Raw genomic sequence first — 140,212 nt, forward strand, 5'->3', positions numbered from 1 at the left:
AAATGTGGGAAAGAAGGGATCGGAAGGAAAGGCTGAAATGTTTCCAGGAGGAAAAGTAGATCAGAACTTTAGAGGGAGCCTCAGGCTTGGGGAGCAATGTGGCCTCCGAGGCCTCTCTATGTGGCCCTCATAACCCTCCCCAAGCCACATCCCTCACTGGCCCTGCTTAGCCACACCCCCTGTTTTTGCCAGGTGGGAATATGTCCTTCAACTAGGATGCTGCCTCCGGGCAGGCTGGAAGGAGGATACAGAGGGGAGGGCAAGGGAATGAAGAAACTACAAAAGGGAAATTCACATGGGTTGCCCCACCCACTTTTACCTCTGGCTCCACCCACCACAGGCGTGTGACCCTCAGCAGGTTGCACAGAAGGGAACACTCTCTCTCTCACACACACACGTTTTCCCAACTCTGCCATAGGATGTGCAAACTTTTTCTTTTTTCAGCTTGGCTTACTTCTTTGCCTATAACATCAGCCACCAGAGAAGCTTTCCCTGGCATGAAAATAAAACTATCGACATTTGCAGAGGGCCTTCTCGGTAGTGGCACCCGCCCTATGGAACACCCTCCCACCAGATGTCAAAGAGAAAAACAACTACCAGACTTTTAAAAGACATCTGAAGGCAGCCCTGTTTAGGGAAGCTTTTAATGTTTAATAGGTTATTGTGTTTTAATATTCTGTTGGAAGCCACCCAGAGTGGCTGGGGAAACCCAGCCAGATGGGTGGGGTATAAATATTATTATTATTATTATTATTATTATTATTATTATTATTATTATTATTATTGCACTTCCAAGTGTTCAAAATGTGTCATGTGTATGATTTAGTTATTACAACAACCCTGTAAGTCCAGGATCGGTGACCTCAGGCCTAGAGAGCAAATGTGGCCCTCCGAGTCTTTCTGCCTGGCCCCCGGAACTCTCCCCAGGTTACACCCCTTATTAGCCTAGCTTTGCACTTTCCCATACTCATCAACCATCACATGACCAGGACATCCCAGAATTACTGATACCATCCCAATATGTCCTGCTTTGGGTGCTACGCTCTTCCCCCTGAGCTGTAACTGCCCCATCTCCCACCAACCAATCACATGTGGTTTGAAATCAGGAGGCAGCAAGCGACCACAGCATCTTCTGTCCTCCCACTGCGCATCCTTGATCCAGCGCTGCTGCTGATGCTTAGCTTGCATTTCCAAAGCCTTCCCGAAGGTCATTGGAAAGACCTTCCCATCCTTTGTGTGCATGCTTTCCTCCTGCTCCCGTTTATGGGCAGTAAACCAGCCCATGCCGAGGTTTGGAAAAGGAGGTACATCTGATCTGGGCAAGAAACATATTGGAAGACAAATTCAATTTTCATCCGCACATCTCCAGCGAGCCATTATCCTGGAGACAGGTGCGCAATGCTTTTAAATGCTATAGAGTAGCTGTCACATTTTGGCAGTGCTCGTGATATATATCAAAATGAGTTCCAATGTCTCCTCTCCAAAGAGAGAGAGAGAGAGAGGGAAGGAGGAGGTATTCCAGCCACTAAAATAATAACAGTAAAAAAGAATAAGGGCAGGTGGGGGAGAATCAAGTTGCCATAACTTCCTGTGCAGATCATCTGCTGGCAGGCTCCCATCAATAAACCGCAGTTGCGTGTGTGTTTTCGTCACTTTCCCATTTGCAGAAGATTCAGTTGTTGGCCTTAAAAAAATGAAGTCTTGTAATGCAATACCAATATGTGGAAAGAACTGGTTCTCTTTGGTTTGAAACTGGAGGTATTTGCCTGCTGCTGCTGCTCAAAGCCGGCCCTATCAATTGGCAGAGTAAGGCAGTTGCCTCACATGGCAGATATGGCAGGGTTTGTGTGTATGCTCAGGGAGGGAGGGAGGGTAAGGAGTCGGAGGTCTGAGTTTCCTCCTTGCTTTCCTGCAAAGCCCTAAGCTTCCTGTCAAATCTATGAAGTGATGCTTATAACTTGTCCAAGAAGAATTGAGGGGAAATCCTTTTTAATCTCTCCTTCCCATTTTCGTGAAGGAACATTACTGAACAATCAACTCCAGGGAATGGGGCAAATACCTTGCATACCCTTTTGCTGATTGGATACATGTTCTCTTTCTCTCTCCCACCTAATCCGTCACGCTGGGAAAACACCATAAAATGGGATGATTGTAGGTGTTGCCAGGCCCTGCCCTGCCACAATGAGTGGTCGAAGGGAGAAGAGGGAGAAGGCTAGGAGGAGGAGTTGTCATAAACTGAAGAGATAATAGAGCTTAGTGGGCAGGGGCAAAAAAAGCAAAAAAGCAGAGACATCACCTTGCCAACAAATGTCCGTATAGTTAAAGCTATGGTTTTCCCAGTAATGATGTATGGAAGTGAGAGCTGGACCATAAAGAAGGCTGATCGCCGAAGAATTGATGCTTTTGAATTATGGTGCTGGAGGAGACTCTTGAGAGTCCCATGGACTGCAAGAAGATCAAACCTCTCCATTCTGAAGGAAATCAGCCCTGAGTGCTCATTGGAAGGACAGATCCTGAAGCTGAGACTCCAATACTTTGGCCACCTCATGAGAAGCGAAGACTCCCTGGAAAAGACCCTGATGTTGGGAAAGATGGAGGGCACAAGGAGAAGGGGACGACAGAGGATGAGATGGTTGGATAGTGTTCGCGAAGCTACCAGCATGAGTTTGACCAAACTGTGGGAGGCAGTGGAAGACAGGAGTGCCTGGCGTGCTCTGGTCCATGGGGTCACGAAGAGTCGGACACGACTAAACCACTAAACAACAAGAAGTGGGCAGGGGGAGTCTGTGGCAGAGAGCAGTCCAGAATCAGGAGCAGAAGCTGAAGCAGGAGAGGAGGGAGGCCAAGAGGCAGAGATGAGTCAGGCTGGTGGAGAGTCACAGGTGTTTCCCCCTCCTGTTGTGACAAGCTCCCCTCTCTCCTGGTCTCCCAGAATCAGGACAGGCATGAAGAGGGAGGAGGAGAAGTTAGCTTCACTCAAGCTCAGTCTCAGGTTGCTTGAGGAAAACCCTGGAGAGGAGGCAGCTGTGGGAAGGTTGGGACATTCAATCTCAGCAATGGCTTCAGGGGAGCAAGACCTGCCGGAGATGAGTTGCTGTGCTCATTAGGCCTGACACTCCTCTGCAGATCCTGTTTTTGCTAATAAAGAATCAGCTTCAACTTGCTCAGTGTGATTTACTGCTGGCTCGCTCCTGTCAAGGAGTTTGAGTGTCCTTTGCATGACAGGAAAGTAGTGAATTGTGTGAAGGTAAGAATCACATACATTATTCTGCCCCCTGCTCTGCCCTTCCTATCACTGACCCACAGCTCTCAAAATGTTCCCCACCATGGAAAGCAAGACATAGGTCGAATCTTCACACATGGAAAAACACTTTTTTTAAAAAAAAAAAAAGTTTTGAAAAATACATTGAATTTGGCCTAGCTCACTGTTGCCACCTGGTGTCACATTTGTATATTGCACTTTACAACATGTTTTATTTGCAGCTGTATCGCTGAGTCCTTGGGCTCAAAAGGCTCCCCCACCCCTATTTTAAAGGTCTGGATTTGCATGTGTGAATGTGTCTGTGATCTTACCCAGGGTCCTTTGCACCTCACCTCTCTTCACCTTTCTCATTCTGCCAACATATTTTTCTTCTGGCATCAGAAAATATGGAGAATCCCAAAGAAGCTATGAGACCAAATGTCAGACTCCGATAAAATGAAATGAGAAAATCTGAGCGTAAGTAAAAGATGGGAGGAAGGGAGCGCTTGCTAAGAATTCTGCGGAGAAAATCTCTAGATAATCTCTCTAAAAGCAGCCAGAGGAACAGCAAGTGACATTGAAACTTATCTGTGCCAGTTCTGTTCACACAAATCACTGCCTGATTGCATATACAGCCCCTACAATGCTGAGCGAAGCACTAGAAGAAGAAAATATGTGAATTCTCACTGAGAATTCAGGGGGGGGGGTGCCTGAATTCATTGCCTTTCAAGTTGTCTTTCTACAAGGCAGCAATTTGATGGTGAGGATCTTTAAAAGAGAGAGACTGTTCCAAAAGTCTGTGAGAATTCTGATGTAGATTCTAACATACTGAGTTCAGCTAGAAGTTCAGCAATGCAGGAAGCTGCCATATATTGACCCAGACTATTGCTCCATCTAGCTCAGTACTGTGTCTATTCTGAGTGGCAGAGACATGACATGTTTTCAGCCAGAGTCTTCCCCAGCCCTAGCCAGAAATATTAGTGTTTGAATGTGGAATGTTCTGCATGCAAGCAGGGGCGTCGGAAGGGGGGCGGGGGGGGCGGACCCCCCCGGGTGCCCTCACTGTGGGGGGTGCCATTCGGCACGCCACCCGCCCGTGACTCCCAAGCCTACCCCGAGCTGTCGGGAAATAATAATAATAATAATAATAATAATAATAATAATAATAATAATTTATTATTTATTATTTGTACCCCACCCATCTGGCTGGGCTTCCAGGTGTTCTGTCCTCTCGCCCATGCTTTTCAACATCTACATGAAGCCACTGGGAGAGATCATCAGGGGATTTGGGCTGGGTGTTCATCAGTATGCGGATGATACCCAGCTCTACCTCTCTTTCAAATCAGAACCAGTGAAGGCAGTGAATGTCCTGTATGAGTGCCTGGAGGCGGTTGGAGGTTGGATGGCGGCTAACAGATTGAGATTGAATCCTGACAAGACAGAAGTACTGTTTTTGGGGGACAGGAGGCGGGCAGGTGTGGAGGATTCCCTGGTCCTGAATGGGGTAACTGTGGCCCGGAAGGACCAGGTGCGCAGCCTGGGAGTCATTTTGGACTCACAGCTGTCCATGGAGGCACAGGTCAAATCTGTGTCCAGGGCAGCTGTTTACCAGCTCCATCTGGTACGCAGGCTGACACCCTATCTGCCTGCGGACTGCCTCGCCAGAGTGGTGCATGCTCTGGTTATCTCCCGCTTGGATTACTGCAATGCGCTCTACGTGGGGCTACCTTTGAAGGTGACTCGGAAATTACAACTAATCCAGAATGCGGCAGCTAGACTGGTGACTGGGAGCGTCCGCAGAGACCACATAACACCGGTCTTGAAAGACCTACATTGGCTCCCAGTACGTTTCTGAGCACAATTCAAAGTGTTGGTGCTGACCTTTAAAGCCCTAAACAGCCTCAGTCCAGTATACCGTACCTGAAGGAGCGTCTCCACCCCCATCGTTCAGCCAGGACACTGAGGTCCAGCGCCGAGGGCCTTCTGGCGGTTCCCTCACTGCGAGAAGCCAAGTTACAGGGAACCAGGCAGAGGGCCTTCTCGGTAGTGGCGCCTTCCCTGTGGAACACCCTCCCACCAGATGTCAAAGAGAACAACAACTACCAGGCTTTTAGAAGACATCTGAAGGCAGCCCTGTTTCGGGAAGCTTTTAATGTTTGATGTATTATAGTATTTTAATATTCTTTTGGAAGCCGCCCAGAGTGACTGGGGAAGCCCAGCCAGATGGGCGGGGTATAAATAATAAATTATTATTATTATTATTATTATTATTATTATTATTATTATTATATTAAAATACAGTAATGCATCAAACATTAAAAGCTTCCCTGAAAAGCTTCAGATGTCTTCTAAAAGTCTGGTAGTTGTTTGTCTCTTTGACATCTGGTGGGAGGGCGTTCCACAGTCACCAGGCAGGTGGAGAGGTTCTTGGGTGATGCCATCCCACTCATTGCTCTCCCTTAAGGATGGGAGGGAATAGCAATGCACAAATGATACGAAATAGGCTCTAATTGCTTTAGTGCGATAGGCATTCTTTATTGAAATTCAGTGACGATACATATTCCACTACTGATGAGAAAAAGATTTGCGGACCCTTTCTGATTTTCATGAGGACCACCCAGCAATTTGATATGCTCTCCCATTTGAAAATTAAGCAGTATTTTTAAGACAAGGCGGCGTCAAAATAACTTTGGGGGCCGATCACCAGGAAATTCTTCTGCACTGTCCCCATTGAAGTGAGCAGGATCTGTGCATTGGTGAGCCGGTCTCTGCAGTGGCTCAGCCTGTTGAAATGGCAAGCAAAGTACAGGATGGCAGGATTTTCTTCCTCTGACAGCTTTGATGTTAAGCACAAAGTTCCGTTTCATCATATAAAGGATTAATGTAATAGAGCTCGCTATTTTTGCTCGCCATCTCCTTCGGTGCCTCCTCCTCCACGGAGCACGCACCAGCTAAAGCCTAGAAGAGAGAGAGAGACCAGAGTCTTTAATGCAGCTGGTGCAAAATATAACTCTGGAGCTTAAATCCTTTGAAGAGAAAGTCGATCTTATGGGTTGAGATGAATCCATATTGTCAACGCAGCACTTACGTTTCACAAAGCAATGCTCAAGGCTGTTCGTTTGCTGTGCACATGATAACCCACTTCTGCACTTAGAAAAGCTGGATATCTGGGGATATATATATATATATATCCCCAAACCCAGACCCTCTCCACAGACATATTACAGACTCCATCCAGTAGCCAAACTATAGTGGCACCTCCGGATGCTGCACCCCCCTGCAATCCCTACACAGATCTGGCTGGCACAAGGCACAAAACCACAGCTCGCCCCTATACACGAAGCCAAGCCAGAGCACAACTAAATGCAGCACAGCCATCTTCTCAGAAAAACTCTTCACAAGCTCAAGAGGTCAAGACACGAAAGCTTTAGCAACTAATCTACACTTAATGACCCACCCAGTGGTATTCAGAATATCACTCATGAAATCACCCAAGATATCCCTCAAGTAATTAAGGAACAAAAGAAGAAAAGGCACACTAATCTAGGAACTTCCTCTCTGCCCAGAACGTTGGAGGCTATACACCACACCCCTCAACAGTATTTATAGGAACTCAAACACCAGACTCTGCTCTGTTCCAGTAACAAGAAGCCGAAAGCACCAGCCTGAAGATGACGAGTGAGACCTCGTCGAAACGTCGCACAGACACCCCGACTCTTACACGGGAAGACACCCGAAGACACCAAAACCTGCATATATATATATATATATATATATATATATATATATATATATATGCAAAGTTGCTTATACTGCACAAAACCTTTTCCCTATCTTTGCTTTATTCTAAGGACCAAACTGCATGCTGTGTTAAGCATGCTGTTCACAATTGCACTCTTTCTTGGCTTGGGAGGGTTCAATCCAGAAAGCAACTGTGGTGCATGTAAATGGTTAAATCAAAGCTACCTCCTGATCCTGATTGCTGCTTTTTAACAAAAGGGGGTGTGCTGATGATGTGCTCAGTGTTACATGTGGTTTAGTCCTAAATCTACAGCTTGGCGGGTTTTGGAATATTCCAGCCTGGACTGCTGGAACGAAGAATGTGGAAGGGTGGTGAATTCCAAGATATTTAATATATCGTGGACAGATCTGAAAGCCTGTCTTCTCTCTTAATTCATCATGTAAATCAACTGGTACATTCAGATGCAACCATTCCGATTTTGTTTTATTATTTCTCAATCCAGTCAAATCTAACAAACGTTTTAATTTCCCCGATGGCCTCCATTAGCGACACCTCTGGATCAGAGACCACCAGAGCTATATCATCAGCAAGCAAATTGAGTGGATAGGATTGGCCATTCCATATAACGCCGTTGATTTTATTATTATTTTGAACAGTGTTTGCAAGTGGTTCCATTGCAAACATGAAAGGTAGCATTGACAGAGGCAGCCTTGCTTTCTACCTCTCTGTACATCTACAGAGTGGAAGAGTCGTGTACATTAACCCTAACTACTGCCTTGCTATTAGTATATAAAGGTTGCGGTGCTAATATAAAACCATCATCGAAGTTCTTTTGAGAGAGGAGTAGGTACAAATAATTCCCATGCATTTTATCAAAAGCTTCATGAGCATCTAATGAAGCGATCACACATGGATTTCTATACAGTTTTCCGTAATATACTGCGTTCGGCATCTTACATGCAGGAACTGCTATATGCCTATGCTTAATAGAACCTGCTTGACCAGCACAGATTATACTAGGTACCTGGCTGTGACGGGCTGCCCTTCTCCCTCCTCGGGGAAAAGCCTGCAAGCACCGCACACACGCTCCACACGGCTCGTGAAAGGGAGCGCTGAGCAGAGCCTGGGATGCATACAGGCTCTGCTCAGCGCTCACTTTCACGAGCCGCATGGAGCGTGTGTGTGGCTCTTGGGGGCTTTTCCCAGAGGAGGGAGAGGGGACTGACGGGCTGCCCTTCTCCCTCCTTGGGGAAAAGCCCCCAAGAGCCGCACACACGCTCCACAAGGCTCTTTAAAGGGAGCGCTGAGCAGAGCCTCCCGCCTGCATTCGCTCCATAAGATGCACACACATTTCCCCTTACTTTTTAGGAGGGAAAAAGTGCGTCTTATGGAATGAAAAATACGGTAATATATTTGCCAATCTATTAGCTAAAATACCAGAAAATATTTTAGCATCTTGCCCAGTGACTGAAATGGGTCTATAGGATTCTGGAGTCTCTGAATCAGGAGAAAGGGAGGAAGCCTCCAGGTGCACAGAAGGACCTTTGTTGAGCACTTGGAATATAACTCCTCCTTTCTTCTCCTACCTTAACAATTTCATTATTTATTTCTACAGTGCCATGAAATGTGCACTGCACCATACAAGGGGGCTGACCCCTGCCCTGAGGGGAGGGCTACTATCTAACCACCCCCCGCCCCGCTGCCATTTTAAATAATCCCCTGGCTTTGCTGCAAGCTACCCTACGAACATAAGCTGCAATCGGGCATTTGTGCAACTTCATAGCCGTTCATTTTTGGGATCCATTGACTTGCGCAGCAGCCCTCTCTCTGTGCTAAGACGATGCAGGAGGAGCTACTGTTTCAAGATGATGATTTACATAAAGGTGGAATTCTTACCACTGGGTCACATGGTGTGTCGAAAATGGGATTATCAAACCCCTTGTCGGCTGTTTCTCCTGAAAGATCCAGGTCCCTTTTTCGGCTCCACAAGGAGGTAAAATGAACGGACGCGAGAGATCTGTAGGAGGAGAAATGACTGGAAATCAGCACAAACAACCGCCATGAAATTCTATGATTCTGTGTTGATCTATAAGAGCTTTCATTTGGAGGCCCTGAACTCAGGGAATGGTCAAAGATTTAAGCTATGCACCATCACTGAACACTGGCTGAAGGAGGGTGGACAGCCAGATACAGCAGAGGCTTCTTGAGGCCAGCGGTTTGAATCCCCGCAACAGAGTTCCTGTTGCTCTCTTCCAGCTCCTGCCAACCTTGCAGTTTGAAAGCATGCCAGTGCAAGTAGATGAATAGGTACCACTGTGGCAGGAAGGGAAACGGCATTTCCGTGTACTCTGGTTTCCATCATGGTGTTCTGTTGTGCCAGAAGCAGTTTAGTCCTGACCCAGAAAGCTGTCTGTGGACAAACTCCCTCAGCCTGAAAGCGAGATGAACACCACAACCCTATAGTCATCTCTGACTGGACTTAACCGTCTAGGGGTCCTTTTCCTTTACCTTACCTCTTGATCACCAGTAGGCCAACAGAAGTCATGTGAGAAGTCTTGACCCTTCCACATCCCCTACAAAAGAACTCCTTCCCTGGTAAGCTTGCCCTGTGGATTTTCCTAACCCCTGCCTCTTGCACCTGCTTCACCTTTACTGCACCTGATCATGCCACCCTCATGTCAAGTTGCTTCTTGGCTATTGCCCCCCCCAAAGCTCTGTGGAAGCCCAGCTTGACCCTTTCGTACAGCAAAGGCTCTTGAAGAAGAAGAGGAGGAGGAGGAGGAGGAATTTGGATTTGATATCCCGCTTTATCACTCAAAGGACTCTCAAAGTGGCTAACATTCTCTTTTCCCTTCCTCCCCCACAACAAACACTCTGTGAGGTGAGTGAGGCTGAGAGACTTCAAAGAAGTGTGACTGGCCCAAGGTCACCCAGCAGCTGCAGGTGGAGGAGCAGGGAAGCGAACCCGGTTCCCCAGATTACGAGACTACCACTCTTAACCACTACACCACACTGGCTCCCAAGGGGATTTATTGTTTTCCACAATCGCTTGCCAAGTGGGGCTGGGTGGGGAGCGAGAACACATGCATTCCTGTTTGCTTAGGTAACCAGGTGAGTGCTCCCTTGTATCAGAAAGTTTAATTGATTGATTGGTTGCATTTAAATCCCATCTTCTTCTCCAAGGAGCTGAAGGTGTCATAAATGGTTCTCCCTCTCCTCATTTAATACCCACAAACAAATCTGTGCGGTAGGTTAGGCTGAGAGGTAGTGACTGGCTCAAGGTCACCCAATGAGCTTCATGGTCGAAAGTGGATTCGAACCCTTGTTTGCCTCCCTAACCACACTGGCTCTGCTAACATGCACAGTGGTGAAGATTGACTTCTGCCTTCAGGGGTTCCTCTGAGCTGGTGTTATTTCCCATGGAATGTGCATGGAGACACACCTTGCAAAGGCTAGGTACAGTCGCCTTGTCAGCAGAATATGCTCCCCTCTTCCCAAGGCTGCTAAAATAGTTCTAAGAACTAGGTGCATTAGAGAATTCCAACGGAAACAGAGCTGGAAATGGCTGGTGTTCACCATGTCTGTAATGGAAACCAACCCTCCAAATGCCGTTTTCCGTTCACAAATGATACATAATAAGACTCCCATGCTTCCGATTCCTTTGCGTTACATTTAAATGAACGGCCTTTGTGTTGAGATGAACAGTGTGGAATATAAACATAATTATGTAAAATCCTCCTTCAGTGCAGAGGGGGATGATTGGTGCATTTCCCCCCCCCCCCAGAAGCTAAACTGCAGGGGAACAGAAATAGCCCTGCGTACAAAGAACACATGTTGGAATTGAAATTGATGCCATAATTCCGATTAGAACTACGGTTCCCAAGCCAGTTTCAGTTTGTGGTGTATACAGTGTTGTTGTTTTCATTTAAAAGAAAAATGTTTAGGGGCACTCTCATTTTGAATCAAGAAAATCACCATTTCATAGTTCAAATTGGGAAGAATAAATACAGTAAATGGACAAAAGTACAAAGAACATGCACAACACCGTTATCCCATCTTTTGTTTTTACAGAGTCATCCTTAACTTTACACTTCTTTGCTGGCTGTGATGATGAAAAATAGTAATTTTCCTACTCATATTGAAATACTGCTGGCTGTGATGATGAAAAATAGTAATTTTCCTACTCATATTGAAATACTGCCCCTCAATCAGGCCAAACTTTCATCAGTAAAACACCATGCATCCACATTCCACACTGCTTCACACATTAAACGCTCGCTTCTGTCTGAGACTCAGGAACACCATGAGAGGAAATGAGGCTGCCATTGGGGGTAGCAACGGAACTGGCGATTCACAGTGCTAGAGAAGAAACTAAAAAAAGTAATTTTTTTAGATTCACAAAATGTTTAGGGGTATGCGTACCCTTGCACAGCCCCCCCCCCCGAAAAAAGCACTGGGTGTATATATAGTGTGTATGTCTGAACAAGGGACCATGAAACTGAAACACCATTGATGATGACTGTCCCATAATTTACATGATTGCTTAACCTGGGATAAGGAGAAATGAGTCAAGAGACCCTTGTCTTGTCTCGAGTTGCTGACCATTTCAAACTCAATCCACTCTCTTACTCACCACCTGATTATAGTCACCAACCAACAGGCTGTAGTGAGTTCAAAGAACATTTTCCCAGAACAACCGATAATGCAATTAGGCACAGAATAGGAAGGTTCCTTGCCTGATTGCTCTGATCCTTTACAAAAAGATTTCCTCCAAACACCTCCTGCCTTTTAAAAAAAGGAGGGAGAGGGAGAGAGAGAGGACATTTTGTCTCAATAGAAAACCCAGTTTCCAAATCCACACCACAGGGAAATGCATGCTATATTCTCAGCAACGGAAGTTTGGAGTTTTATTTAGAAATTAAACGAAGCTCCTGTTTTATTGCTGGGAAATGCTAATCAGCTTGACACTAGCAAGGAAAACAAGCAAGGCCCAGGAGCTTTGCTGCCTGGTGTGTGTGTGTGTGGGGGGAACGGCTAGCACTAATGAACAGGAACAGCCCAAGCGCACAGAGCATGGCGCATTGGTTTGCCAGCTGATGGAGCACACCGAGAACGAAGATTACCCCTGAGAGCGCATAGAAGGAGCATTTGGGACTTCAGCTGGAAGCTTGCCAGGGGCACGCACGCACCGTGACCAACCACTACGCCCACTGGATATCTGCAGCATGTGTTTATATAGTCTACTGAAACGGCAGAATGGCGATGAGCAAGCAGGTCAGTCTAGGGCAGAGGAAAGGGCTGCCTGGCAAGTTCTCTCCATCCATCCACCCGCCTCCTGCCTGTAGCATAGGCATAGGAAGATCTGGGGTCTGTCAATGGTTAGCGCGTCTACTCTGCATGCAGAAGGTTCCAGGTTCAATCTGAGTTATTTCCAGGGAAGGGGGAGATCCCTGTCTGAGATCCTGGAGAGCCACTGCCCATGTAGACAATATTGAGTTGTGCAGAAGCTGCGAAAAGGGGTCCAATTCCATGCTAGAGATGGTTAGGAAAGGGCTGAAAGCAAAAGTGCCTGGAAAACGAGTGAGGTCCCAAGCAAAGAAGAATGGCAACATAAACTGATGGAATACGCAGAGCTTGCCGATTTAGCATATACAATAAGAGAACAAGAAGGATGTATGTTCAAAGAAGACTGGAAAATGTTTACTGAATGTATGGGTGAAAATTGTGTTCATTTAAAAACGCTGGCAGCATTAAGACAAATTCAAGAGTGTAAATAAGTTTTGATGGATGTAACAATGGATTACTGTATGGTTTAATTCATGCAAAATATGCAGGGATGTATGGTATGCAATTAAACCGGAATTAAGATTGCCGGAAAAATATCAACAACCTCAGATATGCAGATGACACAACTTTGATGGCAGAAAGTGAGGAGGAATTAAAGAACCTCTTAATGAGGGTGAAAGAGGAGAACGCAAAATATGGCCTGAAGCTCAACATCAAAAAACTAAGATCATGGCCAATGGTCTCGTTACCTCCTGGCAAATAGAAGGGGAAGAAATGGAGGCAGTGAGAGATTTTACTTTCCTGGGCTCCATGATCACTGCAGATGGTGACAGCAGTCACGAAATTAAAAGACGCCTGCTTTTTGGGAGAAAAGCAATGACAAACCTAGACAGCATCTTTAAAAGCAGAGACATCACCTTGCCAACAAAGGTCTGTATAGTTAAAGCTATGGTTTTCCCAGTAGTGATGTATGGAAGTGAGAGCTGGACCATAGAGAAGGCTGATCGCCTGATTGCCTCATGAGAAGAGAAGACTCCCTGGAAAAGACCCTGGTGTTGGGAAAGATTGAGGGCACAAGGAGAAGGGGACGACAAAGGACGAGATGGTTGGACAGTGTTCTCTTGAAGCTACTAACATGAGTTTGACCAAACTGTGGGAGGCAGTGGAAGACAGGAGGGCCTGGCGTGCTCTGGTCCATGGGGTCACGAAGAGTCGGACACGACTAAACAACTAAACAACAACATGGTTTGCAAAATGAACCACGGAAAGAGAAGAAGGGAAGTCATTGATTTAAGGTTGTTTAAATGAATATTTCAAAATGTATATTAGAAAATGTGTGTGTGTGTGTGTGTGTGTGTGTGTGTGTGTGTGTATATATATTTGCTTTCGTAGATTTTCACGGGTACAGGAATGCAGGTTTTGGTGTCTTCGGGTGTCTTCCCGTGTAAGAGTCGGGGTGTCTGGGCGACGTTTCGACGAGGTCTCACTCGTCATCTTCAGGCTGGTGCTTTCGGCTTCTTGTTACTGGAACAGAGCAGAATCTGGTGTTTGAGTTCCTATAAATACTGTTGAGGGGTGTGGTGTATAGCCTCCAACGTTCTGGGCAGAGAGGAAGTTCCTAGATTAGTGTGCCTTTTCTTCTTTTGTTCCTTAATTACTTGAGGGATATCTTGAGTGATTTCATGAGTGATATTCTGAATACCACTGGGTGGGTCATTAAGTGTAGATTAGTTGCTAAAGCTTTCGTGTCTTGACCTCTTGAGCTTGTGAAGAGTTTTTCTGAGAAGATGGCTGTGCTGCATTTAGTTGTGCTCTGGCTTGGCTTCGTGTATAGGGGCGAGCTGTAATTTTGTGCCTTGTGCCAGCCAGATCTGTGTAGGGATTGCAGGGGGGTGCAGCATCCGGAGGTGCCACTATAGTTTGGCTACTGGATGGAGTCTGTAATATGTCTGTGGAGAGGGTCTGGGTTTGGGTCTGGTGTGGTTGATTGGTGACGGCGTTCTGTGTGCCTCTGGTTCTGGTGTCGGTTTTTGTGGGGAGGGCTAATTTCCAGATGTCTGGCAGGCGGGACGTGTCGTCACGCTTGTTCATGTTGTGAGGGTGTTTCTCTATCTCGATGGCTTCCATGATTATTCTCTTGTGGTGATGTTCCATGTTAAAGAGCAATTTGGAATCTGCAAAATTAATTTCGTGTCCTGTTTCTTTCATGTGTTGGAAAAGAGAGGAAGTTTTTTCTTCTTTTTTGACGGCATTCTTGTGTTCTGCGATACGTGCATTTATTCGTCTGTTTGTTTGTCCAATGTACGTGGCTGGGCAGACTTTGCAGGGTATTTCATAGACCCCTTGGTTTTCCAGCTGGATTTTGTCTTTTGGGTTTCTGAGGATATTGGCTATTTTTTGGTTGGTGCAGAAGGCTGTTTTGATATTGTGTTTATGGAGGATTTTGCTGATTTTGTCTGTAGTGCCCTTGATATAAGGAAGGAGGGCCATGCCATTGTTTTCTTCTGTGTCTTGGTTTTTGGGGGGTGTTTCCTCAGAAACCCAAAAGACAAAATCCAGCTGGAAAACCAAGGGGTCTATGAAATACCCTGCAAAGTCTGCCCAGCCACGTACATTGGACAAACAAACAGACGAATAAATGCACGTATCGCAGAACACAAGAATGCCGTCAAAAAAGAAGAAAAAACTTCCTCTCTTTTCCAACACATGAAAGAAACAGGACACGAAATTAATTTTGCAGATTCCAAATTGCTCTTTAACATGGAACATCACCACAAGAGAATAATCATGGAAGCCATCGAGATAGAGAAACACCCTCACAACATGAACAAGCGTGACGACACGTCCCGCCTGCCAGACATCTGGAAATTAGCCCTCCCCACAAAAACCGACACCAGAACCAGAGGCACACAGAACGCCGTCACCAATCAACCACACCAGACCCAAACCCAGACCCTCTCCACAGACATATTACAGACTCCATCCAGTAGCCAAACTATAGTGGCACCTCCGGATGCTGCACCCCCCTGCAATCCCTACACAGATCTGGCTGGCACAAGGCACAAAACCACAGCTCGCCCCTATACACGAAGCCAAGCCAGAGCACAACTAAATGCAGCACAGCCATCTTCTCAGAAAAACTCTTCACAAGCTCAAGAGGTCAAGACACAAAAGCTTTAGCAACTTATCTACACTTAATGACCCACCCAGTGGTATTCAGAATATCACTCATGAAATCACTCAAGATATCCCTCAAGTAATTAAGGAACAAAAGAAGAAAAGGCACACTAATCTAGGAACTTCCTCTCTGCCCAGAACGTTGGAGGCTATACACCACACCCCTCCACAGTATTTATAGGAACTCAAACACCAGATTCTGCTCTGTTCCAGTAACAAGAAGCCGAAAGCACCAGCCTGAAGATGACGAGTGAGACCTCGTCGAAACGTCGCACAGACACCCCGACTCTTACACGGGAAGACACCCGAAGACACCAAAACCTGCATTCCTGTACCCGTGAAAATCTACGAAAGCATATATATATATATATATATATATATATATATATATATGCAAAACTGCCAGTGCCAGAATACCATTTATAGAGATGCATGTGTGATCACACTTGGAATACTGTGTCTAGTTCTGGTCAACTCAATGAGGATATTGCAGAGCTGGAAGAGGTTCGCAAAAGAGCAGCAGCAACAACAACAATAACAACAATGTTTATTATTTGCACCCCACCCATTTGACTGGGTTGCCTCAGCCACTTTGGGGTTGAAGTAACTTCCCTATGAGGAATGTTATACCGTTTGGGAATTTTTAGTTTAGAAGGCTCCCCTCTCCCTTGGTCTCCCAGGACCAGGAGAAGTATGAAGAGGGAGAAGCAGAGACAGTCGCGCTGGCATAGTCTCAGATGACTTGGGAAGGACTCAGGGGAAGAAGAGACTTTGGCAGCTCAGGGCAGGCCAGGGATCTTCAGCCTCCACAACTGCCTCATAGGGGCAAGACCTACAAAGAAGAGTTGCTGTGCTCATTAGGCCTGACACTCCTGAGCAGACCTTGTTTCGTTTAATAGTGAGTTAACTTCACTTACTCCTTCTGATTTATTGCTGGCTCGCTCCTGACACAAGGCCAGCTCCATGGGAGTTTTTGTTTTCATACTGAATGATGAACTTTCGTACCAAACGGGAGAGCAACAGATCTGATGATTGCTGGAGAATGCTGGACACTCCTTTGCATTGTGTATCTGGGTGGGTCCGAGAACCTATCAAAACCTAGCATGCCAAGGGGCAAAATTCCAACCTCGCCTTCTTCCTGACATGCTTGTTTTCTGCATGCAAGGATTTTTTTAAACAATAAAAAACTGCAGAGGAGCATTTATATGTGCTCTCCCATGGTACATACGGTTCCCGAAATACCATACCGCGTACATGTAGCCTAGCTCTGTTACCTTAAAGTCCCTTTTCTGTAGAGTAGCAGGACAGCTCCCAAGAGCAGCAAGACAAGGAACAGAACAACGACTGTCCCAGCAATTGTAGCACCAGCCTCTTGAGTACTCCGGTTACTGCCAGTGGCTGCATGCAGGGTCCTCACCGCAATGCCAAACGACACTCCTGCAAAAGCCAAACAAAATGTTACCGCCCTGATGAGGTGTCCAATTAGTTTGCATGGAGTAAATGATCCATTTTCTGCTAGACAGCAAATGACTCTATTCTACCTGTTGCCCCCATCATTATTCTATTGCTGATTTGCTTATACCAGACAGAATTGGTGCTGCCACTGCAATGTTATTTCCAAGGGCACATTAGCACTGTACAATGGTAACTTGGTTTTTGAAACACCTTAGTTCACGAACAACTTGGAACCTGAACGCTGCAAAACCAGAAGTAGGTGTTCTGGTTTTCAAACTTTCTTTCAAAAGCCGAACATGCTCCGTTTTGAGTCCCCCTGTGTTTCCTGTTGCGCTGCTAATTTGCATCCCCCCATTGTAATTCTGAGGTGATATTTGGAGATTATATTTGGTGCTTTTGTTTTTGCTATTTATTTTGCGTTTTTTGTTTTGAGGCTTTTTCAGTTAATTTGTTTTTGTGACGGTGTGGATCCCAGTTCAGCTACTGATTGATTGATTGATTGATTGATTGATTGATTGTGTGACTACAAAATGAATAAAAGCCCCCCATACAAACAATGACTATCATCAGTGCAGGTAAGAAAGTTTGTTAATTCTAATTTTTATCATCTACAATACTGTTTTGTTTATTGTATAGTACAGTACATTATTGCTTTCATTTTATGGATCACTGGACTTATAAGGTAGTAAAATTCATGTTAAATTGCTGTTTTAGGGGTTCTTTTTAAAAGCCTGGAATGGATTAATCCGTTTTGCATTACTTTCTATGGGAAAGTGCGCCTTGGTTTTGGAACGCTTTGGTTTTGGAATAGACTTCTGGAACGGATTAAGTTTGCGAACCAAGGTACCATTGTACACCCAAAGCACTATAATACCATTTTGTCAGTCATGGCCTCTCCTAAAGATTCCTGGGCATGGTAGAATAATAGAATTATAGAACAGGAAGGGACCACCAGGGTCGTCTAGTCCAAAGTGCTGTTATGCAGGTATCTTCTGTCCAAAGCGGGACTTGAACACACAACCCTGAGATGAAGAATCTCATACTCTACTGACAGAGCTATAGTTAGTTAAGGGTGCTGAGAGTTGTTAAGAACCATAGAATTGTAGAGTTGGAAGAGACCTCAAGGGTCATTTAGTCCAACCCTGTGCAATGCAGGGATCTTTTTGCCCAATGCAAGACTTGAACCCATGGCCGTAAGTTTAAGAAGAAGAGGCCCTCATTTGCCTCCCAGAGCTACAATTCCCACAGTTCCCTGGGAAGAGGGATTGTTAAACCCCTCTGGGAACTGAAGCTCTGTGAGAGGAATAAAGGTCTCCTAACAGAGCACAATTTCTGTTCTTATCCACAATTTCTCCGCCAGAGCACAATTTCTGTTCTTATCCTGAAGCAAAGTTCTTAGCCTGAAGCACTATTTCTGGGTTAGCGGAGTCTGTAACCTGAAGCGTATGTAATCTGAGGTACCACTGTACTAAAATGTGTATATTAGGGGACAGTGTGCCAACCCCCCCCCCAAACCCCAAACATAGATCAGCTTAAAAAAATCACACACACAATGCATTATTTTAGGGGAAACTGCTTGCAAAAATGGTTATGCAACCAAAACGATATTCCAAAGGAGAAATTCACGCCTGGTGGGTTTTCATGAGGAAACAAAGGTTCTTTTGTGAAGTGCAGCCTGTGTTTTAATGGAGAGACATGAAGGGACAGAAACATGGTAATAGCATGGAACAATTTTCCTGCAGTGAGTTATCTCTCCTGGCTTGTAATACTTGTAAAGGGTCACTGCTGTTTTGCTCATTTCATACCTCGGGCCCAGTATACTTGAAGGAGCGTCTCCACCCCCATCACTCAGCCTGGACACTGAGGTCCTCCTCTGAGGGTCTTCTGGTGGTTCCCTCACTGTGAAAAGTGAGGTTACAGGGAACGAGGCAGAGGGCCTTCTCTGCAGTAGTGCCCTCCCTGTGGAATGCTCTCCCAGCAGAGGCCAAGAAGATAAAGAACTACACAACTTCTAGAAGACATCTGAAGGCAGTCCTGTATCAGGAAGTTTTTAATGTTTTACATTTTACAGTACCTCGGGTTACATACTGTCAGGGGTTCAGGGGCAGAGGCACATGGGAGGCAGGAGAGGGAGGACGATTGGGCGGAGTCCGAGGACAGAGAGGAGGAGGAGGACTGTGGCCCAAGGGACTCCATGAGCTTTTCCAGCGAATCGGGGGATTCCCAGGAGGGGGCGCCTGTAGCCAGGGCAAGAGGAGCCCCAGGGGGGACTCATCAGGGGGAGAGCCAACAGGGATTCCCGAAGCAGCAGCTGGAGATCAGGCCCGGCTTCCCCTCCAGAGCGTAGCGAAGGGGGGGGGAGTTCCAGCGTATCAGGGGAAGCAGCTCCGTCAGCTGGAACGGAGGAGAGGTCAGAACAAGCTATCCTCCCGGAAGGGGAGGGGAGCAGTGAGAGGAGTGACGTAACGATCAGGAGAAAGGTTGGAAGCTCGGCGCGCGTGCCAAGTTCAAATGTGCAAGCGCGCGGGGAAACGGAGAGCCCGGGGGAGGAGCCAGGTCCCAAAGCCCGCAGGAGGGAGGGAGAGCCATCGGGAGATTCAGCGTCAGAGGAATCCAGGAGGGGCGGAACTCCAGCGGGCAGAAAGACCCTGCGGAAAAGGAAAGATAGGAGGAGGTGGAGCAAAGCAAGCATCTTAAACTGGTGCAGGGGAGGGACTGATTCAGAGGGGACTTCAACGGTCTAAGGCTAACAGACGTGGGGCTGCACGCCTCTGTTGTGGAACCAATAATGAACTGCAATAAACATCCTTGTTTATAAGAAGATCTTGGCGTTGGTCTTTTGTGAGCTGAGACCTGAGGCAGCCCTGACACATACGCTTCAGGTTACACACTCCACTAACCTAGAAATAGTGCTTCAGGTTAAGAACTTTGCTTCAGGATGAGAACAGAAATCGTGCTCCGGCGGCACGGCGGCAGCAGGAGGCCCCATTAGCTAAAGTGGTGCTTCAGGTTAAGAACAGTTTCAGGTTAAGTACGGACCTCCGGAACGAATTAAGTACTTAACCCGAGGTACCACTGTACTATGTTTTTATATGTACTGTAAGCCAGCCAGAGTGGCTGAGGAAATCCAGCCAGATTGGTGAGGTATAAATAACAAAATTATTATTATAAATTATTATTGTAAGTCATGCAGAAATGTAGAGAACTGAACTTGAGAGAAACTGAAAGCCACAAATCCGCACATCCCTGCCACACCGACAAAGCACAGATTGCTGCCTACGGCAAAATGCTTTACCCTACCGTTGGAGGCTTCACACAAGACCAACGGAACAAGGATCTGAAGCAGCAAGGGGCTGGCAAGCCTTACCATGCTCTGCTATATCCTTCACGATGTCCTGGGCCAGTTGCTCGGCTTGAGTCCCCGTCTCAGATCCGGTCCTGTTGTCGACCAGTACAATCTGGATGAACGAGGCTGAGCTAGGCGGTATCGTTCTCAGGAAAGTCTGCCGCTCACGCACCTTTGACAGAGCCGCCTGAATTCCTGCGTTCTTGGGCTTTGCAAAACACAAACAACACACGGAACCCAGTCACCATGTCTGCTGTGGCGTGCCCGGTAGAATCTCTGTACAGTGGGACCTCGGTTTTCAAACAGCTTAGTTCACGAACAACTTGGAACCTGAACGCTGCAAAACTGGAAGTAGGTGTTCCGGTTTTCAAATCCTTTTCGGAAGCCAAACATGCTCCGTTTTGAGTCCCCCTGTGTTTCCTGTTGCGCTGCTAATTTGTGCCCCCCCATTGTAATTCAAGCGTTCCGTTTCCGATTGCAGCGTTCTGAGGTGATATTTCGAGATTATATTTGGTGCTTTTGTTTTTGCTATCTATTTTGCGTTTTTTGCTTTGAGACTTTTTCAGTTAATTTGATTTTGTGACTGTGTGGATCCTAGTTCAGCTCCTGATTGATTGATTGATTGATTGTGTGACTGTGGAAATGGATAAAAGTCCCCCATCCAAACAATGACTATCATCAGTGCAGGTAAGAATTTTTTTTAATTTTTATCATCTACAATACTGTTTTATTTTATAGTACAGTACATTGATTATTGCTTTCATTTTATGGATCAATGGTCTCATTAGATAGTAAAATCCATGTTAAATTGCTGTTTTAGGGGTTGTTTTTAAAAGTCTGGAATGGATTAATCTGTTTTGCATTACTTTCTATGGGAAAGCGCGCCTTGGTTTTGGAACACTTTGGTTTTGGAGCAGACTTCCGGAAAGGATTAAGTTTGAGAACCAAGGTACCACTGCAATAGGAAGGTGATTGAGTGAGGACAGTGGTCTATTTGCACCTCCACTGTCTTTTTCCCTGACTGGCCACATTCACCACAGTCTTGGACAAAGGTCTTTCCCAGCGATTTTAATTGGACGTGGCAAGAGATGAACGCAGGAATTGTTTGGCACGGAAAGCAAGTATCACCCCATCTCAGCTGCTCCTCATCTCAGGAATGATGGGTGCTAGATTAAGTCCCATACCTAAACCTTCACCACAGAGTCATAAAGTTGGCAGAGGCATCAAAGCTCTGCTGGACTAGGAAGTCCACTACTGAAAATGTGTCCATTGTGCATCTGCTTAAAAATGGAGGAAATTCCACCACCTTCCCAAATAGTCTATTACAGTATTGAACATCCTCAACCCTTTACTTGTAGTTTGGGGTCTTGTCCTCTAGAGGAGCAGAAATGAATTTTTCCTGCATCTTCTATGTCATAGCCCTTCAGATATTTGTAGATGGCCATCACATCACCTCTTAATCATCTCCTCGCCAGGTTAAATATACCCAGGTCCTTCAGCTGTGGTCTCCTAGACATCTCTTTTCCTCTCCTCTAAAACACCTTCCAATATCCTTCTTAAAACTGGGCTGCCCAGGACTGGACACACAGGACTCCAGGTGAGGCTGGTCCAAATACAGAATGCAGCATGATGTCTTGCAATCTGGACACTGCAAGAATTGCACTAGTCTTTTTAGCCCTTTAATGTGTTGTTGAAACTGATAACCATATCGTCCGCATGTTGACAGGCTGTGATGAGACATTTCTGTACCCAGAATTTAAAGATCTACCCTTACCCATTGCCTTTCAGCAAAACAAATAATTGCAGTTGTAGAATACTACATTGCCTCTTGCCTTCCATCTGAAAAGCAAGAAGCATGGCTGGTTGCCCTCATCAAAAGCAGCTCTCCTTCCCCAGCCTCTGAAGCAGGAGCCAGGAAACTTTTTCAGCTGAAGGGCCACATTCCATCATGGACAACATTCTGGGGGCCACGTGCCAGAGGTGGGAAGAGCCAGGTGGGAAAGTGGGCGGAGAAACCAATGTAAATTTTAATCTTTCTAAGGTAGCCTGGTAGTTTCTACATGCATTTGCACAACCCTCTCTATCCTCCATCTAGACAAGCAAGACCCGATCAGAGCTCAAGGACACATTCCAGCCAGGCAAAAACATTTGGGAAGGATGCAAGGCAAGGCTGGTGAGGGGTGTGGCCTGGGAAAGAGGTGTGGCCTGGGAAATATTATCCCTTATTACAGCCTTTCTCAACCGTGGGTCCCCAGATGTTGTTGAACTACAACTCCTATCACCCCTAGCTAGCGAGGCCAGAGCTCAGGGATGATGGGAGTTGTAGTCCAACAACATCTGGGGACCCACAGGTTGAGAACTGCTGCACTATTATTATATCTGGGATGGATTCTCGATGTTTGCTAATTGCTTATCTTTAGCTATATTTTGAAGCTATTATAGGATGACAGTGTGACTTCCGTTGTATGTTTTGTCATTTCTGTGTCCTGAGGGTACTGTTGACGGGTAATATACAAAGTCAGTCAGAACCAACAATTGTGGGTCAGCTGGGGCAGTTAGCTGGACCCATATCAGCCAGATGCATATGACTCTGGTCTCCAAACTGTCTCTTCCCATTCTCAAGTTTTTGTTTTGTAGTGGCAATACTGATTTCTCCCAGGTGGACTGAGGGCCTCCAGCCCCACTTAAACCATGTGCAGCTCTAAGAACAGGAGCAACATACCAAACTGAGAAATGTGTGGAGTATTCTGTTCTGATACACCTCGATCTCAAAACCAGCAGAATATTCCAAGGAAATGATGGCTCCTGCAGTTTTTTATATAAAAAAGAAAGAAGGCAAGAAAACATAACCATTGGTTTAGCAATTGCTATGAACCGCCTACCTATAGGTGGCCATTCATAGCTCTAGTAGTTGAGTTGGTTGCTACAGGGTGGTGCATGTTTTTAGATGACCCTGTGAATCCCAGAGCAACCCTACAATCCTAATTGGCACTTCTAGATCGTTGCATACAGTAAGCCAGCAACTTACACAGGGGTTATGTTCCAGGGATTGCACCTAAAGCCCAAATTGTGTACACAGTGGTACCTCCGGTTACGAACTCAATCCGTTCCAGAGGTCCGTTTGTAACCCGAAACCGCTCATAACATGTGGCGCGTTTCAGTAATGGAGCCTCCCGTTGCTGCCACGCTGCCGGCACGCGACTTCCGCTCGCATCCTGGAGCGAAAGTCACAACCGGGAGCATCTACTTCCGGGTTAGCAGAGCTCGTAACCCGCAGTGTTTGCAAGGGGGACGGTACATAACACAAGGTTCCACTGTAGTCAAGACACATTGGGTTCAGTGGCAGGTGGGATTGCCAAAGCCTTCCCTCCCCCCCCCTAGATGTGGGCCCCTTTCAGCACCATTTTTAATTATATTTTCCCCAAACACGTAAAACTGCATGTGCACAAGTTAAATACAGTGGTGCCCTGCAAGACGAATGCCTCGCAAGACGGAAAACTCGCTAGACGAAAGAGTTTTCCGTTTTGGAGGTGCTTCGCAAAACGAATCTCCTATGGGCTTGCTTCGCAAGACGAAAATGTCTTGCGAGTTCCTGCGGGTTTTTTCCCCTCCCCCCCTTTTTCTAAGCCGCTAAGCCGCTTATCTGCTAAGCCGATAAGCCGCTAAAAGCTGCTAATAGCGCTAATAGCGCTAATCTGCTAATCCGTCAATGGGCTTGCTTTCAAAGACGAAAAAACCGCTAGACGAAGAGACTCACAGAACAGATTCTTTTCGTCTTGCGAGGCACCACTGTATGTGTAAGCTGCAAGCTTAAGCCCAGCAGAGGGCAGGGTTGAGGCTAATGACAGTCAGGGAAAATACACATTCTGGCCAAATTCCCGCTCCCCCCGCCCCCCCTTTCTCACGACGCAGCCATGATTAACCAACTCCCACCTTGTAGGCTTAGAATCCAAATCCATCCTCGTAAAGTTGAAGAAACTGCAAGAACCTTTTCTTCATTACCAATGGGACTTCTGTGTGTTTGATGTGTGAATGTGGCAGAACGGGGGCTGGGGGTACTGGTAGCTCCACCTCTCTAGCTTTTAACTCTGCTATATACGCCAATCTTATTTTTAAAACCCAAGGTAGACTTCCGGGGGCCTGGAGTACCCTTGGCCCTGTAGCAGGTAGCATATCTCACCTGCTGAAGTTCTTAGCTCTTCTGCAATTCTCCTCTATAGTCTACCTGATCTCTTGCAGGTGACACATTATGAGCTGTAGCTGTGAGGAGTGGCTGGATAAATCACCCTACGTCATGCCAGGTGGTTGACTAGATACCCTTTTGCTCTCTCCAGAGCTCTCCACCTAATCATAATATAATAATAATAATTTATTATTTACACCCCGCCCATCTGGCTGGGTTTCCCCAGCCACTCTGGGCAGCTTCCAAAAGAATATTAAAATACAATAGTCTATTAAACATGAAAAGCTTCCCTAAACAGGGCTGCCTTCAGATGTCTTCTAAAAGTCTGGTAGTTGTTGTTCTCTTTGACATCTGATGGGAGGGCGTTCCACAGGGTGGGTGCCACTACTGAGAAGGCCCTCTGCCTGGTTCCCTGTAACTTGGTTTCTAGCAGCGAGGGAACCGCCAGAAGGCCCTCGGCGCTGGACCTCAGTGTCTGGGCAGAACAATGGGGGTGGAGATGCTCCTTCAGGTATACTGGACCGAGGCCGTTTAGGGCTTTAAAGGTCAGCACCAACACTTTGAATTGTGCTCAGAAACGTACTGGCTGTGTGCACTTGAGATCCATGCACGCATACTCTTCACACATACCCCACATTTGTAGGGTGGCCCTTCTTATACCAGCTATTTCTGTAAAACCATCCAAACAAATTGCCTACAAGGCCACCATCTTAGAAGGTATGCAGAAGCCAAGGCCTCCACAGCTCATATGTGATGAACATGCTTTGAAGGTCCCAGGTGCGCTTCCACTGCATCTGCAAGTAAATGGATCAGGTGGGAGGTATTGGCAAGGTCCTGTGCCCAAGACAGATGGGCACAGGGTGGAAAAGAAGGAAGGGACAGCCCAAGCTTCAGGCAGCTTCATGTGAGGTGAATTAATGTGCATGCACACCTGGCAGGCAAAAGATCAACCCCTGGTATCTCCAGCTGAAGCCGGGAGGGAAAGACCCCTGCCTGAAACCTGGAGAGACACAGCCAATCAGGGCAGACAATTCTGAGCTAGATGGACTCTGTATCGGCCACCTTCCTATTGTAATAAAATTTTAAGGTCTTATATATATAATAAATGTTCATAAATGTACCAAGCAAACACGTACATAAATATATAAACCACATACATGTCTGAAGCAGCACAGGAAGACAGTCCTGAAACCATTTTGACTCCCAAACTGACCAAATGTTTCTCTGCCAGGAGGGAGGGGGTGAGGGAACCTTCTCATTGTCTCAGGAATTAAGTGATTACCATCTCAAAGGAATGGCCAGACTACCAGGAAAGGCAATCAGGTAACTTGCCAGACAGGAGATAAACAACGCACTCAGATTTCTGTTGTAGACCGCCTTTTCTGTGATGTAGGTATGATGTTTGTGGGGGGTGTTCTTGGGCTACACCCCTTCTGTGATGTATGTATGATGTATGGAGGGGTGGTGTTGAGCTCCAGGGCAGGGAATTTAAAATGTCTATATAAGGGCAGGCACACCTTTGTTCTGGGTCCTCCTCCGCTCCTCCGCTGTGTGTGAGGAGAGCACCCTGTTGCAACAGCTTTAAGAAAGATCAGGCTTACTAGCTGCTTTGCTTCTCAATATTCTCTGGTTGGCCTCTGTTATTTTCTCCTACTGATGGAGAACCTACAAAGGACTCTAAGGGCTCTTGTGTCCCCCATAAGGGAATAAGGGCAGACTTTGTTTACAACTATGTCTCAATGTCTTCTGCCCCCACCCAATGCAAAGTGCGAGACAGCTATAATGTGCCATTTTCATGGAAAGAGTCGATGCGGCCTTGTTATGTACTGAGTTGACTAGGATCCAAACTGCAGCAGTCTGATTGGTCCTAGAACAATAGGATCCAAATTGCAGCAGTCTGATTGGTCCTAGAACAATAGGATTCAGAATGCAGCAGTCTGATTGGTCCAAGAACAATGCAGCAGTATGATTGGTTGGCAGGAACCACCCAATCATGCTCCAGATATAAGTGAATCCACAACCTGATTGGCTTACAGTAGAATTCCAGAATTAGCCAATCATGTGCAGCCCATTGTGTAAATAATGTATATAAAGCAGATACTTTGAGGGGAGTTTCATTCATTCCTCCTCACCACTATGAGCTGAATAAAGAGCATGAAATCACTTTGCGACTCTGAGTATATTTCAGGCCTCGTCTGTTCTACAGGAACTCTGATCCATTTAATTTGCTGCTCTATCAATGCTAATGGGACTTGGCTTCCTCTCTGCAAGGGGCACCGTTTTACAGACAGCTGGAGCAACTTGCATCGGCTTATTCTTTCCCCTTCACATCTCCACACTACTACTCAAATTAGACCTGTCTTCCTACCACATCGTTGCTCCCGCTCCCAAATGGTAAATTCTGCCCAGACTGAACCTCCATGCTTAGATCGCTTAAACCAAGGGTGCGGAAACTCAAACTCGGGGGGCCAAATGTGCCCTTCCAAGGGCACTGGGACTCCAAACCACAACCCTTCTTTCTAGGCTTTGGCTCTCACAAACCCGACTTTGCACCTTCAGTGTTCTCCCCTGGGTGGAATGTATCCTTGAACTCTGATAATGCCTCTTTCTTGCCTGCACAAAGGATAGAGAAGGGTGTGTTGCAGAAACCAGCCTGCTGTACTATGTACAGTGGTACCTTGGTACTCAGACGGTTTGGTTCACGAACAAATCGGCTCCCGAATGCCACAAACCCGGAAGTGAGTGTTCCAGTTTCGCAACGTTTTTCGGAAGCCAAACATCCGATGCGGCTTCCGATTGAGTGCAGGAAGCTCCTGCGGCCAATCGGAAGCTGTGCCTTGGTTTTGGAACCGTCTCAGGAGTCGAACGGACTCCTGGAACAGATTACGTTTGAGAATCAAGGTACCTCTGTATATTCATTAATCCATTTTGCTTCTGGCCCCATCCATCACTTGAACGTGGCCACCAAACGTTACACATGGCTGAAAAAGATTCCCCATCTATGGCTTAGAGTCAGTGCTTCTTCTTTTTCAGCTGGAGAACGCAGTTCTGGCGCCTCTCAAGTGGGTGCCATTGCGGGCCGATGCTCCCTCCGCCTGCGTCTTACTTTTAAGTACTTCTGACAAGCCCAAAACAAACATTTCAAGTCAAAACAAAAGCTGGTCAGCTTGTGCGAGTCTACACTTGTTGTTGTTTTTTTAGATCTGTGAGTCCACCTAGCTCCTAACCGCTCCTAGCCCTGATTGGTCAAGCTGGGAGGTGGAATCAATTCATATTTCCTTTTCTTCAGTCCATCTCTCGTGCAGCAGCGGCAGGCTTTAAGTTTTGCAGCAAGGCCTCTATCGTTGCACACACAGAGAGAGATTTCTGCAAGGGGCCTTCTGAGCTGCTCTAGCCATCCTCCTGAATCTCTGTATTTGACCTGCACCAGAACCAGGGGTGACCCCCCCAAACCAGCTAGAGAGACAGCATGCCGTGGTTTTTTTCTTGAAAAAAAAAGCACTGCTTATAGTCATGCAAAATCACCTCTTTTATGATTTGGCTGGGGTACAAATAAAAATATTATTATTATTAAAAACATGCTGCAAACTTAGCACAAAAAAGCCTGCTTGCCAGCCACTTATAGGTTTGAGTAAACCTGGATTTTCCTGGCACAGAACTGGTGGTTGTGTGGGTTTCAAGAGGTGCAGCCAGCCCTGTCTTTACCCAGGAGGAACTACAGTGGCAGGCCACTGAACTTCATGTTCTGCATGGCTCTGTATTAGTTTATTGGTTTTTCCCTGGTGAAGAAAAAAAGCGGCTTCTGAAAAAATGTTATTTTAATTGCTTTAAAAGACTCGCCTAAGCAGCATATGGTGGCACCCTAAAGCATTCAGTTTTCATATGGTAATTAGGAACACTGTACAGAAAACCTCCACGTCTGCCTCCCAGGTAAACTAACAGATGAAAACCACGAGGAAGAAGAACGAGAAATGGAACTAACCTGTTGGATATATATGTCTCATTTTTAAATTGCATTTACATTTTAGGTCCAGCACAGTTGTCTTTAGCTGGCCTCATTTCCAGCTGTAGGCTGGAATGGGTTCCTAGCAATAAATAGGGGATGAAATAATTTGGTAATTCGCGACCTTTTGCTTTTGTGTTCAGGGCTGATATAATTACGGTATAGACAATGAGATATAGACAACACACCAGGCCCCTTGGGTGATCTTGTCTGATCTTCACGCTGTGATAAACTTCCACCTGCTGATTTCAGGCTTGTTGCTGATAGCACTAAAGCAGCCCAAGTTCGGTTTCCCCCTGGCCACTTAGCAACTCTCGGTTTAAGATGAAGCACTGTCTGTCGTGACCCAGCCTACCAGACTTGGGACTCCGCTACATCAGTCAAGAAAAAAACGCTTTATATGCATTGTTTATACATTCTAACACTGTGGCACCAGGTGGCGCTGCAGAGTCCCGTTTTTGCTTACCCAATTTCTCATACAAAGTTTGCAACGCTTTTGACCGAAACACTTCTTTCATGTGTCTAGCTCAGGGGTCTGCAACTTTAAGACAAAAAGAGCCACTTTTCCGAAGCCCGTTTCCAAAGAAAAAAAAACTGGGAGCCGCAAAACTCATCATTATAAAAATAACTTTTTTGTCACTTTGTTATTATTTCTTTGTTTGACCCCTCAGAATTACTCCTCCTCATAGAAATAAATGTTAAATTAACAAGTTACCTTTTTTTGTGTGTGTGTTCTTCACTCCCCTTCATGACAGTGACCAACGTACATGCCCCCTTTCAATGCAGTGACCAGCGTACACGCCCCTTACAATGTAGCGGGCGGGCGGGAAGGTGATGTTGGGACAGTGCGTGACTAACGCACGCACCGCCCCCATGCGATGTCACAGCCAGTACAGCGCCCGCCACAGTGGGGAGTGTCGGGACGCACAATGCGCCTCCTCCCCTCACTAGTATCCAACCCGGAGCCGTGGCAAAGGTGTAAAAGAGCCACATGCGGCTCCAGAGCCGCGGGCTGCTGACCCCTGGTCTAGCTCCAGCCTTGGACTACCAGGAGCTGGGCACTGCCTCAGCAGGAGAGAGGACAGGCAGATCTATTATAAAATCCTCAATCTGGTTTTGGACTACAACTCCCATCAGCCACATCAGTCAGGAGTGATGGGAGTTGTAGTCTAAAACCAGGTTGAGGATTTTATCATAGATATGGGGCAAAGTCACTGTTTCCTCGTTTCCTGGACTTAAGGGTTTTTTTGTTTTTTTTTTGGTCAGATTTCTCTACATTAAACTCACTTGAGGAGTACTGAAGAGAATTGAGTTTGAAACCTCACTCAGCTACAGAGCTGACTGACAGGGTGATTTGGGGTAAGTCATCATATCTCAACCGAATGTACCCCACAGACTTGTTGCTGAAAGGAAAAGAGGGAAAGAACCATGTGTGATGCCCAGAATTCTTTGGAGAAAGAGTAGGATATTGATAAATGTGGAGAAATAGCCTTTATCTCTCACCCTCGCCTAGATCACAAAATTGTTCCTTAGGAAAAATGAGATAATCCTGTGAATGTCAGGCTGGGGCTTTTAAGAAGAAGGGATAAGATAGGAATGCATCCGGCAAATAAACTGACTCCCCATGCAGTCTGAGCTCCCACTGGAGAAATTTAAAGAAGCTACCATATGATGGATGGTTGTCTAATGTGAAAAGAGCAGAGTGTTATGTAATGGATTGAGTATCAGAATGGGGAAAATCTAGGATCACATCTCCATTAAAAGCTGATAAATCCACGGTGTTAGGGGCTGCCAGGAGAATAAACTTGTGTGTGTTTAAAATATGCCATTCTGTCATGACATCTTGGGAGGGTGGCAAAGATGCAAAGCTACTTAACCATTTTTTATTGCAAGATGTTTGCTGGAATTTCAAATTCAGGGTGCAATGCTATCCACACTTAGTTGGGTGTAAGCCCTCCTGCATACAGTGGGTCTTACTTCTGAGTAAACATGGATAGGATTGCATTATTAACTAATTCCTCCCCCCCCCCCAATATTTTCACTTATAAGTCCTCCTGAGTTAACTGTTGATGAGACCCCAGGTATGTACATAGATGGGGACATAGGCAAGATGCTGAAAAGGAGGGAAGGTACCAACTGGGTAGCCATTTATGAAATGTTCCTGCCCACAGACCAAGAGAGATCATATTCTGAAGTGGGGATGGAGAACCTGTAGCTGCCCGATGTTGCTGAAATACAACTTCAACTTTTTATTTTGTTTTTCTCATCAATGTTCTGTAATGTGTTTTTAATGTTTACACCACCCTGGGATCTCCTGGTAAAGGGTAGTATATAAACTGAATTACCGTATTATTATTATTATTATTATTATTATTATTATTATTATTATTATTAACTCCCGTTGTCAAAGGTCCCCTAGCCCTGCTCCCTTCTTTCTTTAAAAAAACAACACCTCACCTCAAGTCAATTTTCAAAAGCAACATCTGTAACTGTTCAAAATGTGAAAAGTTTAAACTTATGTTGAATTTCAACACATAGCACTGTTCCGGCTTTACTTTTGATGCAGTACACATATTGCCATGAAGGGCTAATCCACACTTAGCTTCCCTGTGCTTTTTCCAGGCACAGTCTGAAGTTTAAAGCTCTGTGTCCAAACACCATCCCATCCCCCCGCCCCTTTTCTCCAAAGCTTTCCCTGCACATATCCGCTCTTTAAACCTCAATTGGAGCAAACGTCAATCTGCAGCAAACCCCAACTAGCGTTTGCTCCGATTCAGCTTAGAAGAGTGGATTTGCATGGGGAAAGCTTGGGGTGGGGAAAAAACAAACTCAGACACGGAGTGTTAAAGCATAGACCTCTGCCTAGAAAGAGTGGGGCAAAAAGTAGATGTAGATAAGCCCTAATATAGGAACATGGGAATCTGCCTTATATCATAGAATCGTAGAATTGGAAGGCACCCTGAATATCTAGTCCAGACATGCTCAACCGGTCGACAGCCATCGACAGGTAGATCCCCGACGTGATCCTGGCCGATCGTGGGTGATCCTGGTCGATCACAGTATTAAATCAAGAGGGGTAGGAATAATAATAATAATAATAATAATAATAATAATAATAACAATTTTTTATTTATACCCCGCCCTCCCCAGCCAAGGCCGGGCTCAGAGCGGCTTACAAGCAATAATAAAAACAAGATGAATGATTACAACTTAAAAACAAAAATAAAATACAACATTAAAATAATGGAACATTAAAATATTAAAATGTAGCCTCATTGCAGGAGAAGGAAAAGAAAAAAGAAAATGGGGGGGGGGGAATCAAATTGGCTCCAAGCCAAAGGCCAGGCGGAATAACTCTGTCTTACAGGCCCTGCGGAAAGAAATCAGATCCTGCAGGGCCCTGGTCTCATGAGACAGAGCGTTCCACCAAGTTGGGGCCAGTGCTGAAAAGGCCCTGGCTCTGGTTGAAGCCAGTCTAACTTCCTTAGGGCCTGGGACCACTAGGGTGTTGTTATTTATGGACCTTGAGGCTCTCCGTGGGGCATACCAGGCGAGGCGGTCCCATGGTACGAGGGTCCTAGGCCGTGAAGGGCTTTAAAGGTCAAAAGCAGCACCTTAAATCTGACCCTGTACTCCACCGGGAGCCAGTGCAGCTTGTAAATGTCGCCACCCCAAAAGAAGCTCCCCAAAAGAAGCTCAACAACTCTTGGTAATCTCCCCCCGCTTCCAGTTAGCCGCCACCTTGCACCCATCCCATGCACACTCCTCCTCCCTCCAATGGGTAGATCACCGTCAGTTTTTTTAATACTGGGAGTAGATCGCAGTCTCTTGGGAGTTAGACGTGCAGGAATATGCAGCTGTCCCATATGGGGTTCGAACCTGCAACCTTGGCATTATCACCACCGTGCTCTAACCAACTGAGCTATCCAGGCTGACCTCAATATTGAGTCAGTCCACTGGCTCGTCTAGCTTAGAGTTATTGACTGGTAGTGACTCTCTCGGAGTCTCAGGTAGGAGATGTCAAGACTGAACCCGGGGCCTTTTACATTCAGAATACAATATATGCTGTATTTCCCAAATCCTTGCAATTGGCAGAGCGAATTGCAGCCGAACTGATTTGCTCCTCTGTCCCGTAAACAGCTATAACAAAGCTGGTCTTCACTTACCGCACATTTCACAGCAATGGCCAATGGGCTTCAGGGGGTCCTTGCACATCACCTGTGGACATTGATTCCCAGACTTCTGGAGCAAAGCAGCACAGATTCTTTCATGGTCCTTCAACAAGAGCAGGTAGATTACTCAGTGAAGAAAAAGGTTTCCGCCTGCACAAATGAACTGGTTTCCAGAGATCTCCAATGCAGATATTTAGGTGCTCAGACAAAGACTACGATACCCAGTGCTTTTTTTCCTGGGGGGGGGTATGCAGGAGTACACCCCCCAAAAAAACATTTAATCTAAAGTTGGTCTTATTGAGGGGCAGGATTTCAATATGAGTAGGAAAATGAGAAGAAGAAGAAGAGTTTGGATTTGATATCCCGCCTTTCACTCCCCTTCAGGAGTCTCAAAGCAGCTAACATTCTCCTTTCCCTTCCTCCCCCACAACAAACACTCTGTGAGGTGAGTGGGGCTGAGAGACTTCAGAGAAGTGTGACTGGCCCAAGGTCACCCAGCAGCTGCATGTGGAGGAGCAGAGACGTGAACCCGGTTCACCAGATTACGAGTCTATCGCTCTTAACCACTACACCACACTGGCTCTCAAATGAGAGTACTCCTAATCATTTTTTTTAGGGGGGGGGAGCACTGACTATACCTAATGCCTGCCTGCTTGTAAGAAGAATATAAGAAGAGCTCTGCTGTATCCGGCCAAGGACCCGTCTAGCCCAGAATCCTGTTCTCACAGTGGCCAACTAGATGCCTGTGTGAAGCCCACAAGCAAGATTTGAGCGCAATAGCTGCTGTGGTTTCCAGCAACTGGTATTCAGAAGCGTTGCTGTCCCAAACGGTGGAGGCAGAACATAGCCATTATCACTGCCACGCTCCTCTCCTCAACTGCAACTGTCCTGAAATCACCCCCTACAGAACAGTTAGGGTGGGGGGGTGGGGGGGAGAGAGCCTTTCTTTCAATTTCTTTGTCTGATGTACTGTTTTTGTGTATTCTGTTGGAAGCCGCCCAGAGGGGCTGGGGCATCCCGTTCAGATGGGCAGGGCAAAAGCTGTTGTTGTTGTTGTTGTTGTTGTTGTTGTCTAATTCCAGCAAGGAACATCTCTGCAGGCACACCTGTCCCCACAGGTGCCATGTTGGCAATCCATGTGTTGGGCTGGCAGTCTTGCGCCCTCATGGACACATTTGTCCACCTAATGCCTCCCATTTCTGTCAGAAGTCTCCAATATCCCTACTCCTTTCTTTACTGAATTTATTGTTATTCACATTTTATACTGTATTTTATGCTGTTTTTTGTTGCATCAATTAAGTGTTTTAAATTTTTTGTTAGCCACCCTGAGCCCAATTTTTTGAACCGGGAAGGGCGGGGTATGAATAAATTTTTATTATTATTATTTATTATTACTGGTTATGCAGAAAAAGAGCCCCAAAAGACTTCATTGGCTGCATTGATCCTTATATCTCTGCGAAGTATTCTCAGTGAATCAGCTTCAATAATCTAGCAGTATATAACTGTGCTCATGTGGGCTTTCAATAGGCCAGACTCCTATTGAACTCCTCTCTTGAAGTCCCTTGATAACAGAACCTAGTGCCTCAGAGAATGCCAGTGGCCAAGAACTTACCGCAGCATTTCCACATTCGCAGCCCGATTTGTCTGGGCACCTGGTGTTTGACAGCTGGAATGCCCCTTGTCCATGGAACTGTAGCTTTGCAGAGGAACTTTGCATATACTCTGCCAGGGTGTTGTCACTGGTGAACTTCTAATTCCCGTTCAGGAGAAAGTGGCGGCAATGGGGAGGCAGGGGGAAAACAAAACTCAGAAATCAACAGTTCCCTCAAGAAAAATTACCAACAACATGATCAGATAAAAAATACAGCTGTTTTTATGTCTCACCAACAACATGATCAGATAAAAAGTACAGCTGTTTTTATGTCTTAAGCATTGTAAACTGCTGTGATTCTGAAATAGCAACCAGCTGCTAATGGAAGGGAAGACCCTGTGACCTTGGATAAGCATCAAAACAATAGTGAGGGATAAGGCTTGATTCATGCAATTCGGGCCACTTGAAATCGAGAGTGTGCATGAACACAGCGAGGTTTGTCATGTGTGAAGGCTGCTTGACATGGCGATGTCGCTTTATCACAGTGCCAGAGAAAATGATGTTTCAGACCACCAATGCGCTTAATACAGAGGTGACTAACTGGCAGTTTGAGGTCTCGATCACAAGCAATTTTTTCCTGATCTTCCAAGATGGCACCGGAGGATGTGTATCTCTGTGTGTGCATATATGTGTGTCTGCTTGCATGTGTGCATGCAAGAACAGAAGTGGATTTAGGGCAGTGCGAGGTGTGCAGGGGCACTGGGTACGCAGCTGAAGTATGTTCTTTTCAAATCTGGTAAGCGCTTGCCAGGCTTCAGCCAGGAGGCATGAGGACTCTGACAAGGTCCTGGAGTCTTCCTGCCTCCTCCCCCTAAACCGGGCAAGTGATTACCTGGGAAAGAGAAGGGAGGGCTTTAGAAGAGTTTGGATTTGATATCCCACTTTATCACTACCCTAAGGAGTCTCAAAGCGGCTAACATTCTCCTTTCCCTTCCTCCCCCACATCAAACACTCTGTGAGGTGAGTGGGGCTGGGAGACTTAAGAGAAGTGTGACTAGCCCAAGGTCACCCAGCAGCCGCATGTGGAGGAGCGGGGAAGCAAACCCGGTTCACCAGATTACGAGGCTACCGCTCTTAACACCACACTGGCTCTCTTCAATAGTGGACCCTTCAATAGTGAAGACTGGATCATGCCCTCCCCCAGAGCATCCTAGCTTAGCTGGCGTGGGGAGGTGGGCTGTTGCTTTAATCTAGCAGTAGGGCTATACCTGTTCCCCTCCCCAGGCTATTCACAGTGAATCTGGAAGAAGTTGCTCATCTCCACTCGCAATCTTTTATTTTATTTTTGGAATCGCAAAACAGAAAATGGTGAAGCAGCCACGGTTTCATCTCACAAACGCCCTGTTTTACCTGCCCCATGACTGAAATGCTCCTGAGCCGTATGGCCTGCTCAGACGACTCGATGTTCACACGGAAGGACGTTTCGGGCGGAAAGATAACGTCATCGTACTGGCACGGGACTCTTTCTTCATCCACGGAGAAGATGTGTTTGCCTTGATGGAGGTTGTCCAATGAGGTTGCAGCATGCCACAGGGTGGGGTCATACCAATGGAAGTTGTCTGCACCCGCAAAGGTGACTTCTGAAGCTAATAGGAGGAGGGAGGGAGAAGCTTGTGGAGTCTGTTCTGCTTCACTGATATTTATTCTTTTTATTTGTTTATAATTAACGCTAAGATTTCTTTTTTAAAGTGTGGCAAGTGCATGAGGTAAACTCACCCACCTGCATGGCCAGCCGCTGCACATGGGCAACTTCCGATTTTCATAATTAAAAATAAATGAGAAGAAGGACCCTGGGAATCACCCATGCCATATTGATATTGTAAATTGCAGAACAGAACCTCTAATACCAAAGCTCATAAATCCACTGAAATTCCGATCATCTGAGCTTTCATTACAAATATAGCGCATTCCTAACTTATTTCAAATATTCCAGTATTCTTTTTTGTTCTCCATTGAATTCCCCAGATATATATATATCTCGCTGAAGAATTGATGCTTTTGAATTATGGTGCTGGAGGAGACTCTTGAGAGTCCTATGGACTGCAAGAAGATCAAACCTATCCATTCTGAAGGAAATCAGCCCTGAGTGCTCACTGGAAGGACAGATCCTGAAGCTGAGGCTCCAATACTTTGGCCACCTCATGAGAAGAGAAGACTCCCTGGAAAAGACCCTGATGTTGGGAAAGATGGAGGGCACAAGGAGAAGGGAACGACAGAGGACGAAATGGTTGGACAGTGTTCTCGAAGCTACCAGCATGAGTTTGACCAAACTGCGGGAGGCAGCAGAAGACAGGAGTGCCTGGCGTGCTCTGGTCCATGGGGTCACAAAGAGTTGGACACGACTAAACGACTAAAGAACAACAAAATTTGTGTTGCTTGGCCTTACATAATATGGAGGGAAGTCTACAATCATGGGAGCCACACTTTAAGGGGGACATTGACAAACTGGAGTAATCAAGTCGCTAAAAGAGCAGGTTGAATGAGCAAGCTATGTCTTGCCTGGAGACAAGAAGATAATAGCAGTCTTCAAATTATCTGAAGAAGGTGGAGCAGACATGTTTCTCTATGGCTCCAATGAACAGGCCTAGAACTATAAGGGGAAGGTCATAGCTCAGTGGTAGAACATCTGTTTTTATGCAGGAGGTCCCAGGCTCAGTCCCCAGTATCTAAAGGCAGGGCTGGGAATGCCCACTACCTGAAACCTCAGAGAGCTTCAGTCAACCAGTATAGACCAGTGGATGGGCCAATGGTCTGATAGCTTTCTGTGTTCCAAAGGAGGGAAACTGCAAGGAACCAGACTTTGCCTGGACATCAGGAGAAATGCCCTGTTGTTAAGAGCTGTGGAACAGGCTGTCATGGAAGACATTGGCCTCTCCTGGTGGTATTGAAGAAGTTCCTGGACAGCCATCTGCCAGGGATGCTGCAATTGAAGATCCCCCACTGTACAAGGGGTTGGACTAGATCACTGGTCTTCAATTGGTGGGTCAGGACCCCCTAGTGGGTCACAGCTTGATCCAAGATGGGTTGCAACAGGAGCACTGCCACCATGCAAATATATGGTGGGTCCCTAAATGCATGTTTGGTTTAAAGGTGTGTCATGGGTCAGAAGAGGTTGAAGATACCTGGAGTAGGTGACCCTGAAAGTCCCTTCCAACTTTACAATATTATGATTATCTATGCAAAGGTGGAGATGTTACTCCAGAGGCTTCCTTCTCCCACACTCCCTCCATCTTCCCTCTCTCCCTTCCATGTGAGAATGCACACAATGGGGGCTGAGGTCCATCCCTGTCTTGTTCCCGAGGAAGTTCAGCCTTGCTTCCCCTCTGGCCACTCTTAAGAGGCAGCAAGGTACATTAACTGCACCTTTGATCTAGGCCAGCCTTTCTCAACCTGTGGGTCCCCAGATGTTGTTGAACTACAACTCCCATCACCCCTAGCTAGCAAGGCCAGAGCTCAGGGATGATGGGAGTTGTAGTCCAACAACATCTGGGGACCCACAGGTTGAGAACCACTGATCTAGGTGATGTTGTTGTTGTTTAGTCTCTAACTAAACAACAGGGTCTAACATAAGAGTCTTCTCTTCTCATGAGGTGGCCAAAGTATTGGAGCCTCAGCTTCACAATCTGTCCTTCCAGTGAGCACTCAGGACTGATTTCCTTAAGAATGGATAGGTTTGATCTTCTTGCAGTCCATGGGACTCTCAAGAGTCTCCTCCAGCACCATAATTCAAAACCATCAATTCTTCAGCGATCAGCCTTCTTTATGGTCCAGCTCTCACTTCCATACATCACTATTGGGAAAACCATAGCTTGAACTATACGGACCTTTGTTGGCAAGGTGATGTCTCTGCTTTTTAAGATGCTGTCTAGGTTTGTCATCACTTTTCTCCCCAAAAGCAGGCGTCTTTTAATTTCGTGACTGCTGTCAACATCTGCAGTGATCATGGAGCCCAAGAAAGTAAAATCTCTCACTGCCTCCATTTCTTCCCCTTCTATTTGCCAGGAAGTGATGGGCCCTGTGGCCATGATCTTCGTTTATTTGATGTTGAGCTTTTAGGTGATAGCCCACAGCTGATTACTGTGGCTTCATACATATCACCCATCTAAAACACATGACTACTCCCCCAAAGAATTCTGGGAACTGTAGTTTGTTAAGGGCGCTGGGAATTATAGCTCTCAGTGTGGGATAGACACTTCCCAGGGTTCTTTGGAGAAAGTGATGTGCATTGAATGCATGGTGCCTATGCAGCCTGGATTGCTGTGGGGTGATCCAGTAGTTTAGCTCTCAGTCAGCATGAGACTCTCAGCCTCAGGGACGTGGTTTCGAGCCCCACCTTGGGCAAAAGATTCCTGCATTGCAGGGGGTTGGACTAGATGACCCTCATGGTACCTTCCAACTCTACAGTTCTATGATTCCACGCGGCTATCCTCTGGTTTATTATCCCAGACATATTACAAGAACGCTGCACAGATCTTATGGAAGTCGCTGGGGAGGATCTTCCACAAACATCAAGAGTGAGTAATCCTGGGGAAAGCCGTGGATGACGATAACCGGAACAACTTTATTAGCAATGTATCAGCCACTGGTTCCCCTGCCGCCGCCCCCACCCCAGACCCGGCTCTCTGCAAGTGCAATTGTAAACATGCCATGCACGAACTATATCCCATAGTTCCTCTGCTGGGGAATTTAATATGAAAATAAACAATACACAGGGGCAGCTGTACACAGTCTATTTGCCGAGGTTCATATTTAATTCATTAACAACTTTCTTCCCGTTCAATATTAACGAAGCTGTCACAGATTTGCGCATAACGCAGCAGGCCCGTAAGAACGAAGGACGTCAAGGGCCTTGGTGTAGAATTTAGGTCTGACTTCTGGTCTCCTTAGATGGCATGGGGCCGTAGACATCCTGCCCACTCATCTACAGATAAAGCCTCAGCCTCTGTCTCCACACAACAGAGCTCCATACATGCACATCTCCCTGTATGGAGCTCTGCCTGCACCATGCAGTTCCATCTGGATATGACAAGGAGATGCGGGTGAAGGGGATTCCCAGTTCACTTAAGCAGAGGGCTGCTGTTCATGGGCCATCCCATTCCATGCACTGTGAGCAAGGCCAGATTTAGGTCTGATGAGGCCCTAAGCCAGCGGTTCTCAACCTGTCGGTCCCTAGATGTTGTTGGACTACAACTCCCATCATCCCTGAGCTCTGGCCTTGCTAGCTAGGGGTGATGGGAGTTGTAGTTCAACAACATCTGGGGACCCACAGGTTGAGAAAGGCTTCCCTAAGCTACTGAAGGTAATGGGGCCCTTTATACGTCCAGCTGTCCTTTGTCAACAACAAATTGTCACCATTTTTTGTGTTGAATATATGCTATATGGTAATTTACGGACCTAACAGGTATCTAAAACCATTTGCACATGTTGACATGCAGCCAGTCCATGCAGAATGCAGGCACTATATATATAGAATGCGTATCCAGTAGACGTCCAATCACACACAGGCGCATTGCACCAAACCCAGAAGTGCATTTAAAAACTGCAAAAGTGGGCTATGGATATTGGGCATAATATTGGGAATTGCTGAGTGGGGAAAATTATGGAACTCAACAAGGAACTTCTCAGAATGTTACCAAATAGGAGAAAATATGCAGCAGCAACAAAACGCAATATGGATTGGCCAAAAAATTGGCCAAAATGTGCAAAAGAGGTTCAAAATTGTGCTGGAAATGTCTAGTTTGCTTATTCATTTATGGTGGAAATGCAAACAGGCAAAGGAGTTTTGGGAGATGGTGTACAACAAGTTAAAGAAAAATTTTAAAATTTACTTTCCCCAAGAAACTGGAAGCATTTCTTCTAGGTGTAGTTGGGAGCGAATTACCAAAGAAAGCCCACAACTTGTTTCTATATGGAACGACAGCAGCAAGGATAGTATATGCCAGATGCTGGAAACAGAGAGAGATCCCAGGGAAAGAACAATTGCTATATAAATTAACAATATGCAGAACTAGCCAGCATGACATCTAAAATAAGAAATCAAGATGATAAACAGATGAGGAGTGAGTGGGAACACTTGGGGGAATATTTACAAAAATTTGACCTAAAATATAAATTCCAGGTAAGGGGAACTTTGTGACCAACAGCTGACAATATTAAAGATACGAGAGTGAACTGGTGTATATGCAGCCAATCAAGATGTGAAAAGAACTGTCATGGAATGCTTGGGTGGGAAGTTAAACAGAACAACTGTATAAGAATGGAAAACTGGAAAACTTAAAAAATAAAATAAAAATAAAAATAGCAAAAGTGGCCCTTGAAGAGACCGGAAAGGATGAAAAAGGGCACAAAAGCTGCACCTGGCAACCCCACAAGTCTTTGTGTGCCATACCAGGAGCCCTTGCACTGACCATTGAGGCCTAGTTTGGCATCTGGTAAGTGCTGCTGGTTTTCCAAAGGGTTTTCCAAAGGTTTCCAGATGTTTAGAGGGTGTTTGCAGGCTTTTCAGATGGTGTTCTCAATATATGCAATTTCACGTAAACAACATGCGGTGCCTCAGAACGTAACCCCCGCGGAAATGGGGAGTCGCCTGTATCCACACAAAAATGAACTGCATCCAAAATAGTGTTAGGTTGCACTAGTCCTTTGGACAGTGTGGGAGATGAGCAGAGGGAAGACAGGCGGGGGAAGTCCCATTGCACAAGCGAAGTCGTTTTGCTTTCTTGGTTATTTAGTTGGGTACCACCCATAGGTTCCAAGACTTGGCTCCAGATTAAGTTAAGCCCAGTGCATCTGTCAGGGCTGCCTCAGGTCTCAGCTCACAAAAGACCAACGCCAAGTTCTTCTTATATACAAGGATGTTTATTGCAGTTCATAGTAAGTTCCACAACCGAGGCGTGCAGCCCCCACGTCTGTTAACCCTAGACGGTAGAAGTCCCCTCTGAATCAGTCCCGCCTCTACACCAGTTTAATAGGCTTACGCTGCTCCACCTCTTTCTCTCTTTCCTTTTCCGCAGGGTCTTTCTGCCCACTGGGGTTCCGCCCCTCCTGGATTCTCCTGACGCGGAATCGCCAGACTGCTCTTCCCTGCTCCTGCGGGCTTTGGGACCTGGCTCCTTCTCCGGGCTCCCTGTTCTTCCGCGCGCCTCCTCATTTGAACTTGGTGCGCACGCCCAACCTCTAACCTTCCTTTTGACAGTTATGCTACTCCCCTCACTGCCCTCCTCCCCTTCCGGGAGAATGGCTTGCTCTGACCCCTCCTCCTTCTCTGCTGCCGGAACTGTTTCCCCTGACACACTGGAACCTCCCCCCCCCTTCGCTGTGCTCTGGTGGGGAAGCTGGCCCTGATTCCCAGCTGCCGCTTTGGGGTCCCCTGCTGGCCCCCCGCTCCTGACACTTTCCCCCTGGGGCTCCCCTTGCCCTGACCACAGGCGCCCCCTTCTGGGAATCCTCTGATTCGCTGGAGAGACTCATGGAATCCCTTGCGTCATTGCCATCCTCTTCCTCGCTGTCCTGGGATTCCTCTCCATCGCTCTCCATTTCCTGCCTTCCCTGTGCCTCTGTCCCTGTACCCCTGACAGCATCCTTTTTGTTATAAGCCTTGAATCCAGAGAACGTGGATTTCAGTCTCCCTATGCTTGTACTAGATGCAATGGAAAGGCAAACAATGAGCGTGATCCCACTGGGAATATTCCCCCATGTAAGCCGCACCGAAATGAATGCAGCTCTCTGGGAAGAGAAAAACAACTCATTTCAATGGGAACCTCTACGGAGACAGTCCTGCAGGAACGCCTGTAACCAATGCTTATCATTTCCTTCACCTCCTCCTCCTCCCCTCTCTCTCTTTTCCCCACCCCCAATTATGAAAAGGAAAGCTAGTTTCGAAACTTTGGGGGAGGGGGCTCCAGGGGAAAGTTAATTATGACTGGGAGAATGACTTGTGAGCAGCAGCGTAACGGAGGCATATTCTCTCTGCGCTTAATTTGCATGACTAATGAACGGTAGGTCGAGCACAATACCTGTCTCACATCCTGGATCAAAACTGCCGTCGAAGGCTGCAAACCCAGCACCTGGGGCCAGGATGAATTCTCCATCCAGTGGGATGTACTGAAAAAACAAACAAAAGGAAGAAATGTTGCATCTCAGGGCTCTGTTCTGCCTGAGCCAGCCTCATAATTGAGCCACATTAACAACATTCTTGCACGGCTCCTCTCCATAAATCCTTTCCACACACGATGAGCTTTAATAATATAGGGCCAGAGTCCTCTGTCCGCTAGCCCAAGGGCTATTGGGTTAGTGGACGGGCGAATTTGCTTATTGTACAAGGAAGGAATCCAACACAGCCGCTGCGCTAGCAGAAAACTATTAGGCAACTGATTGCGCTCTCTAAGGCCAATCGCCGAAGAACTGGTGCTTTTGAATTATGGTGCTGGAGGAGACTCTTGAGAGTCCCATGGACTGCAAGAAGATCAAACCTATCCATTCTGAAGGAAATCAGCCCCGAGTGCTCACTGGAAGGGCAGATCCTGAAGCTGAGGCTCCAATACTTTGGCCACCTTATGAGAAGAGAAGACTCCCTGGAAAAGACCCTGATGTTGGGAAAGATGGAGGACACAAGGAGAAGGGGATGAGAGAGGACGAGATGTTTGGACAGTTTTCTCGAAGCTACCAGCATGAGTTTGACCAAACTGCAGGAGGCAGTGGAAGACAGGAGTGCCTGGCGTGCTCTGGTCCATGGGGTCACGAAGAGTCGGACACGACTAAATGACTAAACAACAACAAATTGCACAGCAAAGTTAACCTGCTTGCACTTCTCTTGTGCAATAACGTTCCCTGGAGCAAAACATTTCATGTACCACTAAGTGACTTCAACTTGGCACTACATTGGGTGCAACCCATAGATTCATGGATTGATTCATTCCCAAAGGCCAGCCCACATAGTCTGAAGTGCAAGCCAGAGGACTCAAAGTTTGCACAAATATGATGTTGACCTTTGCTGTCTGGGTGCCAGAGGGCACATCCACTCTTCTGCTTGCCCCATGCTTAGAAAGCATGGGTCCAATAGGTTTTCTGCTGGTTTTGTGCTTTCTAGACATGGGTCCAAGAGGATTTTCGTTTGCCCTGCTGCATTCCCCAGGAAAACATACTCTTTACTGCTAAACCGGAGCAACCATCAATTTGCAGAATACTCGGTGGACGTTTCCTGCGATTCAGCAGTAAAGAACAGGTTTTCCCAGGAGAAAGCAGTAGGACAAGTGCTCCGTCCTCGCCTGTCTCATGCTCTCTCCTTTCCTGTTGTGCTGAGATTCTCTCCTTTCTATTAGGGAGCAAAGGGCAGGTTGCTATTGCTTTGCAAACCAGCTCAGTGATGAAGCACGCCCAGTGCATGCAGAAGTTCAAGACCTAGCATCTCCAGTACAAAGAATAAGATAGCAGGTGGTATAAAAACCATTTGCCTAAGACCCTGGAGGATCCCTGCCTGTCAGGTTAGACCATGGATAGGCAACCTAAGGCCCGGGGGCCGGATTTGGCCCAATTACCTTCTAAATCTGACCCACGGATGGTCCAGGAATCAGCGTGTTTTTACATGAGTAGAATATGTCCTTTTATTTAAAATGCATCTCTGCATTATTTGTGGGGCATAGGAATTCATTCATATATTTTTTTCAAAATATAGTCCAGCCCCCCCCCCCAGGTCTGAGGGACAATGGACCAGCCCCCTGCTGAAAATGTTTGCTGACCCCTGGGGTAGACAATCCCCAACTAGATAGAAAAACTGGAAGGCAGCTTCTAGACAGAATTGGACTGGGTCACTGAGGCCCAGGATCGTTCACGTAGCACCAAACCGTGATTTGGCACAATGTCTGAATCAGGGCACTATTTCTCCAAAGGTCAGACTCAGTGCTACCACAACTGCAGTGTAGAATTTCAAAACCCATAATAGGGCAAGACCTTGATTAGGCCAGCCAAAAGTGTCACAAAACAGCACACCAACTTTTGTATTCTAGATGGCAAAAGCTTGCACACTGTTTGGGGACATTTTAGTTGACCTAATAACCTAATACGGATTTTCAAATTCTCCTCAGGGGCCAACACGGCTACTTTTACCACAAACTTTGCAATAGTTTGTGTCAGATGTCATTGGATGAGGAGTTTGGATTTGATATCCCGCTTTATCACTACCCGAAGGAGTCTCAAAGTGGCTAACATTCTCCTTTCCCTTCCTCCCCCACAACAAACACTCTGTGAGATGAGTGGGGCTGAGAGACTTCAAAGACGTGTGACTGGCCCAAGGTCACCCAGCAGCTGCTTGTGGAGGAGCGGGGAAGCGAACCTGACTCACCAGATTACGAGTCTACCGCTCTTAACCACTACACCACACTGGCTCTCACACTGGATGATGACTCCCATCATGGCTGCCTACTGACCATGGGAACTAGAGTCCCAAACATCTGAATGGTGAAAGTTGGCTTGTATATTGAGCACATTTGGGAGGGCAGCATAAATTGGGGAGAGGAGGGAGCCCACTTTGTCCTCGCATAACAACCCAATGTGGCAACAGGCTAATCAGAGAGAGAGGTTGACCCACAGGTCCCAGACGGTTCAAGCCCAAGTCTTCCCAGTTTCAAAAGTATCCAGGACACCACACTGGAAAAAAGCTGATGGGAAAAGGGCAGGGAAGAATTAAGTTCTTAAAGCGGAGGCCTCCTGCTATGCAGTCGTTTTAATTTGGTTCCTCCGAGCCAAGAACTCTTTCTGCTTCTCTCTGCCTGCAGTCGTGCCAGAGCTGTCCTGCTCTCCTGTCACAGTCTGCATCATCAGAGCATGCTGTTCTGCAATGCTGGAAGCACTTGGGAGTGCTGCAAAGAGCTCATTTGCAATCAAGCCTCTGTGATGGCGCTGATTGGGCTCCGAGTTCCCTTCTCCTGCCATAAAGCGAGAGCGAGAGCCGTTTAGCTAGCCTGGCGCTGATTAAGGTGCCTCTTGGGGGAATGTGGGACTCTTAATATAGAAGCTTCCAGCATGTCTCTTTGCCCTGGACCACATCTCTGGGATTAGAACCGGGGAAGGAAAAGAAGGAGAAATGTAGATTCTGCTGTTACCCAGTTAATTACTTTCTGTCGGTTTTGAGCTGCCTTCGCCTGTCCTCGCCAGCGCTGACCTGCAGGTGGCAGCAGTTGGTCAGAGCTATCTGTACTGTCTAGAATGAGGCGCAATTTCCCTTTCCAGCTGGGGGAGGAAAAAAGGTAATTTAAGGATAAAGAGGCTGGGCTTGTGTCTTCTGGCTACCAATTCAGAAAAACCGTACACCTTTTTCATACGTAGGGGAAATTGGGCATGATCAAAGGGAAGAAAGGAAAGGGGTGCTGAGACCATAAGCTGCACTCGTGGGCTCGTGCACTAGCTGGCATGTGCGTTTTAATGTTGTGCAACAGAGAAATCCAATGCAACAATTGCGCTAGTGGTAATGGTGTGTTGCTAAGAACCGTCTAGAACAGCAGCATAGCGGACACAGCAGCCTGCAGCTGGGAAAGCAGCAAAGCAGTTGAGCTCCCTGTTGCATCTTCTTTCCTCTGGTTACATTTAATCCTTGCTGTGTGATGAATGTCGGAAATGGAGAACTTGTAGCCCGACAGAAATCGGTGGACCCCAACTCCCATCAGCCTGAGCCAGCGTGGCCAATGGTCTGGGATGTGGGAGTTGTTGTTGTTGTTTAGTCATTCAGTTGTGTCCAACTCTTCGTGACCCCCTGGACCAGAGCACGCCAGGCACTCCTGTCTTTCACTGCCTCCCGCAGTTTGGTCAGACTCATGCTGGTAGCTTCGAGAGAACACTGTCCAACCATCTCGTCCTCTGTCGTCCCCTTCTCCTTGTGCCCTCAATCTTTCCCAACATCAGGGTCTTTTCCAGGGAGTCTTCTCTTCTCATGAGGTGGCCAAAGTATTGGAGCCCCAGCTTCAGGATCTGTCCTTCCAGTGAGCACTCAGGGCTGATATCCTTCAGAATGGATAGGTTTGATCTTCCTGCAGTCCATGGGACTCTCAAGAGTCTCCTCCAGCACCATAATTCAAAAGCATCAATTCTTCGGCGATCAGCCTTCTTTATGGTCCATCTCTCACTTCCATACATCACTACTGGGAAAACCATAGCTTTAACTATATGGACCTTTGTTGGCAAGGTGATGTCTCTGCTTTTTAAGATGCTCTCTAGGTTTGTCATTGCTTTTCATGGTGGGAGTTAGAGTTCACCAATATCCAGAGCACCCTAAGTAGGTACCCCACCCTGATATTCACACTGGAACGTGCGCAGAGGAGGGTGAGCATGATGCTCAAGGGCCTGGAAACCAAGCCTTATGAGGAATGGCTGAAGGAGCTGGGTATGTTTAGCCTGGGAAAGAGGAGGACTGAGAGGAGAAAGGATAGTCAAATATCTTAAGGGCTGCCACATGGAAGAGGGAGAAAGCTTGTTTTCTCCTGCTCTGGTGGGTAGGACTCGAACCAATGGCTTCAAGTTACAAGGAAAGAGATTCTGACTCAACACCAGGAAGAACATTCTGACAGTAAGTACCCAACCACAACCAAGAAACGTCCATTATATTCTCATATATTAACTGTAAACCTCTTAAGAGGTTCTTCCAGCAAAGGCATTGAGATCAGTTCTTTATGATTTACGCCTTTACTGATACACCACACAGTCTGTTTGGCCGGTTCACGACATTTTGTATGTCCTTATAAAACCTCTTTCCTCAAAGCACATGGAGTGACAGTCTTTTTTCACCGCCAGTTCATTGGACTTAACTGTCCATAAACTGCACAATAGCTTTCTTAAATAAAATAAAAACTTAGGTCTATTGTTCTTCTGCTACTGTAACCATCACAAATGCATATAGCATAACAAACTGAAATTGTTCATCTCCCTTCATTGCCTCTTGCCCCTTTCTGACACAAGCTTGTGGACTTCCATAGGCGAGACATTGCTGGTAACATCCTCTTCAAGTCCAGAAGACTCCCTATGCGATTTTCATGCTTAATTTTACTTCCTTACCAAGTAGCATTGATTGCAAACAGCATCTCCAAATGACGTCAGGTGATTGGCAGGTGAGAGGCTCCTCCCACTTGCCAAAGATGGCCCCTGGAGGGTGGAGGTAAGGATTTGACCTGCCAGCCAGCTCCAGCTTCCCATCTTTACTCCAAGACAGTATGGAAAATTTATTTTATTTTATTTTATTATTTTTAAATTGAATAAAACTGTAACTCCCAGACCCAGCTGCTTGCCATAGGGCTTAGAACCTGGCTGAGCATGACAGAGCCCAAAATCAAGCACTGGACCCAAGCCTTAACTTTATCCAATTTATCTAAGCCGTTTTTCACGCCATCATGCTGACTGACTTGAATCACCACAGCAATGCATTCTGCTCTGTCCTCCTGAGAAGTCTTAAGATACCCTGAGCTGTCAGCATCCTTCTGTTGGCTGTCCATAGCTGTGACCGTGGCAGCGCTCATAAATCTCTGCGCAGGACACCGTAACACTGACCCAGCATTTCAGGAAAAATCTGCCTTCCTGTGATTTATAGCAGGAGCTTCAGGGATCAGAGGCAAGGAGAGACTTTGCTGGGTTCTTTACAGCTCCAGAAAGGGGGCTCACCCCACAGGCTGCAGGGAGCCTGCTCTTGCAGAGAACAGAACCGCCTGGAGAGGCATAAGGAGACAGCAGGTTCTGAAGCAAGCAAGACTTAAAGTGACCCAGGGGCGCCATTTTGGATTTCTGCAGGGAGGTGGGAAACGATGGGAGTGGAGCAAGATAGGGAGAAAGGTACAAAGGCTGTAGTGCCTTTGTTCATCAGGGAAGACCTGTGTACCCTGAGAACATTTCTTGCAGCTACTCTTCATACTGCAACATATTATTTTATTTCATTTACGAATTGCTTCCTACGAAACACCTCGCAGGAATTGAACAATAAGAACATCAACCATGAATACATATATGTACAGCCGTTTCATATATAGTAGAGCATGCTGCTGTTGTTTAGTCGTTTAGTCGTGTCCAACTCTTTGTGACCCCATGGACCAGAGCACGCCAGGCACTCCTGTCTTCCACTGCCTCCCGCAGTTTGGTCAAACTCATGCTGGTAGCTTCGAGAACACTATCCAACCATCTCATCCTCTGTCGTCCCCTTCTCCTTGTGTCCTCCATCTTTCCAAACATCAGGGTCTTTTCCAGGGAGTCTTCTCTTCTCATGAGGTGGCCAAAGTATTTCAGCCTCAGCTTCAGGATCTGTCCTTCCAGTGAGCACTCAGGGCTGATTTCCTTAAGAATGGATAGGTTTGATCTTCTTGCAGTCCATGGGACTCTCAAGAGTCTCCTCCAGCACCATAATTCAAAAGCATCAGTTTTTCGGTGATCAGCCTTCTTTATGGTCCAGCTCTCACCTCCATACATCACTACTGGGCAAACCATGGCTTTAACTATACGGACTGTGCTGGTCCTGGGAGTTAATCAAGAAGCAAGGTCCAAGTCCAGTTCGTGGTCGATGAAGCAATATGAAGGCAGTCTGTAAAAGTCGAAGCTGGGTGCTGGGCAAGGTTCAGGCAGGGGCTGACAACCATCAACGTTGCTCCAAGACTGGGACTGGCTGGCTTTTATCTGCCCTGAGGCATAGAGCGGCCCCAATCCTAAGGTGACTCGCCTCTCCTGGCCTGGAGACGAGCACTCCTCCTGCAGGAACTTAACTCCCTCCGCCTCTCTGCCCTGAGCCTCTGCAGCTCAGGAGAGGCTGGAAGGTTACCGGACCCAGAAGCAACCTCAGCTTCCTCTGACGGGGCTGAGAGTGGAGCACCTGCAGGCAATGGGTCCTCCATCACCTCAGGAGCCAGAGCAGACTTAGCTGGTGCCTGCACCTGAGGATCCAGCACAGGTGAGGACCTTTCAGGCTCAAGCCCCAGCCCCGGCTCAGCTGGTTCTGAAGGCGGGGGATCCTGTGCAGGCTGGGATTCCTCAGGTTCAGTATCTGAATATGAATCCCAGGCCATCACACGGACCTTTGTTGGCAAGGTGATGTCTCTGCTTTTTAAGATGCTGTCTAGGTTTGTCTAGTAGAGCATGGGGCTCTTAATCTCAGGGTTGCAGGTTCGAGCCCCACATTGGGCAAAAGATCCCTGCACAGATGACTGCCATGGACTGGCTGGACGCAGAAGAGTGGTAGCTGGCACCAGCTGGGGAACCAGCAAGGGAAGAAGGCTCAGAACCAGGGCACTGGTGGTGGGACAACGATGAGTGGTCAGAGGGAGAAGAGGGAGCAGACTGGGAGGAAGAGGTGATGGAAGCTGAAGAGGCAACAGGGTTTAGTGAGCAGGGAGAGGCTGGGGTAGAGTATTGGCAAAACCTATTGTGTTTTGCAACTTTCTGACTAGTTGCAGGACCTTAGCCAGACCTAGCAGAGTAAACACAGAGTTCACGAAAGCAATTGGCAACTTGGCTGCAGATAGGAAGGACGAAGCAGGAACAGGGAACTTGTAGTTAGGTGTTTATTATATACAGTGGACTATTTACAGGAACAGAACAGAACATGGATCTTTGACTAGCTCTCTCTCACACAACTCTCAACTCTCAACTCCTGAACTCAACCTCATACTAACACATTCCAGTTAAAGGTAAAGGGACCCCTGACCATTAGGTCCAGTCATGGCCGACTCTGGGGTTGCGGCGCTCATCTCGCTTTATTGGCCGAGGGAGCTGGCGTACAGCTTCAGGGTCATGGGGCCATCATGACTAAGCGTTTCTGGCGAACCAGAGCAGTGCACGGAAACGCCGTTTACCTTCCCACCGGAGTGGTACCTATTTATCTACTTGCACTTTGAGGTGCTTTCGAACTGCTAGGTTGACAGGAGCAGGGACCGAGCAACGGGAGCTCACCCCGTTGCGGGGATTCGAACTGCCAACCTTCTGATTGACAAGTCCTAGGCTCTGTGGTTTAACTCACAGCGCCACCCGTGTCCCGTTAGTAGACCATTAATCATTATTCCCATGAGAGAGCTTGACCAATCATGGAGCTGTCTCCATGCCTCTGTATCACCAGGCAGACTTACTCCTTCACATTGCCTTGGCTGTCGGCGAAACCCTAATTGTGTGCGTAGCTGCACGTATTCAGATTCCCAACATAGAGGACAGTCCAGACTCAGAGGCAGAAGAAGAGAGGGGCCAGGAGACAGAGATGAGGCAGGCTGCTGAAGAAGCCAGGGAACTTCCCCCTTCTTGCTGTGACCAGTTTCTTTCCTCACTGGTCTCCCAAGAGTAGACTCATAAAATCCACAAACATTCTGAATTTACACTGTGCAAGTAGAAGTGGATAGCCAAGGAAGACGCTCTATTCCACTGCAAGATTCTGCAGATGTATCTCTATTTTAAAATCATGAATTACAGCCTTGGAAGAACACTAATGAATATTATTAATTGGAGTTAATTGCAATGCAGCAGATATGAATAGTCATAATTGCGGCATATAAATATTCAGCGTGTTTACTTTAAACATATAGATAGTTTTATTGCACACTCTGAATGTTCTACCCAGGATGAATGTGCTATTTTTAGGGATCTCCATATTTTTTTAAGAATGACAGAATTCTCTCAGTTCTCCCTTCAGCCGTAAATGCAAAGCCCTTCTGCCGCTAGCGATGGTGGTTATGCTCTGCCTCCAAGGCTGGCCCAAGACATTTCGGCACCTGAGGCAAACCACAAAATGGTGCCTCCTTTGGCCAGGGAAGAAGGAGCGAGTGAAAATGTACATCAGAAGGAAGAGGAGAATAAAGACACTGGAAAGGAGGAGGGAATGAAGATCTACATTGGGAACCCAGGGGGAATCAAATCAACCTCACCTGGGGGTTGGGGTGGGAATCAAAGGCTGTTGCGGACGGCACTCTGAATCATGCCATGTGGGTGCAGAGCCTAGGAGAAGCCAGAGGGCAGCCCCACCCATTTCCTATGGTGTTGTGGTTAAGAGCGGTGGACTCGTAATCTGGTGAACCGGGTTCACTTCCCCGCTCCTCCACATGCAGCTGCTGGGTGACCTTGGGCCAGTCACACTTCTCTGAAGTCTCTCAGCCTCACTCACCTCACAGAGTGTTTGTTGTGGGGGAGGAAGGGAAAGGAGAATGTTAGCCACTTTGAGACTCCTTTGGGTAGTGATAAAGCGGGATATCAAATCCAAACTCTTCTTCTTCTTCTCCTCCCTGGGAGGAGACCAGCAGCACCTCCTATTCACCAAGAGGCAGATCAAGTTTCCAAGCGCACCACAGCCATCACTGTTCAGACTTCAAGACTGAAACAGAATCCCAGGACATCTGCCTCTCCCGTTGTGACAAGCTCCCTCTTTCCCCGGGTCTCCAAGAACACAGGATAACGAGGAGAGCAGAACAGAGGCCAGAAGTGCCCAGACACAGTTTGAGACTGCTTGGGGAACATCCAGGAGAGGAGGAGTCTTAGAAAGGGTGGAAGGAAACTGGCAACTCCCCCATAGGGGCTACTGGGAAGGGTAGCTGGGTTGCACGTTCGTTTCCTCGAATAGTTAACTTCCCTGGCAACTGCCTTTGCTTCTTCACACTGACCTGCATCTTGCCTGGCTTGCTTCTGGCCGTGTGGATCTGGCTTGCTTTCCCTGCTCACAACACGTGAACTGCCCTGAGACCTCTGGGTATAGGGCAGTATATAAATTCAAACAACAACAACATTGAAGGAACAAAGCTAGAGCACCAGCAATGCGCTCATTCACAGTAAACCACAGTATGGCGGAAAGCCTGGCTTATTGTTGCAGGTCAATGCAGGCTGGAGGAGAAAGAGAGAATTCAGATATGTAAACAGGAGCTGTGTTATGTACACCTCTGCAAATGTGCTTGGGCAGGTTTTAATCTTCCACTAGCAGGAATGTGGCTGGTGGCTCTAATGGCATTCCCGTGAGAATCCCAGTAGCACAGCTATGTGCCACCAGCCAGCCAGCGCTCCCAAACATGGATGAGGCTGGACGCACTGAAAGGCATTAATAAACAGATAAAAAATCCCAGTAACGATGGAGCTTAATGGCTTTTACTGAATGAGCGAAACAGGCGCAGCCTGCCAGATCCCATAAAAATGACCAGGCAATGTGTTGCAGACCGTGGTGGCGCAATAAATGACCGAAGAACCAGGCAAGGAAATTCTGGTGTCACTTGAGATCTGGAAGCGATGAGATGGCCTTCTTCCTAGAAACACTCCTGCCCTCTCTGAGAGCTCAGAATTCTTTGATGGGGTGTGTCAGCCATGGGATTCCACAGAAGCCACGTGCTCAGCGTCAGAAGCGAGGAGCCTGGACCCGGAGGAGCAGGTGGCAATTTGCTGCCCTTTGAGCCACCAGGACTGACTGCCAGAAAAGACAACTGTGGTTAATTTATTGCCAGCTAAGAGCTGGCTGCTGAGAAGTGTCTGCTTCTAGCTACATACTTTATATTCCATGCCATTAACAGAAATGAGGTGCTTGGATTCTGCAACTCTGTGTCTGTGCCTGAGTGCGAACGGCCACTTGAGAAACGGACCCTTCCAGGAAGAGATGTTGTAGAATTTTAGCGGAAACGGGAGTGGAAACTGCTGGCGTTCACTTACTCCTCCCATGTCCAGAACAGAAATCAATCCAGCAACTACGATCAATAATCGCTGTTGCTGTTTTCAGACCACAAAGGATACGTAATTGCTTACTCGCTCCCCCATCGCCTGTCCAATTTGCATTGTGTTTCCTTTGCGCTGAAATGGATGGTGTCGAATAGCGTAACGATAACTGCATGAATAATTATGTCAAATTCCACCAGAGTGGACTGCAAGGCAAATAATGTAGTTTTTATAAGAAGCTGGACTGCAGCAGGAAAGAAACAGCACTGCTTATGAGGAACATAGGTCAGGATTGAAATCAGTATCATAGCTATGTATGTATATATCCATATATTTCATTCATTCATTTATTCGTGCTCTACAGCAGTCTTCGCCAACCAAACCCCCTCCTGGTGCTGTTTGATTTTGCATTCAGCATGCTTCTGTACTCAATATGCCAGAGGATTTCAACCGTTTTTGAGTCCACAGCTCCCTTGACCAACTACATTCTTACTGCAGCACCCTGTGGGGCTCAGGAACCCAGTTATGTCATCCCTTGCCTGCAGAGTTGGCAGCCTTGTAATCTTTTTCAAACACCTTCCCTTGCGGAGTGTTCCCTCAGCCTCCTCTCCTCTCCCCTCTCCTTTGGAGTCCTCTGGGCCCCCTCTTCAAATAAAGGTGCCTCCTCACACTGCCCCACAGGGGCCTGGGAGGCACCCCCTGGTCAGCCCCAGAGGCACCATTCACCTGCGGAGCCTGTAGCCAGGGCTGCTGCAGCAAACAGCTGTGTAAGCCTTTGGGTGGCAGAGATACAAGAGGGCAGCAGAGGAGGGAGGGAAGGAAAGAGGGACAGAGGCCAAATGTTGCCTGTGGTACCCCTGGCCATCATTCAAGGCACCCCAGGGTTGAAAACCACTGCAGTTTGCCTTTGGATACCAGTTGCCAGGAACTGCAACAGGGCAGAGCGCTGCTGCACTCATGCCCAGCTTACAGTCTTTCCATAGGCAACTGGGTGGCCACTGTGAGAACAGGATACTGGACTGGATGGGTCATTCAATGGGGTGGTATTCAGTTAAGTTTTTAATAATAATAATAATAATAATAATAATAATAATAATAATAATAATACATTTTATTTATACCCCACCCTCCCCGGCCAGAGCCGGGCTCAGGGCAGCTAACACCAATAGAATTACAATAAAAACATAATAGGGGGGAAAAACACCAATTTAAAATACAGGTTAAAATGTAATTTAAAAAGCAGCCTCATTTTAAAAGTAGCCCATAGATCAAAACCGTAAGGGTAGGGGAAAACATAAGAGTCAGACTGAGTCCAAACCAAAGGCCAGGCGGAACAGCTCTGTCTTGCAGGCCCTGCAGAAAGATGTCAAGTCCCACGGGGCCCTAGTCTCTTGTGACAGAGCGTTCCACCAAGTCAGGGCCAGTACTGAAAAGGCCCTAGCCCTAGCTGAGACCAATCTAACCACCCTGAACTTGGGACCTCCAAAGTGTTGTCATTTGTGGACCTTAAGGTCCTCCGCGGGGCATACCAGGAGGGGCTGTCCCATAGGAACGTGGGTCCTAGGCAGAGCAGACCTATTGAAATTAATGGTCGTTATGCTCGTTAATTTCAGTGGATGTACTATGAATGAAGCTTAGTGTATCTAAATTCTACCTCCAGTGTTAGAGGCAGCTGAATATACCAGTTTCATAGAATCATAGAATTGTGGAGTTGGAACGAATCTGTTGCCCAACATGGGGCTCGAACCCACAACCCTGAGATGAAAAGTCTCTTGCTCTGCCAATTGAGCCAACTCAGGAGCAGTTGCTGGGAATCGCAAGTGAGGAGAATGCTGTTGCACTCAGCTCCTACATGTGGGCTTCTCACTGATGCTTTTGGTTGGCCACTTTGAGACCAGGATGTTGGGCTCGATCCATCTTATGCTCTTACATTTCATTAAATTTATCCATCAAAACCCCCAAGGTGAAAGACTTCTGGGAGAAGATTTATAATGAATTGAAAAAAATGTTGAAATATACATTTATTAAGAAACCAGAGGCCTTTCTTCTTGGAATAACAGGTATGGAATTGCCCAAGAAAGATGTTAGATTATTTCTGTATGCCACAACTGCTGCTCGAATTTTATTAGCTAAGAATTGGAAAACGCAAGAAGTACCAACAGTGGAAGACTGGCAGATGAAGATGATGGACTTCTCGGAGCTAACCGACCTGTCTGGGAGAATCCGTGACCAGAAGGAGGAGGACTACCAGGAAGAATAGACGAAATTTAAAGACTATCTAGTTAAACATGTTAAGTTAAGTTAATTGAAAAAGCTTGTAAATACCAGATAGGCTTAGGATTTTAATATGTTAAGTGATGAATTAAGATGTCGTAATGCTGAATTGAAAAGAAAGAAAGATATTAACGAAGAATTTTTTAAGAATGTTGGTGTTGGAAAACCGTTAAAATGATCTGCGCTGAAATTCAACCAGGGAGATACGAGGAAGTCACTTAACAAAGTTACTGAAGTTGGTTTAAATAGAGCGAAGATTTATGTTTGTTTGTATTGTTTGTTTGTTTGTTTTAAAATCTTTTGGAAAAAACTAATAAAAAATTTCGGGGGGGGGAATTTATCCAACAAAACCTGAAGGCCTTGTGTGCACCAGTTGTGCTTTGCTATGCTAACAGTGGGGGTCTTGTGGAGGGGGACTCTGGCTCCACTCTCATCTCTGAAAGGAAATCCCCTCCCCCCTTCTTTTGAAAATCTCTTCATTTGGCTTGGCCTGGCTTGGCCTCTCTTTGAAAGCCTCTGAATTTTCCTCCTTCTTTGCAGTGCCACAAAAAAAAAAGCACATCTGAAAATATAGACCATTAGGCAGCTCAAGCCAGTTTTTGGCTGTCATTTACTCTTACGCAACCTGATGGAGCAATCTTCTCGACACTGGGCCGCTGCCAATCGTGGAATTGATGTTCATTTTGCTGGGAGCACTGCTGCTAAATGATGTATTGATCAAACTCAGGAAGGAAGGGTTTGGAGCAGAAGTACCCTATATTTATATGCCCAAATTTTCTGCTGCTCAGAAGCAAATGAAAAAAAGAAAAAACCCCATATACCCTCTTCCTTTCATACACACCAGCACAGCACTGCCTTTGCTAAGCAGCTGGCGGTTACGGTTTTTAAATCGTCCTTTACAAAGCAACAAAAGCAGCACTGTTTATCTCTGATGTGATCTCTGGTGTCGCTGCACAGGATGGGAGGGTGAGACAACATGGGCAGATGAACTGCTGGGGGAGGGATGTGTCCTACTTTACAGAGGACCATTCTCTAGTTGATGGGCTGTCTGGCCCAAGACCTCTTGAAAGGTCGAGAACCCTTGAGAGCAGATGGGCCTTGAAGTGACCCACCAGCCATTAGGACCCGGGCAGGTGACAGACCACCTGGTCATAGCCTTTTCCGCTATGCCAAAATGTGTTGCATTTCTAATGTATGGGAGTTGTGGCCCAAAACATCTGCAAACTTCGGATTCCTTGAATAATATCTCCTTCTTCCAAGAGGACCTTGTGAACGATAGCTCTTCAACAGGGCTTTTACATATCTCATTGCATTTGTAAAACATGGAGAGGGTCCTTCCAAGTGACGCAGTGGGGCATTAAATATCAGAAAATAAAATTTGGGATGTATGGGGTTTTAGGGGAGGTAGGACCTCCATTAGGGGGACATATTGTGCTCCTTCTGGGGTAGCTTCTCCATCTTTGGTCCCCAGCATGCATCTAGCTCTCACCTGTGGCTCCTAGAAGCTGTCAGCATGTGACAGCGGCCACACCCTGGGACCGGTTTGACTGGCTGGCTAAACCAGGTGAGGGTAGCCGATGGCTCTCAAACCCTCAGTGACTTCCCCTGCATGTGAAGACAGACTTCTGAGGATTCAGCAGACGAGACCCACAGCAGGCCCAACAGTTTAGAAGGCAGTTATACTGGCCTCGGTCCGGTATACCTGAAGGAGCGTCTCCACCCCTATCGTTCAGCCTGCACACTGAGGTCCAGCGCCGAGGGCCTTCTGGCAGTTCCCTCTCTGCAAGAAGCGAAGTTACAGGGAACCAGGCAGAGGGCCTTCTCGGTAGTGGCGCCTGCCCTGTGGAACGCCCTCCCGTCAGATGTCAAAGAGAAAAACAACTACCAGACTTTTAGAAGACATCTGAAGGCAGCCCTGTTTAGGGAAGCTTTTAATGTTTAATAGATTATTGTATTTTAATATTCTGTTGGAAGCTGCCCAGAGTGGCTGGGGAAACCCAGCCAGATAGATGGGGTATAAATAATATATTATTATTATTATTATTATTATTATTATTATTATTATTATTATTACTACTACTACTACTACTACTACTACTACTACTATTACTACTACTACTACTACTACTACATTCTGCACATGCTGTAGAGGGACGTGAGGGGCAGATGGGGCTTGTTGACCTCGGAAGTTAGCCCATCTAAGAGAAGGAAAACTCTGATCCTAAACCACTATCGCCTTGTGGGATATTTTTGGGAGAAGAAAAGGCTAAGTAGTAAAAACACTACACAAATCTGGAGTGGAGTCTCTAAGGTGGTTGGATGGTGCCTTGTGTCAGCATCGCCCTTGAGCCAGTGCCACTAACTGGACTCATCCACTTCAACCCCGACTGGGCCAGGCGAGCTGGGTAGGGTAGCACTTCCAGAGACCACCTTCTGCACAGGAACAGGTCAAAGTGCTGTGGACTCACAGCTTAGTGTTGTGAGCACCGGATTCACTCCTACAAGAAGACAGTCGTCGCACAGCAGAGTATAGCAGAGTATAAACCACTCGGAGAGCAGCTCTGTAGAATATCTTCTTTATTCTAACTACAACTATAATACAAACTACCATATTTTTTGCACCATAACACTCACTTTTTTCCTCCTAAAAAGTAAGGGGAAATGTCTGTGCGTGTTATGGAGGGAATGCCTACGGGTGGCATGCCTACAGATTTTCCTCCTCTAAAAACTACATGCGTGTTATGGTCAGGTGCGTGTTATAGAGCGAAAAATACGGTATATACAGAGCTAAATGAGGTCTAAGCATAAATGAATGCTGAACTGCACTGAGTGTCTGCAGCTGCTCTTAGCAGCAACCTTATCTATACACACAATCTCTAACACTCAGTGTCTCTCTCTCCGACACACTGACTGACTGACTGACTGACTGACTGACTGACTGACTGACTGACTGATGTTAGGCTGGAGCGGAATAAGTAGAGAGCAGAACACCGCCCCTCCTCTCTGGAAAATCACCAGACTCATCAGCAGATTCTTGCATATGGGAGGGGTGAAATCTCCTCACCTTGTAGGTAGGTAAAAGGCAAAGGACCCCTCGATGGTTAAGTCCAGCCAAAGGCAACCATGGGATGCGGCGCTCATCTAGACTTTCACAGGTTTGATTTCTCCCCCAGAGGCGCACTGTGTTGTCTCTCGAGACGGACAGATGCCAGCAGCAACAACAGCAAACTAGTTGCCCAGGTCCCTTGGACAGAAACTGCATCAGTTCAAGTCACATGAAACTAATGGAAGTTTGTAGTGTCGATTCACCCTTTGAGATAAGAGTGGGTCTGTACATGTCTCCAGAGGTAGAAGCTAGGAAAGGGGATGTTTGACAGGGTATATTCACAACCTAGATTATTTCCTAGGACATGGGAAAAGCCAAGGCAGATTTCACCAGCTCTCTGGCGGAGTCACTGATTAAAGTTTCACTTCCAGGTAAGGATGGGGGACTGTCAGTTCAGGGCTCCACATTTCTGCATCAGTTTGTGAGGGATATTTTTTTTAATAAAAAAATAGTCCTCACGAAAACCCAGCAGCATTTCAGTGCAGACTCCTCCCAGTACACATCTCTACATGCAGCGTTCCCTAAAACACATTTTTGAAAAGCAATTTCTCCTTATACAAAGCATTTTTATGCTATTTTCACTAATATGTATATTTCGAATGTGCATTTTACCCTCGTATATGTATTTTTATACACCGCGTATAGGATTTATTGCAATCAATACAACTTGTTAATTGAAAGAAATAATTGTTTTGTACACGTTACTTGCCTCGAGGAAGGGGAACGCAAAAGTGTGAATTTTGAGGCATACCTGTGTTTCAATTCGCTTCAGGTTTCAGAAAATGAGAGATAATCAGGTTTGCTTTCAAAGGGAAATGGCATCACATTCCTTCCCCATCCCTGACCCCCCACCGCACCCCACTGGTAAATAGCCTCTGCCCAAGTTCTGATTCATCAGCTTAATGTGAATTGTCATAATCCCTTTCAGATCTCAGCTTCTTTTTAACCAGTATCCCTGCTATTTTAGAGGAAAGGGGAAGGCTGAAAACATTTGAGGCCCTTAAGACTTCAGTGGAACATTTCAGCTGGGTAGGAGCTGCCTCTCTGGAGAGCAGTTGGCATTTCAAGATCAACCTTCCTGCTAGCTGAAGGATGCTGAAGCGAAGTTTGGTACATTCTTCCCATACCAATTAGGAGGCTAAGAATAAACCGCCGGGACCCCAAACTCTTGTTAGACGTTGTCACCTTCTGCCTCTTCCCCGGCAGCCATCTCTTCCATTTGCTTTCCTCCTCCTTGCCTGCCTAAATAGCAAGGATGCAGTGTGCTATGGACCATTCCCTGAAGATGCTACTCAGAGCCCTTAGGTCTCTGGTTTGGGGTGGAATGGTTGAAAGAGTTGCCGGAGAGAGACTCTATGTTTTTGGTCAGGTGTCAACAATTCAGCCCTCTTTATTTGCTCCTTTGTTTTCCTTCTTTGCCCATATCTTGATCCTGAGGGTTAGACGAAGAAATGCCAGACGAGCAGCTGTCAGCAACTCTTTCTTCAGAGGCATGAGCTGGAGCCACACGTACGCTTGCCCTTTATTTATAATGGAAGAGGGGGGCGTGATTTGTCAATGCGGCATTCGTGATCTACAAAAGCAAAGCCCCGAGAATGCGGAACAAGAGCAGGGAATTGTGTGTTGCTCGCCACGACCGCCTCTCACCTCCCCATCTGCCGCACAAAGGCGGAAGCGACCCCCATATATTGGCAGTTGCTGCAAAGGGAGCCCCTCCTTGTAGTTACATCTGCACAGCTTTCTCTTCCATAATGCCCCCATTCAGCAGCTATATGGTGCTTGTTCTATGGAAGTGGCTTTTGCCCCTGCTTAAGCGACTTCTGCACAAGATTGAAACGAAGCCGTTGTGGGCACCCAAAGAGCCTCTTTGAAATCGCAGCCTCGGGGCAGGGCTTAGATTGACGAAGGCTGCCAAGCCTTGTGGCACCAGACTGCGACCTCTTGTTTGTCACAGGTCGGCTGAGGCAGCTTCACACATGCAGTATAAGTCCACTGGGTTTCGTGCACGGCTGATTCGCATGCCACCTTCTCTTGGTGTGCACTTAAGGCTGCGCACCAGAAATGGCAAACTGTGAATTTAACGAACGTGTTGAGGAGTGCAAGACATCAGTAGGTTCATCAAATTTGAGGGCAGCATCCAGATGCCTTATGTTTTGCATCACTATTAGGAAGCCTCCTTACACTGAGTGTTGTCAACCAGGGCCATATTTAGGTTTGATGAGGCGCTAAGCTGCTGAAGGTCATGGGGCCCTTATATGTCCAGCTGTCCTTTGTCAACAACAAATTGTCGCCATTTTTTTGTTGAATATATGCTATATGGTAATTTATGGACTTAATAGGTATCTAAAGCCATTTGCACATGCAGAATGTTGTTATTGTTGTTTAGTCATTTAGTCGTGTCCGACTCTTCGTGACCCCATGGACCAGAGCACGCCAGGCACTCCTGTCTTCCACTGCCTCCCGCAGTTTGGTCAAACTCATGTTTGTAGCTTCGAGAACACTATCCAACCATCTTGTCCTCTGTCGTCCCTTTCTCCTTGTGCCCTCCATCTTTCCCAACATCAGGGTCTTTTCCAGGGAGTCTTCTCTTCCCATGAGGTGGCCTAAGTATTGGAGTCTCAGTTTCAGGATCTGTCCTTCCAGTGAGCACTCAGGGCTGATTTCCTTCAGAATGGATAGGTTTGATCTTCTTGCAGTCCATGGGACTCTCAAGAGTCTCCTCCAGCACCATAATTCAAAAACATCAATTCTTCGGCGATTAGCCTTCTTTATGGTCCAGCTCTCACTTCCATACACATCACTACTGGGAAAACCATAGCTTTAACTATACTTTGTTGGCAAGAATGTAGGCTCCCTATGTATAGAAATGAGCAAAGCAGTGATATTTTAGGGAGCAGGCTAGCAGGCGGGACCCATTGCTTACACATAGCAGCCTACACAACACAAAACACTGATGCTGTATGTAGGTTTTATTTTATTTGTTTTTTATCTTATATTTTGGAAATGTACATCCAGTTTGTTTCTTTCCTTTAAAAAAATGGGGGGGGGTGGCCAAGAAAGTGGGGCCCTGAGCTATAGCTTGTTTAGCTTATACATAAATCCGGCACTGTTGTCAAAACTGACAGGCAAAAAATGTAGATCCTGCACTGCCCTTATGTCAGTAATGCAAGAGATGCAGAGAGGCAAGAGATGCAGCTCATTCATCCCCATCAAGCCACCCATTAGATTCCTAAGACACAAATGAAGGACTGGGCTGTGACCTGGAGTCATAGAAGCATAGAACTGTAGAGTGGGAGGGGATCCTGAGGGTCATCTAGTCCAGCCCCCCTGCAATGCAGGTATCTCAACTAAAGCATCCATGACAGACGGCCATCCAACCTCTGCTTGAAAACCTCCAAGGAAGGAGGAGAGCCCACAACCTCCCGAGAGAGATCGTTCCACTGTTGAACAGCTCTTACTGTCAGAAAGTTCTTTCTGATGCTTAGTTGGAATCTCCCTACTTGTAACATGAAGCCATGGGTTCGAGTCCTACCCTCCAGAGCAGAAGAGAAAACAAGCTTGCTCTATCTTCCATGTGAAGGTATTTGAAGACGGCTATCATATCTATTTTTATTAATTTTTTATTTTTTTAAATTTCTGTACCCCTTTATATTTTCAAGAAAAATCTCAAAGCGGTTTACAGCACATTAAATCAATAAAATGTAAATAAAACAATCAGAAGAAAGTCAAATATAGAGTACACAGTCAAAGCAACATAACAGAAAACTAAAATATTATCTTAAAGATTTCAAAATAAAACATTACAAAGGAGGTCAGCTACAGAATACATATTTAACATAGTAGGGCTGGGTGAGTGTGGGCCCCGCCCCCTAAGCCAGGTGGAAAGGGCCTTGCAGGGAGCTGCCTTCACCCCTCACTGCTAGGCGATTTTCTTCTCAGTCTCCTTTTCCCCAGGCTAAACATACCCAGCTCCTCCAACCGTTCCTCAAAAGGCTTGGTTCCCAGACCCTTGATCATCTTGGTTGCCCTCCTCTACACATGTTCCAGCTTGTCAATATCCTTCTTAAATTGTGCCCAGAATTGGACACAAGATTCCAGGTGTGGTCTGACCAAGGCAAAATAGAGTGCTGCTGTTATTTCCCTTGACCAGGACACTATACTTCTGTTGATGCAGCCTAGAATAGCATTCGCTTTTTTTGCCGCTGCATCACACTGTTGGCTCATGTTAACCCACTAGATCCTTTTCAGATGTGCTACCTTACCAAGGAGAACTAATTTCTGTTCAATCCAGCCTATTTTCCCTGCAGGCATAATACGCCGATTTAACTGCAATGATACTTGATTCCTGGGTAGACAGTTATACAAAAGGAAAGCTCGGGATATACATTTGTATATTAGAACGGCTAAGCACAGCTGAAAGTGCAACTCCTTATAGGCTTTAAGTCTATAGCATAATAAGCTACTGTGTCTGCAAGATTTGATGAAAGAAGTCCTTAATTTTCAAATCTAGAGTCTTTTGCTTCAACAATCAACTTCACCGGAAAATTCAGGATTGTTTCTAAGACAACGCAAAACGATTTGAAAGAATTTTCACTTCGCACCATGTGGCCATACAACATATTTGCTTTGTCCGACTATCACTTCTGGTCAATCAGGTTGGGCATGTTTTGTTGCCGTACAAAAACCTGCAAAGCCTGTTTAGCCAGAAGCAATTGTAGGGCAAATATATGCACCACATGCAGCAATCCAATTTCAGACATACTTCAGTTCTCTAGAGGGGTGGGCGTAAAGTAAATCAGTTTCTACTGGAAGCCCTCTGGGCGATTTGAAGTCAATCAGGAAGGAGTCCTGACTCCCAGTTGTTTAGCTATGAAACCACAAAAATAATTCCCCTTGCTCTGAATCATACTACTGAGACTAAGAAAGCTGAGGGGAGTGTTGCGGAAGCGGATTTCGCAGAATTGCAGAAGTTGGGAGGCACCTCCAAAGGTTATCTAGTCCAACCCTCTGCGAAGCAGAAACCAGAGCTAAAGAATCCCCAAAAGATGGCCATCCAGCCTCTGTTTAAAAGCCTCCATTTAAGGAGAGCCCACCTTCTGCACAGACCCTTGCCCACATTTGTTTGCAGAAGGACTGTGAGGTCCTGGGCTCAGAGTTCTTTCATGTCTTCGGCATCTTGCTCTAGCTAACAGATCACAAGGAAATGGTAAAAAAACCCAAAAGATCCCACCAGCCTGAAGTTTGCCCATTGTGGCTCTAAAGAAACAAAAGTCACACTCTGCTTTGTAATCTGCTAACAAATATATACGGTGAGCCTATCTTAGGTTGGTTGAATCTGCCAATCATGGTTTCCCTCGGGTCCTCGTTTTTCCAGTCTCAAATTCAATTATCCACATTTCCACAGCAGGTTGTGATTTTTTATTTTATTTTTAAAGAAATCCTCATGAAAATTTGTTTGCACAGTCGTTCCCAAACTCCCCTGCCCCCCTGCCCCTTGAAATAATTTGTTGAGGATCTTGGCAACCCACTTCATAATTTTGCTGCCTGTCGTAGCAATTGTAACGGGCTGGATGCCGGACGATTTCTAAGCTTATTTTTGCAGACATGCTGCAAACCACCTGGATGAAGCTCGCGGACCACAGTTTGGAACCCCTGCATTTGCATTTCTTTCCGGATTTCTGCTCATACGTATACATGTTTTTGTATGCAATTTGGCTTAATATACACCTTTTTTCCTTCTTCTTTTTTTGCAAAGCAATGCTCTCTAATATAATGCGGTGTTTGTATGCTATTTTCAAGAATATATACCTTATATTTAGACCTTATCCTAGCACGTGCATTTTTGCATGCATTACTTGAGCTGGAGAACTTGCATTGCAAAATTCAGAGAAGTGTGGGTTTTGAAGAATGGTTTCTTTCTCTCTCCCCTGCTCCTGGCCTGCCCTATCCCTTTAACGCTTAAAAAAATAAATGGGTTGGGGGTGGCTAATGCTGCTCTCATTGTCTCCTCTGTGCCTGTTTCAGAAATTAGGTTCGATTGGGGAGCTGTAGGTACTTGGAATCCTCGCAGGATTTAAGCTCTAAAAGGAAGCCCTGCAGGAGAGGACAGAATTACCAGGGCCGTTTAAATGTTTAATGCCAGGCCTCCTCCTTGGAAATGTGAGGGGTGAACCAGTCAGCTGGGAAGCAAGTTCTGGCAGCCTGTTCCTCCATCACGGTTCCTATTAGATTTCCACTTGCAGCTGGTTTATGGGCCACTGTTAAAACGGGAGCGAGATTAATACAGGAAAGCGTGGCAGGCGTACGGAATTATGTGCGTTGCGTGAACATGCCAAGATTTTTAAAAGGAGCCTCGGCACTGAGGAGACTTCAAAACAGAGCCCTGCTTCTCTCCCCTCCTCCGAAAATCTGACTTTACCCTTGAAAGATTTCCAGTGTGGAAGATTCTAGTGCGATAAATGCAGGTCTCTGTTCCCTTCGTGTGATGGCCTGGGACTCGGGCTCGGACTCGGAACCAGAGGAGTCTCATTCTGCACCGAATCCTTTGCCTCAGGCGGCATCTGAACCTAGTCTGGGGCCTGATCCTGAAGAGTCCCAGTCTGCACAGGTTCCCCTGCAACAAGCACCAGCTGGGCCGAGTCAGGGGCCTGAGCCTGCCCTGGCTCCAGATGTGGGGATTACCTCGTTGCCTTCAGCTGGGCCATCACTTACAACTGCTCCACTACCAGTTGGGTCAGGAGAGGCTGAGGCGGCCTCTGGGTCTAGTAACCCACTGACATCTCCCAAGCTGCAGAGACTAAGGTCTGAGAGATGGAGAGACCTGAGTACTCGCAGGAGGAGTGCTCGCCTTCGGGCGAGACAGGGAGGTGAGTCACTGGGGGATCAGGACCGACCGTTACCCCGACAGAGATAAAAGGCTGTCGGACCCTGCCCCAGGTTGTGGGAGCAACATTGCTAGAACCTGCCTGAGACCCTGTGCCTGACCCTGCCTTGTGTCCTGCCTTGGCCCTGTCGGACTGACTCCTCGCGGAACCCTTGGATTCGGGGCTGGACCTGGATGGCGTTGCTTGGGTTACCCCCGGGTCCAGCACACTTCGCCTGACAGCAACTAAATAACCTGGTGAAGTTGCCTTGGCCTCTTGTTATAGGAATTTGGCATAAGTCCAAGTACCAAACCCTGGAATCGTAAAGTTGGAAGGGTAACCTGGTCCATTGTTTCCCAACCCTGGGTCTCCAGCTCCTGGGTCTCCGGACTACAATTCCCATCATCCCCAACAATCACTGGTCTTGCTAGCTAGGGATGATGGGAGTTGTAGTCCGAAAACAGCCGGAGATCCCAAGGGTGCGAAACAGCGATCTAGTCCCAACCCACTGCGATGCTGGAATCTCAGCTAAAGTACCCATGACAGATGAGCAAATGAGAGGGGGGAAATACCACGGGAAAAGTCACCCAACACACATTCTTGTGGGCTTCATCCAAGCCGCCTTTTAACAAAATCATATGCATGGAGGCATTGGAATACAAATGTCCACATTTGATTTTTTAAAAATTGTATTTTTGACCCTTGGAGTCACTTCCAAGTCTACAAATTCTACTCTATGAGTCTATGATATCAGGAGCTGCCCCTGGCCACATTGGGGACCAGGATTTTTGAATCATAGAAACAAAGACTTATAGGGTTGGGAGGGGCCACCAGAGTCATCTAATCCAACCCCCGGCCATTGGGGAATAACAACTAAAGAACCCCTGACAGACGACCACCCAACTTCCATTCAAAAACCTCCCATGACAAGACAGTCCACTGCCTTCTCAGGGAGCTCATTCCACTGCTGTACAGCTCTTACCATAAGAAAGTTCCTCCTAATGTTTAGTTTGGAATCTCTTGTCTTGCAATTTGAATCCATTGGTTCAGGTCCTACCCCTTTAGCAGCAGAAAACAAGCTTGCTCCATCTTAATGTGACAGCCCTTTGGACAGGGCCGGATTTAGAAGAAGAAGAAGAGGAGGAGGAGGAGTCTGGATTTGATATCCCGCATGGCAGATGAAGGTGATCGATTACATGGAATTGGCAGAAATGACTGGCAGAATCTGAGACCAGGGAGAAGAGATAGTGAAAGAAGACTGGAAGAAATTTAAAGACTATTTAAAGAAAAATTGTAAAATTAATGAATGTTAGAAGGATGTTGGATAGAAACTAAGGGGTTTCCAGCTGTAATGCTTTAGGAGATACGAAAAAAAAAGGTTTACAAATGGGTAAAAGCTTAATAGTAAGGATTTGCTGAACTAACAAATTGAAGTGGAATACAAAGAAGGGAGGTATGAGGAGGTCTGGGGAAATAAGTGTAAGGAAGATATGTTATGGAAAATTATTTGTTTTTTAACTGTTTTTATGTTGTATTTTGGATTTTGTTTCTTTTTATTTTTCATTTTCATTGTTACATTTTAAAAAAACTTTAATAAATATCTTTTTTAAAAAAAATATGGATTTGATATCCCGCTTTATCACTACCCGAAGGAGTCTCCAAGCTGCTAACAATCTCCTTTCCCTTCGTCCCTCACAACAAACACTCTGTGAGGTGAGTGAGGCTGAGAGACTTCAGAGAAGTGTGACTAGCTCAAGGTCACCCAGCAGCCGCATGTGGAGGAGCGGGGAAGCGAACCCAGTTCACCAGATTACGAGACTATCGCTCTTAACCACTACATACTGGCTCTAGGTTTGATGAGGCCCTAAGCTACTGAAGGTAATGGAGCCCTTTATATGTCCAGCTGTCCCTTGTCAACAACCAATTGTCACTGTTTTATTGTGTTGAATATATGCTATATGGTAATTTATGGACCTAAGAGGTATCTAAAGCCATTTGCACATAACAAACAGGAGCCTACACAACACAAAACACTGTTGCTGTATGTAGGTTTTATTTTATTTGTTTTTATCTTCTATTTTGGAAATGTACATCCAGGTTGTTGTTTTTCCTTTAATTTTTTTGGGGGGGCCCAAGAGAGCTTATACGTAAATCTGGCACGGGCTTTGGAAATATCTTCTCTCAGTCTTTTGTTCACCAGGCTAAACATACTCCAGCTCCCTCAATTGCACCTCATAAGATTTGGTTTCCAGATCATCTTCCAGCATTTAATATCAGTCTTAAATTGAATCAATGGTTAGTTTAAACCTAGTGCCCCATGGCAGCAACAGTGCACTGAGGTAGTTTTAGACGCTGGATTTAATCAGCTTTTGGGGGCGGGGTGAGGAGACTGTTTAGACGACCCACATGGATTATTTTACAAGGTTTGTTAGCTAGCCCTGCTCAATTTGGGGGCACTCCTGTTCGTTCTGCAGAGTGGCCCTCGACTTTGGCAAAGGCCCTCGACTTTGCAGCTCAGTGGCAGAGTTTTCCATGCAGAAGCTCCCAAATTTAATGCAGAACTGGCCAGTTTCTGTTGGAGTGGGAAGGGGTGGAAGCAGTTGGAGCAGAGCCGGCTAATTCTCGTTTCATCCCCAGTCTCTTCTCTGCTGAGTTAAACAAGGAGAACACTGAGGCTAAGGAAAAGGAAGCAGACAGGTGGTGCCGCCCTCTGGACTGCGTTCAGGTAAGAAGGTAGGCAGGTGGGGGCTACCTGAGAGTAAACAGAGGCTGATGGGAACAGCACCATACAGCACCCAAATTAACAATCTCAGAAAATTAGAATATTAAATGAAATCAGCAAAACAAGGATATACAAGCAAATAGAGCAATACTGGACCTCTGAGAAGTAGAAGCATGCATATGTACTCAGGATGCTTCAATAGCAGCATCAAGTGCTCCAAATCAAGAAGAAGAAGAAGAAGAGTTTGGATTTGATATCCCGCCTTATCAACACAGACTGTGGAAACTTCACACTGGACTTCAAGCATCTGGCGTTGTGTGCATCTCCATTCTTCCTCCAGACTCTGAGTCCTTGGTTTCCAAATGAGATACAAAAGCTGCTCTCATCAGAAAAGATATTTGGGGAGCCATGTCCTCAGCTGGTGTTGGTCCACTGTGCTTCATTAAGTCCAGGATCAACGCAGCTGTCTACTAGGAGATTTTGGAGCACTTCATGCTTCCTTCTACAGACAAGCTTTATGGGGATGCTGACTTCATTTTCCAGCAGGACTTTGGCACCTGCCCACACTGCCAAAATACCAAAACCTGGTTCAATGCCCATGGGATTACTGTGCTTGATTGGCCAGCAAACTCACCTGACCTGAACCCCATAGAGAATCTATGGGGCATTGCCAAGAGAAAGATGAGAGACATGAGACCGAGCAATGCAGAAGAGCTGAAGGCTGCTATTGAAGCTTCCTGGTCTTCCATAATACCTCAGCAGTGCCACAGGCTGATAGCATTCATGCCACGCCGCATTGAGGCAGTAATTGATGCAAAAGGGGCCCAAACCAAGTACTAAGTGCATGTGCATGCTTCTACTTTTCAGAGGTCCAATATTGCTGTATTTGCAATCCTTGTTTTGCTGATTTCATTTAATATTCTAATTTTCTGAGATTGTTAATTTGGGGTTTTCATCAGCTGTACGCCATGATCATCACAATTATAACAAATAAAGGCTTGACATATCTCGCTTTACATGTCATGAGTCTATCTCATATATTAGTTTCACCTTGTAAGTTGAATTACTGAAATAATTATCTGAGTTTCACCTGTATTTGCCCTTATGGGTAGGCAATGGGTAGGCAAACTAAGACCCAGGGGCCGGATGCAGCCCAATCACCTTCTAAATCTGGCCCACGGATGGTCCGGGAATCAGTGTGTTTTTACATGAGTAGAATGTGTGCTTTTATTTAAAATGCATCTCTGGGTTATTTGTGGGGCATAGGAATTCGTTCATTTATTTATTTTTCCAAATATAGTCCGGCCCCCCACAAGTTCTGAGGGACAGTGGACCGGCCCCCTGCTGAAAAGGTTTGCTGACCCCTGCTCACTAGCTGCTGCTTCTGGCATTTCCAGATAGGGCTCCTGCCTGGCATCTGCCCCAGAGGTGTGCCCTCATGGCTGTGCCTCTCATGGCATCAAGCTTTATGACATCTGCTTTTGCAGCCGGTGTAAGCAGAGGTGAGGGGGGGGGGGAGGAGCTGAGACCAGTTAATGATCCCTAAATAGAGACTTCTATGCAAAAACACGAAACACTCCCATTATCATGGTCCATGTTTCCTTCTCCTAAGTCTGATAAAAGCACTTGGTTAAAGAAGTCTTTAATTGAATGAGCCTTAGCCAATTATTTTATCTATTATGTCTGCATCAATTTGCATGCGAGCATAAAAACAGTAGTTCGGAAGGGGGGGGAAAGGATTATTTGCTTTTAGACAAGGTTTGTGTGAGCTGCAGTTAGGATCACCTTAGGAGAGGCAGTCTCTGCAGTGGGAAAGGGAGGGGGGATATTTTCAGATGGCGCTTGCTCTCAGCATGGTTTAAAGATAAAATACAAAGCACTTATAATTCAAAATAGTATTATTATTTTTAATGAGGCCTGGTTAAGGCTGCAATCCAAGCCACACTTACCCAGACATGGGGGTGAATAAACATTCTGCTGCTTGCTCCATAGTTGCAGACTACTAGCAAGAATTCCATTCAAATGCTCACAAAGGCATGAATGTGGATTCGATTCAAATGTTCACAGAAAGATCAAAGGGCAAGCACCCTCTGCTGTCGCCATAGTAAGGTAAAGGGATCCCTAACCATTAGGTCCAGTCGTGACCGACTCTGGGGTTGCAGCAGTCATCTCGCTTTATTGGCCAACCATGGGATGCGGCGCTCATCTCCACTTTCAGGTCAAGGGAGCCACTGTTTGTCCACAGACAGCTTTCCGGGTCATGTGGCCAGCATGACTAAGCCGCTTCTGGCGAACCAGAGCAGCACACGGAAATGCCGTTTACGTTCCCGCCGGAGTGGTACCTATTTATCTACTTTCACTTTGACGTGCTTTTGAACTGCTAAGTTGGCAGGAGCAGGGACCGAGCAACAGGAGCTCACCCCGTTGCGGGGATTCGAACCGCCGACCTTCTGATCAGCAAGCCCTAGGCTCTGTGGTTTAACCCACAGCACCACCCGTGTCCTGTTGTCGCCATAAAGGTAAAGGTAAAGGTACCCCTGCCCGAACGGGCCAGTCTTGACAGACTCTGGGGTTTGTGCGCCCATCTCACTCAAGAGGCCGGGGGCCAGCGCTGTCCGGAGACACTTCCGGGTCACGTGTCCAGCGTGACAAAGCTGCATCTGGCGAGCCAGCGCAGCACACGGAACGCCGTTTACCTTCCCGCTGGTAAGCGGTACCTATTTATCTACTTGCACCCGGGGGTGCTTTCGAACTGCTAGGTTGGCAGGCGCTGGGACCGAGCAGCGGGAGCGCACCCCGCCGTGGGGATTCGAACCGCCGACCTTTCGATCGGCAAGCCCTAGGCCTCTCCTGGTATGCCCCACAGAGGAACTTACGGTCCTCAAATAAAAACATCTTGAAGGTCCCAGGCCACAGAGAGGTTAGGCTGCCCTCAACTAGAGCCAGGGCTTTTTCGGCTGCGGCTCCAACCTGGTGGAACGCTCTGTCACAAGAGACAAGGGCCCTGCAGGACTTGACATCTTTCCGCAGGGCCTGCAAGACAGAGCTGTTCCACCAGGCCTTTGGTTAGGGCACAGCCTGACTCCCTCCTTCAGCAATCTTTACAATATTTTAGTTTATGGTTGCCATTAATTTTGATTTTAATTAATTCTTATGATGTTTTTATAATGTTGCACTTTTTTTAGTGTTGTTAGCCGCCCTGAGCCCGGCTTCGGCTGGGGAGGGCGGGATATAAATAAAATTTATTATTATTATTATTAGCCGCTGAGGCTTTTACCCACAGCGCCACCCGCGTCCCAATACTTGGTTGTCGCCATACCAAGGCCTAAAAGCTTATCTTGGAGCAGGGTGCTGGCAGTGGGCACTGCCCACGTCGCACGAGATCATCTTTCCTTTCTAGAGATGGAACTATAAGTGACAGAATCCCAGGTTGAGAACTGAGACTGGAAATTTAGGTTTGTGCAGTCTGGCACAACAAATCATCTTTTTTTTTCTTTTTAAGAACTTTCTGAGGTTATGGAAATCATGCGGAATTGCACTACAACATATGGGATGACTAGTTAAGAGGAAAATGCACAGCCACTGTGAAAGCAAATCAGGATGCAATCGGGGTAAATGCTCATTGTTGTATAACCCTCCAGCAAGCAGATTAGAACAGATGTCCAATAAAGGCTGGAGGTTTTCTAATCTCTACGTAATTGTTGCACAAGCAATTCAGTATGAACGTTGAATAATCAGGTTGTTCGAACGAGCTCACCGATTCCATCAGGGAGAAAAAACCCTTTCGGAACCCTTGTGAGCATTTGAGTCAGTGCCGGATTTACATATAAGCTAAACAAGCTAAACAAGCTAAACAAACTATATTTTGGGGGGCCCCCAAAAAAAATTAAAGGGAAAAAACTGGATGTACATTTCCAAAGTATAAGATAAAAAGCAAATAAAATAAAATCTACATTCAGCAACAGGGTTTTGTGTTGTGTAGGCACCTATGATGTAAGTCATGGGCCCGCCTGCTGGCCTGCTCCCTAAAATATCACTGGTTTGCTCATTTCTATATATAGGGTGCCTACATTCTGCATGGACTGGTTGCAAATTACCATGTACAGTGGTGCCTTGCAAGACGAAAAGAATCCGTTCTGTGGTTCTCTTCGTCTAGCGGTTTTTTTGTCTTGCGAAGCAAGCCCATTGACGGATTAGAGGATTAGCACTATTAGCGCTATTAGCGGCTTTTAGCGGCTTATCAGCTTATCGGATCAGCTGATAAGCGGCTTAGCGGCTTAGAAAAAGGGGGGAAGGAAAAAAACCCCGCAGGAACTCGCAAGACATTTTCGTCTTGCGAAGCAAGCCCATAGGAGATTCGTTTTGCGAAGCACCTCCAAAACGGAAAACTCTTTCGTCTAGCGAGTTTTCCGTCTTGCAAGGCATTCGTCTTGCAGGGCACCACTGTAGCATATATTCAACACAAAAAACAGCAACAATTTGTTGTTGACAAAGGACAGCTGGACATATAAAGCGTAGAACCTTACATTTGTCTCTACTGAATTGCATCTGTTTGGACCCGATTCTCCAAACTGTTAAGATTCACTGGAAGACACACGACGCACCCTTATACTGAGTCAGACTATTGCTCCATCTCTCTTAATATTGCCTACATAGGCTGGCAGTGGCTCTCCAGGGCTTCAGGCTGGGTTATTTGGTTCCATGCCTAAAACCCCAAACAGCTGCTGCCAGTCAGTGTTGACAATACAGTGGTACCTCCGGTTATGAACGGGAGCCATTCCAGAGGCCTGGCTGTATCCCGAAGATTTCATAACGGGAGGACCGCTTCTGCGCATGTGCACAGAGCCGCAGAGCACTTCTGTGCATGCATGAGCAGCAAACCCACTTCCGGGTTTGCCACGTTCGCAACCCGAGGGTCCACTGTACTGAGCTAAACAGAGCAGTGGTCTGATTCTGCATACGGCAGGTCTCTATATTCCCAACCCTTTGTATCAGCATCCTAATCAGATACTTTGCAGTTCTTTTTGAATGGGAAGTGCTTTGCCAGAAATAACCACAAACCATTAAGCCATAAACCTTCTGCGGGAATTGGAACTGTTCAGCTTTAACGTTATAATAAGGCCCATATTTCCAAACATTCCACCTGTCCATTTCCTGTCTGCTAACATTCCACATGCTTTTTTTTTTTAGTGCATACACAGGGAGATACAAAATTCCTCATGTGGGTGTTTATAGACCAGTTAAACACAGCATGCTGTCTTATTAAAACATCCAAGTAATTAGCAGTTTAAGCAGCTTGGATAAATTATGGCACATAAAATTATAGTGGCTATTTGAACAGAGGCACTTGCACACAAACCTTCTTACAACCCACCCACTCCAAACGGTGCAAGAGGCAAAACCACACACACACACCATAATGACTAAAAGCCAAGTGACCCTCTTCCCCCACACAATTTTCCTGTATTATTTCAGCTTAGTTCTGTCTGCTTCCTGTCAGTGGACATTAGGAAAGGGGAGAAAAACAAAGGGGAGCGTGCACTAATGGTTAGAGTATTTGATAGACTGGGGGGGAGCAGGATTCTGATCCCCACTCAGCCGTTAAGCACACTAGGTGAACTTGGGCCAGTCAGCCTAGACTACAGGGTTGTTGCGAGGAAAAAGTGTGGATCATAGAGTTGGAAGGGACCCTGAGGATCAACTGATCCCTTACGGGGATCGAACCTGCAGCCTTGGCGTTACCAGCACCACGCCCTAACCAGCTGAGCTATCCAGCCGATGGCATGGAAGGGACTAAGTTTAGTACACCGAACGCCTTGGAGAAAAGGTATATGTAATAAATTAGGGAGGCGGTGATTTAGGTATGACCCAGACTTCCAAGAAAGAGACTGAGCAGCCCGCCTTCCCAGAAAGAGAAATCATTTTCAACTTGCGCAAGGCTCTGCTGGAAGATGCAAAGAGGTATTTTGGAGCAGATTTGTGGCAGACACTAGGAAGGAGCTCATCATATACCACACAATGGATCCTTAGAACTTCCAAACACATCGACAGCCAATCCTGCTGGGCCAGACCGATGTCCCATCCAGTCCAGTCTCCTGTTCTCACAGCGACCAGGCAGATGCCAGTGGGTAACCCACAGGCAAATATTCAGAAACAAGGCTGCCTCCAGCTACAGAGGCGGGCATAGCCATCAAGAAGAAGAGTTTGGATTTGACATCCCGCTTTATCACTACTCTAAGGAGTCTCAAAGCAGCTAACATTCTCCTTTCCCTTTCTCCCCCACAACAAACACTCTGTGAAGTGAGTGGGGCTGAGAGACTGCAGAGAAGTGTGACTGGCCCAAGGTCACCCAGCAGCTGCATGTGGAGGAGCGGGGAAGCGAACCCGGTTCACCAGACTACGAGTCTGCTGCTCTTAACCACTACACCACACTGGCTCCACAAGGCTTGTAGCCGTCGATAGGCAAGCAAGTGCGGGGCAGACTGGCTGATGGCAGGCGGAAGGGACATTATTTACTCCCCACCAACTGACCCTCCTCGGCCCTCCATTTTTTTGTCCGTTCCCCCCCCTCAGCAGAGCATTTCCAATCAGAATATGTTTGTCACTACCACAATACCAATGGGACACGGCACACATGCCCTTCACTGTCCTGAGAAATCCTCTTAAGCCTGATTTTATTTTATTTTATTTTATTCTTTGGTAGACTTACAGTACTGTCAGACTTCAAGGAAATTCCCCTCCCTCATGGCTGGATGCCAGAAATGGGAAAAACAAGACGTTTTTGCCAATGTATTTATTCAAGATTCACACAGAGAGACGGAAAGGCAGCTGATCGGATAATGGCGTTGCTCCTACTGAACTCCTCCCCCCTCCCTTCCTAGCAACAACACTCCCCCCCCCCCGGACACCAGGGGCTATTTGTCTCTGAGTTCTTTGCTCTTGCAGTTTCAATGCACGCCGGGTTCTGGGAGAAGGGGGATTGGGAATGCTTTCCAGTGACAACGTGTCAGCTGGCTGCTCTCTCTCTCTCTGTCTCCCCCTCCTCTTCTCCCATCACCTCCCAACTCTTCTGTTCACCTGTCTCTGGGCTGTGACCTTCCTCTAACCACTGCTGTAAATCAATATTGTCTTCCTCTTCTCTGGAAGGTCCCTCCTCAGACCAGTCCCCCTCAGACCAGTCTCTGACAAAGCCACACACCAATAAATAAATTTGAGAAAGGGGCAAGATTAGACGTGGATGCACAAAGCATTTTTTTTAAAAAAGGCCCCTTGTGCTCTGCTCCATTTCCCCTTTCTTCCTGCCCAGGGCAGCCCTCTGCCTGCACCTCAGAGCCAGGACCTCACTCAAGGCTGGGTTTCAGCAGGTACAGCATCTCCTCCTCCTTGCCTACTCTCCAGTAGCCGCTACGAGATGCCCAGAGGAGGAGGCTGGGAGCAGCAGTTGTGGAGAGGTAACCCAATGCTCCCTTGTAGCTGCCACTCAGGATAAACATCCTCCCCCTGAGCTCAGCAGCGGTAGCACTGGCGGGGGAAACAGAATCAAATCAGAAGCTGGGATGGCTTTCATAATTTCTGGGACTGTCCTTGGAAAATCAGGACACTTGGAGGGTATGTGATAGACCAGCTTCCACTGCCAACTGGGTCTCCCAGGGTGGAAAGGACGACAGCCTGGGTGCAGCAGCTGACAAGACCCTGCCATGTGTCCCCAACCAACTGCTCTTGCAATGGAGGCAGGACCTAGAGCTGGGCCAACGTCCAGGGCGGGTGGGAAGAATCCTGCGTGGGCAAGACAGCCCTTTCATTTTGTCCTGTGCCACTGCAGAATACAAACTCTCCCGAATTCAACTAGATAATGGCTGGTAAGTCAGTGGCTGAGAAAAATCAAATCACCGTAGCAACCTCAGTGTTGCCATTTCCCAGAACAAGCGCTGTTGGAAGCAGAAGGGCGGGGAGAATTAAAAGGCGTATATTTTGACACAATCGTTGTTTACAGCAGCAACAAAGGGCTCCTTGCTGCAAAGTAGTTTTGCTTCGTCTCTTTGTGCTCACTTGGCTATTTAAGTGCTCTGAGAACGGACGAGCATGGGAGTCAAAAATGATATTCTTGGATGGGAAACGGCATCTCAGAGTATAGCCCATCTTTGCAAGACGCTCTCTTGCTTGGGCACCTGGATGAAGCAACAGAATACAGAAGAGAGGAGGAGAAAATCACTCAGTCATGTAGCGATTCACAAACGTGGAATTGTTCCCTCCAGAACATGCCCGAAAACAGGCTCTGCTCAGTCAGTGGCATCCAGGGTTTGCCATATTTCAAACAGTGAAAATCTGGACAGAAAAGCTGATGAGCTTTTTTGGCCAAAGTTGTTGAGCTTCTTGGGCAAATGCTGTTTTTGAGCTATTTTTTATGGAATAGCAGCAAAAACAGCACTGCCGACATGGGCTGCCATACGCCTGTATTTTCCTGGACATTGTCCCGATTTCTGCCCGGACACTGCTGCCGACTGCAGTATTCCAGATATGACAACCCTCGTTCCATGGTTGCAACTGGATGCTTTGCGCTCCTGCGGAGATAGCATAGACTGAAAATAAAGAAAAGGGAGGGCAGCTATAATGTTATAGCTGATGGGTGGCCTTATTTCTTTCTTCGGTGGACTGCTGGCTAGCAGTCTGGGAGGTTTGTTGTTGTTTATCAGTGGGAGCTCATGGTTAGGCAATGGTCTCCTGGTAGCAGGGAGTCTCTCATGTGTTTTGAACGAGAGGCCCATCAGAGCTTGGAAAGGGCTTTCTCCAGCTAAGGTTTGAGTGTCTGAGAAAGAGATGGCAGTTTAGGAGAAACAAAGGACTGTATCTCCTTGAATGAACCTGCCTGGGCTTTGAGATCTTCTGGAGAGGCCTTTCTCTCAGTTCCGCCACCTTCACCGGCGAGTTTGGTGAGGACACCAGAAGGGGCCTTCTTGGTGGCTGCTCCTAGATTTTGGAACTCCCTTCCACAAGAGGGTAGGCTCCCCCCCTTTCCTTTCACAGGCAGGCAAAATACCGTATTTTTCGCTCTATAAGACGCACCAGACCACAAGACGCACCTAGTTTTTGGAGAAGGAAAACAAGAAAAAAAATATTATGACTCCCAGAAGCCAGAACAACAACAGGGATCGCTGCACAGTGAAAGCAGCAATCCCTCTTGCTGTTCTGGCTTCTGGGATAGCTGTGCAGCCTGCATTCGCTCCATAAGATGCACACATGTTTCCCCTTACTTTTTAGGAGGGAAATGTGAGTCTTATAAAGCAAAAAATACAGTAGTTACTCTTATAAGAGTAACTGTCGTAGCAGCAGGGTCTTCTGAGGGTGGGTGGGTGGGTGGGTGTTTGTGTGTGTGCATGCGTTTAAATAGTGAGTGTGTCAGGGAACTGACATCGGAGGAAAGGGAAGTGGTAGGGCTCCCAGAGACTAGGAGAGAGTCAACAGCCAAAGCAGGGACCAGCAGGGGGAGCGCGGGGTCTCTGGAGGAGGATCTCAGTAATGCTGAGAGAGACGCAGCAGCCCAGGCAGGAAGCAGAAGGGGAGAGAAAGGGGTGAGAGACACTTCGAGCGAAAATAGCGGGGAGGTGTCAGAAGCAACTGCAGGGAGACCTATGCTTCGCCGGAAGCTGTCACGTCGTGAGTCCAGGAGACGCGTTTCCGTTAAGGAACTTCTTTGCTGGAAGCGCTTCCGCAGACAGCCACTGTCGGACTCTACAAGTGACTAGAGCAGACATGTCTGAGGAGCTCTGTCACACACAGAGGTTTGTGGGGTCGCACAAACTCTGAAGGGGCACTATTTTAAGCACAAGCAGCTAATCATCCCCTGACAGCAGTCCGACAGTCTCTGTACGCTGCCTGTGCAGGAGAAGGCATCATGAGCGACCCAGCAGGAGCCGGAGCCGCAGGGGGTGGAGCTGGTCCAAGCTTGGAAGACAGATACCGAGCATTGGAGGTCCAACTTGCGCTGCAGACGGCGAGGCTCGAGGAGAGGAGGGCTCAAGATGCAGACAAGAAGGGGAGAACCACTCAGTTCCCCAGAAAGGTACCAGGATTAGTGCAGAAGTTTGGGGGGGACCCCAAGGATTACCATGCCTTTAGGACTGAAATGCAATATGCCCTGAATGTGCAGTTTGATGAGTTCCCTGATGAGGAATCCCGAGTTGCTTTCGTAATTGGGCATCTTGAGAAGGGGGGCGCGAGATTGGGTTCGACCCCTGATGGCAACGCACAACGATATCCTGAAGGACACTATGAAATTCTTTCGTGCAATGGATATCATGTTCTCCAGCGATATTGAGGAGGGGGTAGTGCGCAGACAGCTAATGGCTTGCAAGCAGGGAAGCAGATCTGTCCGTGAGTACTGGACTGAATTTACCATGCTGATTCACAGATTGGGGTGGGATTTATCGGCAGCACCCATTCAGATGCTATTTGAAGAAGGTCTTTCTTCAGCTGTGAAAGACGAGCTGGCCAGGAGCCCCAGGGCGGTGTCTATGGATCAGCTGACCAAATCTGCGCTGACCATTGGAGCGCGCCAGGAGGCAAGAGCCTTGGAGAGGCGGGAAGGGAGAGGGGAACGTTGGAAGGAGTTACGCATTCCAGACATTCCTGAGCCAGCTTTCCCGCCGGCAGAGCCGATGGAAATCGGAACAGCCCGCGCGCGCGCAGTTTCAAAGCCCAGTGAGGGGGCGAAGAAGGAGGGAAAGGGACCCCGGAAATGCTATCTCTGCCAACAGCCAGGCCACTTTGCCAGAGTCTGCCCCCAGAGGAAGGAATGGCAAGGGATGGTGGGAACTGTTGAGGGGGAAGAGCAGGGAGAAACGGAGCAGGTAAAAGCCAACGCCTGGTTGCCAGCAGGGCACTGCAGCCAGGCCAAAGAGCAGTGAAAGTGCCCCTTCCCCAAGTGCCAGTGCCAGAAGCTCCTCGACCTGCTCTAGTGATTGAAGTGTCGCTAGAGTTGCAAAATGGACACCCCCTAAAAATAAAGGCGCTGTTGGACTCAGGCAGCTCCTGCAATTTCATGAGCAAGGAGTTTGCTGCTGAACACCAGATACAGACTATCCCCTTAAGCAACCCCCTGCAGGTGACCACGATCGATGGCAGAGAACTGTTGGGAGGAGGCGTCAGCTTGCAGACCATCCCAATGATAATGAGGGTGGCAAGGCACACAGAACTGATAGCGTTTAATGTGGCCACCTTGGGAGGCGCTCCCATTATTTTGGGAATGAGCTGGCTAGCCCTACATGATCCGCTGGTGGGCTGGCATCAAAGAGTGGTTTCCTTCGGTTCCGCACATTGCTTAGAACACTGCAGGGGGGAAAAGGGGTCAGCAGGGGCCCAAGCCACCCTAGCAGGGACGGAAGTGATGGAGAAGGGGAAGGTGCCATCACAGTATGCTGATCTCAGCGACGTGTTCAGCGAGAAGGAAGCTGACCAACTACCCCCGCATAGGCCCTTTGATTGCCAGATCAATTTACTCCCTGGAGCACAGCTTCCTGTAGGCAGGTTGTATGCCATGTCAGACAGGGAGATGCAGGAGTTGCGAGCGTTCATTGACAAGAACCTGAAGAGAGGCTTCATCAGAGAGTCCAAGGCAGCGGGGGGTAGCCCAGTGTTTTTTGTGGATAAAAAGAACACGGACAAGCCGAGACTGGTATGTGACTTTCGGGCCCTAAATGCAGTGACAGAGCCGGTGGCTTTTCCTATGCCCAGGATTGATGATATTTTGACCAGGGTGCGAAAAGGAAAGATTTTTACAAAGCTGGACCTAAGGGGGGCGTACAACCTGATACGTATAAGGAAAGGGGATGAATGGAAGACCACCATGTTCACCCCTTTGGGGGCATTTGAATATCTCGTTATGCCTTTTGGATTACAAGCAGGCTCCGCGTGTTTTCAAGCCTTTATGAACCATGTACTGGGGCCTTTGCTCTACAAGAATTGCGTGGCCTTCTTAGATGACGTGTTGGTGTATTCGGAGAATGAGGAGCAACATGTGAGAGACGTCAGAGAAGTGTTGAGCAGGCTGCAAGCCAACAGACTGTGGGTGAAACTGGAGAAGTGTCAGTTTCATACCAAGGAGGTGGAATTCCTGGGGTACCGCTTGTCAGACAAGGGGTTGGCCATGGACCCCGGCAAGGTTCAAGCGGTGCTGGAATGGAAAACCCCCAAGACTAAGAAGGATGTGCAGAGGTTCCTAGGGTTTGGAAACTTTTATCGTAAGTTCATCCGAAACTTCGCTCACCTGACGGCGCCCATCACGGACTGTCTCAGCAGCAAAAAGAAGTTTGTTTGGACGGGGGAGGCGGAGCGAGCGTTTGAGGAACTGAAAAAGGCCTTCGCCTCTGACGAACAACTTCTACATGTGGATTTACAAAAAAAGCTGAGGGTCGAAACAGACGCTTCTGACAGAGCCATAGGGGCGGTGCTTCTTCTGCAGCCGGGGAAGGAGGGGTCCGAGTGGCGACCGTGTGCCTTCTTTTCGCGAAAGCTGAACAAATCTGAGAGAAACTACACGGTGTACGACCGGGAACTTCTTGCGATTTATGAGGCCTTCCGGAGATGGAGGCACCTACTAATTGGTGCACAACAGAAGGTGCAAGTGCGCACGGACCATAAGAATCTAGAGTATTGGAGAACTGCGCGAGTGCTCAACCAACGGCAGTTGAGATGGGCCCAGGAGTTCTCCAAATTTAACTTTGAGATTTGTTACGTACCAGGCCAGGAGAACGTTAGGGCGGACGCTCTCTCACGCAAACCTGAATATTTGGAGGGAGAGGGTGCACCCGAAGAGACCCATGTCATTCCCGAGGATCGCTGGGTGTGTGGGGCGGCATTGGTGGGGCTAAGGGAACTGATAGAGGGAACGGTGCAGGATGAATATGCCCAGGACAAACTCAGGGGTCTCAGGAGGGAGGGAGACAAACCCGGGGGTTTTGAGGAGAGAAACGGGGCGTTGTACTACAAGGGAGCGTTATACGTACCTGAAGGAGAATTGAGGGAAAAGGTACTCAAGCAACTGCACGATAGCCCCACAGCAGGGCATTTTGGGCAACACAAAACCATGTGGCTGGTTACCAGGGAATTCTGGTGGCCCAAGGTCAGGGAAGATGTGCGGGAGTATGTGAGAGGGTGTGACCGATGTCAACGAGCCAAGGGGGAGAGGCGGGCACCGGCAGGTTTATTAGAACCACTACCCACGCCGGAAAGACCATGGGAGGCAGTGGCAATAGATTTTATGACTGATCTGCCCAGGTCCAAAGGGAAGACAGCCATTATGGTTGTGGTAGACCTGTTAACCAAGATGGCCCACTTTATAGCCTGCTCACATGCGGTCACAGCAGAAGAAACCGCTAAATTGTTTGTGGAAAATGTGTTTAGATTGCATGGTGCCCCCTTGAGGGTGGTTTCGGACCGAGGGAAACAATTTACTTCCAGGTTCTGGAGGAAGCTCATGAGCTTATTGCATGTAGAGGTGAATTTTTCCACTGCCCGCCATCCAGAAACCAACGGGCAGGCGGAGAAAGCTAATGGTGTCCTCCAGCAATATTTGAGGTGTTATGTGAATGACAGAGAGAATGATTGGGTGGAGAAGCTGGCGTTGGCAGAATTTGCCTATAACAATGCGGAGAACGTGTCCACGGGAATGAGCCCTTTTTTGGCCAATCACGGGTGTCATCCCCGAGCCTTCCCAGGGGGGGAGGGGGAGAACTGGAGCGTTCCAGCCGCAGAACAGTTCGTTGAAGAAATGGAAGCGATCCATCACCAGCTCCAACTTAATTTAAACAGGGCGAAGGAGGAATATAAGAGGCAGGCAGACAAAACCAGAAGGGAAGGAGAAAGCATTAGGGTGGGGGACCAGGTGTGGTTGTCCACCCAAGGGTTACCATTTAAAGGAGGTTGTAAGAAGTTAAGACCCAAAAGGCTGGGCCCATTTGAAGTCACGCAACAGGTCAACCCAGTGGCTTTCAGACTCCGGTTACCTAACCACATGAAGTTGCACCCAGTGTTCCACAGATCATTGCTGTCACCGTATATAGGGGACAGAGAGGGGAGGGTCAATAGGGGACCAGCTATGGAGGAAAAAGAACACAGCTACCATGTAGCGGAGATTCTCGATTCCAGGTGGAGGGGAGAGCAAGTAGAGTATTTGGTAATGTGGGAAGGGGAGCCGGAGTCGGAAAACACCTGGGTCAGGGCAGAGGATGTAGATGACGAGGTTTTGATTGAAACTTTTCATCAGAGATTCCCTCGGAAACCCCAGCCAGTGGCGAGGTTCCGGAGGGAATACTTCGCCACCACCGACGAAGAAGAAGAGTTGGAGGGGTTCGCTGATTCCGAGGTGGAGGAGGATTCAGCGAGTCGGAACGAAGACCGATGGAGGGAAATGTTCGAGACGTCGGAAGATGAAGAGGATTCTTTTAGGGGTTTCAGCTCCTCACCGCCCAGAGGAGAGAGTAGGGGCGGGGGAGAGGGGGGCCCTGGAGGGGAGGTGGATGTCAGGGAACTGACATCGGAGGAAAGGGAAGTGGTAGGGCTCCCAGAGACTAGGAGAGAGTCAACAGCCAAAGCAGGGACCAGCAGGGGGAGCGCGGGGTCTCTGGAGGAGGATCTCAGTAATGCTGAGAGAGACGCAGCAGCCCAGGCAGGAAGCAGAAGGGGAGAGAAAGGGGTGAGAGACACTTCGAGCGAAAATAGCGGGGAGGTGTCAGAAGCAACTGCAGGGAGACCTATGCTTCGCCGGAAGCTGTCACGTCGTGAGTCCAGGAGACGCGTTTCCGTTAAGGAACTTCTTTGCTGGAAGCGCTTCCGCAGACAGCCACTGTCGGACTCTACAAGTGACTAGAGCAGACATGTCTGAGGAGCTCTGTCACACACAGAGGTTTGTGGGGTCGCACAAACTCTGAAGGGGCACTATTTTAAGCACAAGCAGCTAATCATCCCCTGACAGAGTGTTTCCAGTGCTGTTTCCAGGAGGGTTATTTATTTAATTGTGAGGTTTTATATATTGTGGTTTGTTGTTGTTGTTGTATCTGTTTTATTTTATGCTGTTTGCTGCCTTGCATTCCACACTGGCAGAACAGCAGGATAGAAATTTTAAAAATACAAATATTCTATATACAAATACCTGGAGATGTTGGGGATCAAACCTGGGACCTTTCACATGCAAAGCAGAAGTTCTATCACTCAGTCACAGCCTTTCCCAGCTTTCCACATTTCAGTTATTATATATTTTTGTAAATGGCTCAACATTAAAGCACAGTGCAAACTGTGAGCCACAAAGCCCGGCATCAGAGACAAAGGGGTCCATTAGCAAACAAATTAATGTGAGTGTAGAAAGCTTCAATGCCGCTGCTTTAGTATTTAGCCTGCTTTCTTGTTACATTATAAAAACTGACATTCGTGCATGAATGCTATAAAAACATCACTCCCAGACCAGAATTAAATTTATTTGATGGCAGCTCCATACAGTTAAAGCTATGGTTTTCCCAGTAGTGATGTATGGAAGTGAGAGCTGGACCATAAAGAAGGCTGATCGCTGAAGAATTGATTCTTTTGAATTATGGTGCTGGAGGAGACGCTTGAGAGTCCCATGGACTGCAAGAAGATCAAACCTCTCCATTCTGAAGGAAATCAGCCCTGAGTGCTCACTGGAAGGACAGATCCTGAAGCTGAGGCTCCAATACTTTGGCCACCTCATGAGAAGAGAAGACTCTTGATTTCAGCAAGGCATTTGACAAGGTGCCCCATGATATTCTTGTAAAGAAGCTGGTAAAATGCGGTCTTGACTATGCTACCACTCAGTGGATTTGTAACTGGCTGACTGACCGAACCCAAAGGGTGCTCATCAATGGTTCCTCTTCATCCTGGAGAAGAGTGACTAGTGGGGTGCCACAGGGTTCTGTCCTGGGCCCGGTCTTATTCAACATCTTTATCAATGACTTGGATGATGGACTCAAGGGCATCCTGATCAAATTTGCAGATGACACCAAACTGGGAGGGGTGGCTAACACCCCAGAGGACAGGATCACACTTCAAAACGACCTTGACAGATTAGAGAACTGGGCCAAAACAAACAAGATGAATTTTAACAGGGAGAAATGTAAAATATTGCACTTGGGCAAAAAAAATGAGAGGCACAAATACAAGATGGGTGACACCTGGCTTGAGAGCAGTACATGTGAAAAGGATCTAGGAGTCTTGGTTGACCACAAACTTGACATGAGCCAACAGTGTGACGCGGCAGCTAAAAAAGCCAATGCAATTCTGGGCTGCATCAATAGGAGTATAGCATCTAGATCAAGGGAAGTAATAGTGCCACTGTATTCTGCTCTGGTCAGACCACACCTGGAGTACTGTGTCCAGTTCTGGGCACCACAATTCAAGAAGGACACTGACAAACTGGAACGTGTCCAGAGGAGGGCAACCAAAATGGTCAAAGGCCTGGAAACAATGCCTTATGAGGAACGGCTAAGGGAGCTGGGCATGTTTAGCCTGGAGAAGAGGAGGTTAAGGGGTGATATGATAGCCATGTTCAAATATATAAAAGGATGTCACATAGAGGAGGGAGAAAGGTTGTTTTCTGCTGCTCCAGAGAAGCGGACACGGAGCAATGGATCCAAACTACAAGAAAGAAGATTCCACCTAAACATTAGGAAGAACTTCCTGACAGTAAGAGCTGTCCGACAGTGGAATTTGCTGCCAAGGAGTGTGGTGGAGTCTCCTACTTTGGAGGTCTTTAAGCAGAGGCTTGACAACCATATGTCAGGAGTGCTCTAATGATGTTTCCTGCTTGGCAGGGGGTTGGACTCGATGGCCCTTGTGGTCTCTTCCAACTCTATGATTCTATGATTCTATGATTCTATGACTTCCTGGAAAAGACCCTGATGTTGGGAAAGGTGGAGGGCACAACGAGAAGGGGACGACAGAGGACGAGGTGGTTGGACAGTGTTCTCGAAGCTACCAGCATGAGTTTGACCAAACTGCAGGAGGCAGTGGAAGACAGGAGTGCCTGGCGTGCTCTGGTCCATGGGGTCACGAAGAGTCAGACACAACCAAACGACTAAACAACAACAAGGTGGTTTTTAAAGGGTAAATGCAAATTACTTTTTTAAAATACCTTTCTTATAAAACTAGACATCAATGTCATCCAACAAACGGCTGTAAAGTTGATTTTGTTGTTGTTTCAATACCTCCAACATGGCTAATACAACAAAATAAGAACCTACAGAAAAATGGACCCCTAGTCCTACTCCAACATAGTCAACAAGCTAGTTCATCTAACCCAGTGGTTCTCAAACGTTTTCAGTTCACCATCCCTTGGTTCCATAAGCTCATCCCCAGGGCTCCCCACCCTATAAAAAACATTATTCAGGATAGCGGCTTGCACGATCCACCAAGGAAGATAATAACACAATTTATAGCATAAAATATTTATATAGAACTACTTACTGTACATGCACAAAACTTCACCTCTCGCAGGTAACTAACTTATAAGAAAATTAGTAGCTATTGCCAATAATTGCTTTCCCCTGTGACTGGTGGTGACCCAGAACGGTAAATACATGCAAGTGTGACCAAAGGAAATAGTTTTGAAAGCAATAAAAGCAGCAAAACTTTAAATATGAAACAAGGAAGGTGTTTCGCTCTGAGCTCTAGCCTGGTCAATTGTAAATAAGCTGTCAATGTGCTCCAAAGGCCCAACCTCCAACGCCCTCCTGATACCCACTTCCCTCTTAGTGACCCCTGCTGCCCCTTGGCTCCTAATGCATGCCTCCCTCAGATAATCCCTGCATCCCACTCTTTACCCTGTTTCTTATTTGTGTTTGAGATTTGTTTTCATCCATCTGGCTCAACAAACAATGGAGTGTGCCTCTGAGGGTGAAGTCAAAACCTCAGTGTTAAGCAGTACTGAAATGACCTCCCTGGCAGTGTGCATGGAGGTCCTGGGCTGCACAGTTGACAAGACATCCCCTCTTGGCCTCTTTGATGTGGTCCAAAGGAAAGCAGGGCTTAGGGCCCTCGTATTTATAGAATCATAGAATCATAGAATCATAGAGTTGGAAGAGACCACAAGGGCCATCGAGTCCAACCCCCTGCCAAGCAGGAAACACCATCAGAGCACTCCTGACATATGGTTGTCAAGCCTCTGCTTAAAGACCTCCAAAGTAGGAGACTCCACCACACTCCTTGGCAGCAAATTCCACTGTCGAACAGCTCTTACTGTCAGGAAGTTCTTCCTAATGTTTAGGTGGAATCTTCTTTCTTGTAGTTTGGATCCATTGCTCCGTGTCCGCTTCTCTGGAGCAGCAGAAAACAACCTTTCTCCCTCCTCTATGTGACATCCTTTTATATATTTGAACATGGCTATCATATCACCCCTTAACCTCCTCTTCTGCAGGCTAAACATGCCCAGCTCCCTTAGCCGTTCCTCATAAGGCATCGTTTCCAGGCCTTTGACCATTTTGGTTGCCCTCCTCTGGACACGTTCCAGTTTGTCAGTGTCCCTCTTGAATTGTGGTGCCCAGAACTGGACACAGTACTCCAGGTGTGGTCTGACCAGAGCAGAATACAGTGGCACTATTACTTCCCTTGATCTAGATGCTATACTCCTATTGATGCAGCCCAGAATTGCATTGGCTTTTTTAGCTGCCGCGTCACACTGTTGGCTCATGTCAAGTTTGTGGTCAACCAAGACTCCTAGATCCTTTTCACATGTACTGCTCTCAAGCCAGGTGTCACCCATCTTGTATTTGTGCCTCTCATTTACAGGACCGCCTCTCCTAGGATGCCCCGCAGAGGACCTTAAGGTCCATGAATAATCATAGTTTAGAGGTCCCGGGCCCTAAGGAAGTCAGATTATCCTCCACCAGGGCCAGGACCTTCTCAGTGATGGCTCCAACCTGGTGGAATGCTCTGTCCCATGAGACCAGGGCCCTGCAGGATTTAACTTCCTTCCGCAGGGCCTGTAAGACAGAGCTATTCCGCCTGGCTTTCAACTTGAACTTAGCCTGATCTTTTATTCCCCTTCCTTCCCTCCCCCTCCCCTTTTTATGAAGATTACCCTCTCTGGGATCCCACAGCTAATTCTCCCCTGGTCTCTTTGCTGGCCCAAATAGGACTAATTCAGCCAGCTAGCCCTGGTGATCATCTAATGTTTATTGGATGGATTTCCCCCCTAAAATGATCTTTGAATTCTGAATTTATTGTTATTCATGTTTTATATTGTATTTTATGCTGTTTCTTGTTGCACCAATTAAGTGTTTTAAATTTATTGTTAGCCGCTCTGAGCCGGTTTTTGAACCGGGAAGGGTGGGGTATAAATAAATTATTATTATTATTATTATTATTATTAACATTTGGCACCAGCTTGGCTGCAGCAGTTGCCAAAAGGAGGCATACAGTGAGCCACCGAAACGTCTTAGGGACTCCACTCTGCATTTGTGTAGGGTCTACTCCTTGGCCTTCTCTTCTTCCAAAGATGTCCTGCAAGGCAGCAGAGTTTTGGACCAGGGTTTTCTTTCTCCTAGATGGGCTCCCTTCCCAGGTAGACAAGCTCCACCTGCCCTGCGTTCGATTCTACATGCCACGATTTCAGGTGCACTTACCATGTCTGCCAAGGAGTGGGATGACTGGACATAGACTGACACAACCTGGAAGAAGCAGGGACACGGTTTCACAAACTGCCAGAAAAACTCGCCACGGTAAATTTTATGTGTGTGTGTTTTTTAAGAAACAAAGCCAGGTACCTCATTGCTCCGAAAAAGGGTGACATCGTTGCCGCACGGGGTTCGGCCCTTATCCCAGTTGGAAGCATTTTCAAAATTGGTGTTCGGAATCCATTGTTTGTACACTGCACTTGAAGGCCCTGAGAATGACCAAAAAACCACAGAAGGTAATTGTTAAGTTGTGGGTGAACATATCAGACGACACAGCGATTCTTCAAACAGCTCTTGTTTATTCACAGGCCAGGACAGAACTGAACTGAAGGGCTCATCCAGCCTGCTTATATAGAACTTCACTACAACGCAACAGTAGCAATTTTCTGTAACTATCCAATCACTAAACGTCACTTTCGATCCCTTATTTGCATATGGGGACCTGAACTATCTACAGTATCCCCCTGCTGGCCCAGGGTGAGAACTTCAATACATAACACCAATAACAGTAAGCTTTGACTGGGACTGCTGTGCCTGTGTGGACACAAGCGTTGCAGAAATGGCTTCTTGGTTAGGCAGACATGTTGCTGGCTGGCAGCAATTCTCCAGGTCTCACTCAGCCAGAGGCAGATCTACCATGAATCTAATGAAGCTTCAGCTAATCCCAGAGAGGGCCCAGAAGCAACTTTAATCCACATTGCTTTTTTAAAAAAATGGATCTAAGAGACCCAATTGGAGTCACATTGATTTGAGTCAAATTGATTAATTTATTTTCTTGTGTATCTTTCAACAACCCCAAAGTTTGAGAGTCGGTAAAGAAGGCTGATCGCCGAAGAATTGATGCCTTTGAATTATGCTGCTGGAGGAGACTCTTGAGAGTCCCATGGACTGCAAGAAGATCAAACCTCTCCATTCTTAAGGAAATCAGCCCTGAGTGCTCACTGGAAGGACAGATCTTGAAACTGAGGCTCCAATACTTTGGGCACCTCATGAGAAGAGAAGACTCCCTGGAAAAGACCCTGATGTTGGGAAAGATGGAGGGCACAAGGAGAAGGGGACGACAGAGAACGAGATGGTTGGACAGTGTTCTCGAAGCTACCAGCATGAGTCTGACCAAACTGCGGGAGGCAGTGGAAGACAGGAGTGCCTGGCGTGCTCTGGTCCATGGGGTCACGAAGAGTTGGACACGACTAAAGGACTAAACAACAACAACAACAAAGCACAGATGTTGTAAAGGTGTGTTGAACTGTTGTGGAGCAAGACCACTGGAGAAGCTAACAGTGGTAGTGGGATAGGAGAAATGAAAATAATACCAATATATTTCACATCTGAAATGTGCCTCTTGGGTTTCAGATAGGACATGGGTAGACAAGTCTAAAAAGCCCAGGACACAAATTTTCATGGCCCTCTAGCTACTATGGTGGTTCATTTACCAGAAAAAAACAAATTTAGTGTTAACTCTAGAAGTATATATTCCATTCTGATCAAAATAAGCCTCATATACACCAGGAAGCTTAGGTGAATTCCTAGCCCTGAGTGAAAATGCAGGGAATTGGAACCAGGAACTATACTGTACCACCGAACTATGGCTGTTTGCCAGAGAGAGATTGCCCTGCTGTTCCCACAATGTTCTACTGTTCAGCTCACAAAAGACTAGAGCCGAGTCTGCAGGCGATTTCTAGACAGAGAATGGCTTCATATATTTTGGCAAACTCCAGCAAGCACTACAGCATACAGATTGACAGGCAGTTCCTGCTTTCGCTGCAGCATCCAAAGCAGAAATGGCAGAGGGGTAACGGCAGCAAGCTGTTAACTGCAGAAACAGGGGGTGCATGGCAATTGCTCACCGCCCTCGCCCCCGCCCAGCCCTCTTTCACACCTGAAGCCAGTCCCAATCTACTGAGAAGAGGGCAGCCAAGAAAGTGCTTTGTGCTCATTGTGGCGAAGGATCGCCGGCTGCCATTATTTAGAAATGTTGAAGAAAATCTACAAAGCAAAATGGGGCCACAGAAGAGCCACGCTTGAGGAAGCATCCTGAGTCCTGTTGCTTAAATCCCAAACCAAAAAAGGATGTTTCCAGTGATCACTTGTCAGAAGGGCAGTTGGTGCAGCATCTTTGAGGGTGAGGGAGTTGCTGAACAGGCAAAATCCAGCATATTTGGGCAAGATGTCCGTCTCTGCTGGATTTACCTCCCCCCGAAGCAGTGGTGTGTGTGTGGGGGGGGGGGGTGGGTGGGTGTGCACGACAGATAGCAAATGCTGGCAGGACTTCTGCCCCTTCCAGATTTTAGGCATGTTCGCTGCGAGTCTAGGGTGGACAAACAAAACCCAAGAATCGCACCTGTAGCTTGAGCACAGCGACATACAGCCTTCTCTTTTAGACCATGGTATTAACATGCAATTCGATCAGTTTCCCAGCAACAACGCTGAGTGCTCCTGATTGGAGCACCACGAGCTTTACTCTAAACCTCCAAGGGTATTTTGCTTCTTCACAGAGAGCTTGCTATGTCTTGTTAGGACTTGTAAGTCATCTCCGTGGTCCGAGAATCTTCTTTGCCTTCCTACTTGCATTGGTGAGTGACGCTAAGGGCCAGTAGGGCGAATTTTGCAAGCGATGTGATCTTTCTTTTTTTGTCTGTGTGGCTGATGCTCAAATAATGTGCTGCTTGCTTTGAGGAGCATCTTAAAAAGCAGAGACATCACCTTGCCAACAAAGGTCCGTATAGTTCAAGCTATGGTTTTCCCAGTAGTGATGTATGGAAGTGAGAGCTGGACCATAAGAAAGGCTGATCGCCAAAGAATTGATGCTTTTGAATTATGGGGCTGGAGGAGACCCTTGAGAGTCCCATGGACTGCAAGAAGATCAAACCTCTCTATTCTGAAGGAAATCAGCCCTGAGTGCTCACTGGAAGGACAGATCCTGAAGCTGAGGCTCCAATACTTTGGCCACCTCATGAGAAGAGAAGACTCCCTGGAAAGGAGCCTGATGTTGGGAAAGATGGAGAGCACAAGGAGAAGGGGACGACAGAGGACGAGATGGTTGGACAGTGTTCTCAAAGCTACCAGCATGAGTTAGACCAAACTGCGGGAGGCAGTGGAAGACAGGAGTGCCTGGTGTGCTCTGGTCCATGGAGTCACGAAGAGTCGGACACAACTGAATGACTAAACGACAACAACAATTAAGCTCCTTGCTCTGGTGGAACTTCCTCCTGCCCCCTCCAGCCTGCAGATTCAAAAACTCCCTTCTGATCCCTGTGTCTGCTTCTGCCCAACCTGTCCTCATTAGACACGGCGATAAACATGGCGAGCCAGAGACATCCAGTCCATGCCTTTCCCCACCAGCAACCCCTCGAAACAAACCCAATATATATATATTACTGCTTGCCGTGATGGCTGGCGCCCATGGTGAGTGGTTGAGCAGAAGGTAGGGAGCCTAGACAGTAGGGGGCACGAGAGCCAATGATACACAAGAGCCAATGATACACAGAGGCAGTGTGGTGTGATGGCTAGAGTGGTGGGCTATGGGCCAGTCTCCTTGGGCCAGTTGTCTCTCAGCCTAACAACAGGGTTGTTGTGTGAATGAAATGAGGAGGAGGAGAACCGTGTTACACCTTGACCTTCTTGGGAGAAAAGGTGGTATTTAAATGTAATAAATAACATGAGGATTGGCCTTTTCTGTGGTGTCGCCCCCACTGGTGGGACACTCTCCCCAGGGAGACTCACCTGGCACCTTCAGTACTTATATCTAGGCACCAGGCAGAAGCATTCCTCTTCTCCCAGGCCTTGGGATTTAACTTCCTTCCGCAGGGCCTGTAAGACAGAGCTATTCCGCCTGGCTTTCAATTTGCACTTAGCCTGATCTTTTATTCCCCTTCCTTCCCTCCCCTTCCCCTTTTTATGAAGATTACCTGCTCTGGGATCCCACAGCTAATTCTCCCCTGGTCTCACTGGCCCAAATAGGACTAATTTAGCCAGCTAGCCCTGATGATCATCTAATGTTTATTGGATGAATTTCCCCCCTCAACTGATTTTTGAATTCTGAATTTATTGTTATTCACGTTTTATACTGTATTTTATGCTGTTGTTGTTTTTTTGTTGCATCAATTAAGTGTTTTAAATTTGTTGTTAGCCGCCCTGAGCCTGGTTTTCTGAACCGAGAAGGGCAGGGTATAAAGAAAAATGTATTATTATATTATCATTGCGTTAATTAAACAATCTATGGCCTTTTAAGTTGGGTGGTGGTGGTATAGTTTTGCTTGTTATGTATTTTTCTGGCTTTATACCATGCTTTATACTTTATACTTTATACTTTATAACCGTGCTGTGGAAATGTGGGGAACCGAATTTAAGATTGGGAAAATGAGCAACTGAGAGAAAATGAAACTGACCAATTCGCCCATCCCTAGTAATACTCATAGTAATACTTGTGATTAAACAAAAATGGGGCGAGCTCCTCTTAGAACTAAATTACTAGATATAATGTTAAAGGCATTACACGTTTCAAGACATGTAAAGTTTTTCTTCTTCTAAATGGTCTCCTCCAAGGGGGTTTCCCCCCCCCCCTCCAACGGCTGTTATTTTAGAAGGGGAAACCTGGGCACATGAATGTCACGTCAAGTTTCATCCTTACTTTTTAAATTTTCTTTTTGAGTCTATAAAAGTAAGTCTAAGTAGTGAGTTTCTCTTAAGTCACGGGGTTGAGGGGGAGCAAAAGCACATGGTACAACCATGATCAGATCTCCTGATATGTTGCTTTAAAAAACCCCAAAACTGTAATGTGTTCTTTAAATTACAGCTGCCTCAAGAGTTTCACTTTCCATTTAAGTAGTGGCGTTGGAGGAGAGGCTGTTCAAGCCTTCTGCACACCAATCTCCTCATCTAAATCAACTGCCCACAAACAGGGACTAATAATAATAATAATAATAATAATAATAATAATAATAATAATTTATTATTTGTACCCCGCCCATCTGGCTGGGTTTCCCCAGCCACTCTGGGCGGCTTCAATAGAAACCAAAAAACACTAAAATATCATACATTAAAAACTTCCCTGAACAGGGCTGCCTTAAGATGTCTTCTGAATGTCAGGTAGTTATTTATCGCTTTGACATCTGCTGGAAGGGCGTTCCACAGGGCAGGCGCCACTACCGAGAAGGCCCTCTGCCTGGTTCCCTGTAGCTTTGCTTCTCGCAATGAGGGAACTGCCAGAAGGCCCCCAGCGCTGGACCTCAGCGTCCGGGCAGAACGATGGGGGTGGAGACGCTCCTTCAGGTATACTGGGCCGAAGCCGTATATTTAGCCCAGACACGGATTCAAAGCCCACCTTTGAATTTTTCACCATATTTTTATATGGTGGTAGTCCTACTGCTGGAGACCACTATAGGTCACCATTGCGCCCTGACCCACTCATTTGAAGGCCATAAGCCCCATAAGCTTTGCTTCGCCACAAAAGGGGGAGGGGAAAGATAGCCTAGACAGTATTTATATTTCCCCAGGTGCAGAGCCATTAGGAGTGGTCATTTACACCAGGAAAACACCCTCCTCTACCTCTATGGCAGCTCCAGTCAAAATGGGAGTCCTCTTGACTCCTGTGGCGCAATGAGTCAGCACAACTGGCTGTTAACCAGAAGGTGGGTGGTTGAAGCCCAACTAGCTGTGGGCAGGATTTCTGCATTGGATTAGATTAGTTGGATTAGATGAACCTCAAGCTCCCTTCCAGCTCTAAGATTCTACTTAGCATCACACTTATTAGCCATGCCAAAGTAACATTTAGTTGTTGTTGTTTTAACAATTGCTTTTTAAAATGTTTTTAGCTGTTTTAGTTGTTCCAGAAAGACATCTACTTCTGCTTCATTGACTATGCAAAAGCCTTTGACTGTGTTGACCACAGCAAACTATGGCAAGTTCTTAAAGAAATGGGAGTGCCTGATCACCTCATCTGTCTCCTGAGAAATCTCTATGAGGGACAAGAAGCTACGGTTAGAACTGGATATGGAACAACTGATTGGTTCAAAATTGGGAAAGGAGTACGGCAAGGCTGTATATTGTCTTCCTGCTTATTTAACTTATATGCAGAATTCATCATGTGAAAGGCTGGGCTGGATGAATCCCAAGCCGGAATTAAGATTGCCGGAAGAAATATCAACAACCTCAGATATGCAGATGACGCAACCTTGATGGCAGAAAGTGAGGAGGAATTAAAGAACTTTTAATGACGGTGAAAGAGGAGAGCGCAAAATATGGTCTGAAGCTCAACATCAAAAAAAGAAGAAGATCATGGCCACTGGTCACATCACCTCCTGGCAAATAGAAGGGGAAGAAATGGAGGCAGTGAGAGATTTTACTTTCTTGGGCTCCATGATCACTGCAGATGGTGACAGCAGTCACGAAATTAAAAGACGCCTGCTTCTTGGGAGAAAGGTGATGGCAAACCTAGACAGCATCTTAAAAAGCAGAGACATCACCTTGCCAACAAAGGTCCGTATTGTTAAAGCCATGGTTTTCCCAGTAATGATATATGGAAGTGAGAGCTGGACCATAAAGAAGGCTGATCGCCGAAGAATTGGTGCTTTTGAATTATGGTGCTGGAGGAGACTCTTGAGAGTCCCATGGACTGCAAGAAGATCAAACCTATCCATTCTTAAGGAAATCAACCCTGAGTGCTCACTGGAAGGACAGATCGTGAAGCTGAGGCTCCAATACTTTGGCCACCTCATGAGAAGAGAAGACTCCCTGGAAAAGACCCTGTTGTTGGGAAAGATTGAGGGCACACGGAGAAGGGGACGACAGAGAACGAGATGGTTGGATAGCGTTCTCGAAGCTACAAACATGAGTCTGACCAGACTGCGGAGGCAGTGGAAGACAGGAGTGCCTGGCGTGCTCTGGTCCATGGGGTCACGAAGAGTCGGACACGACTAAATGACTAAACAACAACATTTTAGTTGTAAGCCACCTTGAGTCCCACAAACGGCCTCAGTCCAGTATATCTGAAGGAGCGTCTCCACCCCCATCGTTCTACCCGGACACTGAGGTCCAGCACTGAGGGCCTTCTGGCGGTTCCCTCCCTGCGAGAAGCCAAGTTACAGGGAACCAGGCAGAGGGCCTTCTCAGTGGCGGCACCCGCCCTGTGGAACACCCTCCCACCAGATATCAAAGAGAAAAACAACTACCAAACTTTTGGAAGACATCTGAAGGCAGCCCTGTTTAGGGAAGCTTTTCACGTTTAATAGGTTACAGTGGTACCTCAGGTTAAGTACTTAATTCGTTCCGGAGGTCCGTACTTAACCTGAAACTGTTCTTAACCTGAAGCACCACTTTAGCTAATGGGGCCTCCTGCTGCTGCCGCGCCGCCGGAGCACGATTTCTGTTCTCATCCTGAAGCAAAGTTCTTAACCTGAAGCACTATTTCTGGGTTAGCAGAGTCTGTAACCTGAAGCGTATGCAACCCGAGGTACCACTGTATTGTATTTTAGTGTTTTGTTGGAAGCCGCCCAGAGTGGCTGGGGAAACCCAGGCAGATGGGTGGGTTATAAATAAATTATTATTATTATTATTATTATTATTATTATTATTATTATTAGGGGGAAGGTGAGATATAGATATAAATAAAATGATAATAGTGCATCCATCATCAGTAACTTCTAGCACACCCATGCAGTCATATGTTTGCCGTAGGTATGAAAGGAGGAGGGGTGAAGCATGTTAAGACACCTTATCAGGCTTCCCATTCTCATGGAGGACCTGTACCCCAGTGGCGTAGCGTGGGTTGTCAGCACCCGGGGCAAGGCAAGTAATTTGCGCCCCCTAACCCGTGGATTTGCGCCCCCTAACCCGTGGATTTGCGCCCCCTAACCCTAACCCCCAGATGTTGTGCCCGGTGCGGCCGGCCCCCCCTGCACCCCCCAGGCTACACCACTGCTGTACCCCCATGTACCTATAAACACTTAGGCCACCTTTCGCACGTGCCGAATCATGTACAACTTCCAGGAGGCCTCTCCAGGGCCTGGGGGCATGTCCGGCAGTGGCAATATCCCACTAGGGCATGTTGAATTTTTCAGCTTTCAGCTTCTAAAATGAGGGGTGCTAAGAAGTTGCAGCCTGACTTGGGAATTCCAATGATATTTCTGTTAAATTAGTGAGTAAAATGCGTGTAAAATGGCTCAGAAACCATGAAAAGTGATTACAGAGTACTTGCAGTTATATTATGTATTCATTTTGCTTGTTTGTTTGTTTAGCGTCACCTGGCATTTTCAGAAGGTAACGTTAAAATTCTTTGGCTTTCTGAAAGCAGCTTATGTGCTTCTTACTCAACGAGATGTTGTGCAATCACAAAAATAAGAGCAGATTTGAATCCTTCACACCCAAAAACATATTTTTACAAACCCCCCCCCCCAGTTAAGAAAATACAGTGGTGCCTCGCAAGACGAAAAGAATCCGTTCTGTGATTCTCTTCGTCTAGCAGTTTTTTCGTCTTGCAAAGCAAGCCCATTGAAGGATTAGCGGATTAGCTCTATTAGCACTATTAGCGGCTTTTAGCGGCTTATCTGCTGATCGGATCAGCTGATAAGCGGCTTAGCGGCTTAGAAAAGGGGGGGAGGGGGAAAAAACCAGCAGGAACTCGCAAGACATTTTCGTCTTGCAAAGCAAGCCCATAGGAAATTCGTTTTGCGAAGCACCTCCAAAACGGAAAACTCTTTCGTCTAGCGAGTTTTCCGTCTTGCGAGGCATTCGTCTTGCGGGGCACCACTGTAGCAAAAAATTAAGTATCACTCCCTAAAATGGCACACATTAATATCCCACTCACCAAGAGGGCATGTGTGCTTGTCTGAAACGCCCACCTCAGTTCTCCTGCATTCTGCTCTGCCTGTTCCCTCAACCATACTAAGTTTGGGAAAGTCTGCTTTACCAGTTTCTCTGCCAAGGCCAGTTTCTCTCGCTGGCATGTGTGTATCTTTGGGGGGGGGTGCCTTTTTAGAGAGGGAGCAAGTGTTGCCTGCCCATCTCCAGATATACTTCTCAGTCCCTCGCAAGTTGTAGGCCATGCCTGGTGGTTGCTAAGCAACCATCAATTATTTTCCGTTCCCATCCTCCCTGCCTCAGAACTAGCAAAGAAGCCAGCTTGGGGGGGCAGGAGCTGGGGGTGGCTGGGTAGGGGCAAATGGCTGTATGTGGGAGCAGACACGTGGCAAAGGAACGCACAAACAAAGAGTCTGTTCCTCGCATCCCCTATATACCTGCCTCTCTCCAGAAATCGCTTATTAACAGCCAAGAAGCTCTAGCCAGAAACAAGCAAAACAAAACACAGGGGGTGGGGGAGGATCCGATTCCTTTGAATAATCCTTCTCTCGCCCCAACCTTGCTCTGAGCCTAAAATGAGCAAATGACTTCCAAGCACTGCTTGAAGCTGGACAGAGAAGCCCCCCCCCCCAGCCCCCAGCGCTTAAGTGCCTTTGGTCCATTGATTGTGAGTTAGTTAGCAAGCATTGTGAGTGGCCAAGTCACACCAAGCTGAAGGCTGCTGGCTGAATAAGGGGGCGGCAGCACGGCTCACGATAATAAAGCCTTTTTCTGAAGAAATGGTGCCCTGTGGGCCAACGATGGTGGAAGTTTAATTAGTTGGATTCCAAGCTCTGAGGCTCTAGGAAGGTTACTGGGTTTGTTTTAGATGTGTCCAATATGAAAGATCTGACTCCGGAGCGAACGTTCTATAAAAGCTTAGAACAATTCCTTATCCTGCTTCTTCTTTTTAATTCCTCACGTGTCTGAGGCAAGGAAGCAACAGAAATTGTGTGCTTTTTGGCTAATGAGGCAGCAGTGAGTAAGAAGGGATGTCTTTATGGTTCACAATCAGCTCGAGATTGAGAGAACAGAGTAGATTCCAAACAATGGCTGTTCCATACTCTCAGGGCCTTTGATATTTATTTGATGATCATATTTGTTGGAGGCAGGGAAGGACAAAATCTGTCACTTTTGGTTTCTCTCAGATTGCTACATTTCCACATCAGTTTGTGAGTGGTTTTTTGTGTGTGTTTTTTGTAAAGTCCTAATGATGCTTTTGGATTATGGTGCTGGAGGAGACTCTTGAGAGTCCCATGGACTGCAAGAAGATCAAACCTATCCATTCTGAAGGAAATCAGCCCTGAGTGCTCACTGGAAGGACAGATCGTGAAGCTGAGGCTCCAATACTTTGGCCACCTCATGAGAAGAGAAGACTCCCTGGAAAAGACCCTGATGTTGGGAAAGATGGAAGGCACAAGGAGAAGGGGACGACAGAGGACGAGATGGTTGGACAGGGTTCGCGAAGCTACCAGCATGAGTTTGACCAAACTGTGGGAGGCAGTGGAAGACAGGAGTGCCTGGCATGCTCTGGTCCATGGGGTCACAAAGAGTCGGACACGACTAAACGACTAAACAACAACAACAATGTAAACTCATCAGCATTTTAGGGCATCATAAGCAATCTCTTCTATGCAATATCCCGTAACAGAGTGCATTTTTGTAGTGCTATGTTCAAAAATATGTGAATTATATGAATATATGCACATTTGCCCCCTAGCAGACACATGTTTGCATTAGAGATCTGCAAAACAAAATTTGAGAACTCTGAATTTCAAATGATAGCTGTGTTACTGTTTGTGTATTGTTTTGGAAAATAGCAATCTGGGGAGGGGGAAGCAATTTTCACAAGGAAAATGATGCTCAAAGAAATATTCTAAAAACCTCTTCCCCTGGAGCTTGATTTTAATCAAGTTTTCTGTTTACATTATTATTTGTACTAGTATTTACTACTGCTGCTGATTTTGCATGGACTGCTGCTGTCCAGTTTTGATTCCACTTTTCCATTTCTATAAATATTCTGTCTTGTGGTCTTTGAATGCTAAATAGCCATGCATATTCAACAGAAGTCATTTTACAGTGCATCGCTTCAGGCCTTACATGGGGTGGGGGTGGGGTGTCGGGAATTCAGGGATAGAAGACAGACCAAAAAAAACTCAGAAAATATCCAACTTTCATAATTGCACTGCTCTGGATATGTAGATTGCCACTCCAGTGCTATCTCTTTGTCCACCTGGAAATGATTTTTTTACCCCTGCTTGAAATTTAAGTAACTCACAAAACTACCAGATTCATAGTCCCATTGCTCATCACAAAAGTTGGGCATGTGGGTGGACTGGTTTCTCCCTCATCCTTCAGTCTTAGGTGCTTCTGTCGCCATCTATTACTTACCAAGGAGATGTAAGAAAATGTAGAAGAAAAGCAGAGGCTTCATTTTGCAGCCTGTTGTTTGCACTTTATCTCCTCTTGGACTCCCAGTGAACTTTGGAGCCCTCCAGCGTCACGTGACACCTGGGAACTTGAAGGGGACTTTGTGAGACTGAAGAGGCTCCCGTCTCAGGGAGCTGAGAGGAAGACACAGAGTTTTCTCTTTGTGTCAGAATAGGCTGTGTATGAATAGTACGATCAGGATCATGGTTTCCTTGCACCAAAAGAACGGCATCCAAAACACAATTCAGAAAATCACACCTGCATCTCAAGAAAAGGAACCTGAATACGATTGCAAGCCTGTACAGCATGTGAACCCCTAAATCGGGGGGGGGGGAGAGAAGGTGGTGCTTTTTACCTTTAACCCTTGGAACTAGGGGTGAGCAAATATGTCAATTTCCGTTCTCTTGGTTACAAATTTTTCCACAGTTCTAGTTGGTGACTTATTTTTTTAAGTCTTCGTGAAAATTCACCAGGATGTTAGTGTAAATTTATCCCAATTTTCACACATTTATCCTCATATCCACACATTTTTGTATGCAATTTTATTATTATTTTATTATTATTATTATTATTATTTTGTTGTTGTTGTTGTTGTTGTTTGTTTATTTATTTATTTATTTATACCCCGCCCATATGGCTGAGTTTCCCCAGCCACTCTGGGCGGCTTCCAATCAAATGTTAAAAACAGTACAGCATTAAATATTCAAAACTTCCCTGAACAGGGCTGCCTTCTACCTGCTGGACACATTTTTGCAAAGCAATCTCCCCCGCTACAATGCATTTCTGGCATGCTATTTTTCACTAGTACATGCATTTTCATGAATGCATGCAGCACTGTGGCTGCTGTCGCATGCTGGCAGTTTTTGGAGCCACAAATGAGAGCTGAGTTCAGGCTGGCGACCAAAGGTCGACAAACAAACCCAGAAGGAGCACCATGTGTCCCCCACCAGAGGTACTACCCCATACCCGCCCCCCCAAAGCACATCTAACGTGCATCAGATCTTCATGCGCTGCTTGTGTCTGTGATGAATGAATGATAAAGATTCAGTTATCAAGACCTCCCCTTGAGTCTCTCAAATGTCAGGGAAGACGTGACACTGCTAGCATAAACACTTGGGTAAAAATATGAAAGGGGAGAAAACTTTAAAAGAGATGCAAGGAAATAAATAGCAAAAAAATGCAACAGTTAGTATGCCCTTTTCAACACATATTTGACTTCACAGCTGGTCCCAGGATCTTGCTGTTAGACTGCAATCCAAAATTCACTTACTCCGAAGTAGCATTATTAACATTCATGGAACTGCTCCTCAGGAAATGGGGTTGTAGGTTAGGACGATGAGAGCCCAGTTCTGAAAACGATTTGGAAGATATCTTTGAGCCTTAATTAATTGGATTTTATTCCCTGCTTGCACAATGGTAACATTCTATATAACTGCCGCGCTTTATCCATTTCTGCTCATTCGTTCTCTGAAATGCTTGTTATCTCATAATTACTAATAATAGTGCCAAATGGCACTCTCTCTTTTTTCTAATTAATGCTCTTGAAAGAAAGCAACTAGCAGAAATGGCTTCACATTGTCCTTTGGACAGTGGGTGGTTTTTCATTCTTATCCGACAAACTCAGTTGTGGCTCCTTTTTCTAACCCCACATATGAGACGTCAAGGCAGGGATGGGTCAAAAGATGAGAGAATGGAGAAGGAAGAGAACCATGTCTGTTTGTAGTTTTTGCCCCCCTCTCTCCCTGGAGGCAAAATTAGGACAGAGTCTCAGAAGCAAAATTTGTAACACTTTCCCTGATCTCTCAACGTGTGAGAAATAGCAACGCTTTACTGATACCGCCAATTTTCTGCAAGAGCGCTTACCCTCTGCATCTCCTGGTTATATAAAATAGAGATTTCATAACAGAAATCTCTATTGCTTGGATAAACCAGTTCAGTGGTACCTCGGAAGTTGAACAGAATCCATTCCGGAAGTCCCCTGCAGCCAATCGGGAGTTGTGGAAGTCACATTGGATGTTCAGGTTCCAAAGAATGTTCACAAACTGGAACACTCACTTCCGGGTTTGCAGTGTTTGGGAGCCAAAAAGTTCAACTCACAAGGGGTTCGGGATCCAAAGTATGACTATATTATTATCATTATCATTATTATATCACAGGGCAGTTTACAACATAAAAATACTGATGAAGGTGATAGACTACATGGGTCTGGCTGAGATGACTGGCAGAATCCGAGACCAGGGGAAAGAGACGGCGGAAGAAGATTGGAAGAAATTCAAAATCTATCTTAAGAAATATTCAAAATAAAAAAATTCCTTCCAGTAGCACCTTAAAGACCAACTAAGTTAGTTCTTGGTATGAGCTTTCGTGTGCATGCACACTTCTTCAGATTTCTTCACACTTCTTAAGAGAGCCAGTGTGGTGTAGTGGTTCAGAGCGATAGTCTCGTAATCTGGGGAACCGGGTTCGATTCCCCGCTCCTCCACCTGCAGCTGCTGGGTGACCTTGGGCCAGTCACACTTCTGTGAAGTCTCTCAGCCCCACTCACCTCACAGAGTGTTTGTTGTGGGGGAGGAAGGGAAAGGAGAATGTTAGCCGCTTTGAGACTCCTGAAGGGGAGTGAAAGGCGGGATATCAAATCCAAACTCTTCTTCTTCTTCTTCTTAAGAAATATTTCTTCATACTTCTTAAGAAATATTGTAAAATTAATGAGTGTTAAAATGTTGTGGTCATAGAAAGTAAGTGGATTACAGCTGTAAAGATTAAGTTAAAAGAAAAGAAAAGAAAAGAAAACAATTAGATAAAATAAAGGGGGAGGATTTGCTGAAATAAATTTTGAAATTGGAATGCAGAAAGGGGAGGTATGAGGAGGTCGGTGAAGTAAGTTTTAAGAAAAAAGGGATTTGAAATTATACATGTTTGCTTTTGTGTGTGTATGTCTGTATTGTGTGTGTTTATATAATTTGTGAAAATCCAATAAATATTTTATTTAAAAAACCATAAAAATACAAAATGAGAACACGAAATATATAATAAATCAAGAAGAAACCAACAACTCCCCTCCCACAAACGCAGTTAAAAGACCAAAGAATGTTATTCAGCCAGGAGGTCAAATCGGTCATGATCAAATGGACAGAGGATATAGGACATAATATACAATTTGAGGGGAAATTGTGGAAAGTAAATCTGAAATTTACAGATTGTTCTCTTTTGAAAGAAAATTATATGAAAATGATGTATAGATGGTATATTACACCAGTACAGATAGCAAAAATGTACAAAACCGGGTCAAACACATGTTGGAAATGTAAAGAAAAAGAGGGGACTTTTTATCATATGTGGTGGGAATTTAGAGAAGTTTTAAAAAAGTGGGAAATGATATATAATGAATTGGAAAAAAATGTTTAAAATGACATTTGTAAAAAAAAACCAGAAGCATTTCTGCTAGGGATTGTAGGACAAGACCTGCCAAGAAAAATAAAGAACTTATTTACTGTATGTATGCTACGACAGCGGCAAGAGTCTTGATAGCACAAGGATGGAAGAATGAGGAAATTCTCCTCATAGATGAGGGAGGTCTTACTCAGAGTCGACCTGGCATTCAGCAACAGCAGCTGCAGACCAGACAGCTGGCTGATAGGTCAACTACAATTCCCCAGGGTGGAGGAGGGGCTGGCACAGGGCACAGCCATGTTCTTCTCAAGCCTGGAGGACAGTCAAAATGAAGAATATTCATAACATCACCCCAGTTCTTTCAGACATAGCTTTGCTGGAATACTCTTTCCTAGAACAGCTTCCACCATCCCCACACCATAGGAGTCACTGGTGGCAGAACAAGGCAATGGTCTTTTGCATTCCTCTGTCCAGGGTCCTGAAAGGTCTTGCCTTGCCTCCCCTTGCCTGAATGAGACTTTGCCTCACCTGAGCATGGCTCAAAGCATCAAAGCTAAGAGGTACCGCAAACACAATGTGTTCTCTGGATGCAAGCTGGAGACCAGCTGGGGGAGACCAGGACAAGTGGATCTGCTTTCAGCTCCTATTTCTAAAAAGCTAAATTATACAGAGGGACCATTAAGAATAATAATCGCTATTCCAGATCCCAGCAGTTTCTTATTGAGGTTGCACCAGTTTGCCATCTAGCTAGGGGCTAAATTCATGAGGAATCAGGCCTCCACATATGTCTCCCTAGGAAACCACAGGCACAAATGTTGGCTTAATGAGCAGTGCTTCTCTCTGTTCCTTCTGCCAGCGCTGTGCACATGGAGACATCTTTTAAAAATAAGTAGCCACACAAACCAGTTCTTTGGACGGGGTACAAGGGTACAGAAGAATAATTACTCCTCCCAGCATGACTACTGATTCCCAAAGAGGGTTTCACATTTGAAGCCACAGCTACAGAGTATGTCTATAGCTGGAAAGCAGCCTGCGTCTATTTCTGCAGCCGTGTTGATCCCTTTTTCTTGTTGACTGTGAAAAGGATGTATAAATACAGCCAAAGTGGTGTTCTGAGAATAGGGATGGGCAGATCTGCCAATTTCAGTTCCTATTTGTCCAGTCTTAAATGCGGTCCTCCACATTTCTGCAGCAATTTACATTTTCTTTAATTAAAACAAACAAACCCAAAACCCTCAAGAAAATTCTTCAGCCCGTTAGTGTGAGTTTCTCCAATAAACAGTTTTGACTAATGTACACATTTTTTGCAAGAAATCTCCTCTAATACTATGCACTTGTACGTTGTTTTCACCAATATGTTCTTTCTTTCTTTTTTGCACCTATCCCCCTAACATATGCACTTTTTGTGAATGGGCCTTTTCTGCAGTGGTCTCCTGTTGGTGGAATGCTCTCCCCAGGGAGGAGCCATCCTCCCCACAGAAGTGGAGTGGTGGCCGGCCTTGGATGGCTTTAAAAACAGATTAGACAAACCCAGGGAGGACATGCTACAATGGCCATGTACCTTCACTTTCAAAGGCAGTTTGCCTCCGAATATCAGTTGCTGGGAATCGCAAGTGAGCAGAGTGCTGTAGCACTAAGGTCCTATTTGTGAGCTTCCCATGGGTTGATTTCTATGAGAACAGGATGCCACATTAAATGGGCCATTGGTGTGACCCAGCAGACTCCTCTTATGTTCTTGACATTTTGAATTGCACTCAGCAGCCCGTGCAGAAAAAGAAGAAGAGTTTGGATTTGATATCCCGCTTTATCACTACCCGAAGGAATCTCAAAGCAGCTATCATTCTCCTTTCCCTTCCTCCCCCACAATAAACACTCTGTGAGGTATGTGAGGCTGAGAGACTTCAGAGAAGTGTGACTGGCCCAAGGTCACCCAGCAGCTGCATGGGGAGGAGTGGGGAAGCGAACCCGGTTCACCGGATTACAAGTCCACCGCTCTTAACCACTACACCACCCTGGCTCTCAGTGCAGCTTTTTAAGCAACAGGAAGATATGTTCTGTATGACCCAACTTGCTCCAGCAGCTGTGCTGCAGTAATTTTGGACCAACTGAAGTTTTCAAGACATCTCCAAACTGATCCCACACATATATCCAAATGAAACAGTCTAGCCTGAAAGGACAACAGCAGCAAGCCTATCACTGTGTTTTGTTTTAAAAAAAGTTTTTTTTCAAGTTTATACATTTCATTAATTTTACAATCAATATAACATTTCCAAATTTGACTTCCTTCCTCCTCTTTCTGCAGTTCCTTAATTATTATTTTTAATATCTTCTGCATATCCAAATTCATTTAATTTGCTCATTTAATTATCTACTTTAAATATCTACTCTTATGAAACTGCAGGTTATTACAATAATCCTGCTGATGTTTTTATTTGTTTGCAATTTATCTGTAAATATTCAATAAACCGTTTCCATTTTTTTATAAAAAGTTTGTTTATCTTGCTTTCTTATTCTTCCGGTAAGTTTCGCCATTTCTGCATATTCCATGTTTTTGTATCCATTCTTCCTTTGCTAGGACTTCTTCTTTCCACTTTGGGGCAAGTAGCATTATTGCTGCTGTAGGTAGTTCTGTCCCTATAATTCCCAAAATAAAAACTTCTGGTTTGTTTGTTTTTTTAAAGAAAAGTTAATTTGAACACCCTTTTCAATTCATTGTATATCATTTCCCAGTATGCTTTAACCTTACTACAAGACCAACACATATGATAAAAAGAACCTCCTTTCTATTAACATTTCCAACACTTGTTTTAGATTTATACATTTTTGCCAGTTTACTCGGTGTTAGATACCAACTATATATCATTTTCATATGATTTTCTCTTAAACCATAACATGCTGTAAATTTTATATCCATAAACAAGTCTATCGTTGTTGGCCACAGCTGGTACACAATGCTTAGGCAATAAAAGTTTGCTTAGTTCAGTGGTTTGAGATTGGGATCCAAGAAGGGTCAATTTTAAGAGCCTCCACCTTCTCGCTCTGAGCTATAAACCTGATCTATCCAGGGGAGTCCACATCAGGTTGAAGAACGCTCACCTGATTGACCAAACCACACCAATAGTATCTCCATCTTGTCTGGCTTGAGCTTCAGTCCCCTGGCTGACAGCTAGCAGTAGTGCAGTGGGGAGGCTAGCCCGGACACAGTAGATAGTGAATAATTCCTTGAACTTATTTCCCATGCATGGACTCAGGGTGGTGGATATAACAGGGGACAAGCTCCACTCTTCATGAACAGTGAAAAGGCAGGCTCTCTTGTGTGTGCAAGGCAGAGCTAGGTTGCAGTAAAATTGTATGCCTTATCATAAGCCCATAGAAATTGGTGGGTTGCACTGGAAAGGAAGGCTAGCTCATAAAAGCTTCAGGAAAGAAGAATGGCTTAATTCAGAGGCAATCACAACAGCATAGCCTGGAGTGTGAGACAATGGCCAGTTTTACCATTCTGCAATGCATCTGGTGTGCGGCTAGGCATTCTGCAGAAAACCCTTAAATCTTAGCAAATATCCACATATAAAAGCAAACGTCAAGTCCCTGCATCCACTGGCGGGTTGCGAGTGCAAATCAAACACGAACCAAAAGGTGCTATGAAACTTGAGCTGTTAAAAACCACCTGAGAAGCGAATGGCAGTGTTTTCAAAAGCAACAACCTCCAGAGTCAAGCACAGGGCTTGCAGAAGCCAAATCTAGCAGCTTGCTCTTCCTCATCAACAACACCGCTTCAGCAAACTGCACTCACCAACAATCTAATAATAAATTAATAAATGACATACCCAGTGAAGAAATGAAATGATGAAATAGCTGGCCATTTGCTCTTCTTTTAAATTATGCCCACAGTCAGGGCCAGGGTCCTCACTCTACCACACTCAGGTAATGCCCCCCTCCCCAATAAATAGGCATGAGAAATCATTGCCACCCATTAGGGATGGGGGGGAGAAAGAAAGCAATCCAGTTCACATTTAAAGTCAAATTTATCAAATTTGTACTTTCCAAAACAATATGGGAATCCAAGCACGCTCATCCTTCGAAATCCCCACTTATCTGAATCTTGCAAGCGTTCAACCAGTGTTTACAAAAATGCATATATCAGGTAAAAGGGTGCACTGAAATGAATGAATTGGTGAAAATAACAAAAATGTATTATGGTGGGATAAATAGCTTGCAAAAAAATGTGTACATAGGTCAAAACTGCAAACACAAATGTGTTATACCAGGAGAAACTCATACCAAAATGCTGAATAAATTTTCATGAGGATTTAAAAAGAAAAAAGAAAATTCACCACTTGCTGCATAAATGTAGAGATCGGAATGTAAGATCGGAAAAATGAGAAATTTACTAGTAAATTTACTTACTAGTAAGTGTATCAACCTAAGTGGCCCTTTAATACGAGAACTGAGAGACATAACTGATTTCTTTTCTGTTTTGCTTTGACTGCTTTCATCCTGTTAACGAACACACAGGCTGTTATTATTTCTACGTGACACAAGCCAAACTGAACATTTGAGGTGGAAGATTGCTGGGATATCTTGTCTAGGCTATTAGTACCCCGCTGTCTTTGGCCACAGATCTTCTCAAGGGATGCTGCAATCAAACCACTGGTGTCAAGTCAGCTGCTTTTAATGAAACCAGGATAAAGGAGCTTGATAAAAAAAAACACCAAGCTGTGTTTCCACTGTCTCACGGCCACTCTTCATGTAACTCTTTGGCATTAAAGTTTCCAGTGCTGAAAGTTCAGTGTCCTAAAATTCTCCAGGTGAGGAATAACCATTTGGAAAGGCAGAATCAAGGGAGCAGACTATTTTCTGCTTAACTCGAGAAGTGGAGCATTGGGGAGGCAATGGTGGGGGGGGGGGCGGAATCCCTGTTGCACAAGAAGGCAGTCCTGTTTAGGGAAGCTTTTAATGTTTAATAGATTATTGTATTTTAATATTCTGTTAATATTAAAGCCGCCCAGAGTGGCTGGGGAAACCCAGCCAGATGGGCGGGGTATAAATATGTTGTTGTTGTTGTTGTTATTTTGTTATGCAGGTCTTTCACTGCAGGACTCAGCCTGGATGATGTGGGTGAGTTCCTAACCTGCGATCCTGTATCTGAGAGGGTACATTGTATAAGAGAACAAGAGAATGGGCCTTTTCTGTGGTGGCTCCCTGGTTGTGGAATGCTCTCCCCAGAGAGGCTCTCCTGGCGTCGTCACTACGTCATTAGGCTCCAAACAAAAACACTCCTCTTTACCCAGTCCCATGGCTATTACCGTATTTTTCGCTCTATAACACGCACCCGACCATAACACGCACATAGTTTTTAGAGGAGGAAAATCCGTAGGCATGCCACCCGTAGGCATTTCCTCCATAACACGCACAGACATTTCCCCTTACTTTTTAGGAGGAAAAAAGTGAGTGTTATGGTGCAAAAAATACGGTAAATACTCTATGGCCTGTGAAAGTGCTGAGGAGATGACTGTTATTATGATGACTATTTTATTATTAGGCTGTCAGTATGCTTTTTATTATGCTTTTATCATTGATGTTCTGGAATGTGCTTTAATGGGATCTTCTGATAAGGGGCGGCATATAAACTGAAATTATTTATTTATTCATTCATACATACATACATACATACCCTGCCCATCTGGCTGGGTTTCCCCAGCCACTCTGGGCGGCTCCCAACAGAATATTAAAAACACAATAAAACATCAAACATTAAAAACTTCCCTGAAGAGGGCTGCCTTCAGATGTCTTCTAAAAGTCAGAGAGTTCTTTATTTCCTTGACATCTGATGGGAGGGCGTTCCACAGGGTGGGCGCCACTACCGAGCAGGCCCTCTGCCTGGTTCCCTGTAACCTCACTTCTCACAGTGAGGAAACCGCCAGAAGGCCCTCGGAGCCGGACCTCAGTGTCCGGGCTGAACAATGAGGGTGGGGAGGTATACCAGTATACTTCAGGTATACTGGGTCGAGGCCATTTAGGGTTTTAAACGTCAGCATCAACATTTTGAATTGTGCCTGGAAACGTACAGGGAGCCAATGTAGGTCTTTCAGGACCAGTGTTATATGGTCTCGGCGGCCACTCACAATAATATTAGGAAACCAGCCAACCCAGTCCCTTTGTTTAGGGTAGTAATGATATTGGCTGACCAGTTATGTGCTGTCAGTTACATACCCTAAGCAATTGCTGAAGAGGCAGATGGGAGAGTGTTTCTGCCACGCCATCCCAGGGTGGGGGACAATAAGCCAATGAGTTTTTATATGGGTATTAGAGTTTTGGCTGGAAGCTGGAGACCCAGAAGCTTGTCTTGTCCAGCTCTGTGCTGGATCCAAAGCTGTGACCTAGGGCTTCCCTGGAAACTTAATGGGGAAGCAAGGTTTGCAGGAGTGTTAATACTATGAGCCTCTCCATCCTATGCTCAGGTTGTGTACAGGGCCGTCTTTACCCAGGGGTGCAAGGGGTGCAGTGCACCCGGGTGCCGAATTCTGGGTGGTGCCAAATGTATACCTACTGTATACCGGTCCCTCTCAATCGGCGGCAGTGAAAAGCAATGGAGCGAAAGTCCCCGCCCCACTCCACAGCCGCTCTGTTACTCCGTAGCATCAAATATTCCTGACGAGTCAGGAAACAAAAGCAGTTATTGTGACGTTAACATATGAGAGTGCTGGAGGTGAAATAGTTAAACAAGTTACCCAATCAGAACCCAGGGGGGTGGAGTCAGAGGGACTATATAACCAGCTCTGGGAGGGGTGAAGGAGGAGTTCATTGGGAGTTGGGTGGTTGGTTGGAGTGGGAATAAATTGGGATAGAGTCTGTGGGTAGGCTGAGTTAGTGTAGCGAAATAAGCTGAGTCAGGAACAGTTAGGGACTAGGAAGACAAGTAAATATCTGAGAGGTGGTTTAGTGAGTGACAGCAGGTAGCGGAAGTTATAGGTCTGGATAGGCACCCCATGATTGTAATGGACCGATACTGTTTATGAAACCACATGCTTGTTAAACTGCAATAAATAAACAGAAGTTTATGTTCCAATTTAACCCTGACTGGACCCAGTATTGTACCAGGTAGGGCCTGGGTGGTGGCAGCGAGAAATAAAGTTGGTGGCACAGGGATCAATAGACGGTGAAACATCCGGGGACCCTGTGTGATCGACAGTTATTGCCACTGCGTCGTTGTTATAGGTGAGCGATTTTCCTCCCCCAAAACAACTTTGGCTTCCCCCCTCCCAAACAAAAGCACAACAACTTTGAGTTCGTCTCCCCTAAAAAATCTGGGGGTGGCTAAACAAAATCAGGGGGCGCTGGGTGGATCTTTGCACCTTGGCAAATAGAAATAGAAATACTGTATTGTCACTGCACCAGTTGTTTACAATGAGATTAAATGAGCCCCCCCCCCAATCTCTCAGTCCTTGTTACACTCTGTGTGCTGTCGTACGACCACCAGCCCCGAACGTCAGCTGCAATGTTGCTGTCTTCCATTCAGCAGCCTCACGGCCCACGGGCAGAAACTGTTCTTTAACCTGTTGGTGTGGCTTATCATGCTTCTATATCTCCTGCCTGAGGCCAGGGTGTGAGTCATCCCTGAGAATGTTCCTCGCTCTTCTGAGGCAACAGTCTCCCGCGATAACATCTAGCGGACTCAGGGGACAGCCCATGATATCATGTGCTGTCTTCATCACCCTCTGTAGGGACTTTCTGTCCATGCCTGTCAAACCAGCGTACCACACCGTAATACAGTATGAGAGAACGCTTTCTATCGTGGACCGATAGAAGGAAATCATCAGTTGCTGTCTAGCATGGTTCTTTCGCAAGACCCTAAGGAAATGAAGTCTCTGTTGGGCCTTCCTAACCACCTGGGCTGTATTGACCTTCCAAGTAAGGTCTTCACTAAGATGGACTCCCAGGAATTTAAAGGAAGAGACTCTCTCCACACAGCCGTCCCTGATATACAACGGGGATAGCTCCCCTCTCTTCCTCCGAAAGTCCAACACCATCTCCTATGTCTTGCCAATGTTTAGGTGCAGATTGTTCTCTGAGCACCATGTGGGTACCTTTTGAACCTCCCCCCCGTACGCAGATTCGTCTCCGCCTGTAATTAAACCCATTATGGTGGTGTCATCAGCAAACATAATACAGTGGTACCTCTGGTTATGGACTTAATTCGTTCCGGAGGTCCGTTCTTAACCTGAAACTGTTCTTAACCTGAAGTACCACTTTAGCTAATGGGGCCTCCCGCTGCTGCCACGCCGCCGGAGCAGGATTTCTGTTCTCATCCTGAAGCAAAGTTCTTAACCTGAGGTACTATTTCTGGGTTAGCAGAGTCTGTAACCTGAAGCGTATGTAACCTGAAGTGTATGTAACCTGAGGTACCACTGTAATTGCAGTAGATGGGTCAGATGAAATGCAATCATATGTATACAATGAATACAGGTATGGACTTAGCATGCATCCCTGGGGCGTGCCAGTGCTGAGCTTCAGGGAGGTAGATATAACAGGCCCAGCCCTCGCTATTTGTGCACATGCTAAAGACGGCCCTGGTTGTGTATATGTGTAAACAGAACCATATACCCTACAGGCACCATAGTTTCCATTGACCTTCCTTTCAAGGAAAACGAACTGCTCAGAGATTGCGATGCATGTAACAGTAATCTGTGTAGCTGCTCCCTGTGCCTGGATGTTTTCTGCAAACCCAGGTTCATAGCTGTCAACATACAGATTTGAAAATAAGGGACCAGCAGCCTCGAAAATAAGGGATCAGCAGCCAAAATAAGGGATTTTGCTTAACGTATACAGAAATCTGATGGAGCCATGCTGCTTTTGCTGCAACTGACTGTGTTTTGCAGGGGGTTGGACTAGATGATCCTAAGGCAGCGGCGTAGCGTGAGTTGTCAGCACCCGGGGCAACGCAAGTAATTTGCGCCCCCTAACCCGGGGCAAGGCAAGTAATTTGTGCCCCCCCCAACCCCTAACCTGCGAGTTGCCGCTGGCACTGCCGCCCAAACGACGCCGCTTGCCCGGAGGAGGAGGGGGGCAGAGAGGCGAGGAAAATGCAACGGCCCAGCAGCTACAGCAGTATCGGCGGAGGCGGGGCTGTGAGGAGGGGCTGCCTGGCGCGTCCTCCGCGGCGAGCGCGGAGAGCCGCTGCCTGCCGGGCGCCTTCAGCCCGGACGCGCACACAGGTCGTCGGTTCTGCAAGACATGCGGCTCCGCTACAGCCTGCGCCCGAGGCTCTTCGGCGACTCCGGAGGCAGCGAGCGCCCCCCCCAGATGTTGCGCCCGGTGCGGCCTGCCCCCCTTGCACCCCCCACGCTACGCCACTGTCCTAAGGGTCTACAACTCTGACCAAAGAAGATGGGCAGACAAATGAATGAATGACGTCAAGATGACAAAGCTTACAGGCAGAATTAGAAACCAGGAAGAGGGCCTCTTTAATAAAGAATGGGGAAAGTTTATAATTTATTGGAAAAGCTATTGTAAAGAGTTACATACGTTGGTAGGATTGACAGAAAACTTGTAGTAAAAATTTGAACTATGGATGGACAAATGATTTATAAAAATAGAGTTATGAAAGGGATGCAGAGGGGGAAATCACTACATTAGGATGCTGCACTGGTTGGAGGGTATGCTAAGCAGCACATCAGGGCTGCCGTCGTCCTGGCGTGAGGAGTTCCATCGGCCCTTCCCTGCCCGAGAGAGAGGGAGGGAGGGAGGGAGGGAGGGAGGGAGAGAGACTCTCGCCCATGCTGCCCGCGAGCCCAGCATGAGGTGGTTGCGGCACCGCCGCGGCCACTGAAGCGCCGCCCTTTTGCGTCCCTCCCCATCCCCTCCTCTTCCTCCTCCCTCAGGCTGCCGCCGCCACCTCCGGCTTCCCCTGGCAGCGTGGCAGAAGTCTCGCAAGAGAGGGGCTCCCTGCCCGCCCACCGCCACCCGTCTCCTTGCGACGCGCCCCTGAGGGGGATAAGGGGGAGACAGAAACGTGGCAGGTCGTGCATGCGCGCTCTCTCGAGGTGGAGGACCCCGAGCCACTGCTTCCCTCCCGAGCCGGGCGAGCATGAAACCCGGAAAATTTAAGGGACATCATCAATAAGGGACAGCAGCGGGACACGGCGTTGGGATAAGGGAGTTTCCCGCCAAATAAGGGACGGTTGACAGCTATGCCCAGGTTGCATCCTGGCACACACACCCCCTCCACCCCCAGTGCAGAATCAGCCCAGAGTGACCTCCCAGCAGAGACTCCAAGGCCCTGGCAACAGATGAAAGAGAGATGACTTGCTTGGAGAACACCATGACCATTTCTTTGAGAGCCGCAAGCATCCGCAGCCACCACAACGGTTTTCCTTTTTTCTGAACATGGAAATGTCGTTCCCTGACAGAGAGGTGTGAGGCAGCGACAGCTCAGCTCTGCTGTTCTTGACTCGAGGTAAATCACTTCACCTCACTTTATTTTACCTTTCCTGTCTATAAAAACAAAAGCCAGGCAAAAAAGATTTGAGATAATGATACAGCTTGGAGACACAAATGGACATGAATTGTTTAAAACTACTATTATTTCCCAGGATTGACAGCCACCCACCGAGAAGGACAGCGCAAACCAGCTGCCAGTTTTATCCATGGAAAGAATGTCAGCCATTTCATGGCACACATTCAATATGTGTATTTGTTTGCTTGTTGTTGTTTTTAATTCTCCCCCCCCAACATCTTTATTAAAAGTTAAAAAGTACATAATTATACATAAATAAAAGAGAGAGAAAGAAAAAGAGAAACAGCGCCAGTGTAGAAGGGAAAGTAAAAGGCAGGAGGGGGACACACAAAACTGTATACTTTACAAAGTTGTTATTGTACTTCACCAGATAATATTAATATAATAATAATAATAATAATAATAATAATAATAATAATAATAATAATCTTAACCAATTACAGTATTTGTAAGAATGGATTCCAAATATCATTGAATTTGTCCATGGCAAGTCTGCGCTTATATGCAAGTTGTTCATATGTTGTGAGTTTGTATAAGTCTTCAATCCAATGGTAGAAAGGAGCCACATTTTTATTTTTCCAATTCATCAGTATCAGTCTTTTTGATGTAGTAATGGCACAGAGAGTCCACTTGTATTGTCCTTTTGTAAGGTTCCATGTGCTGGGTATATACAGTAATTCAAAAGGATATTTTGCTCTGTAAATGTAAGGCTGTTCCGTACAGTTCTGTTGATAGTTTCAGTTAACTTCTGTCAAAACTCTTTCAATATAGGACAATGAAAAGGCATACGTTTTAAAGAAGCGTTATCCCTATTGCATCTCCAACAGTTAGATTCCCTTAAATAGCCCCTTTTTAAACAAACATAATGGGGTCCAGTATATTCCAAATATTAATGTTTTGTTGAATGGGCCTCAATTTAAGGTCCAGAGACACCCTTGTTATAGCACGGTGTGGTTGAAATTAATTATTATTATTATTATTATTATTATTATTATTATTATTATTATTATTTCCCCAGCCACACTGGGCAGCTTCCAACAAAATATTAAAAATACATTAAAACATCAATAAATCTCAATAAAATTGAGATCTCTAATTCTTTATTCCGTTCCTCCCTCAATACCTGTATATCAAACTGTTTTGCTAGTAACAAAGATTTATATATGTTGATGGCCAATTTTTTTATTGCGTAAGAATTAATCAACTGCTTCAATATCTCTGGGGTCTCTGAGGCTGTAAAAGCTGCTGGTCCGTAGGTGGTGGTTAGCAAGTGTTTTATCTTCAGATATTGCCATTGAGCCTTTGTAGGTAATCTGTATTTGTCTCTTAAAATGGAATATGTATAAAGCTCATCCTCTTCGTTCATCCGCTGGTCTAATGTTAATATATGTATTTGAATATATCTGCCTGCACTGAGGGCAGATAAACCACATTTTAAAACTGTGCCCACCATGAAACAGCAACCACTTTGTACTGTACATTCAGTGGCCCCCATCTACACTCTACATTTAAAGCAGTTTCATACCAATTTAATCTCTCATGGCTTCCTCAAAAAAAAAACCAAAAAAAAAAAAAAAACCCTGTTCCCACCACAGAGCCACAATTCCCAGAGCACCCTGGGAATTGTAGCTCTCTGAGTGTGTTTCCTAATAACTCTCAGCACCCTTAACAAGCTACAGTTCCCATGTTTCTTTGGGGAAGGGAGCCATGGCTGTCTAAAATGGTATTATACAGTGGTGCCTCGCAAGACGAAAAGAATCCGTTCTGTGATTCTCTTCGTCCAGCGGTTTTTTTTCGTCTTGCGAAGCAAGCCCATTGACAGATTAGCGGATTAGCGCTATTAGCGCTATTAGCGGCTTTTAGCTGCTTTTAGCGGATTATCTGCTGATCAGATCAGCTGATAAGCGGCTTAGCGGCTTAGAAAAAGGGGGGAGGGGGGGAAACCAGCAGGAACTCGCAAGACATTGTCGTCTTGCGAAGCAAGCCCATAGGAGATTCGTTTTGCAAAGCACCTCAAAAACGGAAAACTCTTTCGTCTAGCGAGTTTTCCGTCTTGCGAGGCATTCGTCTTGCGGGGTACCACTGTACTGTTTTAATTGTAGAGTGAGATGTTTTAATTGTAGACTGAGATTAGATGCACACTTCTTTTGCTGAACAAAAGCTTTCTTATTCCAGCAGGCGTTTTAAGGCAGTGGTCAGTATTTTAATGAATTTTTATTGTCCTTACTGTATGGTTTATATTTTTACTTTTTTGTCATTTAAGTACACCACTTAATGATTAAGTGGGATATAAAAATGAAATGACAAAATAAACCTTTGACCTCTCTTGAATGCTGCGCGTGGCCAGACCCATTGGCAGAGGAAGGGGGTGGGGTGGGTATGGCTCACCTTGGGTGTCATCCCTGAAGGGGGTTGGCATTGCCCCCCTGGGACGCTTGCCCTGCCCCCAGGGGTGGCTAGCCCCACCCCTGGGTGCACAGCCTCTGGCCAGTCCTCCATTTGAAGGTTCCCCCCAGGGCCAGCTCGAGACATTTTGGCACCTGAGGCGAATGGCAAAATGGCACCCACACCTGGTGAGGGAAGAAGGGGCAAGTGAAGATCTATCTCAGGAATAACTGGGGGTGGGGTGAGGGAATGAAGATCCTGACTCAGCCCCAGACACACTGATCAGATGTTTGGAAGCTATGACTGGATGGTTACATGGGAGGCATTTGAAGTTAAATCCACCGAGACACAAGACCTACCCACCTTGGAAGAATGGCAGATGCAACTAATAGACTATATGGAGATGGCGGAAATGACTGGCAGAATCCGAGATCAGGGAGAAGAGTTGGTGGAAGAAGACTGGAGGAAATTTAAAATGTATTTGCAGAAATGTTGTAAAATTTTTGAATGCTGAGGACATTGAAATGAATCGTAGGGGTTTTAGCAACAAGGTAAAATGCAAGATTGGATTAATAAATAGATAGACTAACAGGACATGAATTTGCTGAACAAATTTTTAAAAGGGATACAAAAATGGGAGACGCGAGGGAGTCAGGAAAATAAGTTAATCAAAGAGGAGAAATTAAGAAAGAGGGAATTTTTGTCTTTTTATATGTGCTCTTTTCTTTTCTTTTTTGTGTCTAATGTCTGTATTTTTGTATTTTGTAATTTTGTATCTTTTTCGTTTTTTGTATTTTTCTAAACTTTCTATTGATAAAACCTAATAAAATATTATATATATATAAAAAAGGAAGTTAAATCCTTCGAAGACAGAGGTCCTTTGGCTGGGAAGGGACGATATGGGATTGGGGGGGGCAACTCCCATCACTTGCGGGGGCGCAATTAGTGCCAGCACCGTCCGTTAAGAGTTCGGGTGTAATCTTCGACACCTCCCTTTCCATGGAGGCGCAGATTGCAGCTACAACAAAGGCAGCATTTTTCCATCTCCGCCAAGCTAAGCAGTTGGCTCCTTACCTCTCTCGCCCTGACCTAGCCACTGTGATCCACGTGACGGTCACCTCCAGACTGGATTATTGTAACTCGCTCTATGTGGGTTTCCCCTTGAGACTGACCCAGAAACTCCAGCAGGTGCAGAATGCCTGCAAGACAGAGCTGTTCCACCAGGCCTTTGGCCAAGGCACAGTCCTTCGGTAATCCTCACAGAACTCTAGCCCAATGGTTGCCACTCTGAGCCCGGCTTTGGCTGGGGGGGGGGCGGGATATACAGTGGTACCTCGGGTTAAGTACTTGATTCGTTCCGGAGGTCTGTATTTAACCTGAAACTGTTCTTAACCTGAAGCACCACTTTAGCTAATGGGGCCTCCTGCTGCTGCCGCGCCGCCGGAGCACAATTTCTGTTCTCATCCTGAAGCAAAGTTCTTAACCTGAAGTAATATTTCTGGGTTAGCGGAGTCTGTAACCTGAAGCATATGTAACCTGAATCGTATGTAACCCGAGGTACCACTGTAAATAAAATTATTATTATTATTATTATTATTATTATTATTATTATTATTATTATTATTATTTACATTGGGAGGAAGGGGGGAGCAGCAGCACCTCCTGCCCACCAAGAGGCCTCTGTAGAGGCAGCATTGGGGGCACTGCCAAGGGTGAGGCAGCTTTTGGTGCCACAGCAATGGCAGTAGTAGTGGGCAATGCGTTCCTTGGAGGCTGGACCTGCTGCCCAGGTAGATCTTGTCGCCTGAGGCAGCTGCCTCACTTTTGTTAGTGACTTGAATTGATCCTCAGAAACGTTTGCTCATAGCAACAAGTTTGACCCTGGCAACAGGTCTTCCCCAGCAACAGGGTTGCCCTTAGCAAAAAAAGAAAAGAAAAAAAGGCTTCTTTAGAAGGCAGGCTCTGGAGGAGAGAAGTGGTCTGTGGTGTGAAGGCTGTTAACTCTGGCCGAGATGGCTGAAGAGGAGTGAGACAGAACGATTCTCTGTATATAGTTCCATTTCGCTTTCCTCTAGACCAGTAACAGATAGGTAGTAGCCGTGTTGGTCTGCCATAGTCAAAATAAAAAAATTTCCTTCCAGTAGCACCTTAAAGACCAACTAAGTTAGTTCTTGGTATGAGCTTTCAGTGTGTATCTGAAGAAGTGTGCATGCACACGAAAGCTCATACCAAGAACTAACTTAGTTGGTCTTTAAGGTGCTACTGGAAGGAAATTTTTCTATTTTGACTCTAGACCAGTAGTTATATAGGTTGTAGTGTTAATTCTCCAACAAATACTTTAAGAACAGAAATGGGCGAGGTGTTTATTCCCAGGTGGGACTTCACCAGTCGATGAGTGGAACTGAGAAAGGAGATTCTGGAAGACTTTCTGAGTGACTCTGGTGACTGAAACGGGGAACCCCAAACGACTGGCAAGCTATACTAACAACCGTGCCTCATGGGTGAGCCAGCCCTGGTGCCCTCTACCCGAAGGACTGTCCAGTCCAAGACCAGTTTAAAGAACCACAAGACAGGACTGAGCAGTTGCCCATCTGGAACATAGGAAGCTTATTCTGAGTCAGACCCTTCGTGGAACTTTCTGAGTATCACCTATTTTGACAGACCCTGAGGCAGCCTTTCTCAACCTGTGGGTCCCCAGATGTTGTTGAACTACAACTCCCATCACCCCTAGCTAGCAAGGCCAGAGCTCAGGGATGATGGGAGTTGTAGTCCAACAGCATCTGGGGACCCACAGGTTGAGAACCGCTGCCTAGAGGATGGTAGTGGCCATTCTCAGCTTTACTTGGATTGAACTTTCTGCATGCAAAGCTGAAATCATAGGAGCCAACTCCTGGGGGCCAAGGGATCTTTGCCCCCACCTCAAAATAAAACATTTGCGAGGGCCGCCGCCCCCAAGCTGATGGGCATTCCAAATCTGCAACCTGTTGTGGAGTCCCTTTCCTTTTTAGTGTTCTGCTCATCCTTGCATATTGATGAGAGAGGCTTCCTCTTATAATAATTAATAATAATAATAATAATAATAATAATAATAATAATAATAATTTATTTATACCCCTCCCATCTGGCTGGGCCTCCCCAGCCACTCTGGGTGGCTTCCATAGAAAACAGAAATACAGTAAAATATCACACGTTAAAAACTTCCCTGAACAGGGCTGCCTTAAGATGTCTCCTGAATGTCAGGTAGTTGTTTATTGCTTTGACATCTGCTGGAAGGGCATTCCACAGGGCGGGCGCCACTACCGAGAAGGCCCTCTGCCTGGTTCCCTGTAGCTTTGCTTCTCACAATGAGGGAACCGCCAGAAGGCCCTCAGCGCTGGACCTCAGCGTCCGGGCAGAATGATGGAGGTGGAGACGCTCCTTCAGGTATACTGGACCGAGGCCGTTTAGGGCTTTAAAGGTCAGCACCAACACTTTGAATTGTGCTTGGAAACGTACTGGGAGCCAATGTAGGTCTTTCAAGACCGGTGTTATATGGTCTCGGCGGCCGCCCCCAGGTCACCAGTCTAGCTGCCGCATTCTGGATTAGTTGTAGTTTCTTCTGCTTCTTTTACCGCACCAGTCATTGCAGTGTGTGCCTTCTTCACCCTTCTGCATGTAACACTTCCTGCTCCTCTGTCTTGTCTTCTCTCAAAAGGAAACAACCCCTGTCATTTCAGCCTTTCATCACAGGCTGCTCCTGCTCCCTTAATCGCTTTCCCAGAGCAACTTTTGCCAGCCATATGCCAATTGCTGCTTGGATGTTGCTGGGGAAGGGAGGGCGAAAGGCATGCATGAGAATGTAACTGAGCTGAATTAAAAGCACTTTGCAAAAACGCACAGACCGTGCAAGTCTTTGTAGTGATGCCTTTGCCAGATGAAAGGAGGCAGGGACATTACGCTGGTGACCTCACAAATGGATCTTGCTCAGTTAAGGCTGCATTTCTGGTCGGCTAGGTGAACCCATTCCAAGGACTCCCCCCTCCCCCGACATAATGTATGATTCAGGAGCTAATGCAAAAGATTGTAGCTTCGTGAACAGAGGGAAATGGCCCGGGCATACGGCAGCCATCACATTATACTTCAGGATAAATGAAGAGGGGAAATATGTCTTTCATTGGTTTAGCTTAGTGGTGGGGAATCATTTGGCCTAGGCAGGCCAGATCTTTAAGTGGATTTCAACTACAGTGGTACCTCAGGTTAAGAACTTCATTCGTTCTGGAGGTCCGTTCTTAACCTGAAACTGTTCTTAACCTGAGGTACCACTTTAGCTAATGGGGCCTCCTGCTGCCACACGATTTCTGTTCTCATCCTGGGGCAAAGTTCTTAACCCAAGGTACTATTTCTGGGTTAGTGGAGTCTGTAACCTGAAGTGTCTGTAACCTGAGGTACCACTGTACTACATTCTCCCCCTGCTTGTGTCTCATGTCCACCCACCCTCAAAAAAATCTGATCCAGAGAACTGGGGGAATACCTAGAACAGATTTGTGGGGTACGCAGGGAGAGGTGAGGGCAGGGATTTCCAATACACAAATGGAAATCTTTGCACTGACGGGATGCGTTAGTTTGATACCACCCTTGATCTCTCCCTCATCCGGCACTGTGGTCTAAACCACTGAGCCTCTTGGGCTTGCTGATTGGAAGGTTGGCGGTTCGAATCCCCGTGACGGGGTGAGCTCCCATTGCTCTGCCCCAGCTCCTGCCAACCTAGCAGCTCAATAGCATACAGTGCAAGTAGATAAATAGGTACTTCTGCGACGGGAAGGTGAAAGGCGTTTCTGTGTGCTCTGGTTTTTGTCATGGTGTTCCATTGCACCAGAAGTGATTTAGTCCTGCTGGCCACATGACTTGGAAAGCTGTCTCTGGACAAACACCTGCTCCCTCGGCCTGAAAGCAAGATGAGCGCTGCACCCCATAGTCGCCTTTGACTGGACTTAACCGTCCAGGGGTCCTTTACCTTTATCATCTGGACAGGACCACTCACAATCATCTTATGTAATACAGTGGTACCTCTGGTTACAGACGCTTCAGGTTACAGACTCCGCTAACCCAGAAATAGTACCTCGGGTTAAGAACTTTGCTTCAGGATGAGAACAGAAATTGTGTAGCAGCAGCGCAGCAGCAATGGGAGGCCCCATTAGCTAAAGTGGTGCTTCAGGTTAAGAACAGTTTCGGGTTAAGAACAGACCTCCAGAATGAATTAAGTTCTTAAACTGAGGTACCACTGTACATACGCTTCAAGATGAGAACAGAAATTGTGCTCCAGCGGTGTGGCAGCAGCCAGAGGCCTCATTAGCTAAAGTGGTTCCTCAGGTTAAGAACAGTTTCAGGTTAGAACGGACCTCTGGAATGAATTAAGTTCTTAACCCGAGGTACCACTGTAATGAGATAGCAAGTCGGATTGTACTCCCCACATATCAGCTGATGGATTCAACTGATACTATGCAGGGATAGGGTGTGCAACAGGGGGTCCCTGACAGGCTGGAAGTTCAATCCTGCATGGGGGGGGCAATTAATGCTGGGGGTGGGGGGCACATGGAGCTGGTCTTTTGGCAGAGCTGATGGAGTGAACCCTCCCCCTCTGCCATAGACAAAGAGAGTGGCAACTGGTAGATGACAATGAACAAAAATAAAAACTCCTGCTGATCTTATGCAGGATCTAGAAGACGTCCCAGCCTTTTATGCCTGGCAGCTGGACAGCAGTTCAAAAGCTGGCATGTTCATTTGCCAGCAGACGCTGGTCCAATAAAAGACCAGCATTATTTTAGTTATTTCGCAGATTTGGCTTTCTGTCGCAGTTCGTCAATAGCGGACTCTGAAAGGCGTCCTCTCCAACTCCTTTTATCCTTGCAGGTAGAATTAATGACATGGTTTGTGTGACAGCGGCAGCTGAAGGAAGCAGAGATGACTTTATCACACCCCTGAGACGATTTCCAGCTGGAACCATTGGAGGCCAAATGCATTAATTTCAGTTACTCTCTCTCTCGCCCAGCCATTCACTCCCAGTACAGTTTGTGATGATCACGGCTGGTACCTCTTCTTGGCAAACCTATCGGGTTCCAATATGTAGCCTGTGAACAAGAGAGACTGAAGTATATATTACGCTCTCTGCTGTCAGATGCAATAACTTAAATTTAGGAACAGAAGAAGAGCCTTGCTGCTTTGTTGTTGTTGTTTAGTCGTTTAGTCGTGTCCAACTCTTCATGACCCCATGGACCAGAGCACGCCAGGCACTCCTGTCTTCCACTGCCTCCCGCAGTTTGGTCAAACTCATGCTGGTAGCTTCGAGAACACTGTCCAACCATCTCGTCCTCTGACATCCCCTTCTCCTTGTGCCCTCCATCTTTCCCAACATCAGGGTCTTTTCCAGGGAGTCTTCTCTTCTCACGAGGTGGCCAAAGTATTGGAGCCTCAGCTTCAGGATCTGTCCTTCCAGTGAGCACTCAGGGCTGATTTCCTTCAGAATTGATAGGTTTGATCTTCTTGGAGTCTATGGGACTCTCAAGAGTCTCCTCCAGCACCATAATTCAAAAGCATCACTTCTTCAGCTATCAGCCTTCTTTATGGTCCAGCTCTCACTTCCATACATCACTACTGGGAAAACCATAGCTTTAATTATACGGACCTTTGTTGGCAAGGTGATGTCTCTGCTTTTTAAGATGCTGGCCTTGCGGCTAGATCAGGGCAAAGGCCCGTCTAGTCCACCATCCTATTCCACAGTGGCCAACTGAGAAGCTCAATAGCAGTCTCTCCCTCAGAACTGGCATATAGAGAGAGACATTTTTCCTCGGACTCTAGAGGTAGAAGCTAGGTACTATAGCTAGCAGCTATATACTCTATGAATTTGTCTTTTAAAGCCATTCAAGTTGTCGGAGTGAATTTCATAGTTTGACTGTGTGCTTTGTGAAGAGGTTCTTTGTCCTGAACCTTTCAACATTCAGTTTCATTGGAAGGCACTGCGTTCTAATATTTTCAGTGCCTACTAAAAACTTTTTTCTATCCAGTTGTGTATTAGCAAGTGTTTTAATCGGGGGGAGGGGTTAAGCTTAAGCTTATCTTATTCAAATAGTTTTTTTAAAAAATACTTTTTCTTTTGCTGATAATCTTATTATTTTGTTCCTTTGGTAATCTGCTTAGAGGTTTTAGGGTTGGGTTTTTTTAAAATTTTGTTGATTGTAATAAATAAATAAATAAATAGCTATATAAAGTGGAGGGGTGGGGTGGGATAAATAAGCAATAAAAACTTCTATCCACTCCCAAACTGTGTGAATTTCACAAGATGTCTTGTGCTTCAGTTAGCATAGTGTTTTGGAAAGGGCAGATTTGGTAGGTTTGCCTTTAAAATGCAAACTGAATCAAATTTCTCCACCAACCCTAGGCACTAGATCCCTGTCAACTAGGTTAGGCAGGGGGCCACACATTTTTTTGGCGCCACGGTTGCTTGAGATTTTAAAAAGGCAGGAGGGAGGAGGTACGCAGGAGGCAACTAAAGCCAGCAATTCTCCTTCCCTCAAATAACAAGCATTCTGAATAAAAGCCAAAGCTCTCCATGGCTCTGGTGAAAGGGCTCCAAATTGATAAACTGGCAAGAGTTCAGCGATGGCTGAGGTAAAAAAAGGAGAGAATTTGAGGGTCAAACTGTGCTTTATACATCATGCATAGTGTGTATCTAAAGTCTCTTGTTTTTCTTAAGTTAATTACAGCCACGGGGAGGGAGATGTTTACACTGAATGCCAACCCTTCCACACAGCTATATGAGGCTGAACAAAAAGCAGAAATAGTTCCCGTTGGCAAATTAAGGTCAAATCGACACCATGCCTTTAAGACACGTGGCTTCCCCCCCCCCAAAAAAAGAAAATAATATTTGCAGCTGCAGTTTATATGATATATAATAAAAATTTATTCATATCCCACCCTCCCCAGCTGAAGCCAGGCTCAGAGTGGCTAACAACAATAAAAGTAACACAGTTTACATAAAATCACAATCAAATTAATTGAAATACATTCTAAAATCAATTCATTCTAAAATCAATTCAGAGTCAAATTAATGGCAAGCATTGGGGTAGAGTTCTATGAGGATTACAGAAGAAGGGGGTCAGGCTGTGCCTTGGCCAAAGGCCTGGTGGAACAGCTCTGCGGAAAGATGTCAAGTCCCACAGGGCCCTAGTCTCTTGTGACAGAGCGTTCCCCCAGATCGGGGCCACGTCCGAAAAAGCCCTGGCTCTGGTTGAGGCCAGACTAACCTCTCTGTGGCCCAGGACCTACAAGATGTTTTTATTTGAAGACCGTAAGGTCCTCTGTGGGGCATACCAGGAGAGGCGGTCCCGTGGGTACGAGGGTCCTAGGCCGTATAGGGCTTTAAAGGTTAAAACCAGCACCTTAAACCTGATCCTGTACTCCACCGGGAGCCAGTGCAGCTGGTATAGCACTGGGTGAATGTGATCCCGCGGCGAGGACCCCGTAAGGAGTCTCGCAGCGGCATTCTGCACCCGCTGGAGTTTCTGGGTTTACCCTCCAAAGCACTACAGTTCCCAGCACAAATCTACAGTTCCTAGGATTCTTGGGAGGCAGCCATGTGCTTTCGATGTCCTTTAAATGGTGCGGCTGTGACCTAAGTGCAGGCTTTGGTTTAACTCTGAGCCCATCAGCTGAACACTGTGTATCCCAATAGGTACTCAGGTACATAGGAACCAACTTCTAGGAGCCAAGAGGGTGCTGGGTGCTCAGCGCAGGGCTTAGCGCAGCACCCAACCTTCTTCCAACCATAGGATGCTCCAGCGCAAGGCACAGCGCCCGGCCTTCTCCCGACCGTGCAATGTTGTATAAGCAACTTCACGTGCACGTCGTATGCCATGCGCGTGAGGTCACAAGTGCATGTTGCACATGCAATGTCAGGCCCCGTCGATGCACAAAGCAGCACCGTGGCTGCCTGGCAGCATGTCTCTGTTAGAATATAGTTTCGTTCCACCTTAAAAAGAATAAGCATGACTGTTGTGTGTCACATGCTGTCAGAGCTGCTCCAGATCCTAGCTCACAGAGGATCACGCTAGCCAGCGGTCACTTTGTAAAAGTCTTTATTGAGTTACAGTTTCCATTCTCAAGCGGCTGCGTGCAGCTCTACGTCTTAAGGGTTAGACCGGCGAAGCTCTGTCTGAGTCCCCGCCTCCTGTACACCAACTTAATATCCTAGCCTTACTCCACCTTTTCCGCCTGACCGTTCTTCTCTGGGTCCCTCTGCCCCCTGTGGTCTCTTCCTTTCGGGACGCTTCTGACGCTGACCCCCCCGGACCCTTCTGTCTCCTTGCGCCGGGCTTTAGGACCTGGCTCCCTTTCCGGGCTGCTTACTGCGCCACCTTCCTGTGTATTTGAACTTGGCGCGCGCGCCCAACCTTCCACTTGCCGCCTGACCGTTTCCTCGCTCCCCGATGGAGGTGTGGCCACTCCTGACTCATGTCCTCCCTCCTGCTGCGAGCTGCCAGAGCTCGGTACCTGGCGCCCTTCCTCCCCACTGCGTTCTGCTGGTGATGCTGGCCCCGATTTCCAACTGCTGCTCTCTGAGCCCCCTCTGGACCCTTCTTCCTGGGGTGTCCCCCTAAGCTCCCCCCTTGCTCTGGCCACTGGCGCTCCTTCCTGTGAATCTTCTGATTCACTGGAAAGACTCGGAGATCTCGGGTCGTCGTCATCACTCATCTTTTCTTCTGCCTCCTCCCCCTCGCTCTCTGTTTCCTCCCTTGCCCTCGCCTCTGCTCCTGAACCTTTGACACATGCCTATTTACTTCCAGCAAAGTCTGCTGGGAACTTCCGTTTGTATATTGCTTTTGCTATTGCTGTTTGCTGGATATGAAGCGAAGCAGACATGTTTTTCCTTTGTTCCTGAACTATGCTGAATAAAGGTAAAGGGACCCCTGACCATTAGGTCCAGTCGTGACCGACTCTGGGGTTGCGGCGCTCATCTCACTTTACTAACCAAGGGAGCCGGCGTACAGCTTCCGGGTCATGTGGCCAGCAGGACTAAGCTGCTTCTGGCGAACCAGAGCAGCACACAGAAACACCGTTTACCTTCCCGCCGGAGCGGTACCTATTGATCTACTTGCACTTTGAGGTGATTTCGAACTGCTAGGTTGGCAGGAGCAGGGACGAGCAACGGGAGCACACCCCGTCACGGGGATTCGAACCGCCAACCTTCTGATCGGCAAGTCCTAGGCTCTCTGGTTTAACCCACAACGCCACCCGCTGAATAAACACCTGTAAATAATGCTTACACATGTCTCTGTCTGCTACTTCCGTTGTGAGAAGTTATTCACTCTGCTGATTAGAGCGTGCTCAGTTTCTGAACGTATCTGCATCTTGTGTCGCTGATTTATGCTGTTCCAGAGTTTGCCCGGTTGCCGGCCGGTGGCTGGAGCCAGCTGGGGGCCTGCCAAATGCCCCCATCTCCCCAGACACATCCCAGCAGTCTCCAGGATTTCACACATAGGTCTTTCCCAGTCCTATCTGGAGATACTGGCCAGGGATTGAACCTGGGAACTTCTGCACACAAAGTACCGTATTTTTCGCTCCATTAGACGCACTTTTTTCCTCCTAAAAAGTAAGGGGAAATGTGAGTGCGTCTTATGGAGCGAATGGCGCTGCGCAGAGAGGAGAGGTAGAGCTGCACAGCACCCCTTCAGCAAAATGGGAGGAGGAACGGAGCCCCTTCTGTTCCTCCTCTGGCTTCACGGCGACGCGCCTGACCTGGAAGCCGGAGGAAGAACAGAAGGGACTCCTTCTGTTCCTCCTCCCGCTTCGTGGCGTCCTGGAAGCCGGAGGAGGAACAGAAGGGTCTCCTTCTGTTCCTTCTCCAGCTTCGCTGAAGGGGCAGCACCCCTCCAGCGACACGCCGTCCTGGCTTCTGCCTTAGCCATGCGCAGCCTCTTCAGGCAGGGGGAGCCTTCATCCTACTGCCCTGAAGAGGCTTGGCACGGTTATCCCAGAAGCCAGAACAGCCGCACGGTATCCCAGAAGATCCCTCTTGCTGTTCTGGCTTCTGGGATTCAGAATAATTTTTTCTTGTTTTCCTCCTCCCAAAACTAGGTGCGTCTTATCATCTGGTGCGTCATATAGAGCGAAAAATGCGGTAGATGCTCTGCTACTGAGCTATGGCCCTTCCTTGATTTATCGCCTGTACCTTATTCCCTTTCCGTTCTTCTTTTCCCATGTCACCAGGTAGTCTGTGACTGCTCTGTACGAAAGTTTTTAAAATCGGATGTAGGCAAACATTTGGGAAGTAACTTTTGCCCTCCTCCTGCTCCCCATCATGTCATTAGGCAATGGTGGTGCACAGCAGGACTGTGAGTTGCTGCACATTTCTGCTAAATATGTTTTCTTAGATGTTATTTTGTTTATTCTCTAGCTACTTGTTAGCTTTGGCTGGTAATAGCCAGAGGCTAGTTAAAAAGAAAATCCTTCTGCTTTTTAGTTTCCAGTATGGAAACGCTTAGGGGCACGGAGGAGTTAGAAGGCCAAACTAAATAAAATGCCACTTCTCCGAATGCAATTTGCATGCATGCTTTTTGTTATGTAAATAATAGCCTTATGGAAACATGAACAGCCTCAGGACAGGGGGCACAGTGGAGAGGGGAAGTTTCTTTCTCTGCCTCCAAGGTCCTAACAAAATACTGTCTCTCAGAAGTTGCTATTTGCTCTATCGGCACAAGAGGCTCGCTCGTCAACAGTTCTGATAATCAAGATGTTTCTCTTCCTTAATTTATAACTAGTATCTTGTAAACTTTGGCTCAACCTTTCGTTTGGCACTGCCTAGCAAAGTGCTCGGCCCAGCACAGCTTCATGCAGCCTCCCAGTTTAGGGGAGTTAGAACAATAAAACAATGAGATAAAACAATAAATTAAAACAACAAAACTGTCAGCATCGCCCTTGAGCCAGTGCCACCGACTGGACTCATCCACTTCAGCCCCGACTGGGCCAGGCGAGCTGGGGTAGCACTTCCAGAGACCACCTTCTGCACAGGAACAGGTCAAGGTGCTGTGGACTCACAACTCAGAGCTGTGAGCACCAGATTCACTCCCGAAGACAGTCGTTGCACAGCAGAGTACAGCAGAGCATAAACCACTCGGAGAACAGCTCTGTAGAATAACTACTTTTATTCTATCTACAACTATCATACAAACTATATACAGAGCTAAATGGAGAAGCTGAACTGCACTGAGTGTCTGCAGCTGCTCTTAGCAGCAGCCTTTTCTATACAGAGATAACACACTCTCTCTCTCTAACACTCAGTCTCTCTCTTTGATGTGAGGCTGGAACGGAATAAGTAGTGAGCAGAAACCGCCTCCCTCCTCTCTGGAGAGTCAGCAGAGAACATCAGCAGATTCTTGGAATGGGAGGGGTGAAATCTCCTCAAAAACGAAGCACTAAAAGGAGTTAAGAAGTAAAATGGAAGAGAGGATAAAAACAAGTGCTAAGGCTTGGTTATAGAGCAGAAACTTGCCTTAGAGTTGGCCTTAGAGTTCAGAACCCTGCTTCAAGCATTTGGCAGCCATCTTCCTTTTCCAAGAGGGAGCTTTCCTTGAAATGCAAATAGCAGCTGGGGGGGGGGGAGAGATGTACCTTCCTCACCCACCACTCCCAGAGTCTTGAGGTTGTGCCCAGGTTTCCCTGTAGCTAGGGTATTGTTTTTGTAAACTGCTTCAAGGTCAGTGAATATATATATAGATATAAATATAAATATAAATAATATAAATATAAATATTACTGTTGTGCCTGTGTCCTGCTTGTGTTAGTTGCTTTCCCTGTTACTCTAATCATGGTCCAAGCAGCTTCTGCAGCAGACATACACAGATGGCATAGTGTCCTCCATTTAGGGCCACCGTGGCTGCTGTACTGTGCACATGGAATATACCATAACTGCTGGTTGTGATGGCTATGTAGGCCTAGCAGGACCCAGGTCAAGAGCTTATAGGATTCCCACAGGCATTTGGTGCAGCTGAACTGGATGGGACAGCTGCCAAGGCAGGAGCCAGGAGTCAGTCAGCAAGAGCTCTCTAAGTCTCCTCCTCCCCGGGGTCCTTCCCAAGCGACCTGAGACTTCTTCGCCTGGTGTGCCTTTGCTCTGCCCTCTTCATACCTCTTCTGGGAGACCAAGGGAGAGGGGAGCTGGTCTCAGTAAGAGGGGAAGACTCCCTGGCTCCTTCAGCAGCCTGCCTCATCTCTGCCTCTTAGCCTCCCCTCCTCTCCAGCCTCCGCTTCTGCCTCTGATTCTGGCCGGCTCTCTGCCACAGCCTCTTCCCGCTCACTAAACCCTGTTACCTCTTCAGCTTCTGATGCCTCCTCATCTTGTGCCCAGGTTTCCCACGGGAATCTGGATGGCCACTGTAAGAACAGGATGCTGGAACAGATGGACAGATGGCTTGATCTAGCAGACCCCTCTGCACTTAGAATAGTGGATTACAGTGGTGCCTCGCAAGACGAAAAGAATCCGTTCTGTGATTCTGTCTAGCGTTTTTTTCGTCTTGCGAAGCAAGCCCATTGACGGATTAGCGGATTAGCGCTATTAGCGGCTTTTAGCAGCTTATCTGCTGATCGGATCAGCTGATAAGCGGCTTAGCGGCTTAGAAAAAGGGGGGGAGGAAAAAAACCCAGCAGGAACTCACAAGACATTGTCGTCTTGCGAAGCAAGCCCATAGGAAATTCGTTTTGCGAAGCACCTCCAAAACGGAAAACTCTTTCGTCTAGCGAGTTTTCCATCTTGTGAGGCATTCGTCTTGCGGGGCACCACTGTAGGTAGGACTTTGGTCTGATGCAGCAGAGCAGATGGTGGGGAGGGGCAGCTCAAATGGATTGATTTATTAAAATAATCAAACCCAGTCACCCTCTTCCTCCATTTTGTCCTTCTCCGTGTCTTTTATTTGTAAGCCGTCCATAGCTCTCAGATTTGGACCTGGCAGAATGTCGAAGTCAATGGCATTTTTGTATTGTCAGGAAGTCTGTTTTTCTTCCCTTTACAGATAAAAGGGGAATAATATCCACCTATATAGGAAGTAAATGAAAGGAAATGGGTGACAGATTGTGGTAAATTGTGAGAATGGAAGGAATAAAAAGAAGACGACTCTGAGGCAAAATCGTGTTTGACAAAACTATCTGTCACTTCTAAACTAGAAGCAGTAAGAATAACAAAAAACATTCCAGTTCCTGCATGTGATAATGAAAAGTCCCATGTGTGAATGAACAAGTAAAAAAGCCTTCGTAGAGTCTACATCATTAAGTGTGCAGTAAATCCCTGAAGATTTTTTGTTTTTGTTTTGTTTCAAGTTTAAAACACTGGGAGGAGGGGAGAGAAATGACTCTTAACTTCCTTTTCAAGAAATTCAGGCTGCAGTTATCATTTCTTTCCATCTCCTGCTCATGCAGAGAGCTAGCATCACACACATGAGAAATCATCTTAATTATTTCAACTTCATCTGCAAAGGGCATTAGGATTAATCATGCAGAGGCTGAGACACAAAGCAGGCTTCAGGTTTGAGATGAAGTATCCTAATGATGATACTACAGTTGCATGTCGGCTTCAAGAGTGCAGCCTTGAATTTGATTCAGGAGGTACCTGTAAGATTTGAAGATGATCCTTTGTGCGTGCCTTGCTATGCTGCAGGATTCTATTCAATGTGGTGAACCGGTATGTTAATATTGAGCAAACTCAGACCGTTAAACCACGGGAAGCTGTGTGTACAATGTCCAATTGAAGCATCTCCTCAGAATGTCTCCTCATTCTGGAGCACGGACAGTTGAATGAGAGAACAGGTCATTCCAGTGGTGGCCCTACATTTGTGGAAAACTCTCCTCTAAATAGGTCTGTCTGGTGCCTAACTTTAATATATATATTTTCTGCCGCAGGACTTTCTACATTTCTTAACAATTTAATGTTATTTTAATGCAATTCATTGTTAGCCTCTGTTTAGTGGATGACGATTAGCTGGTTTTAGCTCGGATGCGGGTCTTTTAAATTTTTTAAACGTTAATATGAGCGTGCCAGAGTTGATTTCTATTCCCCACCCCCCATTTTGTTGTCTTTGTTATCGTGTTTGCATTTTGATGCTTTCATCGTACACCGCCTAGAGCCCTTCGCTGCATGAAATTGATAAATATACCAGACAAACAAAATTATGGAAAAGACTGAAAAAACAGCGTGAAGTCACAGAGCTGGAAGCTGTCCCTCTGATCCGGAGGCATCTATGACTCCTACGCCTGATCCTTAAGAACTCCAGAGCATCTGTGCTGGATCAGAACAAAGGCCCAGCAACTTGTTTACTACAGTGGCTAACAAAATGCCTCTGGGAAGCCTTAAAGGATATGAGGGCAATAGCTTTTTGTTTTTGCTCATCAACTTCCGAGAGTGGAAGGAGCATATCGCCATGACAACTGATAGCCACAGCCTCTATGAATTTGTCCAACTCTCAAACCATGTTCAGGGTTCACAGAAGATGAAGGGCAAAGGATGCCAGAACCTTATTCTGGCAATAGCAACACCCTAGAGGTCCCGGGCCCTAAGGAAGTCAGATTAGCTTCAACCAGAGCCAGGGCCTTTTCAACACTGACTCCAGCCTGGTGGAACGCTCTGTCTCATGAGACCAGGGCCCTGCAGGATCTGATTTCTTTCCGCAGGGCCTTTAAAACAGAGTTGTTCCGCCTGGCCTTTGGTTTGGGATCAACTTGATCCCCTTCCCCCCTTTCCTTTCTCTTTCTGTGATGGAACTCCTATTTGGGGACTTCCCTGGCTTTTTTCTGGCCCACGTAGGACCAGTCTAGACAGCTGGCCTTGGTGAAGATTTGACGTTTTCATCCCCAAAGAGTTTTTGATTTGAGTGCTACTGAAATGAGGCTGCATTTTAATGTTGTGTTTTAATGTTGTTTTTAAGTTGTATTTTAATCAATTGTTTTTATACCTGGTGTTAGCCACCCTGAGCCTGGTCTTGGCTGGGGAGGGTGGGGTATAAATAAAATGTATCATCATCATCATCATCATCATCATCATCATCATCATCATCATCATCATCCAACTGAACTCCTGCACTTTGTTTTAACCTAGCCAATGAAGAGTTTCACTATGTAAAAGAATCTGGTTTAAAACGTGTTAAATTATTTTGGTTTTTCTAATACTTCTTTGCTGCTCCACATGAGAAAGTCCCAGCTCTTAGTATATCACAACTTTCATTGTTTCATTTCATCCTTTTCAGATTTTCATGCTTTGCCCGTTTTGTTGTTGAGTATATGAAAAAGCTGTGAAAACTGATTGAATCTCATATTCTTGCAAGACCAACTCTACAAAATATTGAAATCTCATGTTTAGACTGCCTAAATCGGAGGTCGGCAACCTGCGGCTCCAGAGCCGCATGCGGCTCTTTAAAGCCTTTGCTGCGGCTCCGGGGCAGAGGTGCGGGGCGGAGGCGAGGGGCGGGGGCGAGGGGAGGGCGCGGGGGAAGGAGGCGAGGGGCGGGGGCGAGGGGCGGGCGCGAGGGGAGGGCGCGAGGGAAGGAGGCGAGGGGCGGGCGCGAGGGGAGGGCGCGAGGGAAGGAGGCGAGGGGCGGGGGCGAGGGGAGGGCGCGAGGGGAAGGAGGCGAGGGGCGGGGGCGAGGGGATGGCACGAGGGGAGGGCGCGAGGGAAGGAGGCGAGGGGCGGGGGCGAGGGGAGGGCGCGAGGGGAGGAGGAGGCGGAGGAGTTAGTTGCCTGAAGCCACTGTTCAAAACTGGTCACTGTTTTGAAGGGGAGTGAAGAACACACACTCAAAAAAAGGTAACTTGTTAATTTAATGTTTATTATGTTTACTGATTTGTGCTTTGTGACTGAGGTGGGGTTTTTTTCTTGGGAGGCTGGGCGGCGCAAAGAGAGGGAGGCTTGTGGTAGCGTCGGGGCTTGTCTCTAGCAAAGTAAGTCCTCGCTATTTGGTCACATGCGCAGCATTGTGGCTTCGGAGCTCCAACACTTGCTTTGCCGGCTGCTTTCAAAAGCGTCGGAATCAGCTGTGCTGTTGCTGGGTAACCAGATCGTCCCAGCAGCCATCTTATCTGCCCATGTGGTCTTCTGAGGCGGCCGCCATCTATTCCACGTGGGAGTTAGTTGCCTGAAGCCCCTTTTTAAACTTAAGCAGGGGGAAGTTTGGCGAATTGTTTTCCTTAACGTTATGCAACAGCTTATTGCTGGTCTTTGTCGTCCCGCCTTTGTAAGCAGGCTGCATTGAAAGGGGGCATATACACTGGTCACTGTTTTGAAGGGGAGTGAAGAACACACACTCAAAAAAAGGAAACTTGTTAATTTAATGTTTATTTATATGAGGAGGAGTAATTCTGAGGGGTCAAACAAAGAAATAATAAAAAGTGTCAAAAAAAGGTATTTTTATAATGACAAATGCCTCATTATTATATATTATTTACATCAGGCACTGATTATGATTTATGGTACACTGGGGCCCTGATTAATTTTCTATGGCATTTTGCGGCATTGGTTATTGGGCATAGCAAGTCGCGATCGCGTGGAATTTGTGCTTTGTGACCGTTTGAAGTGGGGGGTTTTTTCTTGGGAGGCTGGGCGGCGCGAAGAGAGGGATTATTTTTATAATGACGAGGCTGACATTGGGCCCTCATTATTAATTATTATTTACATCAGACACTGATTATGATTTATGGTTCACTGGGGCCCTGGTTAATTTTCTTTGGCATTTTGTGGCATTGATTATGCAGTCGCGGTCGCGTGGAATTCCACGTGGAGTTAGTTGCCTGAAGCCCCTTTTTAGTAGCTTGAAGCCCCTTTTTAAACTTAAGCAGGGGAAAGTTTGGTGAAAGTTTGGTGAATTGCTGCCAAGGAGTGTGGTGGAGTCTCCTTCTTTGGAGGTCTTTAAGCAGAGGCTTGACAACCATATCTCAGGAGTGCTCTGATGGTGTTTCCTGCTTGGCAGGGGGTTGGACTCGATGGCCCTTGTGGTCTCTTCCACATATGTATGTGAGCAGGTTTTCTCCAACATGAACTATATTAAAAACAAACACCGATCACGCCTCACAGATGACAGCTTGCAAGCCTGTGTGAAAATGAAGGTGACGTCTTACAGCCCTGATGTGCAGACACTGAGCACTGAGGTTCAGGAGCAAAAGTCCCATTAACCTGGTTACCTGGTTGTAAATTAAATATTTTAATTAGCTATTAATTTGTCCTTTTTTCTTGAGATTGACAGCTGACTGCACGATCCTGTATATATAGCATTAAGGCCAGAAACAATATATGCAGTGTTATATTTGTTTTAAATGTTGCAATGTTTTTGCGGCTCCCAGTTGTTGTTATTTTTTCGGAAACGGGTCCAAGTGGCTCTTTTTGTCTTAAAGGTTGCAGACCCCTGGCCTAAATCTTCCCACTACTGTATTGCTGCCAGTTAAGTAAGATGTGATCCATTTCTTTGTCCAAGGTATTAAACTAATGTAGTGAACTATACCTGATAGAAATTGATTGAGAAGCCAAAATGAATAGTTCTTGTTTACTGTCACTCTCCACTCAATAATACACCAAGACTGAAATTGTATGCCCACTCTCCTGGGAGTAAGCGATGCTGAACTCAATGGGCTTACTTTTGAATAGGCATGCATAAGATTGCACTATAAATGAAATGTTGAAATCCACCATGTGTCAGACCTTGTTAGTTCCTTCAAGTTATTAAAAGGATGTCTATATTAAGCCAAGACATAGCCTACATGCAAAAATTGATCCAACACATATCTCAGTGAAAGAAAATTCAAATGCTTTGTGGAAACAAATCTACACAGGATTGTATTTATCCCAGTGTTTCCCAAAATCGGACCTCCAGCTGTTTTTGAACTACAATTCCCATCATCCCTGACCACTGGTACTGCTGGCTAGGAATGATGGGAGTTGTAGTCTAAAAACAGCTGGAGACCCCAAGTTTGGGAAACACTGATCTATACACCATGAGTTAAGTTGCAGTTCTCCAGATGTTGGGGGACTGCAAGTCTCATAATTCCTAACCATTGGCTATAGAGATAATGGGAGTTTGGAGTCCAGTAACATCTCAGGGACCACAGATGAATTTTTAGGGGGGGGTTATTGGGTTGTTGTTGTTTTGATTACCATATTTTTCGCTCTATAAGACGCACCAGACCACAAGACGCACTTAGTTTTTGGAGGAGGAAAACAAGAAAAAAAATATTCTGAATCTCAGAAGCCAGAACAGCAAGAGGGATCGCTGCGCAGTGAAAGCAGCAATCCCTCTTGCTGTTCTGGCTTCTGGGATAGCTGCACAGCCTGCATTCGCTCCATAAGACGCACACACATTTCCTCTTATTTTTTAGGAGGGAAAAAGTGAGTCTTATACAGCAAAAGATACGGTATGTATTTTGTGATTTTGTATTTTTATTTTGTTCTGTGAACCGCACTGAGACCTCTGGGTATAGGGTGGTATATAAATTCAAAGAAGAAGAAGAAGATTATTCCCCATTTGTGAGAGAACGTGTTTCTAGGAGCCATGAAAGCAAACTGAAAATGGCTCAACACCATACGACAAAATAAAAACGCAATTCTGTTTATTTAAAAAATATCACTTCCTATTTAGGTTTATTTCCCCTCCCCCCCTTTAATACAGTTCAGCATTTCAAAGTTTTGCATTCTACACACTGTTCTCATTTATTAGCATCAAAACACAAGACATAGCAAGACCTTCAAACACAAATAAATACCAAATAACAATACAACAAACCGAAGGACAACATATAATAATGCTATTGGGAAATCAGGGCTTGTTGCTAATCATTATTAACAACCTGGGTATTGCTGAGCAATAAATTATATACTTTAAAAGTTCTTTTCCTTTAAAAAATAAACATACAAAAACCATTGATTACCAGATTCACTTACTTGCACTGTATCCTTTATAGCTATCAATAATTAAGACAGGCAGAATATACACAGTCAAATAAGATTGGCCTTCTTTGGTCTTTGTTTCTGGATCAGAAAACCGAACACAACCAATGTACCTTTTTACCAAATATGAAAGAAAAAGAAGTCACACAAGTTTTATACAGACTGATTTTGTACACAGTTCATGACTACCGGTGTGTTTTCAACAGATATTTCTTCTTGGAAAAGGATGCCCATATTTCTTTTCCAGCTCATTCAATAAATGGCATTTTATGGATGTTAAAAGGTTATCCTACTTGTCCTAAAGGAGAATGGATTCATTGTCCATCTCTTCAGCACGAGGGTGTTTCCCAACACCCCCTTTTTATCCCTAAATCATGAGAGCTTTTGGATCACAGCTGGGCAGGGAAATTATATATTTTCTTATAGTCGTACAAAATGCAGAAGATATATATCCTAGATAGCTACATGGAAAACAATACTATGTGAATGATTTGGTGCCTCAGCACTAGCAAAAGCATTATTCCCACGCCCACCCCCACCCAATTCTACAAGTACCAAAAACTCTGCGAGCAGAAGCAGTAATGGCTGGGAAATGATATGCTCGCAAGCGGCAGCCCAGTTCATAGCTCTAAGAGTATTCTCTCTGCAGGGAACGAGGTCCCTTAAAGTATGCCAATAAATGGTTTAATCTCTCTCTCTATATATAAACCAGTTTACCAAGCAATCTGCAGGCAGCACTGCCTTTTGTAAGAAGTTTAAAGTCCTTGCAGAACTAGCCACTGCAGTTAATAGTTTTGTTCTTATGGACGACTTTTGAGTCCCTTACATGGTGGGTGGGATGGATGAAATCTAATCAGCAGAGTTTAGGGAAGGAATCCCAATCTTAACTTCAAAAGCATTATGGGATTCCAGTTCAAAGCTGCATGCTTACAAGTATTAAAAGTGTTAGCATGAATTCCCCATTAATAATAATAATGAAAATTACTGAATATTGACTCTCACTGCCTGATCCTAAGCTTTGATAAACCTTGCCGATCCTTGCTTGGAATATGGTCTCCTGATAGCTGGTCCCGCAAGTCACGCTCAGCGTAATGCCAGAAGTGCAAACAAATGTTTAGGATCAGGGCTTGAAACTGGGAAGTGGAAGACAAAAAAGCTACATAGTCTTGCCAATATGTCAGAAGGTAATTTAGGATGAAACAGATCCCTTTTGTGGTGTATCACTGCTTCGAAACAATGAAGGATGCCCCCTCATCAGCACCCATTAACGTACTTATTCCTACATCTGGCACAGGTCTCAATAAACTCTAGGGATCGGTTCCAACGTAAAATTTTGCATCTGAAGGATGGCTCCTGAATTAATCATGCTCATGGGTGCATACTTGGAAAACACTGTCAGAACGGGCCAATAATTCTACAAGAGGAGAATGGAACATCGAACTCCTCAGTATGCACATGTAAGTTATGAGCAAGTTATATAACCAATAAGTGCATGGATAGCATATACACATTCCTTGGGAATACATTTCAGTAGCCGTGCCGCAGATGCAAGAATGTTACGTTGGATTAAAAGGCAGGAAGTAATAGTAAAGCCCTCAGTATTTTATTTCTGTTTAAAGTACATAATTAAAGTATTCACAGTGGAAAAGGTGACAGAACCAGAATTAAGTCATGCACTTAAAAATATTTTGAGTTTTCCTTGTCCAATAAAGCCCTTAAAAACTGAATCCTCTAAAACAAAGAACATAAATTGCTGTATCAGAAGATTTTTTTTTTTTATAAAACCAAGACACAGGTTATCGTTTATTACTGGGCACAAGTGGGAATATGTTACGCTAAGCTTCTCGTTAATCTCATGAGCTCTGAAGAGTAAAAAGGGACACTGGGACATGGACAGCTGAGTCATCACATCACAAATACATTCCCAAAGCATGACAGCCGATATGTCAGTTATAGACTTTGCAATCCGTAAAACAGGTTCCTTGTCCCCAATCCTTCCCCCCCCCCCATACCCCTTCTTTATGGGTTAGAGATCAAAAAGGATGTTTCAGTGGCCTGAAAGCAGCACAAGGAAGTAAGAGCTGGTGTTTACCATATAGCACCAACACCAGCTTTTCCTCTGTGCAACATTCAATTTCTACATAAATAAGCAATTCTATATTTATTCATTTTTTGAGGCTTGACTGACATTTTGTAAAGCAGTGCACAGATGAAAGATGCACCAAGCACCAAGAGCTGCTATTTTAAACAGACTTGAAATCCCAGGTTCATTGGCTTGTAATTGTTTTTGGATTTATAACAGTGAAGAGTACTAAACACAGTTAACTGTGGAAGCTGGTAGACATTCTCACACTGCCAATTTACTTATTGTTTTGTCCCCCCTGTCCCCGTATTCCATTTCGGTCTGCTGAGTTCTATGGTCAGTTTCTAGTTTGACAAGCCCCTATGGCCCCGCCAGAGGCTCTCAGATATGGATGTTTCCAAGAAGCAAGCTACTTCACATCAGCCAAAGCTGATCTTTTATGTTCTGGGCTTTCGTTGCCCAAAACTATTACTTACATCCATGAGCCCCTGACATTCACAGCAAAGGGAGGAGGTGGAAGGTAATTGAGCTACTAGGAAAAGGACAAATTTCTGTGAGATTAAAGCTTCTGTCTTTTGCCTTGGAAAAAACCAAAACAGAACACATGATTTGTAGCAAACCTAGGCTATGATCTATTACATTAGGGTTTGTGCGGCACCAATTTTAAGGTTTCTTTTGTGGGCTTATTTCACAGAACCAGAGTTTCCCCACCCCCAGTGGCAACTGGTTTTAAAACTCTTCTTGGATTTGGCACAAAAACATTTCAAGAGGACAGCCCTGGCTGTGCACAGGAGCTATTTCTCCCTATCATCCCTTTTTGTGTGTGTACAAGGGACAAAAGGAAGGAACTTCTTTATGACCAGGTCAGACTATTTTGTTTCTGTCCACCTGGCTATTGTGATTTGCATGAGCCCCCTGGGTCTCCAGGAGAGGCCTTTTAAATCATCAGATACCTGGTCCTTTGAGGTGGAGATGCCAGGGATTTTATCCAGGACCTTTTGCATGTTAAACATGTGCTCTACCTCCCCAGCTACTGCTTCTCTCCCTATTAAGGGACTTTAAAGAACAGTTGGGAGCAGCTATTGGGAGTATGTGCTTAGAAGAATTCCGGCATGTGATACATGCCTTTAGGTCCAGACCTGGGAAAAAAAATATCAAGTTGTTGTTGTTTTTCTTCTTAAAACCTGCCCACCTCTTTATACATTTGCATAGTTTGCATAAATGAAGGCATCAAGACTACAGGAGATTGGAACTTGTGTCATCGAGGTGCAGACAATATCTCCTGTAGTGACTGCTCTATGCCAGCCTTTGCATGCACCAGTCGGTATTTCTAAAGAGGCTGGTTTGTCAGTGAAATGCCTGTTCAGCACGATGAAAAAGAGATATAAACAGGTGAGGTTTTAGAGAGAGAAAAAGCCCACTCAAAGTTTTATAAGCAAGAGAAATTGGTAGTACAGTCATACCTCATGTTACGTCTGCTTCATGTTACGTTCTTTCAGGTTACGTCCCGCGGCGACCCGGAAGTACCGGAAAGGGTTACTTCCGGGTTTCGCCGCTCGCGCATGTGCAGAAGCGCAAAATGACGTCACGTGCATGCACTGAATCGCAACCCGCGCATGCACAGACGCGCTGCTGCGGGTTGCGCTCTTTTCATGTTGCGAGAGGGCCTCTGGAAACGGTCTCGTTCGCAACCAGAGGTACCACTGTACTTTGAGCAATACAATCCCAATCATTATACCAAATCTCTATTTGAATTTTGACAAAGATTAGTATGGCAAAACATAAACATTCCACATCTTTGAGTTTCCCTTCTCCCAAGGCGTAAGGAAACGCAGCTTTTATAAAGGAACTGAGAGTGCACCTCACTTTTAAAGTTTTAAGAGATCTATTACATTCCATCGCTTGTAGAGCCATATCTCCACTTCTTTTCTTCCTATTCTACATTCTTCTCAAGAACAATGAAAGTTACAGTACAAGGCTGAAAGTCAATGCTGCATTTTAGCCGCTCGCATCTTACTCAATAATTGTGTCGTAGACAGCAGCTGAAACGAAATCAACAGAGAAGCAATGGAAATACAGTCATGCAGGAAGATCACACATTGATCTTCAGGCACCGGAACAGTTTACTCCTGTTTGGATCTGAGACTTTAAAAAGAAGAAAATAGGAAACAGGGCGGGCGCATGTGGTGCAAAAATTGTTTGATGCGGCAGTCTAAAGTGCTTTGTAGAAGGTAGGAAACAAAAGCTGCTTTGAAACGTAGAATGGGGAGATAAAGAACAGCAGCAATGGGACTGTGCTTTCTTAAGCAGTCAGTGGGCAGAACTGTACTTTCAACACTGAGTTCTATATACCCTCGTGTAGCAACACAAAAAGCTAGTTATGCAACACCAGTGCAACTGTGAGGTTATCACAGGAGTGCAGAAGGGTGACACTAATCAATTAATGAATGATCTATACATCACCAAATTGGCCCTACAAGGCCATGAAGGGAGAAGTGTGATTTTGGGTTGTGCTCACTCGTGAAACTGTAGGATCCTGACATTTGAGAATCTTTTCGAACCATTTTAAGACCTTTACTGGGGCTGGCTTTTGCAATCAGAGTGGGACAATTGCTTGCTATATTCCTTTTATTTAACTTGTCTTTTTATGACGCTTTTTTTTTTTACCTACCTGAGCATTTGAGATAGGTTACAAATGTAAATAAAATAATCCTGAAAATTTGAGGAAAGTTAAAAAAAAATTCAAGAAAGGAAAAATAAAGACATTAATCAATAGTGCAAACCCTAATCTTATTTGAAGGCTGCATCTTCAGAGAGTAAGGTTATCTTAATTTCAGGAAACTGCTTCCTCCCCAAACAACTGTCCTGTGTGGCAGGCCAGCCAAATTTACTGCAGTTGTTCATCAGAAAAAGTGAGCCAATCAAGGTATGTTCTATGAGCCAGCAAATATTTGGGCTTACATCTTTATTAAATATCGAGTACAGTGGTACCTTGGGTTTAAGAACAGCTTAGTTTATGTACAACTTGGATTAAGAACGCTGCAAACCCAGAAGTAGGTGTTTTGGTTTATGAACTTTGTCTCGGAAGCAGAAGCAGCAGCAGT

The 140,212-nt window shown here is 46.2% G+C and overlaps 1 protein-coding gene across 5 annotated transcripts; it reads right to left on the minus strand.

The window, feature by feature from the left end:
- Positions 1 to 5,771: 5,771 nt before the first annotated feature.
- On the minus strand, positions 5,772 to 98,819 carry AMN (amnion associated transmembrane protein; the record flags this gene model as incomplete). 5 transcript variants are annotated; one of them, XM_082218219.1, is made up of 12 exons in its annotated part: positions 5,772 to 6,199; positions 8,880 to 9,000; positions 16,721 to 16,883; positions 20,269 to 20,455; positions 22,970 to 23,052; positions 32,600 to 32,708; positions 34,218 to 34,355; positions 35,607 to 35,842; positions 42,272 to 42,359; positions 87,474 to 87,518; positions 87,615 to 87,733; positions 98,751 to 98,819. In XM_082218219.1, 12 exons carry the CDS (start codon positions 98,791 to 98,793, stop codon positions 6,086 to 6,088), a joined length of 1,446 nt encoding a protein of 481 aa, XP_082074345.1. In that variant the 3' UTR covers positions 5,772 to 6,085. The 5 variants fall into 5 exon arrangements, with proteins under 5 accessions (XP_082074345.1, XP_082074347.1, XP_082074343.1 ...); XM_082218221.1 differs by lacking the exon at positions 98,751 to 98,819 and adding an exon at positions 97,075 to 97,216; XM_082218217.1 differs by lacking the exon at positions 98,751 to 98,819 and adding an exon at positions 96,430 to 96,725.
- Positions 98,820 to 140,212: the final 41,393 nt, after the last annotated feature.

This window comes from Podarcis vaucheri (assembly GCF_965113315.1).
Source record: "Podarcis vaucheri genome assembly, chromosome: 1".
In the NCBI taxonomy this organism is placed as follows: domain Eukaryota; kingdom Metazoa; phylum Chordata; class Lepidosauria; order Squamata; family Lacertidae; genus Podarcis; species Podarcis vaucheri.